The sequence below is a fragment of the Gambusia affinis genome, linkage group LG08, assembly GCF_019740435.1.
Source record: "Gambusia affinis linkage group LG08, SWU_Gaff_1.0, whole genome shotgun sequence".
NCBI classification, from domain to species: domain Eukaryota; kingdom Metazoa; phylum Chordata; class Actinopteri; order Cyprinodontiformes; family Poeciliidae; genus Gambusia; species Gambusia affinis.
The window spans coordinates 28372794-28510736 of record NC_057875.1 but is presented as its reverse complement, the minus strand read 5'-3'; the positions used below and the strand labels follow the sequence as shown (position 1 = coordinate 28510736).

The 137943-nt window shown below is 37.5% G+C and overlaps 3 protein-coding genes across 6 annotated transcripts; 2 read left to right on the top strand and 1 right to left on the bottom strand.

Moving 5' to 3' along the window:
• Positions 1–16608: 16608 nt before the first annotated feature.
• Positions 16609–62098, top strand: LOC122836021 (anoctamin-1-like). 3 transcript variants are annotated; one of them, XM_044125633.1, is made up of 25 exons: positions 16615–16983; positions 20893–21222; positions 22727–22825; positions 26353–26504; positions 27913–27967; positions 28342–28390; positions 28889–28944; positions 29345–29386; positions 31895–31959; positions 34148–34282; positions 48537–48697; positions 48805–48887; positions 49608–49619; positions 51356–51430; positions 51856–51924; positions 52032–52233; positions 52701–52812; positions 52912–52969; positions 53371–53471; positions 54392–54534; positions 55701–55853; positions 57194–57246; positions 59432–59616; positions 60485–60590; positions 61476–62098. In XM_044125633.1, exons 1-25 carry the CDS (start codon positions 16888–16890, stop codon positions 61716–61718), a joined length of 2835 nt encoding a protein of 944 aa, XP_043981568.1. In that variant the 5' UTR covers positions 16615–16887; the 3' UTR covers positions 61719–62098. The 3 variants fall into 3 exon arrangements, with proteins under 3 accessions (XP_043981571.1, XP_043981568.1, XP_043981570.1); XM_044125635.1 differs by lacking the exon at positions 49608–49619 and having other exon boundaries at positions 16616–16983; XM_044125636.1 differs by lacking the exons at positions 55701–55853; positions 57194–57246; positions 59432–59616; positions 60485–60590; positions 61476–62098 and adding an exon at positions 54975–55694 and having other exon boundaries at positions 16609–16983.
• Positions 62099–71570: 9472 nt separating this feature from the next.
• On the top strand, positions 71571–98926 carry LOC122836020 (paired box protein Pax-6-like). 2 transcript variants are annotated; one of them, XM_044125632.1, is made up of 11 exons: positions 71571–71634; positions 77862–77915; positions 84927–85057; positions 87036–87251; positions 88884–89046; positions 94028–94180; positions 94711–94793; positions 95949–96099; positions 97082–97188; positions 97606–97747; positions 98338–98926. In XM_044125632.1, the coding sequence occupies exons 1-11, from the start codon at positions 71622–71624 to the stop codon at positions 98421–98423; spliced, it is 1299 nt and encodes a 432-aa protein (XP_043981567.1). In that variant the 5' UTR covers positions 71571–71621; the 3' UTR covers positions 98424–98926. The 2 variants fall into 2 exon arrangements, with proteins under 2 accessions (XP_043981567.1, XP_043981566.1); XM_044125631.1 differs by lacking the exons at positions 71571–71634; positions 77862–77915; positions 84927–85057; positions 87036–87251; positions 88884–89046 and adding an exon at positions 93537–93693.
• Positions 98927–112604: 13678 nt separating this feature from the next.
• dnajc24 (DnaJ (Hsp40) homolog, subfamily C, member 24) lies at positions 112605–122425 on the bottom strand. Its single transcript, XM_044125630.1, has 5 exons — positions 122131–122425; positions 121845–122022; positions 116835–116964; positions 113991–114059; positions 112605–112835 (listed from the first exon to the last, which is right to left on the bottom strand). Exons 2-5 carry the CDS (start codon positions 121944–121946, stop codon positions 112621–112623), a joined length of 516 nt encoding a protein of 171 aa, XP_043981565.1. The 5' UTR covers positions 121947–122022; positions 122131–122425; the 3' UTR covers positions 112605–112620.
• Between the last annotated feature and the right edge of the window lie 15518 nt (positions 122426–137943).

The following is a 137943-nucleotide window of genomic DNA, read 5'->3' as shown; positions in this document are numbered from 1 at the left end:
AAAAATTTCAGACCTTGGCACACACTTTTTTATCTCATCGCTGTTAATACTGTGAGTGAGGTAGAGATATGAATGGCGGACTATGTGAGACGACAAATAGCCCTCTCATATGCTTCAAACGGTTTTCGAATATGTATTACGGTTCCCGAACGGAAACAGTTTTTTGCAATGCTTTTTTTAGTCAAACTGGCTGGCTCAAACAGAGAATTGTCTCCCCCTGGATGTCTCACTCACAGCTGGCAGAGAGGATTATTCACCATGGCAACGGAACCCAGAGCAGGGAGAGGTGCTGAGGACTACAAATACGCATCACTGTAGTTCGAACTACTAGTTCAGTTAAAACAGAGGAGGACTGAGCTGGCCTTTAGAAAAACTTGCTGCTATGGGCTGTATATAACTAATTTAACCCTGTCACTGTTACACATGGGATGAGTTTGGCCCTTTGAAATGAAGCTTACTGAAAATTTCAAAATAAAAGCCCTTGAAAATTTTTACATCAGGTCATTGCTTTTTTGAGCGTTATATGACTGATTTAATCCAATGACTGTTACACATGGGATGACTTTGACCCTTTCAAATGAAGCTTAACAAAAATTTCAAAATAAAAGCCTTGGGAATTTTTACATCATGTAATTGCTCTTTTTGGCTTTATGTGACTGGTTTATCCAAAGCACTCTTACACATTGGATTAGTGTGGGCATTTAATATGAAGCTTACTGCAAATTTCAAAATAAAAGCCTCAAAATGCCCCTCTGATAGTGCATGGAGGCGGTGCAGTGATATCATTCTGCATTGTCTGTTTATCCGAGGTTAGGGAACTGCCTTGCACAGCAAGGCAGTTGATTAGCATTAGCCTTTTAGCTTAAATAAGCTATTTTCTATTTTTCAGACTTATTAGCCATGTTTAGTATACTTAATGGAGTAAGTGAATGACAGTAAACATTCTAATGATACCCCACATGCTACTGAAAGTATTTATGCTTACATTAGCATATTTGCTCATTTTAGCTAATACACTTACTTTATCATACTGAATGTTGCATGTCCAGCTTACTTAACATTCTTGTGATTCACATGCTATTGATTACATTGCAGTTTTTAGCATTGATGCTAATTGTTAGCATCAGAACGCTGGGTCCAAACCGACGGGCACACTTTGGCAGGCCCCAGTTAAATTTCTTCAGGAATTTTCTAGTATAGTTATTTATTATTCTTCCGTTATCAAGAATGCGGCTCAGACTGGCCATGCAGCCCACCCACAAAAAGTGGTATCAAACGGCTCGAACCCGGCATTGGAGCTATTACTTGGTGGATTTGGAGTTACCATGGCGACGTAAAAGCAAAAACTAATTCCCCAAAATCACTAACGAGCTCACCAGGTGCAAGTCTCGGTCAAGGGGACGAGGCAACCAGTAAATCCTGAAAATACCCTATTTTTGAGGATTTTCTGTGTCATAACTTATGTAGAAACGCCATTCAAACTTCATTTTGTAGATACGTCCGTGATCTCTTTTAAAGTGAAGACAGCACGTCAATATGTATTATGGTTTGTCCACAACTTCTTTCTAAGTTTAATTCCAAAGTTTTTGATTTTGGAAAATCAGAGTGTGAAGGCTGCTCCTCTAGAGTGAGAGTCAGAGCGACATTTTGACCCCAAATCATTTTTTAACTCGCCCTCACGCCACAAATATTGCATGATTGGTATCAAACTTGGTCATGACATTGATACGTGCCTGCTCCGGTCAAATGTTTTCAAAAATTATCTAGCGCTTACAGTTTTCTCTCCAGGTGCTTCAGAGCAAAGTCATGCGCCAGGGTAGCAGACAGATCTCACTGATTCACTTCCATGTATTTCTGAAAAATTACAGACCTTGGCACACACTTTTTTTATCTCATCGCTGTTAATACTGTGAGTGAGGTAGAGATATGAATGGCGGACTATGTGAGACGACAATAGCCCTCTCATATGCTTCAAACGGTTTTCGAATATGTATTACGGTTCCCGAACGGGGAAACAGTTTTTGCAATGCTTTTTTAGTCAAACTGGCTGGCTCAAACAGAGAATTGTCTCCCCCTGGATGTCTCACTCACAGCTGGCAGAGAGGATTATTTACCATGGCAACGGAACCCAGAGCAGGGAGAGCTGCTGAAGACTACAAATACGCATCACTGTAGTTCGAACTACTAGTTCAGTTAAAACAGAGGAGGACTGAGCTGGCCTTTAGAAAAACTTGCTGCTATGGGCTGTATATAACTAATTTAACCCTGTCACTGTTACACATGGGATGAGTCTAGCCCTTTGAAATGAAGCTTACTGAAAATTTCAAAATAAAAGCCCTTGAAAATTTTTACATCAGGTCATTGCTTTTTTGAGCGTTATATGACTGATTTAATCCAATGACTGTTACACATGGGATGACTTTGACCCTTTCAAATGAAGCTTAACAAAAATTTCAAAATAAAAGCCTTGGGAATTTTTACATCATGTAATTGCTCTTTTTGGCTTTATGTGACTGATTTAATCCAATGACTGTTACACATGGGATGACTTTGACCCTTTCAAATGAAGCTTAACAAAAATTTCAAAATAAAAGCTTTGGCAATTTTTACATCATGTAATTGCTCTTTTTGGCTTTATGTGACTGGTTTATCCAAAGCACTCTTACACATTGGATTAGTGTGGGCATTTAATATGAAGCTTTCTGCAAATTTCAAAATAAAAGCCTTCATATTGCCCTCAGGTTAATGCATCACGTAAGGCGTATGCAATAATATTAGAATGCTTTATATTTTTCTCTCAGGTTAGGAACTGCCTTGTGCAGCAAAGCAGTTCATTAGCATTAGCCTTTACCTTAAATAAGCTATTACCTATTTTTCTATTACCTTGAATATTTTTGAATCAAGTAATTGCTTTCATGAGCATATTACTGATTTAATCCAATAACTCTTAAACATTGGATGAGTGTGGCCCTTTGATATGAAGATTAAAAAGAATTTCAAAATAAAAGCCTTGACAATTTTTACATTATGTAATTGCTCTTTTAGGCTTTATGTGACTGGTTTCTCCAAACCACTCTTACACATTGGATTAGTGTGGGCATTTATTATTAAGCTTACTGAAAATTTCAAAATAAAAGCCTCAATATGCCCTCAGAATAATGCACGCCAACAGGCGGTGCAATGATATCATTCTGCATTATCTTTTTCTCTCAGGTTAGGGAACTGCCTTGCGCAGCAAGGCAGTTCATTAGCATTAGCATTTTGTCTTAAATAAGCTATTAGCTATTTTTCTTACTTATTAGCCATGTTTAGTATACTGAATGGTGTAAGTCAGGTATAGAAAACATGCTAGCGATGCCCCACATGCTACTGACAGCATTCATGCTAACATTAGCATTTTGGCTAATTTTAGCTGATTCATTTAGTTTATCATGCTGAATGGTGCAAGTCCATGTTAGTCAATATTCTTGTGATTCTCCACATAGTTCTTTGGAATTTTTGAACTTAGCTTCGCATTGATGCAAATTCTTAGCATCAGAACGCTGGGTCCAAACCGACGGGCACACTTTGGCAGGCCCCAGTTAAATTTCTTCAGGAATTTTCTAGTTGGGGCCTGCCCATAGCAATGCATAAGGAGAGCAGTGACTGACTTGCGAAGCAAGTCAGTCACTGCCTCCATGCATTGCATGGCAGGCACCTATTGTTCTACACCCAATAGAATGTCTCTTTATTTATTTATTTTTCTTCCGTCAACCGGAATGCGGCTCGTACCGCTGCGAGCCCACCCACAAAAGTGGTATCAAAACGTGCGGCTCGAACCCGGCATTGGAGCTATTACTTTTGGTGGGATTTGGAGTTACCATGGCGACGTAAAAAGCAAAAAACGACCCCAAAATCACTAACGAGCTCACCAGGTGCAAGTCTCGTCGTCAAGGGGACGAGGCAACCAGTAAATCCTGAAAATACCCTATTTTTGAGGATTTTCTGTGTCGTCATAACTTTATGTAGAAACGCCATTCAAACTTCATTTTGTAGATACGTCCGTTATCTCTTTTAAAGTGAAGACAGCACGTCAATATGTATTATGGTTTGTCCACAACTTCTTTCTAAGCGACCCAAAGTTTTTGATTTTTGGAAAAATCAGAGTGTGAAGGCCGCTCCGCTAGAGTGAGAGTCAGAGCGACATTTTGACCCCAAATCATTTTTTAACTCGCCCTCACGCTCACAAATATTGCATGATTGGTATCAAACTTGGTCATGACATTGATACGCGTGCCTGCTCCGGTCAAATGTTTTCAAAAATTATCTAGCGCTTACAGTTTTCTCTCCAGGTGCTTCAGAGCAAAGTCATGCGCCAGGGTAGCAGACAGATCTCACTGATTCACTTCCATGTATTTCTGATAAATTTCAGACCTTGGCACACACTTTTTTTATCTCATCGCTGTTAATACTGTGAGTGAGGTAGAGATATGAATGGCGGGACTATGTGAGACGACAAATAGCCCTCTCATATGCTTCAAACGGTTTTCGAATATGTATTACGGTTCCCGAACAGGAAACAGTTGTTTGCAATGCTTTTTTAGTCAAACTGGCTGGCTCAAACAGAGAATTGTCTCCCTGGATGTCTCACTCACAGCTGGCAGAGAGGATTATTTACCATGGCAACGGAACCCAGAGCAGGGAGAGCTGCTGAGGACTACAAATACGCATCACTGTAGTTCGAACTACTAGTTCAGTTAAAACAGAGGAGGACTGAGCTGGCCTTTACAACTACTTGCTGCTATGGGCTGTATATAACTCATTTAACCCTGTCACTGTTACACATGGGATGAGTCTAGCCCTTTGAAATGAAGCTTACTGAAAATTTCAAAATAAAAGCCCTTGAAAATTTTTACATCAGGTCATTGCTTTTTTGAGCGTTATATGACTGATTTAATCCAATGACTGTTACACATGGGATGACTTTGACCCTTTCAAATGAAGCTTAACAAAAATTTCAAAATAAAAGCTTTGGCAATTTTTACATCATGTCATTGCTCTTTTGGCTTTATGTGACTGGTTTATCCAAAGCACTCTTACACATTGGATTAGTGTGGGCATTTAATATGAAGCTTACTGCAAATTTCAAAATAAAAGCCTCAATATGCCCCTCTGATAGTGCATCACCGAGGCGGTGCAATGATATCATTCTGCATTATCTGTTTATCCGAGGTTAGGGAACTGCCTTGCGCAGCAAGGCAGTTCATTAGCATTAGCCTTTTAGCTTAAACAAGCTATTTTCTATTTTTCAGACTTATTAGCCATGTTTAGTATACTTAATGGAGTAAGTAAATGACAGTAAACATTCTAATGATACCCCACATGCTACTGAAAGTATTTATGCTTACATTAGCATATTTGCTCATTTTAGCTAATACACTTGCTTTATCATACTGAATATTGCATGTCCAGCTTACTTAACATTCTTGTGATTCTCCACATGCTATTGATTACATTGCAGCTTTCTTTAGCATCGATGCTAATTCTTAGCATCACAACGCTGGGTCCAAACCGACGGGCACACTTTGGCAGGCCCCAGTTAAATTTCTTCAGGAATTTTCTAGTCTTTTCTCTAATGTGCTTCTATGGTATGCTTAAAAATTCATATGTTGATTTGTGTCCCTCTAGGAAATGAGTGTTTATTTTTTATTTCTATACAATATATCACAGAGTAGATGCTTATTTTGCACCATGATAGCTGGAGGGAACACAAACACTGAGGCACATTACTCTCGGCTGTTTAGAAACAATTGCTTCCAGGGGGTGGGCTGTGATGAAGGTTTAAATTTCAATCAATCACTATTGTTTGTCGTAGGTACTGCACCAATTTGACGCTATGAAGCCTCCTGGATATTGCCTGTACTGTGAACAACCATCTTCCACTGTGAAGAGAGAAGAGCTGAGCTAAACTACGCAGCTGTTAATGTGAATTAAGTATTTGGAAGAATGATCAACAAGTACTGAACGGCTTACTGCGCTTCCCTTGCTGCCATTGATAAAACTACAGGCAGATTGCAATTCTAAAACAGCACAGAAAATAAACGACAATGTTAACAACTTCTCCTTCTGTTTCCTGAGTAGCCAATTTAAAAAAAATATCTACCAGACAGAATTCAAGTGAATGGGAGAAAGCCCTGATTGTGCTAGAATCAAAATGTATTTTTTCTAGCGGAATTGCATAAAAAGGCAAGACAAGCCACTGAGTTTTTTTTTAAACAATTTGTTGTACTCAATTACAACACTATTTTAAAGCTTTTAGGTTCTTCTATACTTTCTAACTTTTTAACACATATTGGAAGCATAAATATTAAATTTGTAAAAAATCAAATAGCACACCTGTGACCAACAATCTATCCTCAATCTGACAAAGAATAAAAAAAGAAAAGAAGATATCTTTAGGCACTTGAGAAGTACATTTATCAATACCTTAGATCATGTGTGTCAAACTCATTTTCAGTTTGGGCCATAAATAAATAATATTGAATTTTACAGCATTTCCGCTTATGTCTAACTGTAATTTCTTGTTACTTGCTACATCAAACACAATCAGGCTGAAGTAGCAGTCGTAAACGTGAGAAATACTGCCACCTGCAGTTGTGAGTTAGCAGTCACTTAAATTCAATGTTTTTGAGAATTTTTTCGTAAAATTTGCAATAAACTCCAAGTTATGCATTAGCGCCAAACAATGCAGGAATCTGTTGATTTTGCATAAATTTTTGCACTCGTGGTATTGTAAAAAAAAAAATGGAAGTGGCCGATTTATGTAATTTGGAGTCTGGAGTCGAGAGGGCCACATAAAAAGTTACTGAGGGCCAGATTTGGCCTTGAGTTTGATACATGTGCCTAAAATTTATTTGGATTTGTAGTAATTGAGACAAATCTGATCATGTTACACAGGTGTTTTCCCTGAAGTGTAAATGTCCATTTGAGGATAATTGGAAGGTTTTGCTGACAAATTTAAGCAGAACACATCTACCTGACAGAGCCGCCCACCAGCAAAAATTGACCTCACTGCCTTCTGAAAGCTGCTTTATTCATGTTGAGCCTGCAGTCAGGAGAGGAGAGAGAAGAAAAGTCTTGAAGAAAGAGTCTGTAAAGCGCAACCCTGAGCTGTAACTTCGAGTTTCCTAGCAACATGTTCTGCAAAATAAACCTAACTCTCAACAATCGGTTTTTTTATTTGCTGTGGGTTTGTCTTTCCTTTCAGTCAGGCTCAATTCTCTGTTCTGTATTTCTAATTGAACAGGTTCCTGTTAGTGGGAATAATCCCCTAAAACTCACCAGCCAACAGACATCTTTCACTCCATCCATTTGAACAACAGGATCTGGTGAACCATTTGCATGTTGTTTTTTTTTCACTGTAATCTCTCTCTGCCTCAGACCTGTTGAATGTTAAAACTGTCACTCCTTAAAAAAAGCCAAAAGAAGACAAAAGCATGAATGCATAATTAATGTAGTGAAGCTGCATTTTTAATTGTTGCTGCTCTTCAAAGTTGCTCCGTGGCATTGTCTCTTGTTTCAGGCAAGCTGCTTCCGAAGGCAGAACTTCATTCGTGTCTTTTTTAGGACTGGAGCACTGCCGAAGCACCGTGAGACAACGCTCCAAGCTCGCCTTTTTTTTCTCAGGGTGTCTGCCTGTACAATGGACTTCCTTAGCCGCCACACAAAAGAGGCTGGTGAAGGAGAAAAGAAACACCCAAATTCAATGGCATTCCTCTCCACAATGCACTCTGAGAACATGTGCCTCTCCCTCTTTCACTCTCTCTCTATTTCCCTTTAGTAGTCTGTGATGTTTTGGGATGATGTTAGAGAATCAGGAAGTGGTATATTCTTGCATCAAAATAAAACAACCTTACGAATGTGAGTGAGTGTCCTTTAAGCCCCCTGTATAGCGTTCTTTGACTGCATAAATCTTAGTGTTGCAAAAACATGTTTAACTATAACTGAAAATAAAGTTTGCTTTAGAAAATATTCAAATAAGCACTATGTACGGAATACTATTGATTTAATAAAATAAAAATATTAGAAGTATTCCAAATAAAGTTACACTATTCTGTCATTTAAAGGGAGCATATTGTGCAATATCAAAATAATTTTTTGTGTATTTTGAGGAGCATGGAAAATTTTAATTTATTCTCTCCTGCTGATGTGTGGATATCTTTTTGAGGTATATTTTTCAGTCTGTTCATTATTCTCTATTCTCTATTGCATTTCTTTTGTCTATGATGTCACTGCTAAGCAAGATCATGTACTTCCAGTAAACCAATTTTGTGATCAGTGATCAGTGATCTCGTAGTTCAAGTTCAGTTCTGCCGAAGTTGCAGGTAGACATGACAAAATGTTTGGACACCATTTCTTACATCACCCACTGACATCAGGACTTCTTCGAAGTGTCTGATTAAATTTTATTTTTCCCAGAAGAACCCACATCAGTGGGGAAAAAGTGCTTCAACAACCTCCGTCAGTATCGAGTAATTTAATGAAAGACTTCATCTAAATGAGGGGTCAGTCCCTTCTCTGTAAAGAAGCAATGGACACAGCAAAGCTTTAAGCTAAAAATAACACTATTATGACAACAAAGCTTGTTTTAGACATATAGTTACACGGGCTAACTAGAAACCTTGGGTGACTGAGGATACAAGATTGAGGGAACAAAATGTAGTAGTGATGTGACAAAATCTGGTGATGCAACTGCACTTAGATCAGTGAGGACCAATCTAAACTGTGCCATTAGGTCAGCAAAACATGCCTATAGTCAAAAGATCCAAGGTTTCTCTCATGATCCCAGCAACACCAGACATCTGTGGCTGGGGCGTCCAGTCTGTCACTGATTATAAAACTACATCTTCACCCTGCCAAGATGACATTAGCTTCCTAAATGAGCTCAACAACTTCTATGAAAGGTTTGAAGCCCTGAATAAAGCTACCCCTCACCCTGATAAACAGGCCCTAAGGCTCAAAACATCTGCTCTGTGAAAATCCCTCAGAAAGGTTAACGCATGGAAAGCTACAATTCCTGACAAGACTACAGGAAGATTGATCAGAGAATGCAGACCAACCCACGTGCCCATGTACATCACTGTACCAGGCCATTGTCCCTCCATGGTTTAAGTCAGCTATGATAATTCCCGTGCCCAAGAAACCCATTATCACATGTTTTAATGAATATATATAGCATATAATAACATATATATAATGTTTGTTTTCAATGAATTATTGAAACCCATAGTTTCATACAAAAGATACGTCCTACTGAAATGGATTAAAAAGCAAATAGAACAACTTCAAAAACAGAATGCTTTTCAAAGTGATAGCAGTAGTTTAAAGTGTTCTAAATGTAGCCCAACCAGGATGTTGTTCAGTCTGATGGGCTAATACTGGCAGTAGTGAGTTGGGAGCAACAAGTTGAGAGGTTTTGTCCAACTATTGTTAGGTTGTACATTCAGCCTTACTTCATTCTGGCAAAAAGCTTACCATTCCAATGCTTTTGATTAGCACGAAGAGCCACAGCTAAGAAGCTACCAAGACCTTTTCTAAGAGCCACAGGCTAATCCTCCTGCCCCAAATATCTGAGCTGGTTTTACGAGAAAAGCAAGACCCCTTTTTTTCTTCAACAGTCCATCCTCCGTTGCTTCAAGCTCCACCTTCTTTTCTGTTGTTTATGTCCTCCAGAGAGAAAAAGGAAGGTTTTTTGTAGTGGGCGATAGTGTCACGCAGAAACAAGACCAGAGGCTACCAGTCGTCAAATGGAAGCTCTATTTAAGGCCTTTTACTGCACTCACTTTGCTCATGTCGACACAGGGAAAAGGGGGAAACTCTTATGTTTACACATAAAAAGCCTGTAGACAGCGGACATAAAAGCCAGCTCTTAACATCAGACACAATTGATTCTCAAAGCCAAAGTGGAAGTGGAAGGGATTTTTTTTTTTTTTTTGGCTTAGTGTTTTCAACTGAATCAGACCCTCAGGAAGTTTGAAACAAACTGTTTTTTCACAAGATGAGTTAGTCATTTTTATAGGTAACTGAAGTGAACATATGAATATTGTAAATTGTCAGACAATTAAGGATTTCCATGAGATTCATTTATTAAATAGATCAAAATATTCCTAAACATTTACTCAGCTAATTTCATGTGTTCTCTGGATCTAAAGGCTTTAAAAAGAGCTAATTTTATAACTTGTCAGAAAACCTAAGTAAACCATTTGTTTTTTGGAAAGTTTCCATTAAAATAAAAATGAAAACAAAACACTCAAGCCAAAAAGGGAAGTAACAAAAACACACGAATAGTCCTACAATGAATGGATATTGTTATTGGTGTTACTGCTCTTACTGGAGATTGATTCCAGCCAGACGAAGTGGAGCATAAGGAAAAGGAGACTAGTGTCATGGCCATGAATAAAAGACAAAAAACAACATCAGTTGAAGCAGTCATAATTTTGAAATAACATCTCTTCACATATTGCTCAATGTTTTTCCAGTCTTATGTCATCATAAAGAAAGATAAAACATTGGTGTGGGTATCTATGTAATTCCCAAATTCACCCCCCATAACCCCTGAACGTCAACCCTGCAACCTGGTACCCCAGAAGAATGAGATGGCAAGGAATCTTGGTAGGCAGTAATGTGAGAATGAATCAAAATGGAAAATCGGGGCACCCAGGAGCGTTCCTCTGGACCGTTGACCATCCATTTGGTGAGGTACTGCCATTCACAAATGATGGGAGTCTACAATTCATTTTATGTCGTAAACTGGGTGTCCCTCAATATCCCAGGTGGGTGGAGGTGTCTCACAATGTGCTGGTCTGAACAGGCTTGATCTGGGAAACAGACGTCAAGTGAGAAAATTGACTGTGATGTGGGACCAGGGTCATTTGGAAATGGGTAAGTGTTGAAGGAGTCCAGCTAGAGGTCTATGGGAGGTTTTGTTATGGGTGCAATTGGGATAGACGAGAACATACTCCTTAAAATTGTTGTGGAGAAAAGACAGTTTGTGATGGTGTGACTAATGCCAGGATGTGTGGAAAACTTGGCTCAGTGGATCCAATAGATGAAATGGCCTCTGACAGAGGTAGGGGATGTAAGTTCTGTACCGAATGTGCAACTAGGAAGTTTATGCAAATAGGAGTATATTCTTACTCCTATTTGGGGGAGAACTGTTGAGAATCTGACTTCTGGTTTGATATTCTTGGAACCTTGGCAATACGAAATGCAGAGATTAAAGAGAAAGAGAAACAAGGACTAGTGAGACTGACCAGTGTTAAGTCGTTTGGCTGATTTTTCATCAGAACCAAGATGGAATGTTCAGTACTTCTCCTCTATAGCAAGAGTTTCCCCCATATCGTCATTACATTCAGCAGGAGAAAGTCTGCAGGAAAAGAAAGCACAAGGACAAAGTTTTTCTTTAGAACCTGAATGTTGGGAGAGGACAGTGCCAACCCCCATTTCAGAACGTGATGAACTCTTTCTGGGGGTTGGGCTGTATGACAATGGGTGTTTGGGAGAAGCGGTTATTGAGTTCGAGGAAAGCTGCATTTTCTTTGGGTGAGCAGGAGAAAGAAATCTGGAAGTGAAGGCTTTTAATGGGGTTTGACTGTAGTTTCTGATGAAGCGATGATGGAAGTTGGCAAATCCTAGGAACATTTGTAGCTGTTTGCAAGTTTGTAGGGTAGGCCAGTCAAGGACTGCTTTGACCTTCTCTGGAACATGTTTGCCCTCAAAGATGTAGCCCAGGAATGGTACGGATGAATTTGTGGAACTCACAATTCTCTGCCTTTGAAAGACTAGACAGACATGTTTTTGGTGTTCAGCCAGAGATTTGGAGTAGATTAGGATATTGTTTAAATAAACAAATACAGGGATGTTCAGGAAGTCATAGAGGATATCATTGACTAGGGCTTTGAACAGGAGCACTACAGCTGAACTGCAGTTCCTTGGCTCCCTCTGGTGGGAAAACTGTGAGAAGTAGACAGACAAAACCCTGCATTGCAAAACACCACACAGAACCCCAAACCCTGGCTTCCTAACAACTTAAAACTTTTTACATTATAAACATATGATATAGCATATTACTTGCTCATCAAGGAGAGAATGCTGCAAGTCATTGACTCGATGGAATCTGTTGGGTTTCCTTAGAAAACTTTTGGACCCATTTCAATAAGAAATAGCATTTGCCTGCATTTTTCATCACTGGGTTTAAATCGGGGTCTATACATTTGAGTTGGATTTTGCCTTTATTGTTAGATTTAATGTACTTCTTTTTGTAAATAACATTTATATTGTATAATTTATACTATAAGACAATACAGTAATATTATAATACAGTAATGAAGTCTGGTGGAGACAAAACTGGCGAACAAGTTTTTCTGCTTTTGTGAAAGAAATTGCAGGCCGAAGTTTGCAATGTTTCTAACATGAATGACATTTTGAAATTATGCTTAATATAAATCAATCAAGTTTATCTGTATAGCACATTTCAGCAACAAGGCAACAAAAAAAAAAGAAATCTTTTTTACAGCAAAACCACTGTTGGTCGTGATGATGCAACACGGTCTTAAATAGTATCATGGAGACGCGCGGTTGTGATGATGTGCTGAAGGAGGAATGTCGGAAAGAGTCCTTAGAGAGACAGTGGCCAATTTCAAGGTGTCAGATACAGCTATGATGCCCAGTCAAATTTGTTATAAGTTATTAAGGTAACACAGTTACTTTATTCTATTCTAAAATGACTGCAATATACATGCCTTCTCCTTTAAGATATATATCTAAGTTGAAAGTCAAAAGTGATATGCAGCGACATTTAGGCATAGTACTCAGTCTGCCACCTTGTTGGAGGTAAGGAAGCACAAACACCAATCCACCAGCAACTCCACTCTCCTGCACACAACACAACAACCCTACAGTTGGTGCCTCTGAACTCCACCTGCAGGCAAGGTTGGAGAAGACACAACATGGACGGAGTGAGGTTTTAACTGCCAAGCATAGTGTCACAAATCAAACTTTATAATTTAACATGGCTGCAATTTGTTGATTTACTTTAGGCTTTTAGACACACAGAACCCACATTCTGTTGCTATTTTCATATAAACTTTTAACAGGAAACCTGCCTTCACCCCTGTAGCAATTAATACATGTGACTATACAAGAAAGTTTGCTCGTTCAGAAAATATAAATTGATTTGAAATTAAACTGCCTATCTCAGGTCAAAGTAGATTATCTATTTTCTTAAATCTTTACATGTAGATTCAAATGGTTTTTATTGTAAATCATTAAAAGGGTATACTTGGACAACTGTACATAAAGTGGTAAGTGTTGCTTTTAGAAAATTTGAGGAGCTGTATGTGAACACTAATACCACTTTGTTCTGTTTACTGTGAGAACTGACTTTTGAACCCTAAATGTTGTTCCTCGTCAGACATGTGTTATCCTTTGGGAGCCTGACAGCCTAGGCTCGGAGGTCTCCACTTCCTTCCTTTGCATGATTCTTAAAATGTCTAAAAATATGCTGACAAGCGGATGTTTCTGTTATGTTACATAAGCCTGGAGGATTAAATGTTACGAATGAGAGGTTCCACAGAAATTTTCTGGAAGATGTTTCTTTTAAAATAAACAGTCTTAGAAAATGGAAGTTTCCTGGAACTGCTTCACAAAGGGAGATTTATGCAGTTTAATATTTTGATCACTTTTTAATATACTTGAAAGAAATGTCATCAGTTTCTCAGGGATGTTCCTTCCTTCCAAAATCCAACACCAATAATAAAGAATTCACTCATTCAAACTGTCACACTGAGTAAAAGAGCAACACAGTTGAAAAGAAACTCTTCTCTCTTCACCATATCTTATTGCCACATTTCTTCCCAGAGCAGGATTTGTTTTGTAGTAGCGCTGTATGATAATATTGTCTATAAACAAACAATTGTGTTAGAATGAAGAAACTAGAAATGTTAAATTAGGAAAGTTTTGATATTTCTTACCCGAGAGATTAGGACGCCCTATGGCTAATATTTACTTTCATTTATCTCTTTAAGTGATCCAAGATTAGTTGAACATGTTGAATTAAATATGTTGTATTTTTTAATCACCTAAAAAATTGGTGTTTGTGATATGCCAAAATTCATTATTACTTTACAAATGTATATCTTTTGTTACATACTTTAACCCACGGAGGTCATCATTTTTCATAGATGGTTTGATGACGTCATTAGGTCTGTTCTGTATTGGGATCTACAGCGTAAACACAAGACAGCTAACTTTACCTGAGTTGTTGTTAATCATGTTGTGTTTAATTGGTGTAATTTTAGATAATGCTACACTGGTCACTTTTAGGTGTAATAAAAAAAAAAAAAGACAAAAACTGTGAGATGAATATGGATCGCTTCCCACATGAAAAAAAAAAAAAGAAGAAGAAGTGCATAGTGGGAGAGAGCCAGAGCTGAAAACAACTACTGAAGGACCTGCAATGATGACCTGAACATTTCTCACCAGAAGACTTTGAGTCAGCTAACAAACTAAAAACAAATGTCATGATGGCAGTAGTACACCCTACTGTCTTATTTCTAATTATCCTTCTTTGATTGAAATTGAATTATTTTTTTTTGTTTTGCTTAGTCACCTAACTCTGACATAGTCTATAGTAAAACAGAAGATCAAATCAAAGAAAAATGTTTGTTTCCTCTCAGGCTGGCGTAGGAGGATTTGTTGGAACTTTCTCCTGTTTTACAATTTCTAAGCCTGACTTCTACTTTCAGTCTCTCTCTCTGATATATTTGCTATTTGACAGGATAAGTTATTAGTGGGAGAAGGATTCCTATGTTGTTTATTTAAGTCTTTCTCAGCTGCGTTAAAATGTGTTTGATCCTATTTGTCCAAAACCATGTGCACCATTTCCCCTCACATGGAATTAAAGGACAGTAGCTGATTTCATAATAGATTCCAATACTCAGCCATGCAAATGTCCTACATTAATTAGTTAATGTAGGTTTTTTTGCACCTACATTAACTAATTATATGTTCCTCCATATTAGAAATATAGAGGAACATATTACTAATAATTTCAAAAATTATTGTAACTCAATTTATATTTGCTGGAACATTTGTGGGCAACAATAACTTCAAGGAATGTTTGTGACTTCAGGATGTATATGTTCCAGGCTTATGAACCTGCAATTGATTCCAGATTTTTTAAAAAATTCTTTATATAGCTACTGTCTATATGCACCTATGCCATTTTTTCAGCCAATTATGAAGAAATCTTTCGTATTAGTTCTTGGTACAATTTCTGCTACCAAATCTAACAACCCCTCATAAAATTTATTTCAAAATAATAAAAAAGAATAGCTACAATAAATACCAATAGCAGCCCTTTTCATAGAAAATGTTGGGTTATTCTTCTCTTACTCTATATAAGCCATGCTAATTAACCTTTATTAGTAATGTCATATAATCATGACAGTAAGAATTCACGATCTATTTCTGTGCTTTATTGTATATTACAAAAATTATTTGTAATTTCAGACATCAAGCTCTAGAAGGCAATATTTTTACTTTTGCAACATTTCTGCCCTCTTTTTGTAAATTCAACAGTGCAGTGCTATTCCCTCCTCAGATTGAACTACTGTCTGTATTTTCAAATTGGAGTTTGCCTTTTCTTAATTGGTAAGCAAATCCCCTTGTTTGGTGTTATAAAATTGAGATTAACATTGCAAAGTAGAAAAAAAATTACATTCAATAATGTAGACAACAATGAAACAAACAAAACACCAAAACAAAAATTAACACAAAGCAGCTCTTATCTTGATCCACAAGCTCAAACCCAAAGACCTAAAGAGCAAAACATGGAGAGTCATATATGAGATAAAATAAGATGAATAAAAATAGAAACATTAGCTTGAAATACAAATCAGCACAGTGACGCATTTGGTAGAGCTGTTGCCTTGTAGCAAGAAGGTCCTGGGTTCGATTCCAGGACCTTCCATACAAACTCCTGGGTTCTGCATGGAGTTTGTATGTTCTTCCTGTGCATGCGTGGGTTCTCTCCAGGTTCTCCGGTTTCCTCCCACAGTCCAAAAACATGGCTGTCAGGTTAATTGGTCTCTCTAAATTCTCCCTAGGTGTGAGTGTGAATGGTTGTATATCTTTGTGTTGCTCTGCGACAGACTGGTGACCTGTCCAAGGTGTACCCCGCCTCTCGCCCAGAACGTAGCTGGAGATAGGCACCAGCAACCCTCCCGACCCCATTAAGGGATAAGGGTGACCAGAAAATGGATGGATGGATGGATGGATGGATAGCTTGAAATACATTTTAGGGTAGTAGTTCATTGTTAAAATATAAATTTGCTCCTTTGGGTTTTTGGGGGCAAATATGGCTTTAGGATTATTGGAGTTTCTTTTGAAAGTATTTCACACTTCTCACATCCCATTTGATCTTGCCTGCCATTGGTAGACAGCCAGACAGTGAGAGAGGTGGGCTTTGTCTTGAGGTGCTCAATCCTTTAATTATTATAACTGAGGAAATGTAGAGAGAGTGAGGGAGGGAACTTTCTGTTCAGAGGTTTATCGTTGTCTAAGTTTAGATCTTGGCTCACAGACGGTGTCTCAAGTAACAAGACTAGAGACTCGCTACAGCGACTCCACATTCCAGATGGAAACACAGCCACACGGAGAGCTAAACGGAGACAAGCACGGAAAAATTGCGAGTCAGAAAAAGGGAGAGGCAGTATAAGGTTTATTCATGCCCTGTACTGTAACTGGATATTTTACACAGAAGACACACATTAACTCACCGAGCACAACATAGAATATTTGCTCTGAGACTTCTTCCTGGTGGGTTTATGTCTCTGTTCTGCCTAAACTATGGCAGAAGAAGCAATCTCAGAACCTCAGCAGTCATCAGCCTCTGGGTCCACTCAACATTTTCTACGAGATGTCATCTTTCACGGCAAGTTCAGGGTGAGTATCATCTTAAGTAGTAAGAACATGCAGAAGACAAAATAAATTGCTCTGAGAGTTCGTTAACAGGTTGATGCTTCTTTTTTGTTATTTTACTTTTGATTCAAAATGTCCTTGTCTTGCAAATATAAATCTAGCCAAAAAATATTAATGATGCAACTCTTTCAGGGGATAGGAATTACAATAAATTTCCAGATGCTCAGAGAGATTCTTCCTTTGAAGTATCTTGCCTTACTTTTTAATTTGGATTTATTTTTGATAGGTATTGATTCATAGACAGTGTTGGTTCTACTGAGAGCCATTGCTGCAACCTCAGAGATTTTGTTGTTCTGTTGACATTCGACCTAACATTTCAAATACCTGCATCCAACACACCATTCTTGACAGTACATACAAAACCCCAAAAAAACTGGATTACCGCTGCAGCTACAGTCAGAGATATCTGCTAATAGGAGGACATATGGTCCTGTTAGCATTTCAAAAAATTAAGCACAAAGCTCATGCTGTTTCTAAAATGGTTGTTTTGGACTAAATATAAAAATGTGACTATTTTTGGCCATCTGTGATACAGTCACCAAAGGAGTTCTGACAGACTACTGTATTTGACTGAGAGATGAAAAGAGTTTTGGTTTCCTTATCAAGTCCATAGAGTTTAAAAATGACCTTTTGGGCATCCCTTATATAGCGGGTCAAATAAACGGACTATTGAGAGTATCCACTAGATGACACTAAAGTCTGAATGATTGGATGAAGTTGTTTTAAAAGTTTCTGATGCTTGGGTTTCCTTTCTGTGCTCTGGTTTCCTCCCACTGTATGAAAACCTGTAAGGTGACAGCTTGCTTAGTTTAAACTGACTTTACGGGTGAGCGTAGGAATGCATGGTTATTTGTCTGTGTCCCATACAGTGTCTTGAAAATGTTTTCATACTTCTGGACCCTTTCTCCATTTTGTTGTGCAGAAAAATTCTGCATTGCTTTTAAATATTTTTACAGTTGCAACTTTGGAGGTACTGGATCCTGATTTTTTTTCCCCTCATGTTCCTTTGCAAAATATCACAGGTCTTATCAGAGTGTCTGTGAACAGTACAATTTGCCACATGTCCTCAATGTAAGGCTGGATTTTCACTGGACATTTCTAACCCGTGAATATGCTCTGATCCACACCATCTTTTGGCTGTTTATAGTTGTTGTTTTGATGGACAGTGAACCCCGGCCCCAGTTACATGTCTTTTCTAAAAAATACTTTAATGTTTGTGATTGGAAATGTGACAAGATGTAAAAAAATTCAATAGATGTGAAAACTTTGAAAACACACTATATATCTCTGTGATTTGGACTGACGCTCTCAGCTGGTTTCTCTCATTTATTGACTGCAATTCACTGCTGAGACAGGCTCCGGTTTCCCATCGTGACGCAGGGGCAACGTTGGGCCAAAAGCACAGTGTGAAATGTTCTCATCTATTACAACCAAATTTCAAAGCAAACCTCACTAGAGAGGTTTGCTCAACCTTTAGATAAACATGTTACATGTGTCTTAAAGGTGGTCTGCTTTATTCATTCCAATTTCTATTTGCCTATATGGTATGTGCTCTACTCTCTATTTTCAAAATTGTTTGGGAATTAAGATTATGTTTTGATTTTATGTGTGAGAATAAAATCATCACAAATCTTGATTTTTCATTGAGGAAGATGTGTGATGATTTTACTGTTATATCACTGACCACTTTCACAAAAACATCCGTCAAGAACCAATAACGACAAGTCGCCTCTGAGCTCCTTCTGGCCTTTAAAACTAACAAGTGGATACATTAAACAGAACAGCTTGTTAAATCATCACAGGCAACACAGAACAAACAACCGTGCACGCACACACACGCACACACACCGACCTCAGTGTATTTAGAGACCAGTTAACCTGATGGTCATGTTTCTGGGCTGTGGGAAGGAGCCGGAGCATTCAGAGAGAACCCAACCATGAACATTGAGAACATGCAAACTCCATGCAGATTTAACCCTGAGATCATCTTGCGGCGAGGCAACAGAGTTAACCAATGGGTGGGGTGGGAGGCTTCGTTCTAAAAAACACACACACACATGACAGCCACCTTAGCTGCTAAAACGGGCAAATAAGAACTTTAAATTGTTTTAAATTCTTGAAAACTTGCTCTACATTGCAAGGATAAAAGTAAATAATGACAAGAGAAAAAAAGGTTACACATCTGCCCAAGCGACACAGCTGAAGCACCTAATAGAGAAATTGTCAAACCCACTTGTCGATGTTGAGCTTATTACTGGATAAATTTGTGTACAATCACTTGAGCTTAACATCATAGTCAGTACTGTGCCTTCACAGTGCTGCACAATAACCCTTTTTACTTCCAGTCACCTACTAATCAGGGCTTCAGCTTTGAAACTAAAAAGGGCTCAAGAAGCTGTGAGCATTTCAGGTTGAAGAGATTTCTAAATGAAAATAAAATTGACAATTAACATCAAGGGTAAAAATTGTTGTAGATGTTAGATCTCAGAGTCTGAATCAATGTACCTGTCAGTTAAATGACTTTCGTTTGGTGACTGAGAAGCAGTCAAACTGTGAAAAAAATGCATAAAGAACATATGAGGATGTCTTGGTGCTCCTTGCACCAGGATGCTGGCAGCTGATACTGTTTTCCCCAGAGATAAGGATCTGGATGGACGCTATCAGATTGCTTTCTCACGGGTTTCACAGACTTGGTGAACACTTTAGACTTAGAGCTGTGCACCAAGCAGTCAGTGTTAACCAGCTGCTGTCATATGGGGGTGTGGCTGGTCTTCAGATGTAGATTTATATTTAGAAATCATAAAGTAATAGCCAGAGGTTATGACAGCTCATAATTCACCTACTATATATGTCCTAGAATTTCCAGGAAGGGCCATGCTAGACATGATGCATGGCTTCACTTATTTGGTACACAAATTATCTCCAACCTGTGGAAACCATCAATTTACATCTACTCTATCTTTAATCTAATCTGTCCGTAAGAAATGTCTCTTCATAACTTTGAAGATGCAAAAAGATATTTGGCCAGACAGACTCAAAGCAAAACATGAGTACTCCATTCAAATGTTGATGTTGTATCATTCACTTTTATGTTTTCGTAATTGTTCTAGCAAAATATCCTGAGAAAGGTAGAATGCCCAGGTGTCACTGACACACAAAGCAGCCCTAGCTCAGTAACTAAGACATGTGGCCGAGAAAACATATTAAACAGTCGTTTCATAAAAACGTGAATAGCCTTCTTTCACTGCAGGATTTTCTCTTGATAAGCTGCCTGTCTTTTGCAGGTAAAGTACTGACTTGTCAGAACTACTTCACCAAACTCCTTTTCAAATCTACTCAGGTCCGCTGTAGCAACATTTTCCTTTGACTCTGTCCTGTTTATTCCTGAAAGAATTTGACAATGCACAAAACTGAAAAATAAAACAATGTTGCTTTTTTAAAATATGTGTTTTGCCCAAAATCTCACCAAATATTTTTGTCCCGAACAAATAGTTTAGTATTCTTGAAAAAAGACTAAACTAACTTGGAAGTAACTTTTCACATGTGGGAGTTTGTCATAAGTAAATAATTCCTTAACACTGATGTAAAAATAAGAGTTCCACTCACAGACTATTTTAGTTATAACAAAGAAAATATGTCTTGTTATGAGTAAAATAGTCTGCAAATGCAACCAGCACTTTTTCAGCAAAGGTAAGGAATTATTTACTTAAAGGAAACTTCTAATATTTTTCTGAAACATTACTTGCAAGTTATTTTGTCTGTTTTAAAGTCTTCTTAAATATTTGCACAATAATCTAGACAAAGATCTGTTTTTGCAGTGTGGAATCTGGTTTCTCCATCTTCTCTATTGTGTTTTGTGTTTGCTGATTTCAGGCTCTCAGTCCAGAGGAAAGCACCAGTTGCTGTCATGGACTTTTCTTCCAGGATGGTCAGCGGCGTGTTGACTACATTCTCACTTACCCTGTGAGGAAGTCAGGTGGCGGGCGCTCCAGTCGACAGTCAGACCACAGTCTCACAGAGAACTTTGCTTCCCGCACTCTTGGACAAAGCAAGCAGGTTCAAGGTGCAACCACAGTGGCTGATGTGGAAATGGGATGTCTGGGAGAACCGCTTAACAGCCAAGAGGATCTCAAAACGTTCAGGAGAGAAGAGTTTGAGAAAAATCTGAAAGAAATGGGACTAGAGCTGGAAAAAGATGAGGAAGTGAGTTTACATTTTGACTTTTGACCCCTGCTTTTAAAAGTGTTTTGCTCTGATCTCTGTACATGCTTCATTTTACATTGGTAAAACAGTCAATACAGCTTATTAAAAAAAATGCAGAAAAATTCCCACTGCGCTATAAGCCTCATTTTAATGATGGAACTGCATCTAGACATTAGACCTGCACAACAACCAAATTTCTCCAAAAGAGGTCAAAGCTCAGATAAAATGAGAAAAACTCACAAGGGCAAACGTCAGTAGATCATGTAGAAATGCCAGAAAATGTAAACGTTTCACTATGAAACATCATTTCCACCAGAACCACAACAGTGCAACCGTGTCTCAAAGCTGAAGATTCTCTCCTGACCTGTCCTCTAATTAAATGTCAATTTGAAAAAATAAATTCATTTTTTCGGGGGAGGTTCCACTCATGTTTAATTGGTGTGCTCAAACACTTCAGAGAACCTGAGGGGAATTAACAACAATAGTTTAAAAGGGGCAATGATATTATTTTAAATCTATGCTATTACATGCCAACCAAAACACTGACCCTTTAAAAAGCAAGAATAAAAAAGTAATGAAAGGCTTAAATCAAAAATGGCATTATCTAATCATGAACTTCAAAAAAATTAAATATTACATGGCTGAAATCTTATATTGTTGTTTTATTTATCTACAGTATTTTTTAAATCCACAGGGGGTCTGTAAACATTAATCAGTGACATAAATATGATAAATATGATAAATATGAGCAGCTAAAGACCCCAGAGGTGTAGTGGTGCAGGAGTTTGATGTCCAGTGGTTAGTTGTGGAAGCTGTGCCAATGATCAGCATACTGACATTAACACCCAAGGCACCCTGTAGGCTCTTGGCAAATGCAAAGAAATCCAAGAAGCTGGCAAAGAAGAAACTCGAAGTCTGAATGGCAGCGGAGAAGCAGAACAACCTTGGAGACTGTAGGCCTAGAGGCACGGGGGTCATCATTGTAAGGCTGGAGCCTGATGACAATGACTGACGAACACAGGAAGCCAGTGGTGAAGGAGTCTCTGGAGTCTGGTGTGGGCAGCAGAGGGAAGCCGAAGACCAGACTAGAGGCTCAGGAGGCTGAGGCCCATGGTGGAGCTCAGAATCAGAGCTCCACCATGGGAGCTCTCCATCTTCTCTATCGTGTTTTGTGATAGATGCTGACTGTTCTCAAACCCCTCAAAGAATCCGAATCCATGAAATGATCAGAGTAGAAACAAATGAAATCCAAGGTGCAAAGAGATTTATGCAGTGATCTTCCTGTTATAGGGGAAAAAATTTCTGAGTATCATCTACATGATAACAACAAGTAATCTTATGCTTTCTGATCTGAGACAATTGGCAAGAGACAAGGAGAAGAAGATCATAGTTTCCAATCGAGAAAATCAAGACAAAGTCATTTTAAAATATGTTTTTTAATAATTCAACAATTTCTGCTGAGTATAGAATCTGAAATTCAAACAATTTTCTTTATTTGTGGCAGGCCATGATTCCTGGTTTGGGCTTTGTAAAGATTCATGCACCCTGGAACGTTCTCTGTCGAGAGGCTGAATTAATGAAGCTAAAGATGCCCACAAAGAAGGTAAGTTCAACTGATTCCTGCAGTGATCGATCTGCAGTGATTAATGGGGATGCTGTATGATGTTTCTATCGACAGTTTTGGTTGCCAAATCTGAGGTTTCCAACAATCATGCAACGTGTGTACTTACCTATGGTGTGAGCTGATGGGTGCAAAGCAAAACCCCTTATTATTTTTGTCATCAGTAGTGTTAAACTGGGACTGCATCTCAAGTATACAACTTTTTGTATTTATGAGAGCAGTGATTCCATATTTCTTGTCAGGTTATTTGAAAAAAAGTCTTTGTTTCATGTGCCTTGCGATGACATTTGCTGTGAATTGATGTTTTATATTAACAGAAGTGAATGGAATGAAGTTGAATTGAAGATGCCTTTTAGTGTGAATATGGTGCAGCTTAGAGAGGGGTTCAGTCCACACATATAAGCCCCGAGTAACATCCCAGGAGAAAACTAAGTTCAGGAACTGATGGGGTGTTGATAGTCAGTAACATCTCGTTCTGCCAAACTATCTTAAGCTGTACTGTGAACACCTAAGTGCCTCTTGTCCAACTTCATCCCCTTGTTGAAATGAGATGCTTTGATCAGCTGGCCAGTACCATCCTTGTGCAGCATTGGAAAAGTGCTTAGAGGGAAAAGTGGTCTGTGTTTGTCGGCATCATCTGTCATTCACTCCATTTGTGTCTATCTGCAGGGCAGCATATGGCTCTTTGACTTCTTGACAGCTGATGTTATTACATTACTCTCTCTCTATACATGTATATATCTTAGAGTTGAAAGAACGTTAACTTGCTCCTCTCACTGTGCCCACTAGAGCTGACAGAATAATGCTGCAACATGTTTTCACAAAATCCCTAAACAGCCATATTCATCTCCATTGAGGAGCAGAAACACAGCATCCAGCTTTATGTGATTCTTATTCCACCCAGCCAATAAACAGTGCCACCAAGCCTGTAACACACACAGGTTTCTTGAACATGCACATTTTTCTCATTGTTCCTTATTTTTGGAACAATGAGGCTCAGATTGCAGCTTTTTCCAAGAGAATGTGAAGTTCTTCAAGACACTGACTTTCTTTTTCACTTTTACTGATTTTCTAATTTGCTGACAGGTATAAAACGATGATCAACTTTTTGTCTGCTGAAAAACTGCAGAATAAACGTCACCCCCAAAATGACTCCAGTAATACTTTCACAGGGTAGAACTTGTGAAAGTATATCAGCAAGTTCTACCTCTAATCTGTACAACCAAAATCCATCTCAAGTTTCTCTGCCATTTATCCCAGTTTAGTCACCATGAAAAAAATGTCCAAATCATCAGTTTTCCCATTATATGCATTGTCAGCAAGGAACACCTGTGATTTCATAGGTGTGCCTTGTTGGCAATATGGCTGCATATTGGCACATGTTGACAATATGCATGTGATAATATGCTGCCATACTGTCACATGCCCAGTGGCAAGATTACTGAATGTCATCCTAAACTATGCTCAGAAATTCTGTCACCTTCAAATAGTGCTAAAGATAAGGGGCATTGTTTGGTAATACAGCATTGAACCATGGTAGTGAAAGATACCAACCACACTACCAGCTGAGTCCGTTATGAGACAAGCTAAAAGGGAAATCCAGTCATTAAAACATTATTTATGACCAGTTTGGACATTCACATATCTGCTTATTGGAGTGATGGTCACTAAACTACCAGATGCAGGAAGGATAATTCTACAATAAAACTGGAGTATATCACTTTTACAAAAATATGTTTTTAACATATTTGCTAAAACTTTCAGCATGTTGTAACAGCATAGTATGAGGCACATGATCTGAGGGAAGCAGATTTTTCCTCAGATTATCTGTCTTATAGCATAATGTTATATAATGCTAATTTTAACAAATATGTAAAAAAAAAATAAATAAATAAATAAATTTTCTGGTCACATGGTGCAGCTTTAAAGAACAGAAGTTCCTGAATGTTCCAAATGTTGTAAAGCTTTGTCTCAAGTAATCAGCGCTAGACCTTTTTTGTTTAGCATTTTGTTGAACTTGATCAATCAACCAATAAAGTTTATTTGTATAAAACGTTTCGGCAACAAGGCAGTTCAAAGTGCCTCACACAAAAAATGCAAAGTCATGAAAGAGGAACAGTCAACAACTGAGAAAACCAGTAATAAACATAATATTTTGATGTGTGCCATCATCACAAAAAGAAATATTTCATAATATGATGGTTCTAAAGCTCTAAACAGGGTTTTAGTCTTGTTTAAAAGGAATACAATGTTTCAGTCATTTTGCAGTTTTCTGGAAGTTTGTTCCAGATTTGTGATTTTCCATGTTTGTTTCTGGGGATGTAGAGCAGAACCAGAACCAGAAGATCAGAGAGGTCTGGAAGGTTGAGCAATAGCAGATCTTTAATGCATTGTGGTACTAAACTGTTCAGTGATTTATGAACTAACAACAGTAGTTTAAAGTCTATGCTGTCAGTGGAAGGACTTTAGAACTGGGTGATGTGCTTTGTCTTCCTGATTTTAGTCAGAACACTAGCAGCAGCATTCTGGATCAGCTCCAGGTGGAGGGTTAGGTTTTCTAGGCAGATCTGTAAGATACTGTAAAGCCACTTTGATGTCAACCCAACTAATGATAAACTCGTGGATGAGCTTAGATCTTGCTGAGACATTAGTCCTTTAATTCTGGAAATGTTCTTCAGGTGATAATTTGGAATTAAGTATTGCTACTATAGATTGTGATCTTACATAAACTCTAATATAGCACTTTTCTGCAGATGGATTTAGTTTTATCCCTTTTTAGAGGAAGTTGCCTTTCAAGGATGAGATGATGAGACCTTTTTTCAAAAACTCAAACAAATCTTGAACTATATGTTTATGCTGCAAACTACATTAATAAAATATTTACTGTGATGAAGTAGGACTTTGTGTTCATTCCATTAAATACTTTGTAGACTGTTTGAAAATGATTGATAAACCTGTAATCTAGGTTCTTTATAATCCCAAATTAACAAACTCTGAATATTCTGACAGTCCTGGTGTATGCTACTGATCTATTATGCCCCAGACAAGCTTTTTTCTCACCCAGGAATAATATCTGAGATTGCAGAAACAAACCTAAGAAACACACTGGATGTTTTTTATGTGCTAAATTGGGAATAGCCAAGTTTAGGACTAAGTTAGCAAGCATAATTCACCAGAACTTTCACCCTTTTTAAAATCAGAATCACAATTTTGTTATTGTCATTGTGCAACAAAACACGAGGAAATTCAAATTTAAAATGAGACTGAGCAAAATAATTCATGAGGTATCTTTAGCTGTTCAAGTTCATTTTGGCAGATATTTACTGACACAGATATTGGCAGATATTTTCTGTTGTGTAAAATAATGAATTGAGTAAGATCTTACATGATGACAAACAGGAACTATTTGTGCTTATTAGGTTGATATGGTAAGTATTTGTACTTGGGAAACAGTGTTTTGCACAGCAATGTAACACTGACTGAGGTGTGTGGTTTGTCTGGCTTTCTAGGTCTATGAGGTCAAACAATCAAGCAATGTCATGAAGAAAATCAGCTCTCTTGTCAATAAAGTGCTTGAACCATTGCACCCTAATGTTGAGGAACATCATTCCAAGAACATCAAGCACCTGTCACACTCGTTCTCCAGGGAAAAGCAACACCTGTAAGTCCACCTTGATATCTAGTTCTTTAAGAGAGGGTTATTCTTCAGTGAAGACTCAGTTATTGTCAGAGGGGAGTTGGAGAGTTGCAGCACTGACTGATTGGAAGAGCATGTGCATGTAGCACACGCTCCTCAGCAGAGTCTGGACTCAGTGACTTGTTACTCTTGACCAACTCAAAGCAGAAGTTCCTTTGTCACATGGATTTCTTCCACCATGGATTATGATTGATGGATTCATGCTGCTTTTTAAGATCTTATTAAGGAAGAATTGTGAAGATGTAGACAAGAGACTGAATTAGTTAATTTTTTAACTGAATGTTTAAATAGAAGTTGTTTTTTCAAGTGGATTAATCATAGTCTGTATTTTTGTTTACTTTGTACTTATAATTGTCCATATTGAAATGCGGACAAACTACATTTCTTTATGTGTTGTGCAGTAATGGTTATTGTAAAATTCTGGCAGCTACATCTGCAGGTAATTTACTGTAAAATTGATATTTGTAATAAAATATTTTAGTGTATCACACAATTCTGCCGTGTCTTTCACTTGGTAGACTAATTATGTTTATGGTATATATGTTCATTTTATTGTAAGTTGTCAGAAACACAGTTCTGAATTGTGATTTCTGAAATATGATTTTACCATATTTTGCTACCCACTCATTTTACCATATATGAGAAAATCCTGGCAAACACAGCTGCTGGTATATTACCATAGAGAGTTTTTTTTTTAATTACATTGTACTCTTCCTGCCAACTGAATGCAACTGGTGCAAACTAATGTGTCTTCATCTTAAAAGGGACAGAGAAAAGTGTTTGTAGTGAGCTTCTACAAGTTGTGCTTGTTTGGAAGGTTCACAGCTAGTCACACAGATCCAACATACAGGTTTGCATTTTAAAACAAATATAAGGATAAAAACATTGGTAACACTTTTTTATCAATGTGTGTATAGGTATGCAAAGCCACAATTGCAGAGGCGTCTTTATTCAATAAGGGTTATCTGTGATCTGAAGGATAAAATATTGTTAGCTAAAGACAAAAACAGAGAGTTATGTACTATGTACAGAGCAGAGTTGGTGTCATTATTATGTTGGTGTTATCTTTTTTTCAGATAAGTGTTGTCATTAAGAAATACTGCTTCTGTACATTAAATGAAAGATGAAAATAGTGCTAAATAAGTTAAACGTATTAAAATTTGACTTAAGCAGACGAGTTGTTGTCAGTATCAGTTGTGTAAAACAAGTTTGAACATTTTTACTGCAAACTCAGCTGTTTAATTACTTATATCACAGCCTGGTGGCTGTTATGCTATTTAAAAGATCAAAGTGGATATTTGTATTTGGAACTGTATTAATTATTTTGTGCCAAAAACAAAGTGATATTTTTTTCCTGTTTCTCTGTTAACAGGTTTGACCTCTCAGACAAAGAAAACTTCTTTGACAGCAAAACCAGGAGTTCCATAGTAAGTCCCCAGCAACAATTTTACTCTTGACTGTTCTTCAAGAAACCTGTTTGTTTTACATATAAACTGTACAATATGAAGCAGAAAGAGATGTTAGTAAAGGTGATAATTATGAATAATAATAAGTGATGAAGCTATCGGTCACATGGAGACCCAACTTAATCCTTTTAACCTAAAAGCTTAACCTTCTATCAGCCTACAGCATAAAATCATATTCCTAAATATGATAATACTTTCCTAAATTCTGACAAAGGTTCTGAATATAATAAGTCCTTTACTGTTTTACATTAAAGCCCTGACAGATTGGAATTGTGTTTAACTGTGTTACTGCTTTTAATGCTCTTCTTTTATAACTTTGTTTGACTCCATGTTAGGTATTTGAAATATTAAAAAGAACCAAATGCAAGACTAAATTCAGCATGGGTGAGTCCAAACCATTCTATTCTGCTTCAAAATACTATTTTATCATGACCAACATTTTTTTTATGTTTTCTTTCATGCAATGATTTAATATAAAGTGTTTGTAAACTGTAAACTGCCCATCATTATCATGCATCACCCGCAGCTGTCACATTATTTTATGCATGTTTTATCCCCACAGAACATTTTATTTTGCCTTTATGTTAACAGGCAAAAATATTTAAGAACCAGTTGTCTTTCATGAACTTGACCTAGCCAAGAGGCAACGCAACAGGCTTCACTTCCCATAGTTAAATTCAGAGTTGATGATTCAATAATAAGGAGACTAGGCAAAATGCCCTTCATGGCAACAGTCTAAGGCTAAATGATTGCTGTTGTAATTAAAAGAAATTCCTTTTTAGACAGAGATTAGGAAAAAAGGTAATAAACGTCTAGTTCTCCTGTCATGTGGTCTTGAGAATCTACCTTGAGATGGCTTTGCTCTTTGTTTTTGCCTGACAGGGATCACCAGTCTCCTTGGTAGTGGGGTTTATTCAGCAGCCTATCCTCTTCATGATGTAAGCAGTGCAAACATAGAAAAGCTTTTCATTTGGATTTCAAATCATAGGTTATACAGTTATGGAAATTAAGACAAGTCCTTCAGCATGGGTATATTCTTATAGAGGACAAAGCAGAAGCAAATATTTGTCTACTGTGATCCCGAATTACAATGAATAAACTTAAACTCTTTACTTTAGAAAGATTACCAGCTTGTTAGTAATGTGTATCCCAGTTATCATTTTCCTTGTGTTCTTTGAATTTGTTTTAAAAAGCTAAGCTTTTGTAATCAATAAAAGACATCAGCTGTAGCAGAGTGACTTTAGCAAATATTTTTTAATTCAAAACCTGACATCTGAGATGGTTAAGTCCTGCTTGGCTGCTTGAAGTCGGTGAAATAACTATGCCATATTTTCTTAGGGAGCCATTGAGGAGGAGAGTGCAGAACCCAATGACAGAAAGGTAAGAATGTTACAATATCTTAAACATCAGATTAGGTTTTCCAAAGGGTACCAAATATAGTGTGCTGCATAAAAATATATCAATCAACCACTTATCAATGATAACTGAACATCATTGCTGCACAGCACAATTGAGTTAGAGAAAGCAGAGGAGTAGCTAAGCCATCTGACACAGAGCAAGTGAGAGAGAGACTTAGGCAGAACTGTAGAAAGAGAAAGTGAGAGACAGAGATCACTGCTAATGCTCAGCCAGCTATTTTGTATTTTGTAAAATACTGCCCCCTTAGGCTTTTTGAGCTTTACATCATGTTATCATATTATTTCCTCATCAAAAACATACATGGAATGTTGCTTTGATTCTTTCATGCATATTTGAGAAATCATTTTATCTCCCTTGGCAACCATACAGCTGTGCAAAGCACCTGGGTGGCCCAAATGCCACTTCGAGAAGCAGCCCTTTCTGGAAGTTGCAGATTCCAAGCTCCAAGCTTCTGAGCTTTGGCCTCAAAGAGCAGCTCTCCTCTGGCACCCTCCCCCCAGCCCTTCAGCTCCTTCAGACTAGCCAGCAGCAAATAGCAAACACCTGGTGGAACTGCACATCTATTGAGATTATTCTAGGAGCTACTTCTCAGTGCATAACTAGTAAAAACATTAAGGGTTAATAGAGGAGTGATGTTGATGACATTCTGAAGGGCAAGTATCAGAAAGAGCAGGAGTTTATAAGACAGACAAAAGCCTAATTTCAAGGTGTTAAATTACAGTCAAAATTCTTTTAAGTCATATTTTTCAAGTATAGCATTTCTATAACAGCTGAAGCAAACAGTTACTTGGTTATGCTATGAAATGGCACTAATACCGCCCCCTTTAGACACACACACTGAGAAGATTCCTGTGGAATAAGGAAATGTTTCCAGATGTAAAGTGGTTTTTCAGGAGCGTTAGTGTTTGAGCAGCTGAGAGGTTTCACAATAAAGACAATTAGATTAGGTAGGTGGTCTCATGCAGTTGACTACGTCTGCCTTTCTTCTTTGTACTATTAAGTATTGAGCTAGATGATTGGACAATTCTAGAATCATATATCTTGGTGCAGTGTGAACAGGGTTGGTTGGTGTTTTTGCCACAATGTTTTATTGACTTGGTCCTCTGCTGTAGATCGCTGACTTTGTCTTTGTCAGAGCTTCATTGTCTAATATGGCACTTTGCTTCTTAAGAATTTTAAAAAATATAAATGATAATAACAAATTTTCTGGTTTGCTGTATTGGTTGGAGCATCTTTATGTTTCTGAATCTGGTATGGTTCAACAGGTTAGTCAACAGAAAACTGTTCCACTTTAGACACCAAGCCTCCAGGAAGGCTAAGTTACAGAATGCCACAGTCAGTGTCCTAAAAGATAATTAAAATGAAATTCAAGCTTTTATTAGCATTTTGTTATTGTATTACTATTTATGCAGAAAATGTAATTGTCTTACTCTGATTGTACTATTATGTCCCTTGCATTTTAATGCTATAAGTGTCAGTAATGAGGACAGCATAGGAAGTGAACAAAGTTCTAACATTGATTTTGTACTCATAGGAACCACAATTGAAAATGAAGCCATCCCAAATTACATGCTGTTGCTACATGCTCATCCAGGAGGCATGAATGCTGCAAGTCAATGACTCGATGCATCCTGCTGGGTTTTCTTAGATACAAATGTTTTAGACAACTTTGAAGAATGAATTGGTCTTAATGAACTGTTTGATAATTAGGATCAGTTGGAATGTATGTACGATTGAATTATTTATTTATTTTTTTCAAATTTTTCAAATGAACTCTCCACTTTCTAAACTGTTCACCAGACACACACTATTTGACCATTTAAAGTCACTCAAACAGCACTGAACAAATATTCTGGATGGTATTAAAAAAACATATGACATCAAGGCAAAAGTAACACACCCTACAACTTTGAATTCAATAGCATTTATTCCTCTGAATATGCATTAGAGAAATAGGAAAAATCACAACTAATATGCATAATTCAAAGACTTTGTTCAAAAATGTGCTTTATTTCCTCTTCCATCCATCCATCCATTTTCTGTACACCCTTCGTCCCTAATGTGGTTGGGAGGGTTGCTGGTGTCTATCTCCAGCTGCGTCCCGGGCGAGAGGCGGGGTACACCCTGGACAGGTCGCCAGTCTGTCGCAGTTATTTCCTCTTATTTAGTCTAATATGGCACAAAATTTAAGATTCACTAATGTACATAACAAGAAAGTATCTATCGGATGGAGCAAAATAAAAAATGTGTCAGAAACTTTAGTTTTTGTGAGCAAAGGTATTTGAGTCTCCCACTGAATAAATCAGACTTATTTGGACAGAAGTTTGGAGTGGTTATTTTTTCGCAGAGAATATAAAAACAATAAACCATTATGGAGAAGACAGTGATAAATTTGTGACAAAAAGAATGAGAAAAAAGCCTGACAAAGATGTTACAATAACACAGCTAATTATTGTAATATCTCAACAGCTTTTGTACGAGGAGTGGGCAAACTACAGTGTCTTTTATAAGTACCAGCCCATTGGACTTGTTCGGTAAGCAAACATTTTCTTTTTCAGGTTTTTAGCTTCTGCACTGGGATTTGACTGCATAAGGCAGATTATGTATTGTATACTAACAAAGTTGTTGGTCGTAGATATTTTATATTATAAGGGTAAAGGAAGCAACACTCAAGAAAGAGGAAAGAAGCATTTAAAATCAGTTGTCCACTATATCTTTATTGAACAATGTCTCTTCCATTTGGATCATCTGACAATGTATAGATCATAATTTTATCACAATGTTAGTCCTAGTTTATTCATTTTCAGTTTCAGTCAATGTTAGGTAAGTCAGCTTGAAACAATTCCTGGATTATTACTTTGCTTACTTCAAAAGGGTTAGGGTTGAGCTGTGCAAAACGGTTGGGCCAACCAACCAGCACCTTCAATAATGAAACTCCTCCCAGGAGCTGCAGTTTCAAAGCTTCCGAGTTTTCGTCTCACAGAACAGCCCTCTCTCTGACATTACCACAGATAGAGGTTCCCTAACGACCGTTTCACTTACAAAAAATATTTTTATCTTTGAGGAAAATTGAAAATAAAGTACAACTTATTGTTCGTGTCCAGTGGTCCCCCGAACCACTGGTGGTTTCTCAGGGTTCTACATGTAGACAAGGTACTGCATGCTGTGATGTGGGATCAAGGTGAGATGCATAAAGTTAGCTCACCAAAGATTTTTTTTTATATAATAATAGATAAATAGCTTACAATTGTGTCACTCAAAAGAAAATCTGAAGATATTGGTGGATAGATTCTCAGGATCAGTTGCAGAACTTTTACTTTTCAAAATTATTATAACACGTACCATGTGACCAACATGCAGATCTAGATGTGTGGCTGTGCTGAGTGCAATATGATGCTGACGAGGCGGCGAGCAGCGCTGTGCCCCATGATGACTAACTGCATCTTAATACCTAAATTAAAATTATTTATGTTGAACTACCTACTGGCTGAAAGAAAATGTTTGTCTTTGCCAAACAATGGTTCTTAATTAGTAGTAGACCTAAAATGTTATTAGTGCACAGAGCAGTTGTAAAAAAGAACTTTTTTGATTTCCATGTGTTTGATACCATTGTAAAGCTTAGAATCCACACTTTCAAAATCAGTAAATAACTCAAAACACCCAGAGTAGAGTTGGTGATGGTTTTAGTTGGAGTGGTTACATTTACTAAACAATGCTACCCTTTACTTTAGGATGAGGAAAAACAATAAGTTAAGAGACTAATGCTTTCAATTCAGGTTGTGTTCATTAACATGTCCATTGGTTGGCAATTTTAAAAAAATTAGTCCTTGAGGATTGTTTTAGTTCTTTATATTCCATCAGCATGTTGGAGAAAAGTTTGTCACTGTTGTTTTCTTTGACTTTTGAACATGCTACTTTTAAATTGCCTCTCTTTCGGAAACTCTGGAAACTTACTACAACTGATTTTAAACATTATCATTCTGGTTCATGCAACATAAGTACTTCACAGCTCCACTTTATAGATCCAACTACATTTTCTAAAACATATCACCAAATGCTATCATTGTGATTTTCTCTGATCCTTATTTGATGCCATAAATTCCCATATATTAAAAATAGACTCTAAAAGCAATTAGAGTTGCTTTTGAAACATCATAAATTAAACATTAGTCAACATTCTGATGTGTTGACTACGACTTTGAATTTTTGGGATTTTATGACATAAAGCACTTTGAACTGCCTCTCTGCTGAAATGTGCTGTACAAATAAACTTGACTTGACTATTATTATGTTGAGATTTTCCTTCAAGATAAGTTTTTCCTGTCACATCAGATGCAAAGCTGTACTTGGAGCATTTCACTGCAGTGAAAGAATATTCCATTCTATTCTTAAAAGCACATTTGTTACCACTGTGCTTTTTCATTTTCTTTTTTTTTTTTTTTTTTTTTTTGGGGGGGGGGGGGGAGAAAAAGGAGAAACTCTAATTCCATTTGATTGAGTGGCTTTCCAAGTAAGCAGGAAAATCTAATAATTCACACATATTGACTTTTTTGGTTGTTATTTTTATTATTGAAGTTTGAGGTCTATGGAAACAAAACATGGCCCTATAAGGGTTGTGTTCAACTGTTATAATGCAACCTCCACTTTTGTATTTTTAATGAGCAAATACAGAACTATGTGAAAAGTCACTAAATATAATTATTTCTACTTTCTGTCATGTAGGAAATATTTTGGTGAGAAGATTGGCCTTTACTTTGCCTGGTTGGGCCTTTATACCCAGATGCTTATTCCTGCATCCCTAGTGGGGGTCATTGTGTTTCTCTATGGATGTGCAACAGTTGATGACAATATACCAAGGTAAGCTCAAATGGACTCTAAATATGTTGATAAAGAATTACACAATGAAGGATACGTTAGAAGGTCACATATAGTACGGTATGGGAGATAGTTTGATCATGAATATAGTGGAAGGAAGTTGCTGCTGACATTTTGAAAAATAATCTTTGGAATGATGATTTGGCCGCCACCTGCCCTGCTGCTTTACCACCATCAAACTGGTTTTAGTGCCAAGTCAGTGCTAGTTGTTGGGAATCAATCTTTATAGCTTGTGTAATTACTAATAATTATAATTAATGATTATCTATTAATTAAATTATTAATAAAGTTAGAGTTTCTATAGTTGAATGGGATGATTGTCCAAACATGCCAGTCTCATGCCAGAATTAGTTCACCTCTGCCAGATGAGCACATACTCATCACACAGACATCAAAATGATCACACACACTTTATTAACAAAATAGCTCAACGATATAGTAAAAAGGTTCCATCAATACACTGTAAAACATTTGAGCTGCATTTAGTTGTATCTTCTATCTTCTACTCTTTAGACAAATAAATTTAGCAAGTTTTTGAAATGTGTGTATTTTGAAAAATAAACTTACAGTAAGTTGTGTTAACTTTTTTTAATTAATTCTGTCAAACCTCAAAGAGTTTATTGAACTAGGGTTTTTGGTTAGCAAAAGAAGAAAAAGACAGGAGTGGGAACTACTTCCCCAGAGTGTTTAGCGGCATAACTTTGTATCCTGTGTTGCACCGTGAGTGAGATGGAAGTGTATTACATTGATGTGACGCTTGTGCGACAGTTTGCAAACTTTGAGATTAATGTTCTGTACACACTAAATGTTTTTGAGAAAAATTATTGTGATGGTTTTTAATATTCAATGTCAGGTGAGAAATTTTGTTCATGCAATTTGAAACAAGAATTTAATTCATATTGTGAGAAAAATAATAGAGAAATGTGTGCTGTCTAAGTAGGTTAGGGCAGCTTTTTCTTGCACATTGTGAAATAATTATTTGTCAAGATTAATGAGCTTAAGAAACAATGTTCAGACAATTTTTCTCTTGTTGCTAATTCAACTTCAACTTTAATTTAAAAACCAATACAATCTTCTTATTGATTTAAGTTGCATTTTCAAGAGAGGAGGTGGACTTTCATTTCCAACGTAAACCACCTTCAAATATTTTACAGTGTACCTACTTTAATTTTCCATTTATGTGTAACTGCTAAGCAAAAGAAGAAAAAAAAACAACAATAAAATCAAATAGTTAGAAAATTATGATTAAATTAAATGGAATACTGAAAAATTGGCTAACGTATTAAGTCTTCAATTAATTCATAATTAACAATAGTAGAATATCTGAAAACAACAATGCAGAAAAGTACAATTCATCACAGACCAACATGACTCCATCAGAGAGAAAGTCAGGGTAGAGGAAACAGGGGAGGGGCGAGAGGGGCCGATGTCACATGGAGATGATGTCCAGACCCAGACAGAAACTGCTACTTTAGACAAAGAACCATAAAAAACCTGACCATGTGGCCAGGCCTAGCTTTAAAGCTAGACAAAGGAAAATGTGGCTTCTGGACTCTTTACTGTATGAGAACTGCATGACCATGTGAGAGGAAAAGAGAGGGTGAGAGAAGAGGAGGGAGAAGAAAAACCTGCTTCTGCTTGTTATTCAAAGCCTTTCTTAGATACCATCGTTCCAACACATGGCAACTTTCACAAGAGAAGATCGTCTGAATTGCACAGCATACAATCAACAACTAATAAGTGAAAAGCATTAAGCCAAAAATACAAAAAGACAGTTTGATTTTACTAAGTTATTATCACAGCCTCAACATTATAGTAAAAATGTGTCATCCATACACTGTAAAACAAAGCTTGAAGATAATGTCCTGTTCACACTGGATGTGTGAACAGGACATAAGGGATTTGAATGCAACTTTATTATGAACTGATTAGTCTCAAAGTACATTGAAGAGATGTCCAGGGACTGATCCAAAGGAAGAGTTCAGTTGCTGGATGGCTCTCTTGGGAGAACTGATGGTTCTCTTGCTGGGTTGGGGACCAAATGTGGAAACTGTGAGTCAGCCTACTGTCGAGGCGACTCCCAAAGGACTTCTGCAGTGCCAAGGTTTTCCCCCAGAAGACTAGCTTAGCCCAGTGGAAGGGGTGCTAGAGAAGGCCACCAGTCACCCCAGAGTGTTTTTGTGTTTGAAAAAGGTTAGAAATTGAGAAATTTGAGAACTAAAACATCAACAACAAAGATACAATATAGCAGTGCACTAAATAAATCTAGCCTTTCTGTACATCAAATATGATTATCCTTTTTTAAAATATATAGAATCAGGGCCGTGCAGAGACCTTTGGAGGGGCAGGGGCTCAAATTTAAAAAAGGGGCACATTGAACAAAAACACTGTACAACAACATACCAACAACCCATATTAATCAACAATCTAACTGGGTCCTACTACATCATTGCCATCACATAGGGAAATCCAAAGTAAATATAGTCTGAAAATTCCCCAACAGGTATAAAGTTTCTGTTTCTGCTGCTGACAGTCCTGGAGGGCTGAGTTGATCTGAGACAGTAGCTCCTCTGATCAGAGGAGAGAAAGTCTCTGGTTATGAAGTTATGAAATAAGCAAAATTGCTGCCATTTTACTAATTAAGCCCCAATGATATCTATTTAACTTGTAGAACAACCTGGATGCAGAGTGATTTATAGATCTAAAGAGCTCAAAGGGGTTAACTCTATATAATAGTTTGATGTTAGCACCTTTGAGACCTAGAATTATAAGACTGGAATATCAAGATAAAGAAAACTCAGTAGCTGCTGGTAGGGACCATTTAGGGGCCTCCAAACATTCAGGGGCCTCCAGACACTCAGGGGCCCCTAGAAATGGTTTAATTGCAACACAGACCATAGAACTAAACGTGTAGCATTATTTATAGAGAATGACAATGTTATTATATTTTATTCAATGCATTCAGCTGAGAAAAATAAATAATACATTTAGGATTTAATTAGGAAGTTTACTTTGTAAAAGTTTAAAGAATCATCTTGATAGTTTGATTGTTGTGTTACCATGGCTACAATATGGTGTAATCAATATGGTGTAATCCCCCCTCTTCCCCCACCCCCCTCTGCAGGTGCCTCACATATCTTACAATACTTAAGAATCGTCACTTTGGTGAATTTTACAGAAAAGTTAGTTTGTTTTATTTTAATAATTGATGGTAAAACAGAAATTGAACATAAAAGTAAAAATCTGATTTATGCTCTATGACAGTTTATTACCAGAAAAAGAAGAAAATGCTCATTTCTTAGCACCTGCTTATATCCTTAGAAAACAAATTTGGAGTTGGTAAACTTTGCAAAACTAACATATCTAATGTTTACATTGAGGCCTTGGTTACCAGAAACCGCTGTAATTTCTTAACAACAGCTTAACAACAAATATTGTTATTGTTTAAAAAACATAAGATTTCCTCTGCTCTTTTAAAATACTACTCATCTTATTCTACTTAAGAATTGTCAAGTTGGAGAATTTTGGAGAAAAGTGAAAATGTTTTATTTGCCATTAATGGGACACAGACTTTATAACAAAAGTAAAAATCTTATTTATACTTTATGGCAGTTTGTTACCAGAAAAAGAAAAAATGCTCATCTATTAGCACCAAATTAATAAGTAATATTATTGTTTATAAAATATAAGTTCTTTTTAAATACTGCTTATATGCTTAGACAACAAATTTAGAGTTGGTAAACTTTGATAAAATAATATAAGTAATGTTTACATTGTGGCCTTGGTTACCAGACAACGCTTTCATCTCTTAGCAACAGATTAGCAATAAATACTGTTATTGTTCAAAAAACATTATATTTTCTCTGCTCTTTTAAAATACTACTCATCTTATTCTACTTAAGAATTGTCACGTTGGTGAATTTTGGAGAAAAGTGAAAATGTTTTTTTTTGCCATTAATGGTACACAGACATTGAACACAAAAGTAAAATTCTTATTTATACTTCGTGGCAGTTTACCAGAAAAAGAAGAAACGATCATCTCTTAACACCAAATCAATAAGTAATAATAAAGTTTAGAAAATATAAGTTATTTTGAAACACTGCTTATATGCTTAGACAACACAATTAGTGTTGGGAAACTTTGCAAAACTAAAATATCTAATGTTTACATTGTGGCCCTTGGTTACCAGAAAACGCTGAAATCTCTTAGCAACAGCTTAACAACAAATATTGTTATTGTTCAAAAATCAGTAGAATTCCTCTGCTCTTTTGAAATACTATGTATCTTATAATACTTAAGATTCGTCACGTTGGTGAATTTTACAGAAATTTTAATTTTATTTAATTTTTTAATCATTGATGTTATACTATAAAACAGAAATTCAGCACAAAAGTAAAAATATGATTTATACTTCATGGCAGTTTGTTACCAGAAAAAGAAAAAAGGCTCATGTATTAGCACCAAATTAATAAGGAATATTATGGTTTATAAAATATAAGTTCTTTTGAAATACTGCTTATATGCTTAGACAACAAATTTAGAGTTGGTAAACTTTGAAAAACAAAAATATCTAATGTTTACATTGTGGCCTTGGTTACCAGACAACGCTGTCATCTCTTAGCAACAGCGTAGCAGCAAATATTATTATTCAAAAACATAAGATATTCTCTGCTCTTTTAAAATACTACTCAACTTATTCTACTTAAGAATTGTACAATTGGTGAATTTTGGAGAATTTGAAAATGTTTTTTTTCGCCATTAATTTTACACAGACATTGATCACAAAAGTAAAATTCTGATTTGTACTTTCTGGCCTTTTGTTACCAGAAAAAGAAAAAACACTCATCTCTTAACACAAAATTAATAAGTTATATTATTGTTTATAAAATATAAGTACTTTTTAAATACTGCTTATATGCGTAGACAACAAATTTAGAGTTTGTAAACTTTGCAAAACTAAAATATATAATGTTTACATTATGGCCCTTGGTTACCAGACAACGCTGTCATCTCTTAGCAACAGCTTAGCAACAAATATTGTTATTGTTCAAAAAACATAAAATTTCCTCTGCTCTTTTAAAATACTATTCAGCTTATTATACTTAAGAATTGTCAACTTGATGAAATTTGGAGAAAAATTTAAATGTTTTTTTATTTATTTTTTTACCATTAATGGTACACAGACATTGAACACAAAAGTAAAAATCTTATTTCAACTTCATGGCAGTTTGTTACCACAAAAAAACGCTCATCTCTTAGCACCAAATTAATAAGTAATATTATTGTTTATAAAATATAAGTTCTTCTTAAAAACTGCTTATATGCTTAGACAACAAATTTAGAGTTGGTAAACTTTGAAAAACTAAAATATGTAATGTTTACATTGTGGCCTTGGTTACCAGCATCTCTTAGGAACAGCTTATGTAGCGTAGTTGAATCTGCGTTGTGTCTTTTTGATAAATAATAGCCGGACAACAGCTGATCTGATGGTACTTTTAATGCTCCTGCATTCAAATAGAAAATAGTATTTCAGAACAGGCTTTATTGTCACAGTGCTCCACAGCGCCTTCTCCCACGGAATCCAAACAAAAAGAGCGACAGAGAGCGTCTGAAAACCCTTAACAAACTATAATGGTATCACCCGTTAACTTGTCTTTTAAAATGCTAAACTGACACTCAAAACAATAATCTATGAACTCAATATGTTCAACAGTAAAGACGATAATTTGCATTTTCATTCACAAAACATAAAATTTTAATAAAAATAATAATTCTGAAACAGGAAGTTACCCGCTGTTCCGCAATGGATTTGCCGACTTTTCAAAATAAAAACTGCAAGTGCTCATATAATTTCCTACCGGAATAGCTTCTCTTTTTACAATCTAGTGTAATAACATCACACTGCTACACTTAGCAACAAATATTGTTATTGTTCTACAAACATACGATTTCCTCTGCTCTTTTGAAATATTACTCACCTTATTCTACTTAAGAATTGTCAAATTGGTGAATTTTGGAGAATTTGAAATTGTTTTTTTTGTTGTTTTTTTTGCCATTAATGGTACACAGATATTGAACACAAAAGTAAAAATGTTATTTAAACTTCATGGCAGTTTGTTACCACAAAAAAACGCTCATCAATTAGCACCAAATTAATAAGTAATATTATGGTTAGTGTACTGCTGCAGGAACAGTGATGTCATGGGGACAAAGATCATGACATCACTCATGACATAGTGATGTCATAGACAATGACTTTGACATAGTCAGTGACCCTGTCTGTGTCAAAGTCATTGAGTTCCAAGAGTTCCAAGGTCGGATTGCTTTCTGTAATTATACGTTTGTAGAAGGATTGCTATCCAAAAACAAAACGAAAATGAGACGTTCAATACAAGAATGGCAGACCATGGAGGATGAATTAACTAACGATGATCCTCAATCCCAAAAGAACCTCATGAAAAATGAGGATGAAAGAGCCAGAGACACAACACGGCGATCCATAATGCCAGAGGACAACCAGACAGAAAACTCTCCGTCCAAAGAGAGAGTCCAACAAGCTGAAAAAGATTTACGGAAACAGCAACAGAACACATATCAGCTGAAGAAGGAAATTAAATTGCTGGAGGTTAAAAATTTTAAACTTTCCAACAACTTTAAAGGGATTTCCGCTAAATTTCTGGAAAGTGTAACTAGGATTGAGGAACTAGAAGGTCAGTTAAAAAACATGGAACAAGCTCTTGCAGAGAAGACATATTCTCTCATGGCTGAAACTGCACGGAGGCGCGACTTGTCTGAGAAAGTGGCAGGACTGAAAGTGTACAGAGATCGAGCCCTTGATGCAGAAAAACAGGTGAAAGAGCTTAAAGACGACAATCAAAGATTGAAAATACAGCTAGATGCGTCTCAGCTAAAAGCAATGACATCTAGAAATGAATCAGAGAGCCTGAAAGCTGAGCTTAAAATGCAGTCTGATATATTGAAAACTAAAGAGAACACAATTGACAATTTTAAGATTGTCTTGGATGCAAAGCAAAAGATAATTGATGCTCAGAAGGAGGAGATTAAGAAACAACGCAAAGTTGCACAAGAGACAGAAATGGAGGCAAAAAGAAATCGCCAGAATGAAGAAACTTCAATGAAGCGACTAAAACACAAAGATGACGAAAATCTGAGCCTACGAAAGGAAATCACGTCACTACACAAGTCTTTGCATGATTTTGACAGGAAGATGTCAAAACAAGAGTCGAAATACCAAGTCCTCCAGGAGAAATGTGAACGTGCTCAAACAGAAAAAGCAAACCTACAGAAAAAATATCAAAAACTAAAAACTTCTGCAGCAAATCTTGAGAAAGAGATTGTTGAAACCCAGACACTCCTGGAAAAGTCCAAGCAAGAGACTCAATTTTTTAAGCATCAGGTGGAGCAGGTCAAGATAAAGCTGGTTGACACGACAGACAACAGCAAGGAAAATAAAATCAAATTTGAAAAGGACCTCCTGCGTACACGGGAAGATTATATGAAACTGAAAACGCAGAGAGAAGACGCTCTGACAAAAAACAGAAGAGCTGCAGAAGTACTTCTCAGCAATAACAGAAAAATTGGAATACAGGTTGATATCATTCGTGAACAGGAATGCAAGATCGTAGAACTAACTAAGGAAGTTCTGCGACTCCATGCAAATGAGCAGAAATTCAAAATGGTTAAAGAAACGTATTCTAAGGTGCAAAGGCTGGGGTTAAAGGAGGAGAATGGAGATATTATACTTCTCCCAGACACGGACAAGAAAACGGATAAACTCACAATGCTTCGCAATGAGAACCGCAGATTGTCCACAAAACTGAAAGAGAAAGTGACAGAAATTGAAAATCTAAAGCTTGAGGAGGCGAATCTCCAGAATATGATGAAGTGTCTCAAGTCTAAGTTAGACCATGTGCCGGAAGATGTAATGCTTCAAGTTCAGGAGAGTCAGACCACCATCAAAGCTCTTAGAAGACAGAAAAAAGCACTAGAGGCAGAGGTAACTACATATCTCACAAAAATTAAAATGCAAGAAATCAACATCAGTGAGTTGAGAAATAAAATTGCAGAGATCTCATTTTCAAAGAAAGATAAATTTCCACCAATTCAGTCACAAAATATCAGACTGAAACCTGAGGACTCAGACACAAAGTCTACGACTAAACCCCGAAACACTGGTTTTTTGCCGCCTCTTCTAATCAATTCATTAGAAAATGCAAAGATGTAGGCAGGATCTCAGTGTTTGAGGGAGGGTCCTCCAGGACATGTGGGAAGATTTTTGACAGAGGGAGAATTTTATTGATTTTTTAGGAGGGGTGGTCGACCCTCATTATTTGGGGTGGGTCCTACAGGACATATCAGATTTTATGGGTAGATTTTGGTCAGGGGGACCATTGTATTGACTTTTCAAGAGTGTGGTCAATTCTTAGTGTTGGGGTGGGGGTCCTGCAGGATATGTTGGGGTAAAATTGGTCAATGTGGATAGATTTTTGACAAGGGGACCATTTTATTGACTTTTCAGGAGGGGTGGTCGACCCTCATTATTTGGGGTGGGTCCTGCAGGATATATCAGGTTTTATAGGTAGATTTTGGTCAGGGGGACCATCGTATTGACATTTCAAGAGTGTGGTCAATGCTTAGTGTTGGGGTGGGGGTCCTGCAGTATATGTTGGGGTAAAATTGCTTCTCACTGAATTCAATTGGAAAGTGTGTCCAAACTTTTGGTCTGTACTGTATATATAAGTCATATAAACATAGCTTATATATGCATAGCATTTATGAGCTATGCTTATATATATGCTACATATGATAGCATATATGTAGCATATATGTAGCATATATGGTACCATATATGCTATCATATATGCTACATATATGATAGCATATATGTAGCATATATGCTACATATATGCTATCATATGTAGCATATATGCTACATATATGATAGCATATATGCTACATATACCATATATGCTACCATATATGTAGCATATATGGTAGCATATATGTAGCATATGTAGCATATATGTAGCATATATGCTACATATATGCTATCATATGTAGCATATATGCTACATATATGATAGCATATATGCTACATATACCATATATGCTACCATATATGTAGCATATATGGTAGCATATATGTAGCATATGTAGCATATATGTAGCATATGCCCCATATATGCTAGCATATGCTACATATATGTAGCATATGTACATATATGTAGCTACATATAGCTACATATACATAGCATATATGTAGCTACATATATAAGCTACATATATATAAGCATAGGATATATAAGCATAGCATATATGAGCTATGCTTATATATGCTAGTGACTTCTACAGCACAGACACTCAAAAATGGCATATTATTTGCAGATAATTAATTCGTTTTCAAAATAGTTTTTTAGACCAATTAGGTGAAATTGGATAATTTCCACGGCACACCTGACGATCACTGCCGCGGCACAGTGGTTGAAAAACACTGGTTTATAAAATATAAGTTCTTTTTAAGAACTGCTTATATGCTTAGAAAACAAATTTAGAGTTGATAAAATTTGAAAAACTAAAATATGTAATACTTACATTGTGGCCCTTTGTTACCAGACAACGCTGTCATCTCTTAGCAACAGCTTAACAACAAATATTGTTATTTTTCAAAAAACATAAGATTTCCTCTGCTCTTTTAAAATACTATTCATCTTATTCTACTTAAGAATTGTCAAATTGGTGAATTTTGGAAAATAGTGAAAATGTTTTTTTACCATTAGTGGTACACAGACATTGAACACAAAAGTAAAATTCTGATTTATACTTTGTGGCAGTTTACCAGAAAAAGAAAAAATACTCATCTATTAGCACCAAATTAACAAGGAATAATATTGTTTATAAAGTATAAGTTCTTTTGAAATACTGCTTATATGCTTAGACACCACATTTAGAGTTGGGAAACTTTGCAAAACTAAAATATGTAATGTAATGTAATGTTTACATTGTGGCCCTTTGTTACCAGAAAAAACATAAGTTTTCCTCTGCTATTTTAAAATACTACTCATTTCATTCTACTTAAGAATTGTTAAGTTGGTGAATTTTGGAGAAAAGTGAAAATGTTTTTTTACCTTTAATGGTACACAGACAGTGAATACAAAAGTAAAAATCTTATTTAAACTTCATGGCAGTTTGTTTCCAGAAAAAAGCACTTATCTCTTAGCACCAAATTAGTAAGTAATATTATGGTTCATAAAATATAAGTTATTTTTAAATACTGCTTATATGCTTAGACAACAAATTTAGAGTTGGTAAACTTTGAAAAACTAAAATATGTAATGTTTACATTGTGGCCTTGGTTACCAGACAACCCTGTCATCTTTTAACAACAGCTTAGCAACAAATATTGTTATTGTTCAAAAAACATTATATTTTCTCTGCTCTTTTAAAATACTACTCATCTTATTCTACTTAAGAATTGTCAAATTGGTGAATTTTGGAGAATTTGAAAATGTTTTTTTACCATTAATGGTACACAGACATTGATCACAAAAGTAAAAATCTGATTTTAAATTCATGGCAGTTTGTTACCAGTAAAAGAAAAATGCTCATCTATTAGCACCAAATTAATAAGGAATATTATTGTTTATAAAACCTAAGTTGTTTTGAAATACTGCTTTTTGCTTAGACAACAACTTTAGAGTTGGTAAACTTTGAAAAACTAAAATATGTAATGTTTCCATTGTGGCCTTGGTTACCAGAACACGCTGTCATTTCTTAGCAACAGCTTAACAACAAATATTGTTATTGTTCTAAAAACATAAGATTTCCTCTGCACTTTTAAAATACTACTCATCTGATTCTCCTTAAGAATGGTCAAGTTGGTGAATTTTTTGCCATTAATGGTACACAGACATTGATCACAACAGTAAAATTCTGATTTATACTTCGTGGCAGTTTGTTACCAGAAAAAGAAAAAGCACTCATCTCTTAACAAATTAATAAGTTACATTATTGTTTATAAAATCTAAGTTCTTTTGAAATACTAAGCTTATATGCTTAGACAAAAAATTTAGAGTTTTTAAACTTTGAAAAACTTAAATATGTAATGTTTACATTGTGGCCCTTGGTTACCAGACAACGCTGTCTCTTAGCAACTGCTTAACAAAAATTGATATTGTTCAAAAAACATAAGATTTCCTCTGCTCTTTTGAAATACTATGTATAGAATGTTTTATTATATCTAAACCTAGCTTAACCCTTCTTTGCTGTCACTGTTATCCTGGTGGCTCAACAGGCTTATAATACACTGGGGGAACCCTGGCAGTGCATTGGACATGGTGGGGGGCTTCCTAGGCCTCAGCTTCAAGAATTTAGAAGCCTGAGTCATGTAAAGAGATTCTTAAAAGTTCGCCAAGTTGGAGAAGTCCTTTTTCCAATCAACAGAATAAGAAGGGACACTGTGTGAGTGTGTGTCTTTGTTGGAGGTTGACTCCAAAGACAACTCTTATTTCTCCAGCTCACTCTTCCTTGCTGGTTGGAAGAACAGCATATCCATTGGAGGCCATCAAAGATGGTTAATGGAAGATGCCATTTAGCCTGAGTAAAAAGCCCAACATAGAACTTGATTAAATCTTTTTTTTTTCATTTGAAAGCTGAAAACACTGATTGGACCCAAAATTTGCATCTCTGGAATTTTTTAAAATTTGCTGAACCAAAGCAGAACTTCTTTCATCCAGAGTTGTAGGAGGGCTTATCCAGACCTACAATTACAGATGCACCAATTTTTATGTTAATTAAGACTGAAATAATTTTTCAACTTTCCTGTAAGATTAAAAATGTTTGAAATGTAATAATTTCTAAAATACAGAAGAAATTAGAAAATTTGTCATGCTGTCATAAACTTCTACTTCCATAGCTATAACAGTAGCAGAGGCTTTGCAGCCTGGTAGAGCTTATTTGTGGCATCTTAATGAAATTATCCGATTTTAAGCTGTCAAACATCCAACTAGTAGTAAAGGACAAGGAAAAAACGTTTTTTGTTTTTTTTGTTTGTTTTTTTTCAAGAGCATAAAACAATTCATTTATGGTGAGCTGCCATTTGCTCAGTGTGTCTCTACTAACTACCAATAAAAACACCACATTTGAGTTAGCTGATCATCTCCCTATTTACAACAATCCAAAATCATAACATTCATCAGAGAGTTAGTGACCACCTCTGGTTTCAGATTTCCCCTAATCTCACCATTAGCCATAGCTCTTTATTTCATAATGAGTTGAGATGCACTGAGGAGCAGATGATTGGCTCTTTTTTTGTGTAAATTTAATGAAATAGAATTAACATCAGCAAAGTTATTTCTATAGTGACTGGACAGAGTTAGTGATGAGACAACACTCATCAATAGACAATAAAAAAGTGAAAAAGAGGAAATGAAAAATGTTTGACAACAAGGTTTGATAAATCTGTCCTCCTCCATACCTGCTCCTCATCGTCTACAGGATGTTATGACTTACTGCCAGGTCAGTTTAGCAAACTAAGACGTACATTACATGAACTTAGAGGAAGCTGAATGGTTAAAAAAAAAAACCTAATAGAAAACAGACCTTCCTTTCTCATCACACCTGTCACAGTAATGGGGCTTAGGACATTGCTGATCTTATGACTGTAGTTTAGAATGTTGTAAAAAGAAACTTGGAAACAAATAGTTTACACCAGATCACAGTTATGAGAAAAAGAAACTGTATCAGAACGGAACCAGGTTCAGGATATTTCCCAACTTTAAAGGGAAGGATTAATCTGTTCTCACTTCTTACATTTATTATAGTTTTCCAATAATCTGATTTGTTGTATATAGTGGATAATTAATATGAACATATTCATTCTGAGTCATATGAGCTCATATGACTCAGTATGTAGTATACAGTCACACATTACCAAGTTTTGTTTTCTCATCATAAAACGACAACATGAAGATCATGTTTCGTTTATAGCAACTTACATGATTTGTGGATAACAGATGTAATTTGCAGCCATAAGTCCCTCATCAGGCTGAACTCAGACCTTCCCTTTTCTTTGTGCTTGCAGTTCCTCCAGTCCTCTGGAGGTGGAAAATATTTCACTTTTATTCTGGTTGAAGAACGGTGCTGGTCTTTGAGAATCAGACTCTTTTTGCCAAAGTAATAATTTACATAGCTACTTACATGTGGATGGTATGTGTGCAATGTGTGCAAACTGTAATGACTATTTGGTCCTTTGGGCATTTTCCGAGATGAGACTTTTTGTCGTTATACCGTCTTCACATGCAGACACACAAGCCAGTAGGAAGCAAAATCAGAACCATCTGACTGCCAGACAACTACCCTTCCAGTTGCCATCAGTGCTGACGTTTTGAGAGAGCTTTGTGAGTTACATGAACAGTTGAAGGGTTTTGTAAGAACACAATCCTTTAGTGAATCTGGCCAGTGTACACCAGAACAACATTTCTTTTACAGTATACAGCAACCAGCTGTAGAGTTTTTCTTTTCTCCCAGAAGCAAAAGTGAAAAGGTTTTGTCGAGACATCTCATCGACTGAATTATCAATTCAGCTAAATGCATCACGTCAGCTTTTTGTTCTACTGTAAGGGATGTTGGAGTGACCAGGATGTGTCCTTTACTTTAACTATAAAATAACAACCAAAAAAAAGTGAAGCAGGCCTTTATAGTTTCAATTGACTTCTGGTCTGAAATGGACTATCTGTTGTTGGAGGAGGATGTGCTTGACTGGAACAGACGAATTTAAAACGTAATTTTATTAGACAAAATTTTATAGGACTCTGATGCCATCAGATGTGAAGTAGTGCTAAAAAAAAAACCAAAGTGCTAAATAACAGTACTGCCCTGCCACCCATCAACAATGATTACAGCAATAATATTGCTGTAAAAGTTTTCACTTTTTTTGTTCTAGAATACGTCTTAGGATGACATAATTTTTAATATACTGTTAAACTACAATGTTCCAAAGAGGCCTTTTCACTGGTTTGTAGTTTAAACAACAAAAAACATAATGTGATGTATTTCATGTCATGATTTTTATGTCTCATATGTGTGTCGTGTACAATTTTGGAGTTATTACATCCTTTAACATTAGAATAAAGTAGTTTGAAGATCTTGGAGCTTAATGAGGTTTAGAAATCGACCTCGGAAGTAAAAGAAATGTGTTTTTCTGTGTTTGAATTCCAGCATGGAGATCTGTGATCCAAAGAACAACATCACCATGTGTCCCCTGTGTGACAGAGTGTGTAGCTACTGGAAACTCAGTACAGCATGTGGAACTGCTCGTGCCAGTCACCTGTTTGATAACCCAGCCACGGTTTTCTTTTCCATATTCATGGCGCTGTGGGGTGAGAAAACGAGTCTGAGTACAAGGCATCAAAAAATACAAAAATGTTTTTAATACCCTATTATGTCTACTGAGGTCCAACTTATTGCATGTCTAATATTCTTATAGCTGCCATGTTTATGGAGCACTGGAAGAGGAGGCAGATGAGACTAAACCATGAGTGGGACCTCACTGGGTTTGAAGAAGAAGAGGTGAGTCCATCTGTCTGGCTTTGTCTGCTTTAAAAAGGCTTTAAGTTCCTTTTCAGCAAATTATTGTTTAACTTTCTTAGAAGTTTATTTAAATCTCTTATTTTTTTTATCTAACATAATTGCTTGTTCTGTTTTTAGCCCTTAGTAACCCCTTGAGATCTCGTGATAAAAAGGGCATTATAGATATAAAAAAGTATTTTAAAGTCCTCCATATTTTTTCTAACCTGTTGTCAGCTAATCTTTGATAAAACAATGTGTCATGTGATGCTAATACAAATATTCATAGAGTGGTCTTTGAATCATCACTTTGTTCATCATTGAATTCTTTAGGCTGTCAATAATTTTCAGTTATTGCAGTAAGCTGTGTCTTTTTGTATTAGTAAGTTTTTGCCAATTTTCTGCCGCCCCAGTACACACATATAGGTGTATCAATGTTCACACTGTCCGGTTGAGAAAACAGTAAAGCCTTAAAAAGCAATCATTATTGTAACAGTTATATCTGATAAGAAGTTCTATTATGATCTGGGATTAATAAAAGAGCTTTCTGCTGCAGGTAAGATACTGACTGCTTTTACCTTGTCTATAAATGCCTAAAACAAATGGGAAGAAATGATGGCATTAGTGTGAATGTGTACTAAGATTTTTCTTGTTATACTTGACTGACAATCCTTTTTACCCTGTTGTTTTTTTGTTCTGTTTTTATGTGTTTGTTTTTTATAGGAAGCATTGAAGGTTTGGAAAACTTTCTTTCTGGTTACTAATTTTCTCTCTAGGTCAAGGTCACTCTGTACTACACAGCCTTTCTGCTACCACTGCAAGGCATTTTTCTTTAAAATCACCTTCTTTTCCAATCCAACAGTTTTCACTTTTTACACTTTATACAATGTAGAGTATTACAGCAAAACATATACACAGTCATGGTAAGGAAAAAGTACACCCTTTCTCAATTCAATTCTCAACATTTTATATAATATTTGTTCAACTAATGCATTTTTTTTTTATTGATACCAGCTTGGAAAGGTATCAACAACTACATGAAGTTGTACAAAACTTAGAACATTATTACTTGTTAAGCAGAGATGAAGCCAAAATTGAGAAAAGTTGTGATAAAAATTGTATCAAGTAAAAAATGTTTGGGGGCACTTTCTGTTTAAAAAATGCAATTTGAACTGATAATGTAGCACATTTATTATTACAATGACTGAGGACTGTGCCAGAATCAGAGGTAGGATGCTAGTCTACAGGGGAAGAGACAAACATTCTCTTACAATTAACAAAAAAAGGTCACAAAGTCATTTATAAACTAAAAATCAAAGATCACATGATCCAGTGTGTGCTCCTCATTTTGAGGAGGCCCTGTGTCAGTCCTACTGAAGTTAAATGACGCAATTAAGATGTAGATGTTTGTGAGAAAAATATGGACATCAAACTCATCTACAATTCATTTGTAGTTTGATGTTGTGAACAACAGGAGCTCACAGAACTATGTAAGAGAACCAGATACAGATTTAGCTGTACACTAAGATTTTAGGTTCCCCCTAAAATAAAAGTTTGACAGCTAAAAACACAAATCAGATTTGTAAGCAGTTAAACGTATTTGTATAACTAGCATACACTATTGCCAAGGTAAGTTAAAAGGGAAAAGAAAAGTTCAAAGGTGAGACACCGTTGCTGACACGAATAAAATGCCTAAATTCGACTACATAGTAAATTAGAAACTGCTTTGTGATCTGGAGTAAAAGGTCTTGGGGTTGGGATCATAAGACCCATAAAACTATACATTACTGACTCCCCAAAGAGGCAGAATGTTCTGGAGCAGATCGGGTCCTGCAATTAAGAGGGTCTACTTTGTTTGTACAATGACTGTGGCTACTCTATATTTCATATTTGTTCTAATTTTCTATATGGATTTGCAGCTTTTAACTTCTGAACTGTTTCTGTTAGTTCTTGTTCACATTCTCTTACCCTTCACACTGGTCGCAATTTGAGCATGGTTACATATGCTTCACAAACTGTTCTGGTCATCATTTACCCAAACAGGATTCAAGTTCTAGAGTTAAGATTTACCGCAATGCAACAGTTTTGAGAAAGTTCAGATTGCATCTCAAGAGTTCCAGGTGGCGCCGCAGCTGGTCTGTTGAACAATAATGAAAGTACTAAAAGAGTCTGTGGGTTTAGCTGCCAACTCTACAACAGTACAAAGCTCTAAAGTGACTTAAACAAACATGTTATTTTGAACAGCTCTTATCTGCCATGCTTTACATACCTACATGTCTATTACACTAACAGGAACTCTGATATGGCCTTCTGACATTTTGGTTTCTGATTAAGCTGTTAATCTGTAGGTTCTCTTAAAGAATCTTATTTCCTATCTTAAGATAAATATTATACTCAGTGATTACTCGAGCAAATAAACCTAACAAAATTAAATTTATTTCCATCATTTTTCATTTTGATCACCATCACAGGATCATCCCAGGGCTGAATATGAATTCAGAGTGATGCAGAAGTCCCTGAAGAAAGAAATAAAATCCCCACAGAAGGTAAAATAACAAGTTAAGAGTGTCAGTAAAGGATATCTGTCTTTCTGTGTGTTTGTGCGTGTTTATGTTCTGTTGCTGAATTGTTTGTAAAAGCCTCCGATTAAATCATATATTAAAATAAATAGCTGTATTAGTACCCTGTACTAATAGAAACATGGAGTAAAAATCCTTGTACTTTGATCATTGTGGCCTGTTGGAGGTAAACCTCTGCTGATCATCTCACTTCCAAAACTATCTGGGCCTCAAAACCCTCTGCAAACCTTCTTTCCATCATTTTCAAGTCACAGTATCTGCTGCCATCTACTGGTGTCACAACACATTCTGCAAAAAATGTTACTGACACAAAATTGGGCTTATTTGGGATGAGTGGGACCAATGATCCTTATAACAGCTGGGATTGTAAAGCATTTATTTTTTTATTTTAGATGGAAAAGCTCACATGTAGAGACCGCTTTCCTGCATACATGACTAATATTGTCATGATGCTGCTCATGGTAAGTCATAAGTAACTGTCATTATGATGTGATCCAACAATGTCGCCTACAAATGTTGTGAAATGTAATAAGACATCTTAATGTCTTCATTATGTTTTCCTGAACAGATCGGAGTTACGTTTGCCATTGTGTTTGGTGTGATCCTTTACCGGATTTCCACCAAAGCTGCTCTATATATGAGCTCCAGTCCAACCACAAGAAGCCACATACAACTGACAGTAAAAACCACTGCAGCCATCATTAACCTGGTTGTGATTCTGATCCTGGATGAAGTGTATGGAGCTGTGGCTCGCTGGCTTACTGTCCTAGGTAAGGCAAAGACCTAAATAGTAGGTTAGAGCTTTGCCAACTTTAGAGTCTAATGTTTCCAACTCCTCTTCTTGGTCTGCCTGGTGGACAGATTATATATACATATATATACATATATAGCTGGGATATACGATACAGCTGGGATTGTAGAGCATTTTTTTAATTATTATTTTAGATGGTAACGCTCACATGTAGAGACAGCCTTCCTGCATACATGACTAATATTGTATGCAGTATTAGTATTAATAATGCATAGTATTGTATAGTATGTATATACTTTATGTCTATAAAGTCTGTAAATAAATTGTATATGTATAGATCAGGAAAGGTGTCAAAAATTATGGCAATGAGAATAAAGATTATTTTTGGCATACACCACATTAATGCTTCATGTATACATACCTTTTTATTTTCTTTTATCTTTCTCAACAATTGTTTTTCTGTTTTCTGTCCCTGTTTTGTGGCAGAGGCCCCTAAAACAGAGAAGAATTTCGAGGAACGGCTGATTTTTAAGACTTTCATTCTCAAGTTTGTCAACGCTTTTACCCCAATCATCTACATCGCTTTCTTCAGGGGAAGGTTGCTACTCTAATTTTGTATGCTCTTTATTGTTGTTTCAGCATATCATATTTATGTCATCAGCTGAATATTTTTTTCTTCATTTCACTTTCCTTGTAGACTTGTGGGCAGACCAGGCAGATATTTATATGTGTTTGAGTCTTACAGAATGGAGGAGGTAAACTTTCTATTTTTATTACATCTGCAAACAAAATCTATGAATTAATATTATTGTTTTTTTAAAAAACAAATTACAAAAAGAAGAACCCAATTTGAGGAATTCTAACTATTAGGGCCTGATGTTATGAAGCACTATTTGCGAGGAATTCCAACATTGTGAGAATTTGAAATGGAAACGCAGGCTCCATAGTTTCCCAGTGCAAGGTGGGCTTGCAGGAGGGCAGTTCTCCACTTCTGTGCAGAGCTCCATGGTCTGTGGGAAATCTGAAGCAGCTGATAAGCTGCTCATCATCATGTTCCTGCGGGGACCTGATGATGGCTTCTGGTCTGTAAGAACATTGGCGCAATAATTTTGTTCAGGTTTAACTTTTTTTTTTTTGCTGTGTTCCTGATTTCCAGTGTTCTGATGGAAGCTGTCTGATGGAGTTATGTATCCAGCTGAGTATTACCATGTTGGGAAAGCAGCTCATTCAAAATAACCTTTTTGAGATTGGAGTACCGTGAGTACAGTTCCGTTTCTGCATTTATTTTCTTAAACCTGATGAACAAGGATTTGGCACTAGGCTGCCATTATGTTCCTGTGCAGATACGTTCAAAAAATACCTCACTAACAGCACAGTCTGGGCTTTCTCCCTTTCGCTCGAATTCTCTCTTGTCAATCTTTGACCTGGTCAATCAGCGAACAGAAGGACAAGTTCTGAACATTGTTGTTGATTTTCTGCACTGTTTTAGAATTGTAGTCGCCTATAGGCCTCAATGGCAGTGGAGGAAGTGAACAAAGTCATTCAGTTTGTGTTGGTCATGCTTCAAAATACTGAGTTAACATCAACAGTCACCTTGTTGGGCTCGGTGCTTCTCCCTTTGCAGTGGAGGACGATTTTTTACAGTGGAGACAGTCTCCTGTTAGATTTATAGTGTTGAACTGGTGCATAATGTACATCATGGGCAAAAGTTAATGACTGGGTAAAATGTAAAACTTCAGCAGAGTCCACGCCACCAGGAATCAATCGTTTCTCAATAGCTGAGAGCAAATAGCATAGGACAAGAGACTGGGTTTTACCAGGATAATTTGGCACAAAATAATGTCTATTTTAGACATCATAAAATTCCCTTTTAACAGAATTTTATGATTCTGTTAACAGAATTTTATGATTCTGTTAACAGAATTTTATGATTCTGTTAACAGAATTTTATGATTCTGTTAACAGAATTTTATGATTCTGTTAACAGAATTTTATGATTCTGTTAAAAGGGGTGGTGACTGGCAAAAGACAATTTTAAACAAGGACGTGTTAATTAACTGATAAACCTTGTTAGTTCATCCAAGTCAAGTTAGTTTAGAGCTAAACTCTTTAGAGCTAAGCTTAACTTGTGTGTTTTTTTGTTGTTGTTGTTTTTTTGTTTTTTTTACATTCCTCAGCAAATTGAAGAAGCTAATTCGATACATTCGGTCGGAACAAGGAGCATTTCAAGAAGAAGAGAGACAAAAGAAACTGCGGAGATATGAGACAGACCACTTCCTGGAACCGTTTGGTGGACTGACACCTGAATATATGGAAATGAGTCAGTAGCAAACAAAATCCTTGCATGCAATCATTTTCTGTAAGTGACTGACAGAGAGATATGGTGTGGAAAAGGCGATATGTGGCTCAATCAGAAGATTTATTGTCTGGTAAATGTATGAATGTTTCTGGTTTGTAAGTGAGACAGGGTGAATGTAGCACTGGTGTAAAAGTGCTTTGATTGGTCAGTATGACCAATCCATTTACTCCGTCCATTTTCCTTCATATTTCAGTACATGATGTAGATCTAAATGAAGTCAGCATCCACTCAAGCACAGAACTGAGTGTTTCCCACCACATACACAAAGAATGATGAACTTTAACCATAATGAAGAGAACTTGATTCCAATTTGAGATTGAAAAAGATGTAATTTCAGATTTCTTGATAATTTTATTTAATATGTGATGTTTTTTAACTACATAAAAACTTATTTTTTGCAGCTGCCTTTCTTGCTTCCTTCCAGAGAGTATCTGGTGGTAGTGAGATGTTCTGCTTCTTTATACTGAGCGAAGAGGTCATTGAGAGATGTGTGTTTGTCCTCATCTTAACATCTTAAATTAACTGAGAAACAATTACTGCATTAGAGACATTTGTTGTCTAATTTATGCAGTATTATTTGAAAGCAACCAAGTATCACATGCAAAGTTTCCCCCAGTGTATTATAAACCTGGCAGACCACCAGGCTTTATTTGACCCCTACCAGGCTAAATGTTGTAATTATAAAACTTCAGCTAGTTTTATAATTAGGGCATTAGCACCAATTGCATCGTCCATGTGTCTGTCCATTGGCCTCACATGTTATTGTTTCCAAATGTAATGCCTGCTCATGCACCTCCAATTTATTTATTTATTTTTTTCCGACACAAAAGCTAGTGATGGACTGCCTGAATGCTCCTACCACCGGGCTTGGCATGTTTTCTGGGGGAAACTCTAACATATAAATATTAAGGCCTTTTTAGGATTTAGCATTGTTCCTACTCTCGTACAAAAAAGGTAATAAAGATGAATAACCTTTAAACTGGACTACATAAAACAGGATTAAACCTAAATCCTACTATTGGACTTATTCCGATACTTTTGAGTTCCATTCTGTTTTGCATAAGAGGACTTATTTTGGATGAGCACTACATAAAAAAATACAATTATTCTTTGTTTTTCTTTTCCAGTTATCCAGTTTGGTTTTGTCACATTGTTTGTAGCATCCTTCCCTCTTGCTCCTCTATTTGCTCTGCTCAACAATATTATCGAAATACGGCTTGATGCTAAGAAATTTGTGGCTGAGTTGCGAAGACCAGTGGCAGCAAGAGCCAAAGATATTGGTGCGTTTCTCTGTGATATGATTAAGTTCCAACACAATCAATGCAGTGAGGTTAATTATACGGAAGCATATTGCTGTCACAAAGGAAAATACGTTTTTGAGCACTATCACTATATAATGTGTTAATTACATTGTTCAAACTAACCCTAACATAATATATTGTATAAACATGGTAATTATATTGAATACATGTCAGAATTATATTGTCTAAACATGATACTTATATTGTGCAAACATGATAATTAGATTGTACAAATGTTTTAATTTCATCCATCCAGATGGTGGTGGTAGTATGTTATTAAAGTGACTAACAGGAGTTGGTCACGTTTTCCTGACGAGATACTGATGCTACTTTGCATTGTGGTTAAAAACATGCACTCTGAGCAGGATCCTAAACAGAATGGGACTGCAGAGGAGGAGTCGTCAGCCCGATCCTGTAGATGTGGCGCCATTCCTAACTGACAGTGGATTGTAATACCTTGATCCCTGATACCACTGATGCTTTGGGGGTTTCTTCACAGCTCATAATATTTCTGTCACCATCTACTGTTGTTTCCCTTGGCCAGCCTGTTCACCTTCTGTTGCTCTGTACACCAGTAATTTCTTTCTTATTCATAACCAGTCAGTTGTTGTGCTTGCTATGCTCAATGTTTGTCCAATGGTTCTCAGTAATTTTTCTTCTTTTCTCAGCTTCAAAGTGGCTTGCCTTTCTCCCATAGACAACTCTCTGGTCTGTCAATGATGAGCTTGTGTGCTTCCTCTTGTTAAAGAGGATAAACCAACATAGGCCAGTAGGCCAATAGACTATGTTTAGGTTAAACATAGCCAGTAGCCATAGCCAGTAGGTTATGCTTACGCCTACCCAATAGTTTTAAGCATAGGCCAAAAAGTAGACTGGTCAAGCAGAGATATTTAAAGTTTGAACAATCAACAATAAGGCAACCCCTAGTCAACAAGAAACACCTGTCCGTCACATGTTCCAATAGTTTTGCTCGCTTGAAAATGCGTGGATTCAAACAAAGGGTTGTATGTCCTGAGTTGTTTATAACACACCTACATGTAAATGCCAGAAAATAAAAGCCGACATTCTTAACCCTTGTCTCATGCTAATCTATTGTTGTCAAACCCAAACATCATCACTGTACAAAAAAATCAAAGAAATTTGCCTTGCTGTTCCAATACGTTTGGAGGTTATTGTACCTCCAAGTATCCAGCTTGTACAATATAATTATCACATTATAACGTGATAGTGCTTGAAACTTTCTTTCCCTCCGTGACAGCAATATGCTTCCATATAATGATGTGTCCAGTGACTGATAATTCTTATTTTTATTCTTGCAGGTATATGGTATGATATTCTGAGAGGAGTTGCAAAAGTTGCTGTCATCATTAACGTAAGTAAACACACCTATCTGTAAGTATAAATGGTTTGGTTCAAACTATGATCAAATGAAATGTGTTTCTATAAGTGACAACTTTCATTAGAGGAAAGAGACTATAAAACTAGGGAAGGAGGAGGAAGACGATGGATGCAGAATTAGGCAAAAGTGAAGCCAAAGTTAATTTGAGAGAACTGAGAGCTGAAAATCTTTATTATAGATTACTGCTACAAGATCAGAAATCTCTTTTTAAAGAGACTAGATTCTTGAAGCCTTTGGCTTCCTGAAAAGCCACTAGAGCTGTGGACCGTCATGGCACATGAGACAGAGGGTTTGCTCTCACCAGTATCTTCGACAGACATCTCAGTGACTGGGAATGTGCTGAAGCCACTGTCCCAGTTTGGGTGTCACAGTGCTCCAATGATCACTGACAACACTGACATCAAAACTTCTCCCTTTGCTGTCGGAGTCTCTAGTATTTTTTGAATTTCTCATGTTTGCCTTTTAATGTTGTGTTCATGTTTAATTACTATGTCACTTACTACTTCCCCCTTGTCTACTTTGTCCACCTTTTACTTTACTTCAACAATGACATTTGTCAATCTTAGTCAAGTGATTCTCAACCAGCTGGCATTTAGACCATTTTAATTGTGAAATTTCTAGTGTATATATGATACAGATGTTGTAGTATGCTATCCCATTGCATAGTTATGACATTAAGGTTAAGCATTTTACACCAGCTGTTATGGAATGGACTGTTCCATCAACTGGCAAGCAGAATGCAAAACATTCAGCTTGGTTTGTGTTTATTTGTGGTACATGGTGACCATGCTGCCAAGATTAGCATCTCTGTACTGTTTATTACTCTAGACTTCTCAAATCACTGGTTTTTATGCAGCCATTAAAAAATTAGGAAAGTTAAATGTTCAGTTCTTTATTACAGTTTTTCTCAGTCGCTTTGGTGCATTTTTCAGAACACAACTGAAATTCTCAAAACTACTTATTCAATCTTCAAGTCAAATTGTCACTTGTGCACATCAAAAAGCAGTTTCCTGCTCCTTTCAACAACTTGCAAAAAAGTTTGTACATCATCTAAGTTACTATGTACCATTCTCTGCCTTTTCCTACACGGTCAGTTTCTTTGGTCATGTTGATCAAGATGTATCATATGGGTCTCTGTTGAATAGTCTTGACCTTAACAACAAGTTGTCATAATATGTTAATCATATATCTAGATACTTCTTTTAGAGTTTTTTTCTAAATCTGTCCTGATTTAGAACTGGTAAATTGCTCCCAGGTGAATTCTAGGAGCTTGTGTGGTTACCGGAGCTTACCTTCACAATAGGTGAAGGAAAATGTATGAAGCATTAGATCAACCAAGATCATCCAGTTTTCTGAAACAGATAGAAGATGCATCTCATAAGCCATCGACTGGCAACCATATAGTACATGAAGATGAAGAACAACTAATGTTACATTTCTGGCAATGGAAGGAGAAGGATTTGGACCTGGTCAACAGCCAGAAAAAAGAAGAGGAAGAGGCTGTGGTGGTACATTTAGAAGGCAAAACAGAAAGAATCAGAAGAGGCTGAGGCCAGTTTCTGTCACTCCATCAGAATCCTGTTGTGTGTCACAAGCTATAGTCTGAAGATGCTGGTGTGACTCAGGGTCACTGTATGATTTGCAGAATGAAATACATCCTACTGGGTAACTTCAAGTCTAGTTTCCGGTGTATTTATACGGCTTTCAAGTAACATTTGTAAATTACTCTCAGTTGGTGATGGCCGATTGAGGTTTTCTTCTTTACTGTTGCTACATGCATGGGGAATTGCTCTAAAGTCAACAACACAAACCAAGTAATTGCTGTCACTACAGCCTTGTGCAGGAGGAGTGAATGCTGCAAGTCAATGACTCGATGCTCTGCTGGGTTTTGTTTGAAGTGTTTTCAATTACTTTTTGATGAATTTAGCATATTGTACTGTTTGATAACTGGATTCAATTGGAATCTATGTATGATGAATAGAATTTTTCTGTAAAATGTCTCAAGCCATTTGCTGTGAATTAGCATGATATAAATAAAACTGGATTGAATTGAATGGAAGTTTATTTGATAGCCCATCGGTAACTGAAGTAGCATAGGCCACTGTTACATTAAATTCCCCTGGTCTGACTAAATTTTGATCTTCCATCCCTCTACTAGGCATTTGTCATCTCCTTCACGTCAGACTTCATCCCTCGGATGGTCTACCAGTATATGTACAGCCCTGATGGCTCCTTGCATGGATTTGTCAACCATACGCTGTCCTACTTTAATGTCAGTCACTTTGAGCATGGCAAAGAAACTATGGATCCAATGCCTTATGGCTATCCCATTGAAGTTTGCAGGTGAGCATCAGTCTTGTTTTGTATCTTTACTGTTTACATCCACCAATTCCCTTCACTAGTTTTTTCTTCTGAAATTGAGTAACTATTTCTCAGGATGTCTACTGGTTAGTTCGGGAATAACTAACCAGTCATGTGATGTCACACTTTTGTGAACTTTGTAGCTGACAGTCAGCTTGGCAGGCAGTTGCTATGACAACAATAAGAAAGCCTTAAGTTATTTTAAACAGACAGTGTGCATTACTATTCTCCTTTAGTGCAGTGGGGTAAAAGGCCATGAACTTGGTATGGATGCTGCTGCACAGAAAGTTCATCAACAGATCAAGGAATTAACAACTTCCATTATTGGGAGGCAGATCACTGTTATCAGAAAAAATTGGAGGTTATTTTAGTTAGTCAGTGTTCTTTTTTCACATCAGAAATGTTCATTGGTAAATTTTGAATTCTTATTTAAACAGATGAAACTAAAAATGTGAGATGGGAAAATGTGTGTGTCATTTAGTTGCATAATCATTCTGCACAATATTATTTTCCCAATAATTTTGCACATAAAGATATTTTCACAGAGACCGAAAACCTCACTTTTAGTTTCTTAAAGGTTCATATATGGGGTTCACTGACATTTTGGATTAAACAACCGCACTGTAGTTGGTGATTAATAAAAATAATAATTGTGTGAAGACCTGACTCCACCAATCAGATCAAGGCAGAATCCAGTCCAGCCTTGATCTGAGTTTTTCCACCAGTGGCTTTTTCATCACTGCTCTTCCATAAAGCTTTGACAGGTGAATGAATTGGGGAACAGTTGCTGTCTTTTTTAAACAGTAGGTTGCACTGATTATATCATATTGTTACTATTTGTGTCTCTCAGATATAAGGATTACAGAGAGCCTCCCTGGTCTTTAACACCATATGAGATCTCTAAAGAATTCTGGGCGGTGCTGGCTGTACGACTTGCCTTTGTCATTGTTTTTCAGGTAACAAGAGAAAGCAGGATTTTTTTCTTTTCTATAAATATTTTTCAGAACAATGCTCATCTCATAAATTTTTAACATTTATTTGCAAACACCTAAGAAGGGTCATAACATATAAAATCTAAAAGAAAATAATGTCAGCAGTAGAAATATTGGATGGATATAAAATGTGCACATAAACTGTTATTGTTTATGTTCTGACATCCAAAGCCTCCTACTGAAAGGGAAACTTTCTTTTGTCTGTGACTTTACAGCGCTGTGAAAAATGTACACATTTCTTCTTATTTTTTTTTTTTTTTTTTTTTTTTTTTTTTTTTTTTTTGTCACATTAAATGTTTCAGATCATAAATTCTAACATCTGAACATGATTTTTTTTAAAAGCTGTTGTTAGGTCATGTTTTTATCTACGTCACCCAGCTCATTGCTTCTATAGGACCTGGAGCACTTAATGAATTCTACTCTACACTTCTACTTTTGTTTAGATGATTAGTTAAACATGATGGCCTAAATATGTTGTAATTCTTCTACTAACTAAAATAATATATGTCTTAGCTGTAGTGCTTGATTTAGTACTGCTCACTTAAAATAAATGAAGTTTTCTTATTCACTAATCTTAAGCTTACTTTGCTTATTTAGTTATTTTTATTTTTTGAGGCAATTAGGCTGTATAATTTTTCAAAGTAAGGTGAACTAATTAGATTTTACAGTATAGTTTAGTTTAGGTTTAGTGGAAAGTTACTTTTTATGATTATGGCCAGGTTGATTTGACTGACTATTTTACACAGAATGTAAACAAAAGAAACAATTTTCTATTTACACAGGTTATCTTTGTCTGTTCTTATACTTTGCTTGATGATTTAATTAATTACTTTCATTATTTTTTGCCAGAATGTTGTGATGCTGATGAATGACATTGTTGACTGGCTAATCCCAGACATCCCCAAAGATATCAGCCAACAAATCCACAAGGAGAAAATTCTGCTGGTTGAACTCTTCATGAGACAAGAACAAGGAATGATCAATATACTTGAGAGAGGAGGGTCATCAAGCATCAAGGAAACCTACAGAAGAAGCAACAACAACAACAACAGCACAACGAAAGAGCAACTTAATGGCACCAAACAATTCTGAGCATAGCAAGGATGTCTTCATTAATCAGTCTTAGCAAGTCAAAGCTTGCACATAGTATATTTTTTCACTATTCACTCAGGTCATCCTGAAGTCACTGTTTCTGTTGACGTCTAAAACATTCCAACATCTTAAAGAGCAGCTGGTCTATCAGGTGTGAGAAAAGCAAGCTGTTCTCTATGTGCTGCATTTAAGAAAGTTTTATGATAGAAAATGTCAGTTCTTAACTGTTTACTCAGCTTTTCTTAGCTCATGATATTTGTATTCAACTGTGCATGCGTAATAACATAAGAACATTTGCATATAAATCTATTGATGCTCATGAAGATATCACAATTTGTATAAAATTTACAAATATAATAATAAAATAAGAACATGTTTAATCTTGTGTGTGTTGAAAAGGATTTGCCTTTTGATAGTGAAATTGTTTTCATTTTATAGATCTATTAGCCACTTTAATACTTCAAATACTTTCAAATAGCAGTGACTCAAATGGCAGGAACTGAATGCATTTACTAATCTAGACAGGTGAAGATGATATGATGAGCTCAGCGCAGCACAAAAGTAAATAAACAGTGGCTGACTGTTGCATGGCTGATGCCAGACATTCTGGTCTGAGTTTTCAGAAACTCTACAGATTTATTGAGATTTTCACTCAACCATATCTCACTCAATTTATTGTTAAGATGAAGCATTAATTTATTCTGCCTTGTTCATCTTACTGAAATTCATGTCTTCTGCCAGGATTCAAAGGTCAAAACTTTAATTCATTCATACTTTTTTTTTTTTTTTGTTTAACTCTCTCGAGTTTGAATTTGCAAATGACCGTACCAGAAAATGCACCAAATTTGAAATGCACCATGATCTAAAGTTTTGCTTGTTTTTTTAAAATAAACCAATTACCCATGTTGCTTATTAATTAATTTGATAAAAAATATTTAGTTTTGAGGGAGTGCTCAAAACTGAGTATTATTTATTGTGTTTTGTAGTCAGGATTCATCTAAAAAGTGTGCAAAATTTTAAGCTGTTTGGTCAAACAGAGGTGCAATCCCAACTGGTAATCTTAGTAAAAAACTTTGTAAAGTGTGCCAATGTCAGATCAGGATGACAAACAGATGACTAAACAGAATATAGTAATATCGGAACTGAAGTAAAAACACAGCAGATCATAATATGAAAAAAATCCAAAGGAAATTAATATTCAGCAAGGGGACCACAACAATTGACTTTAAAATGGAAGTCAAGGAAACAGCTAATATAGCAGAAGCTATAAAGCAAGAATTACCCACAGAGAATCCAAAAATTTAAATCAAGTAAAAATAGCACTTAAAAAGTATCCATCCAAGAAACTACTCAAGTAAGAATAAAAAAGTATTTTACCAAATAGTGGCCATTTGGTAAAATGTCCATGTTAATGGTACAGGATGTTAAGAAAAGTGGCTCCAGGACACTTTGAATTTGACTCATGTGAGTTTGATTTAGAACTGACTTTGTTCTTAATCATTTCTGCAGAGCAAAACTACTAAGTCGTAGGTTGATAGATCAATGTAAAAATATCATGTTTTTGTCCCATATTTGTATGACATTAAGTAGAATCCAGCCCTCTTTTGACTTCTAGCAGTGGTCATCATTCCTAGTTTAGATATCTACTTGTAGAGAAATTCATGTTATATTCAGAAGTGAAGATGGTATGTTGATAAATACATTTTTTCCACAATCTGACTTTAAGTGCCACAAACTTTGCGAGTGGAGACAGTAGTAGTTGTAGCATGGTGTCATGTTTTCAGAGAAGCTTTTATATGCTTGCTACTTCATAAGTTTCTCTCTCCTGTCAGAATTTTCAATTATTTTGGAGCCACCAGGATCTACATTCACACAGTCGTCTCGGTTTCACTTCTGTCACACAGAAGTAGAAAGAAAATCAGTTCTACAATGTATTTTGATTGATTAGATTGAGATTTCTACCAGCAGAGCAGACAGCTCTCTTTCGGTGAGTGAGGTACCGTTGTGAATCTAGCCATGACCTCACCCACCATTCAGAAAAATGTTCCCATACAACATATTGATTTACCTACAGTGATCAGCAGTTTGGAGCCAATTTCTGACTCTCACATTTGCTGATTCATTGCCTGCATCGGCTGCTGCTCACACACAGACACACAGATGGGGAGAGGAGCTCAAGCATCTGTTGGTAATTTTGGTGAGCGCATATGATATACTTGTGTTCACTCAAACAGTACATTGTACCATAAATACCTTCATTTTCTGGGTGTAGTTGATGTAAGCTATAGAATAGTCAGTGGTTACTCAGGTTTGTGAAGACAACTCATTTAATGTAACCTGTCAGAGTGGCCTTCTTTGTTACAACATAATGTAGCATATTTGCAAAGATAATGTACTTCAATGTAAATGGTTGATGAATAAAAAGATGAAATGGGCTAATTTCTCAGACGATAAGATGCGACTCATGAAGGAGCAGACGGAGACTGGATGTTTGCAGTTGTGACTGCCTTGAATTTATAGTCAGGAAAATTATATACATATTTACAACATTAGTGAAAACATCCAAACGGCCATATAAAATGTGCAAAAGAGAAAAACAAAAAAAACAACAAAATTAATCAATCCCACAGTTCCATAATTAATGGACCCACACCCTTCAGTTCATCCACCCCACGCAGGGGTTGGTTAGAGGTCCCAAGCAAGTTAATTATAAAGTGCTTGGTGCAGGTCATGGGCTGACAAAAGTCAGGTCAGAGTGGGAACAAATTATATTAGAACTATTGCGAGATTTGATGGAGCTAGAGGAGTTAGAGTGGAAGAACCGGAGAAACTTGGGGGATGGAAACTAGAATTTACAGCCGGGTCACAATAAGGAAATATAGTGCAGACGATATTTTGTGTGCGACAGACTGGCGACCCGTCCAGGGTGAACCCCGCCTCTCGCCCGGAACACAGCTGGGGATAGGCACCTGCAACCCTCCCGACCCCATTAGGGACAAAGGTGTTTAGACAATGGATGGATGGATGGATGGATATTTTGTGATGAAATTACAGAATGATGTACTCAAGAAAAATACATGAAGCTTATAACATAAAAAGAGCAAAAAAGGGGCAAAGTAAAATTCAAATTCGACTCAAAGTTCAGCTTAAATGCTGATTGTGAGTCATATTTTATCTTTTAATCAATCTATAATAATTTAGCAGTTTTATTAGTCATAAAAATTTGGAAAATGCACTTAAAATTCATTTTTGTTTTGAGTTGATTTTTTTTTTAATTGTTAAAAATCGACATTAGACACCTATGCCTATTGATTTGCTCGAGGTAAAAATACATAATGTACAATCTGTGTCTGTAATAAATCTCACACTACTCTTGAGCTCCTAACGTCTGTGCACACCACTACGTCTGATGTTATATTAGTATCGCTGGTGGACAGTTACATCTCTTCTTTGTGTGATGGTGTTTTAGTAGGTGAAGCTATTTGATAGAAACTCAAGCTTAACACTCCAAACTTGTGCTTCTGTTAACATAAATAAATTGTTCAAGAAAGAATTTAAGGTTGAAAGCTGGTCACTGTGTGCATGACAGAGAGTGAGAGTGAGCACAGCTATTAAGTACAGTGTTACTAAATTAAGGACTGTCCAAAGCAAGTCAAATTCAAAGCATCAATTGAAAATATAGCAAAGATAAATCGAAGGCAAATGCACTCCCCCTCCCTAAGTAATTACTGTCCGTTTAGATGATTACCTATAATTACCTGCAAACTGCCAGCGTCAAATATGTGGTTGTGAGACCTAAAGAGGAGATGCGTAAGAAATAAAGGAAGAAATAGAGGAAGTTAGAACTGAAGAAATAGTTGGAAGGGGAAAGGTGCAGTAGAGGCGACAGAAAAACAAGAGGTTAAAGAGGGGAAGATATGGAGGAGGAGTAAAGATCTATAATGAGTTAGAGAAGGGGGGCTCTAGTGTAGTATTGACAAGTGTTTTTGTCAGCCGGGGTCAAGTGGTTGCTGTCTTTGCTTTCAGCAACTATAAATGAGTGAAAAGCACAGCATTAATCCCCCGTCATTTACAGAAATGCAGCAGACCTCTGACAGCAACGGCAATTGCAGGGCCAATGATCTGCTGTCCATGACAGTGATGATTCTTTTTCTACAAGTCATGTGACAGTCAGGTGGTCCTGTTTAGAAATGCTGTAAAATCCTTTTGCAGCTGCTCCGGTTATAGTAACCACTCTGATGTCAATGACGCCTGCAGGGTGTTTAAATCGCTACTTGTATTTCCACATGGGGTCCAGTGGTCTAAAGGAGGTTTAATCCTGTTACACCACTACAGATCCCACCAACTTTTACAACAACTCAGAAGAATATTGTCTATTATAAATTACCACAACATTTATTTTTGGAATTAATAAAGTCTGTTTGAAGTCAAATTAATTGTTAAAATCCAGATTATTGCCATCATTTTCATCCCAAAGTTTTACAACATATTTAGACCTACAGATATTTAACATCAATTTTAACAACACAAGTTTTCCAAAGTCCAAAATTGTTAGTCTAAGAGGAGAGACGGAAGCTCAATCATTTAAGAATAAAATCTGCTTCCATGGTAGCAGCTTCCCTCAACAGGTATTTCTGCTGCATAATTTCATGTCGGTGCCCTTTGCGCCACATACAAGCTCAGAAAATTATGGCGCAGAGGTGGGAGTGAAGCAGAGCAAACTGCTGCTGCTGCTGCTTAAATAAGATCGAAGCAAGTCAGAGTTCGCACCGCCGGTTCTGATGCCACTGAGGGAAAAAACAAACCGGTTCTCACATGAACACGATCAATGTTGTGCACATCGCGGTGACGCTCAGAGTGGCAGGTTTATGGTTTATTTCAGATATGGAGCGAATTTTTAACAAAAAATAAAAATAAACAGAACGAAAGTCAGAACATTTTTAAAAAATAGAGACTCATCTGTTAAATAATATTTCAGTGAGGTTTAATTCGTATTAATGCTTCAATATTATTGTATATGTTTATTAAATTCACCCCTGCTCCTGTTGAACAGGGGGTGAATCCAGGGAGTTTTTAAAGAGAGCTAAAAGTGGGCCAGTAATAATCCTGGGGATACTGAATAATGTTTAAACTACAGTGTAAAATATGCAAACGGTATAGGTCACCACAATGACAAAAATGTCCTGCATGAGACACCATAGCCACAAGGTTTGGCAGACAGAGCTCAAACGTTTTATGTTAGTCTGTGAATGACTTTTCATTGACACACATGTGAAGGAGTTGCTTTTAGTATCTCTAACTTAGTACAAATCAAGTCTAATGACACTTGTAAAAAAAAAAAAATAAAAAACACTCTCAGGTGCCTCACTAAAACCATAGGGACAAAGACAAAGAAGAAAACTATGTCAGCAGGTAATGTGGTATGAAGCTAATCTTGAAATTGTGTGGCTCTTTATGGTGATGATGAGTTTTGTATGGACTTTAATGCTGAACTAGTTCGCCATCCTTGCTTTAGAGGGTAGGTATTATACTCTGCTGAGTTCATCATACCAACTACTTGTCAGTCCAGCGCTCCTAAGAACAGTTGTAAATGACATCAGGGAAAGATATTGTGATGATGAGCTGAAGGTGGCATGTGTGAACGGACACAAGCTTCAAGAGACGAGGTACAATTTCAAGATGTTAAATTGCAATGTCAAATTTCTTTTCAGTCATTTGTGATACGTTCAGAATTTTTTTTAACAACTGAATTGAACATAGTGACATGATATAAAATGACACTATGTACCTGGAAAAGACACAATATTGTCCCTTTAAATCAAGGCTAAAACTTTGAATTGCATTTAACTAAAAATATTCTGCCCCATCTACTTAAAAAAGGCAATTGTTTGCATATTTTATTTATGTTTATCAAGCAAGTCTTAAAGTACCTACTTATTTTGTTACATGAATAACAAAATCCAAGTAAAGTGAACTTAAATTTGTCAAGTAGATTAAGCAAAACTGAACTTTGTATAAATTATTCAACTTTTTTGATTCCCCCTCCACCAAACTTTACACTTGGCACAACGCAGTCAGAAAAGTGCTGTTCTCGTGGCAACAGCCAAACCCAAAGTTGTCCATTGATTGCCAGATGGAAAAGTGTGATTAGTCACTCCAGAGAAAACGCCTCCACTGCTCTAGAGTCCAGTGGCGGCGTGCTTTACACCACTGCATCCAGTGCTTTGCAATGCTTTTATGGCTTGGACGCAGCTGCTCCACCATGGAAACCCATTCTAACCCAATCTTTAAACTAGAGTAACATTGTGATGTAGGGTAAATATGTGTTACCACAAAATAGGAGGTCAAAAAAAAGAGGGCCAGAAGAAGAAAGAAACAGCTCCTCTTAAAGACACAGCACAATTGCTTAGCTATACATCAACTTTAAGAAATAATTGTCCTTGTATGTTACCACATTAAGTGAAATGTAAAAATAAATCATCTTACAGTGTCATCAAGTGAAGGAAGAGCTCATGGCCGACTTACCCCCATAGATCATATGTGTTTCTCCTCCCTTCACGTGTGTCGGGGTGGAAGTCTTTGAGTCCTGGTCAGTTGTTTCCAGACACACAAGAAGAGGTCAAGCTGAAAGCAAATACTGGACAATGCTACTCTGCTGCATGAGTTCACTGACGTCATGGCATCATTGAATATCGCCAGCTGCATCAATACACTTAGGCAGTTCTTTGGGATACCTGGACTGGCAAAGCAGATAAGATTGGACAAATTTTGTGGCAGTTGCTAAGGAGTTGGGGTGAGCCACAAAGATCCAATTGTCACAGTTCAAATGTTCTTGAGTGAACAGAACTGCTTGTGAGTATTCAACTTCCCTCATGCATCCCATATGGGAGGATTTTGGGAGAGGCTTAGGGGTCTGTCAAGGTGGATCGTGGGCGATGTCAAAGACAACAGCTCACCCATGATGTCCTTTGTACCTTGATGATGGAAGTAGATTGCAGATTAGATTAGATTAGATTAGATTAGATTAGATTAGATTAGATTAGATTCTATTAGATTGTAGATTACTTTCTGGGTGACAGCCCAACTTTGAGGTGTCTGTGATTCTCCACCCCAAGGAGAATCATAGACAAGGATTTCTATAGTAAACAGTGGACACAAGTATAGGCCTTCGGCAACAAGTTTCAGTGCTGCTGGCGCCTGGAATGTCTTCCCACTTTACAAACTCCAAAGAAGTGGGACAAAACAAGGAGGACGATATCATGCTCCTCAAGGACTTTCATGTTTCACAAAACAAATGACCTATGGATTATCGTTGTTGTTACAATTACAGAAGCTGTTTTTGCCAGCAAACTGAGTGTAGAGGTTAGTTAGAATAAGGTGAGGTGAGTGTTCTGCCTCTTGTTTTATTTAATTTATTTAAGAAGTTTTTTGGGGGGGTTTTTTAGACATTTTCTATATCACAAAAACTCCAATAGAACAAAAAGTGCTGAGCATGGAACTCACAGGCCACAAAGAGAGAAGAAGTACATTCTGATGTGTAAAGAAATAATGAAACTTTATGCAACTTCTGCAGAATCACCACATGTATATAACTTTATTTATTTATTTTTTAATGATTTTACTATGTGCTAAAAGTAAGCTATTGAGCTAGTAATGTTAGGTGAAAAATATGTTGTGCAACCTAATCATTTCTACCAGCAGATGATGCTGTTTCACTCATTTTTTTCGGACTCAGTTGTGACTCAGATTTACTGTTTACTTGTTGCAGTATGATTTCTTTGTAGACAATTAGTTATTGTTTACATGATGTGAGTTATACTTAACAGCCATTACTATTCAGTTAAGTTACCATTAGCATTTACTCAGAGGTTACATAATAATATTCAGAGATAATTGACAAAATTACAATTAGGATTCATTGAGCCAGAGTTTGGCTTGCTGTCTTGTTGAAACTCATAAATATCAGCGAGGACAGGAAAGTACCTCTGATCAGACAGAGGTTCTGGTGACCTACCCGGTAGAAAGACATAAAAGAATATCTTATTCTATGTTCTACGTGTGGCAGAAACAATGTTCACCATCAGCCACCCAGTGGTTTTCTTCAACCTCTTGCTATTCCTGGCAAGAGGATACTTGAAATGCCATTACTACTATGCCCACAACCAAGGGTTAACCTTTATCCTTACCATTGTAGTTTCTTTCAGGTGTTTCACCTCGTTCTTCTCGGAAAACTCACTTCATCTCTTGAAACAGCACAACAACTATGAAGCGTGTTTTCTGGTTGCATTGCATTCCCCTTGATATCCTCTCAGACAGTGGTCCCCAATTCACTCCAGAGTCTAAGTGTTCAGAAATGGTCTTGGGGCAAATCTTGCCCTCAGCTCAAAGTTACATCCTCAAACCAGTGATAATGCATAAAGGATTAATAAGGAGCTTGAATAAACCTTACATTGCCTCTGACCCAAAACCAGCAACTTTCTTATGGTGCCCAGACTTTGGTCCCCACAAGGAGCAATGGATCTCCACAATGTCACAATGTGTCCAGAAAATGGTCCCCACAAGGTATTATAAAGAAATTGTACACACACATATATACACCTTCACACACGTTTGTATTTCTACTCATAGTAGGACTTTGCATTGACATCCATTCGTTTTAATAACACTATTTATGTCTAACCCAGACATTGTCCCTTAACCTAACCATAACTGCTCTATTTGTAACCCAACTTAATTCATAGCTCATCTTCAAACCTAACCCCTGATTCTAAACAAGGGGACCCACCACATTAGGACCAGACTTTGGTCCCCATAAGGCCCATCAGTCTTCAGTAGATTAGTCAATATGCCAGAAATGTTCCTAAGAAGAATAATGTGAACACTTTAAAAGATTTGAAGGTGTTTGACTTGAAGATGAAAGTCCACCTGCTGCCTCAAAAATGCAATTTAAGTCAACAAGAATATTGCTTTGGTTTAACTCAGAAATTAAAGTTCATGAATTTGATTTAATAACAAAAGACAAGTTGTCTAAACATTTTCATCAATTTTGATTTGTGAATTTTAACCTAATGCTGCCATTTTAACCAAATGATTATTTCACTACGCAAGAAAAACCGCCCTCTCCTAAAGAGCACAAATTTCTCTGTTTATTTTACTCAAAATATCAAGTTAGAATAATTATCTTACATTAGAATAACTTTTTTTTTTCAAATCACATGAACAAAATTTCTGATCTGACAATGGATTTCATTTAACATCACAAAGAATTTTACTCCTAAACATTTAGTGTGAACAGGACATTATTCTCAAACACTGCAAACTGTCAGATGCATTAAAAATATTCATTTGTCTCATTAACACACACCAGTCAGATCAATGTAACACACTTCCATCTCACTCACAGTGTAACACAGGATACAGAATCATACCACATAGCACACTGGGAACTCCTGTCTTTTTCTTTCAATTTTTTAAGTTCTAACCTATAAACGCTAATTTATTCAACTCTTGGAGGTTTGACAAAATTAACAAAACGTTACCCCTGAAAGTTTATTTTTCACAAACTTACATATTAAAGTTCAGAATCTAAAACTCGTTAAATTTATTTGACTTAAAGGGTAGAAGATAATAGACACAACTAATGTTTTGCAGTGCTCACAGACACAGCCCTCGGTTCTGTGCGCCTCCACCCTCCACCCCCACCCTGCTCCTCTGTGCAGCCCCCTCAGCCCGCCCACTTGCTCTCCGTCCTTCACTCCCTTTTCTTGTCCCTCCTCCTCAGAGGACCGACTCTGTCTCTTTCTGCACTTGTCTCTCCAGTCAAGGAGAAACTAATTGGAGGAAAGAATAAACGAAAGGAACTTTTGAAATACTGAGCGCAGCAAAAGTTTACTTCTCTGCAGCATGCCTCAGAAAGGTAAGCTTCGCGTCTGTTCTTAGTCTGTGTCTATGTGGAGTCCCTCCATCACTTCTACAGTCAGCATGGAGTTGAACAGTTAAATTTCACAGGAGAGTAGAACAACTTGGTCGACTTTAGAAACGTGACATAAAGCCAAAAATGCTTATTTGTTCATCTTAATTGTTCATACCAAAAATAAATAAATAAAAAAGAAAAGAAGGAAGATACATAGATAGAAGGAAGGAAAGTAAAGGAAAGAAATAATGAGTCAATGAAGAAAAAAAAGAGAAAGAAAAGAAAGGAAGAAAACTCGACGCTGATGAAGACTGATGAATATTTTCAGGAGAATCACATTTGTCATCAACCATCCCGGGTGTCCAGAGTTGCATCCAGACCCGGACTGACGGGCCGAGTTTCACCGGCCATGAAATCTGTTACCGAAACGGGCCTTAGATCCGTCAGTAAACTTACCGCCGTTAGTTTGCAGGACCGAACCGAGTCGGCTGCTGCGCTCGGAGTTATCAGCAGTACGGGACAAGCCGCGCATGAAAAACTCACCTAACAAATATTACCAAATAAATTAAGAAATCCTCAAGAAAAGAGGCACCTTTTTGAAAACACCTTTTATTATTAATGTAATTTAAAGCACCGTGAACCCGATTGCGTTAAACGCATCAGACATTATCCACTATTACTAATATTCCATGTGTTTTTGTTTTTTAATAGAAAAATTACTGGATTTTTTTTTTTTTTTTTTTTTGTAACGTACTAAAAATAGTAAGAAAATGTATATTTTTCAGTCTTACATGAACATTTAGCTGTAATTGTACTTGTAAAATTTACTTTTGTTTTCCTAGCGACTAAGTCAATCTCAGTTTAGAAATGAGACGTTTAAATTTCCGACAAATTCTTGCAACTTTGGGGCGTTTCTTTATTTGTGGAAATAAAAACGCGCAAAGCCTCCCTACAGGTTCTAATTGAATACTTTAACTACAAGTTGATCATCTTGTTCAAGTTTGTCCCCTTCACTTTATGCACATCTGGAGTCAGCCGATTTTAGGAGATCAGTGTAGACTCTGTACACACGCACAAGCCTGTTTTTGAGGAACCGGCTGCTCACTCTAGAGATCCTCTAGAATACAATCCATCAAATTATTCACTTAAGACCGACTTAATTTGGACTCCAGGAAGTTAAACGCTTTCAGGTAGAGAAGCAGTCTGCTCCGAGACAACTCTTTATTGACATATGATCGAGACATAAATATGAATCTAAAGTCGGTGGAACAGTTTATGAAGTCTGTTTGGCTAATGAAGAAACAGCAGCTTCCAACTTCTGGCATCTCAGCCGCCGGGCTGTAATAACAGGTTCTCAGTTCTGTCGGTTTAAACCTCCGTTATCTGTTCTTCATCAGTTTGATTAAATTACTTGATTAAATGAACATCAAAGTAGATTTTTTTTAAAGACATAAGGGGTCATTAAAGTTAGTGACTTGAAAAGAGGCCCTTCAGAAAGTAATAATTAGTTATTGCAATTATGCAAAATTGGGAGTCATTTTTTTATTTGTTCGTTTTTTTAAATCTTATTTACTAACATTTATTTCGTTTTCAGAGTTGTCATTAAAACATCAGCCAGTTTTATTTTTAGCTTACTGCTTGATTTCCAAACAAATACACTTTCTATGCAAAGCGCGAAAGGATAAAATCGGCTGTTTACTTTGGTGAATTAAAAAACGTTCACAGCCATTTGTAGCTAAAAAACTACAAATTGCCCCATTACAATATTTGCTGGATAACGTTTATTCTAATTTGATGTAACAGAAAGTCTGACTATCTAAAACTTAGAGCTACCTTGGATTTATCCCACATTCTTCTCATTCCTGAGACTGAATGAATCCACCCATCAACCTGATGTCCATTTTGATTTTCACTATGAGCACAGAAAAATGAATTTAATACAAAAACAAAACAAAAATAGCAAACAAATACAGAATATTACTTTGATGAATCAGTTGTAGCAAGTCTGACTGCTATGGGCCAATAAAAGGCTTTTAAAATTTAAAATAAGTTATTATTATTATTATTATTATTATTATTATTATTATTATTATTATTATTATTATTATTATTATTATTATTCAGCAATGTTGTCTTTTTTTCTCTCGTCCTTTCAGTGCACTGATCGCGGCTCAGAAACTTTGAGATTATTATCGGTGTGCTCCATGACCTCCTTTACGTTAGTTGAACTGCAGAAATTAGGCTCCCCGCTGCGGCTTTGTGCCGCTTTCTCTCTTTAAACGAGCCGCAGCTCCTAACGAGGCACAAAGGCCGGCCGGCCGTAGGCTATTTACCGAGGCGAGCAGAGCCGAGCCGCGGGTCCGCTCCTGCGCCTCTTTGTCCCCCTTTCACAGGGAGAAAAGCGCCGTGTTCCAGCGGGAACAAGGTCCCCGCAGCCGGCCTGCTCCTCTGTGGAGTTCCGTCGCCTTCATTATGTTGTTAATGACTGAAGCCTCGGATAAAGAGACGCTTTGAGGCTTTTCTTCGTAAACTTTTTTCTCCCTAAATCAGAAAAGGCTCTGGTTCTAGGCAGCAGAATGAAAAAGTGCCATGTGCTCCCATCATCTCTGCTGAAGCATGCCTCCAAACAACAACCTGTTTTTTCTGACGACGAATGGAAAACGGAAAGAAGAAGCGAAAACTATCACATTTTAAAGTCTTCTGATGTCACTTTAGGTGATGTGGCAAAACAGTATAAAAACTGTCAATGAAAGTTATTATGAGTCTGTAAAAGTCACATTTGATAAAATTTTTATGACCGTCCCTTTTTTAACACGATTTTTTTGGACACATTTTTAAATACGTATCTTTATCTTTATAAAAAAAAAAACCTAAAGTGCGCATTAATCAACTCGAGTTCTCCAGTCCATCATGCAAATGTGAAAGATTTAGATTCATTTTCATCTTTTTCCCGGCCAGGTATTATTTTTGAAATAAAATAAATTGGAATCATACTGTAAAAATACATTTTATAGGGAATCAAAATCTTTACTTGAATTTAATTGTGAAGTATTAGTTTTGAAATGGAATAATCTGAAACTTTATTGGTGAAGCTCAATACAATTCTGGTAAAGTAAATTATTTGCGCGCCTATGCGTGCGTGTGCGTGCGTGTGTGGGTGTGGGTGGGAGATAGTAAGGATGGGGGGGGGTTGCATTCGTATTTAACCAAAGATCTTGGTTCAGACCAGTGATATTCAATATTCTCACTAGTTTTTTAGTAGTTGCAGCAGAGAAACATGAGGCTCATCTGTTCATGTCAGTTATGAATGAAATGATCGACATAGTAAAAACGAAGAACTTGAAGTTGAGTAATTTTTGGTGTTGCTGAAGTGGTGATGGTTAGTCCATTAGTCACAGTAGAGTCAGGAGGTTGTGGGTCTGGTTCCAGCTTTTTCTCTGCCACTTGATGATGTGCCTCTGCACACTTAATCCCAATCTGTATGTAAATGCGTGCATGATTGAATGTGGCACCAGAGCTTTGAGTGCTTGGTGTGAATAGCACTACACTACAAATGAGTTTTGCCCATTTACAGTCTCAAGTCAAACCTGTTATCCAGTCCAGATTCTTCAGCCCGAGTTGCCAGTGAATATCATACATCTTAGCTGCATTTGCTGGGATATCATGTAGGCTACATATTATATTGATAAAATGCACTTGGTAAAACACAAACTCATTTTGTTCTTTTAAACAAACTAGACATAGTTTTGATGATTTGCATTCTTTAAATACAATTCAAAAATAGATTGGAATTGAACTTGTTGTTTAAGCTGCTGTTAGCTGTGAAACTTGCATTAATTCTGTTTGGTAGCATTAATTGAAATCCACCCAGATTAAATCTATAGAAAATGGCTACATCACCTTATCGATCCAATTCTAACAATTTATTTTGATCATATGCATTTAAAGGACTGTAAAGAAAAACTAAAATTGTTCAATTGATATCAGTCACTCATCTAAGTTTTAAATAAAGCTGCAACAATCCAGTGTTTAATCAATTTGGGGAACAGTTTCTTAGACATAATGTGTTTTTGTACAGATGGAGCTCAGAATGAGCTGCCCTGATTACAATCACAGTTATAATATTGTTATTTTTATATATCATTTATTTAATATTTTGATTTACACAGACTAAAGTATTATCATTTGATAAATTACCTATTGGTCTTCAGGTGGTCACAATAAAGAGTATGATACCTTGTTATCACTCTGCCCTGCACAGAGTCCTGGGAAACTAACATGATCATAATAGCCAATTAATTAGTGAGGCTGTCTGCTCAGGTCATAAAGCTGCAGTCAGCTGCTTAACAGATATGCTGCTCACAACTGCAATCTGTAGTTTTAAAGTAGCATTATAATAATAATGGTTCTGTTTAGGCTTCCACATCCTGTGTTGTAATCCAACCAAACAGTAGATGTAGTTTTTCTGATAAAAACTGTGAAGGTATGGGAGTGTTTCTTTCATCCAGCTGACTGACAGTCCTCAGCGGTACTTCAGAAAAAACTCCAGCCATGACAGCATCTCAAAAAATTTTATGGTGGCAGATTTGAAACAATACATTTTTAAAACATCCGCATGACTAGAAAACCAGACATTTGATTTGTTTCCCTTTATTTTAGTAGATATTGTTCTATCAAGACATTTTTCATCATTTCTTATTTTTTCTTACTTTCTTGATCTTTTCCTTTGGTGTTGTTGCCTAACAGAAAAATAAAGATTGGAAAATAAAATCTTCTATAATACAGCATTGAAAGGCGGTGGATAAAAGAATATGTTTTAGATGTATTATTGTACAGTACTCATCTGCAGTTAAACACAGTTGAACGTTTGAGTGATATCTACGGTTTTAAATATGAGGCTGTCCCCCTTTGCATCTATGACAGTTTCAACTCTTATAGAGGCTTTCCAGAAGAATTGAGTGTGTTTCCAGAAGTGCATTTGTAAAGTCAGACATTAATGTTGGATGGGAAGGTCTGGCTCATAGTTAGTACTCCAACTTTTCCCTAAGATTTTCTGTTGGGTTGAGGTTAGGACTCTGAGAAAGTCAGACAAGTTCTCCCATACCTATATCACGTATCCATTTTTCTGGTTGGTGGAACATAAAGGGATAATTGCCAAACTGTTCCCATAAAGTTGTGATAATGAAATTGTCTGAAATGTAATGGTTTCAGACGCATTTGAGAATATCAAAGCCATTTAGAGATTCTTCACTGGTTTGGTACAGTTTAACGTAATTCATTTTATTTATATTGTGGCAATAAATGTCTTGAGGCAGATTAAAACAAAGAAAAGCAATAAATAAATAAGGCTACACAGTGGTGCAGTTGATAGCACTGTTGCCTTGCAGCAAGAGGGTCCTGGGTTAGATTCCCGGCCCGGGGTCTTTCTGCATGGAGTTTGCATGTTCATGGTGGGTTCTCTGGGCACTCTGGCTTCCTCCCACAGTCCAAAAACATGACTGTCAGGCTAATTGGTCTTTCTAAATTCTCTCTAAGTGTGAGTGTGTGTGTGGCGGTGTGCATCTGGGTTGCCCTGCGACAGACTGGCGACCTGTCCAGGGTGATTCCGCCTCTCACCCAGAAAGTTAGCTGGAGATAGGCATCAGCATCTCTCCCGACCCCATTAGGGACAAAGGTGTTAGAAAATGGATGGATGGATAAATAAATACATTCAAACCCATGATACAAACAGATTCCAAGTCAGTTACATATATCCCAACCAGTTCTATGTTTAAAAAAATGCAGTTATATTTAGCTTCTTATTCAAATTGTTTTCTATCTAAGGAAAACCAGCAGATTAGATCAAGACACTGACTTGCATCATTCACCCCGTCTGCATGAAAAATCCCTCATCCTGAGCATGTATGTTCAACACCCCATAATTGGACAAGCTGCTCATCTGATAGTCTTAATAGACTCATACTCTATAAACTGTGAATAAACTGACACTGCATGAGGATTTATTTATGATATAGTACATTTTTCACAGAAGTCCAGTGCATTCTTGACTTCTGTCCTGCAGTAAACCGTCCTTTCTAAAAATCAAATGAAAAGCTACAATTGGTAATCTATAAACCTTTGTTTCTTTCTTGTTGCTTTGCTTTTCTAAATAATTAAGGTGTTTTAAATGAGGACTTGATTATACACAAATGTGTTTAACCAAGTAAAATATGATTTCTCTGTTTGTACAGATTACAGAAGTCAACCCAGCTGGGAGACTGGTGTTGCCTCCATGATGCAAAACAGTGAGTGCATTCTTGAATTTAGTTTTCTATATGGATGTTATCAATGCCCAGTTTTAGCCCAGGGAGTCTTATTCTTCAAGGAGGACATGGCGCCCTGGGCTAGAGCCAGAAGGTTACCCAACTTGCATAAGTTTCTTTAATTTGTTCAGATTACAGGTATGTTTCAACCTAAACTACATCCAGTAAGTAGGAAAATGTATCTATTATTATTATCTTTGTGGTTGTTCTTGATAGGCCCTGAGTTCTGGGTCTTCTATACTTGCTTTAAGCAGTACTCCATGAATTGCCATTGCCATTATGTACTTCTGTTGCCTTTGTGTTGCAGCTTTCTGTTGAATGTCAGACTGATTATTTCTAATTTAAGCAGGTCCATCTCAGCACAGGGGAATCAGAACAGCTAGATGCTGCTATGGAATATCTGAAGCTCAATTCCCCAGCCCATCAATTTACTTGCTAATATCATAAGTGGATGAAATATGGTTTACTTTAGCACAGCAGGAGGGTGTTGGCAGATTGGACTGCTGTTCATAAGCTGTTTATTATCTCAAATAGTATTGAAGAGAGAAATAAAGTTAATAAAAAACAATCAAAGTAACTAAATAATGGGAGTCTGTCTCAACAGATGAATCAAGAGTGATGAGGGAGGAAAAGTGTACAAATGTAATGAAATGGCCTAATCTAATCAAAACCCAGATTTCAATCCAATGGAGAATCTGTGGTCAGATGTGAAGATTACTGTTGAACAACAGAAACAATCTAACTTGAAGGAAGTGGAATTTGCTGCAGAATGGATTTGAATCAGGTGTGCAGTGAAACACACCTGATTCAAGGTCTGGTAATTTGCATACTAAAGGGAGATGCTAGCTGCCCCTCCCAATTTGAAAAAGAGAAGTTAGGATGAAAGAGAAGAAAAACTGCCAAAAACTAAAAGAGAAAGATGGTTGGGCTAAAATACTGAGGGAGAAAAAATGAGAGTAGGACACAACCAAGTGAACAGATATTGTTCGTAGGGAGGTAAGGGACCAAGCAGCAGGACAACAGCAGGTTAACAACTTGGCTCCATCGTCTCATCCCAGGTTTGGCACATGTTTGCGTTTATGAACGTGTCCAGATCACAAAGAACATTAAAGGCAGCCAGTCATCATGTTACACCATACAGTTAAACTCTGCACCACATCTGCCTTAGTGACATTCTACAAGTTCTGCATCCTCTCCATGTGAGGTTCTTTGTAGCCGATCTGATGGGAACTCACATTTTTCTTATGGACCAATCTGAACATCTGCTCTGATGATAATCGAGAAAAAATGTTGGTGACAGCTCACATCTTGAATAATTTTATTGATTAACAACAGATTAGATTAAAATGTGAGTTTCAGTCTGTCAGTACCAAACAGATATGTAAATATCTCATTCTATTTACCACTTTTCTCTTAATTTGTGCACATTATTACAGAAAAATATCATTACAGAAAAAAGGCTGAAATTAGTTTAGAATAGTACATCAAATTCAGTTGTCTGGGCATTGGTATTTGCTTTCTGGATTTGTTTGCTGTTTACAGTTTTTTTAGTGGATTTTATGACTGCTTAATTTTAAGTCTAAGTTACAATCACTTATAGAATCGGGACATTTGCTTGTTCTAAAGTTTAACAAAATAAATAGGTTGAAACACAGCTATAACTAGCTTTAATAATGAAATAAGCTGATCACCAGATGGGAGTCTTTCTATCAGTTGCCATGCTAGCAAAATTACTCTGAGGGTTAGACAGAACTCCTGAGTATTGGTTTTCTTCTCTAATACAAACAAATAACTATCACAATCTGGATACATAAGAAATCAATATTTAAAATGGTGGAAGATACAGCTAAAATGATGCTTTCCTGACGTCAATGAAACAGTCACCTGTCTGCGTTGCTATGAAGGACCTGGACCGTTGCTTCAGTCGGCTCTGTTGACAACAACAGAATCCTGTTACAGTGGGAGTTAATTGAAGTCAGGTGCAGTGTGAATGAGTTGATTTGAAGGGAAAGCCTGAGCTTTTCCCAGGGGCCCGCCTGCTTTGTGTGTCTGAGTGTTTGTGTATCGCAGAGGATTTGGGGCCAAATTGACTCCATATGTCTTTCTATTAATTTAGTGTCAATAGAGGAGAACCCCAGTGTGTTTCTCAGAAATGACACCATGATTATCATTTCTACAGTTGAACTCCTGGCCTTTCAACACACAAGAGATATAAAACAGTTTGACAGGGAGTTAGAAAATATTCACAGTCACAGCAGCTACCACAAGAGGGATCACTGTTCCTATAATTGAATTGTGGAAGACATAATAGGTACAATGCTAAAGTTTGCAAGATTATAAACCTTACTTTTTAGCAGCATTTAAAAGGAGCTAAGGGTGGTTTTTGTCTGTTATCGATCATTTTCTGTTTTAATTTTAGTCAGACTGGATTAAGAGAATCTGTAACCATCAAACATAATGTCACTGTCACATCGACTGGGCTTTTTTAATACCTGACATGCTCTGTCACTCTGGTCTTATGTTCATGGATGGTTTCCTGCTGAAATGTAAACCTTTACCCAGTTAAATCTCTGGCAATCCAAACGATACCCTGTATTTACCTAACTCCATCCATCTAACCAGCTTCCCTATGCCTCCTGAAGAAATCATCCTCACCGTAGAGCAAACCACTGACAAACAAACAGTATCATAATGGCAGAGGTAATGGAAGTCAAAGTAATACCCAATACATTTTTGAGTAATTTTTACCTCCTCACCCAATTACATTTTTACCTTATCAGTCTTTGCCTCACCCAAATGAGGCAAAGACAACAGGCAGAAAAAATCTTCAACAAGTCCTACATCAGACCTGTAATTTTATTTGTGAGAATCAAAGTTATCAAGGTTAAAGCCCAAGTCTTGTGCAGCCAGAAGAATGATTGGCACAAAGTCTTATTGGATGTGAGTGTGAAAGTTGTGTCAGATGCATTTTGTATGTGCAAAAGTGGATTTAAATAATAAAAGCTTTTGAATATCTGCCTACAGGAAAATGTTTCAAAATAAACATTAGCATAAAAAGATGATTAAATGTAAATACTGCAGTTACAGCAACACATTTTCATGCTGCCATTGAGCTACCATTGGAATTTACACACATAAAATCAAGCATAACTACCTTCACTTATTGATCTTTAATTTGACGAAGAATAAGTGTCATAGAGACAAAAAAAAATGGGACACTTATTTTTTTTGTCATACAGACAAAAAAAAGTGGGATACAATTGCAGGCATGTTCGCCTGCAACTGTCTTTATGCAGGAGAACATGTATTAGTTGCTGTTGATCCAACTGGATGTGAGTTGATTCATTTCTTGCATTATTCCAGACAACATTTGGGTTTTGGAAATGTAATAAATTGTATTCCACCCTCTAAATGCTCTGGGTAATGTTTGTTGAGATTGAATGTTCCCCAATGACGTCTGACCATGACTAGCTGTGATTTTCTTCAAAAGATGTATGAACGCAACACATTCTCAGTGATGAACCCTGGCAATGTTGACAGAGGTTTAGTTCTTCCAGGGTGTGTACTTTGGGACAAATTGCGATCGCTGGTTGGTCAGGTCCTGACAAATCCCCTATAACAATTGACAGGTGGCGTCATGTTAATTGGAATGGTGCACTCAAGTTAATATGATGTACGTCTTCCCACATGAGATTACCCTGAAAAATCATGGCTGTGTAAACAATCATTCCTTACTGTTTAACTATTTATCCCATTCAGTCATCCAAGTTTAATTTCCACAACAGATCATAGTTTTTGTAGTCTTTAACTTGTGCCACAATAATGATTGGTTTTGTGTGTGAACCCAACTTCTCATGCACAGTCTGTCTTACTGTGGTTACATTTTAATACATAGATGGAAAGGTGATGTTATAACAAGCTTTAAATTAAGTATATACATCTTCTTTCAGCTGTATGTTGTATAAGCTGGTATATGTGTCTTATTCTCACATGTACCTGGTTTTATGCTTGTGTGAGATGAATGTGTTTCTTTGTTTACTGAAATTTGGTCAGTTTTGCATAGTAACTGCATAGTTCCTTGCAGTTAGTTTAAATTAGTTTGTGTTATAGCTTGTTACTTCTGTAGGTGAATCACAACGTAATGTTGGTGTGTAATGGTTGCAAAATACTTAATTCAATTGGTCTGAATTCTGTCTTAGAAATGACTCGACAAAAAGTCTTTATTGGAAAAGATAATTTCAAATCCATTACACTTTCATATTTCTGAAAGTGTAATGGGGTTTTCTTGTCTTTAAAGTGCACTGTCAACATGTCTTCAGCCGGTATTGAGCACCATTGATCAAAAATACTCAAGTTCATAATTTCTGGGGTGGCAGTATTTCTTACTTCTTCTACATGGCTGCTTAACTATATGTCAAGTTTTAGTAGAGATATTTAAGCTTTTTAAAAATCTTTTTTCTTATATATGTAGATTTTGGAAGGGATTGAATGGGGAAAAATATTGCGAATTTCTTTTCAAATATTTCTAAAGTAGTACCACAACCTCGAGAATTTTGATGGTAAAAAATAATAATAACAAAAAACAATCAAAGAACTGTTTAACTTACAAAACACAACTCACTCACTCCTTCACTCACTCAAAGCTTCTTCACAAACTCCAAACCAAACTGAGGAGATAGGGCCTTCTGTCGCTCCACATCTATGGGATGCCCTCCCTGACACGCTGAGGGAACCACAATCCACTTAATGTTTTAAAAAAGGCCTTATGACATTTCTCTTTAGCAACATTTTGGGTTCATTTCCTGGGCATTGGTTTTAATCTCTTTATTTATTCATTTATTTAATATTTAATTATTTTTATCCATTTCACTTGCTTGCTTTGTTTTTGGTTTTGCTCTTTAATATCCAAAGCTATAAAATCTATTATTATTATTATTATTATTATTATTATTATTATTATTATTATTATTATTATTATTATTATTATTATTATTATTATTGTTGTTGTTGTTGTTGTTGTTGTTGTTATTATTAGTAATACTATTAGTGTGATAACTTGGTCTTATGGTGACTCAAATAAAACGTTGCATTACTATGTAATGTGTCTATGAAGTATACTCAGTGTCGGCCGAGCTCATTAACTGTAGTGTTCCTGCTCTCTGGAGCCAGCATCTTACCTGCTGAACCATTTCCGCTCCTTTTTGGTTTGCATGTGTACTGGACTGCATCCAAATCAGACTGTCCTATCTGGCTGTGTGTGTGTGTGTGTGTGTGTGTGTGTGTGTGTGTGCGTGTGTGTGTGTGTGTGCTGGTGGGTGTATGTGTATGTGTACTTTGACTGTATGATTTAGTAATTCACTGCTGAGAGGTTTATCAATCTGCAATATGTTTCATTCCACTGAGCTCATAAAAGCAACAGACAATGGATTCAGTGAAAATCTGCTTAACTTAACAGTGTCACAGCACTATGTGCCCCTGCTGAGACATAGCACTTCTACGCTTTATCAACACAATGTTCAAAGGCTTTTTTCTAGCTTTTTTGAGCAAACACAAGTGAACAGGAACAAATCAAATGATCACATAAAAGATTTTGCTGAGTTTAGTCACAGATAAGACTAAACGACATAGCTGCTCTGCACCACTCAGTGGTTGATTGTCTGTCATAATCCTTTTCACAGCTTTAGAGCATTCCATTTTCTTGAATGCGATCATCACCTCTCCCTGCTCTCTGCCTCTACTGTCAGTTTCTGTGATTTTGGCTCTGATCCGCACATCATATATCTGGATCCTGACTACTGGTCCTCATAGATTGTGGACCGGTTCTGTCCATCTGTTGCTGGCCTGGGCTGTTTCTATTGAGTACCATTCAGTGTTGGATTGTGGACCCCTGCCATTTCCATGGTGTAGTATCTGTGTGTGATACTACAAGAAGATCAGTGTGTGTGCTTTTACTTACCCCACTACTATAGTTTTCTCACTCCTTGATATCATTATTCTTTAGTTATTCCCTCTATGTGTAGGTGTCAAAATTCTCATGAGATGGAAAACTTTTTATCTCAAGCACTAAGTGAGATATGTGAGATATGCAAGATAAGCGCTAGTTCAAAGTTGTATTCCCATGAATACATGTTTGCTGTGGTCTTTCAGGCTCAGTTTCTTTTCCTTGCCTCTCACTTTGCCTGTCACCTTCCTATTTGCTCTGCAAAGCCAGAACAGCAAGTCGGGGAGAAGCTGTCAATCACCGCACAGCAGAGTTCAGACAAAAACCCAAGATCCATGTAGGAACCCTTTGGCTGGTGGGTTCTTACATGGTGGTAAATTAACTAGTGCTGTGCTAGTTAGACTCCTGATATAATTTATACATGTATGGTTTTTTGTGTGTGTGTGTGTGTTTGCTGTTGTGTGCATATTTTATAGATTATAGACTCAGAAATAGCACCTTAATGTTTTTTAAATCAATACAATCTGCACAGTTAAAGATGCACCAGATTTTGTTGTCATTTATATGTCAATTTCTGGCTTTTGGTTTATCTCGTGTCTTCCAACATAGGAGACTGGAAACTTGCTAATGTCAACTCAAGCTAAAATTTAGAGGGTATGAATTCCTCCAAGCAATAATTTGAAGGTATTTTATTTTGGAAAGACAGTTAAACAGGATTAGGGAATGAAGAACACATCTTCCTAAAAACAAACAAACAAAAATGTGCCACTGATCATGTTGTATGTCTCCCAAGCACATACAAAAAGAAGTGTCTGTATCATATTTCAATAACTGAATAATAGATTTAGATTCTAATAATTGACATGAGGTAGGCATAATGCATTTAGCTTCTTAACATACTGGAGGCCTAGATTTTAAAATGTAAAACCTAAACACCCAGGCTATTTTCTCTATATTCGCCTTTATATTTTTCTCGTTAATAAAATGGCCTGTTTCCCTTCTTCCTTTATTTCTTTCCCTTTCATTTTATTTCTGTGTATTTGTGTGTGAAGGTCACAGTGGAGTAAACCAGCTTGGAGGTGTGTTTGTAAATGGAAGGCCTTTACCTGACTCTACAAGGCAGAAGATAGTGGAGCTTGCTCATAGTGGGGCTCGGCCATGTGACATATCCAGAATACTACAGGTATGCAGAACTGCTGAGAGGATAACATAACTTGTGAACAAAGTTAAGTGCCATCTTTTGTTTTCAGGTCTGGGGTTCAGAATATTATTGGCACTTCAGATGCAATTTTTCATGTTACTGTTAAAGTAGATCCCTACACCTGCACTGTATTATTGGATTTACAATAATGCTCAAAGTATATACCTGTGACTGCAGATGAAAACATTAATTTCCAGTGTTTGCCTCTATTGGCTATATGACAACAACCAATTGTTGGCTGTTGTCATGGTTTTTTGTAGAATCAGGATCTGTATTCACATACGCATCAGATGATCAGAGTGTTATTAATACTGTTATTAATACTCTGATTATTGCATATCTGCCTTAAGTTTCAGTCGCATAGATGGATATGCTCCCCTAGGTAAACGCTGCTAAAGGATAAGATCTGATCACTATCTGAATATTTAGAGTGGCTGCAGCTGATAGCAGCTTGAACTCCATTCTAAATAACGCAGTTAATACATTTGTGATTACTCAAAGACCATTGAACTTCTACCTGATGATAACGGGATAGATGATAAATGTGGAAAAAAATGTTGTCAGAATGAACAATCCAAAATACAGTCTTTTTCAATACATTAGAATATTTGTTCAGATGAGGCATGTTTACAAGACAGAAAAAGTACCTTTTAAATATAATAACCTTTAAGCAGGTATTACATATGTTTAATAAAGAAAGTCCACATTTCTGTTTTAAAAATGTGTTTTACTGGTTTGTTGTAATATTCTACTTTTAAATTTCACACATTCACCCAATATTCCAATAAATACGCACATAGACTGAACAGGACTTAATGTTTCAACAAGACGCTCTTCATTTTTACACTGTAGACAAACATTAAACTCTCTTCATGATCATACATGATCATTCATCATCATACCTGATGAGATAGCAAGCAGACACAGAAACTTTCAGGCATGCTCAGTTGGGCTGAAAATGTGATGTCAGAAGACTGTTGGTCACTGATTGGCTAAGGGGGTGAAGTCCTTGGTTTTGTCACAATAGTGACTCTCACACTCTTCTGCCTGGCTGGCTTCCTTTCAGGTTTTCAGATTTTTTTGAGTTAAATTAAAAAAAAAGTTCCAGACTCAGCAGACTGTACAGATCATGTTATGCTGCTCTTCAGAATGTGGGGCTGCTCACTATATGACAACATCACCCACAAGAACTGTAAAAGGACAACATAGTTTTCTCATTAATCTATAAAACCTTTACACAAATAACATTACCCTGGTGAATCAAAATGTTTTTTTATACAAACACATTTTGCTGTGAATACAACTGTAATTCAATTTGGGTTCAGGGTACCTCCTGGCCAGTCCAGGGGTACACTCATCGCAGGGCAACTCAGAGAAACACAGGAGAAACAACACTCTCACACCTAATGTTTAAAGAGACCAAGTAATCTAACAAGTAGGCTTTTTTTGGACAGTGCAAAGAAGATGGAGTAACTGGAGAGAACCCACACATTTAAGGGGAGAACATGCAACTTAATGCAGAAAGATCCCAGAAATCCACAGCAAGAAGATCTTTCTTGCTACCAGCCAACCGTTCAGCCAGTTGTTTCATCTTGGAGATGTTTTTTCACATATCAACCACTTGAGCTTGAAAGTAAATTTTGTAGAACTCCAAAATCTAGGATAAACCTGGAGTTAGAACTGACTCCCAGAACAGAACAATCACAAAGGAACAACAAAGACATGAATTCATGGTCTTATCCTGAATAGTCACTTTATCTCAATTGCCTGTGAGACAAGCTCATGGATTCCTTTAGCAGCTTCATGGAAATCTAAAGTGGGATTCTCTGTTCTACATAAAGGAGCTGCCTAAAAGTTATTCCATGTTGTAGAAAGAGAACATATCCCACTAGGGGAACATTCTTTATCCAATACAAAGAGCAATTGTTTGATCAAAGATGTTTGCTGTCTGTTTGTCCAGGTGTCTAATGGCTGTGTGAGTAAGATCCTGGGTCGGTATTACGAGACAGGCTCAATCCGTCCTCGGGCCATAGGAGGGAGTAAACCCAGGGTGGCAACTCCAGAGGTGGTGGGAAAGATCGCTCAGTACAAAAGAGAGTGTCCATCCATCTTTGCCTGGGAGATTAGAGACCGACTACTGGCAGAGGGAGTCTGCACCAATGACAATATACCCAGTGTAAGATCACTTATGTCAATGAGAGCTTAGTCTGTCAAAAAACCTTAGAACACTAGTATAGTTCAACATGTTATTTCAAGGCACTTTACAAAAGAAATCACACATACATTTCAGTTGATCCTCATTATTCTAAAACAGTGCATCAAGTTCAGTTTATTAGTCATACAGGTTAAAAAGTTGACATTGTTTCTCAACTCTGGTCCTCGGGGTCTGCTGCCCTGCTTGTGTTAGATGTCTCTGTTTCAGTGCTGCTGTTTCAACTGATTGCATAGCATCTTCTGCAGCCAGGAAGTGCTGCAGAAGTATGTTAATCATCCGCATATAGAAGTCAAGTGTGTGGCAGAAGGGAAACACCTAAAACATGCCGAGCAGTGGTCCCGGAGGAAGAGATCTGAGAAACGCTGGTCTAAAGAAACCCAGCAGTTTGGACTGAGTCACTGACGTGCAGCATTCACTCCTCATGGACTGAATGCTGCAATCTTCCCTTCCTGCTGTCCACATGGCAATGGAAGACAGTGTCATCTTAGTATTAATTCATTAGCAAGTCAGATCCAACAAACAAGAAGTCATCAGTTTAACTTAACCATCACTGCAGGAATGTCTGAAAGAGGAAACAGCTTCTGCTGTCATGCTGCAGGGAGAAACAGACAAGTCAGTGCATGTTTTTCTTCTTGGCCTTCAGCAACAATCACAATACATTTACTGTGATTTCTTTTCATTTAGTGTCTAATCACATACCTGATCAACAAGGCCATCGCTTGACACCCTTGTCCTTTTATATATTTGTCCCATCCAGAGTTCGCGCTAGACTTTTTTGTTCTCTGTCAGTTTGACCCAGACAGCATTAAAAACACTGGTCATGTTCTATTTTTTATTTTTACCCGTCAAATTATAATCATATTAACATAGGCTATTCAGCTGCATTTTATGCGGTTCAGTTAGTCCTCCTGTTATGTTTGTTTCTAGGGTACAGCAAAGACCTGGGGAGTGTTTAATCATGCAATACTGTCAGAAACCAAAATATTCCTCCAAAAGTTTTTTGTATCTGATTATTAACTCCAATACTAACCATTTCAATCAATATTTGTGCAATGATGCTTTATTATTTCTCAGAAATTAAGGATTAATGACGACAACTTACTCATTTACTCATTTAGACATAAAAATTTACATTTTTAATGTCCACTGAAAAAAAACCCAAAAAATCTATAATTTCCTTGCAATGAATCTTGGTTTTCATGAATTAAATATGATAGACCAACACTATACAATTAATATTTTTGAAGTGGATAGAAAATAACTCATTCCATCCTGTTGATGGGGAAAACCTGCAGTAAGAGAGCAAAAGGAGAGGGAAAGCAGGATGAGCAGCTCCACGCAAGATTATGATTGGCAAGTGCTAAGACACGACTCCTGATTCTGATTGGTTGTTTTCAGTTGGCAGTGGGAGGAGGCAAAGGAGTTTGACTTTTCACAGATTACACTACACTGTCACGACAGTGAATTTTGACAACATGCAAAATAATTTTTTTATAAAAGTTTACATACTGCAGTTTTACCACCAACCTGTCATTTTTTCAAGAAAAAAACACTGCAGTATATTTTTTCATGTGACTTTGTGTTTATTCCCAGGTTTCATCAATAAATCGAGTGCTCAGGAACTTGGCCACTGACAAGCATCCAATGGGGACAGGGGCCACTGAAGGAATGTTTGACAAACTGAAGATACTTAATGCACAGGGCTCCTGGGGAGGACGCTCAGGGTGGTACACTGGGACCACAATCCTGAACACAGGTAAGACATCTGTGTTTACTAAGTGTTTAGCTGTGAATGTCTGTAAATTAGGTGACACGTTGTGTATCACCTCCAAGTTTGTTAAAGCTACTCATGCCAGTCATGATTGCCCTGCTTATTATGCTAATGGCAGAGAAACAACTTACCGTTCCAGGAAAACTGTTTACCTGCTGTCAACGCCCTTACAAAAAAATCCCATGAAAATCACATGTGACTTTCACATGTGATCACATGTGGTTCACACAAATTTTTACATGTGAATGATGTGAATCAAATGTGAAAGCACATGAATACGTGTGATTTTGGAACGTTTTGTGGTAAAATCACATGTGGTTCACATGTGAATCACACATTTCCACATGTGATCACATGTTATTTTCATGGGATTTTTTTTGTAAGGGCAGTGGCTATGCTAACTAACCTGAGCTTTCATGACAGGCTAGTTGTCAGGAAGGAGCAATAGCACAGCTGAGAGCAAGGGGCCTGGAGCGAGCGACTCCTATATAAGAATAATTGACAGCACTAAGCCCCTCCTCCTGGCTCTAAATGGTTTATTTGTTCAGATGACAGCAGGTCCTTAGAACCTCATAAACACAATACGTTCATTTACAACTCAATTTCTACTGAGAGCAGAGGAGCAAATGGTGTTGATCTTTAATTTGCAACGACAGATATTCAGTCTAGTTATGCATGAGTTAAAATAAGTTCGGTATACATTTCTGTCAGATCATGTGGCTGATGACTCCATTTGCTATGTGAGGTAGGCTCATATGCTTCTGTTCCTCCTCCATCACCCAGGGATTTAAAGAGTGAAACAAAGCTACGCTACCTCCCCACCAGCCAACAACATGTTTGTGCACGCGTTTGTGTGTGTGTTTGGGTCTGGGTGTGTGTTTCCAGGAGGGAGAGGGGCATCTGCTCTCATTATCATCTCCTTCTGCATCACTGACTATGACACTTAGCAATAGCTTTATTCTGTTTTGCAGCTCCTGTCTGTTGGGATAATGAATAATTAGGCTAGCAATACAAAAAAACATAAGTCCTGGAGGGAGCCGCAGTCAAGCTTGTCTGCTCACAGAGTCCATGTTGGGGACCTCTGCTCTGGTGTGGATTTTAGCTGAAGCTAATCTATATTTCTGGGTTTGAGTAATAAATGTTATAGTGTTTTCTTACGAAATCACCAGCCTGTAGCTTAGTAATTTGAGCCATAGATTGAACAAGATGTTGGAAACAGTCCTTTTCCTTTCATTTTCTGCTATATCTTCATAACAACATAATGATCCATAGATTTCTTGATCGACTACAAGCTCTCTGTTGGACTAAGCCCTAACTGAAGTATGTTGCCAGTCTGTGTAATACAACTGTTTAACACAGCGTGATAAAACAAGTTATGCTACCAAATTGACATTAGTGACTCATTAATGACCCATATGCCTTACATATAGGTGAGTGGATAAATGACGAGAGAAAATGACCCAAAGATCATTGGCTGTCAATGACATATGAGTCCCTCTAAACAAGGCAAATATATACATAGTGAGCAATGTCAACAGAATAGGGTTTTCCTAAAATGTAAGTTTGTTCTTTAAAAAATAATTAAAATTTTTGTTTCAAATTGCATGAATAGAATTTCTGATCTGATAATGAATTTTACCAAACATCACAATGATTCTTGCTCTAAAACCTTTAGTGTGAACAGGACATTCTCTTCAAACATTGCCAACTGTCAGATGCATTAAAATGATGCACAAGAATCAGAAACATGGTGTACCATATAAATAAACCTGAATTGACTTACAGTACAATAAATGTGTTGTATATGTGCTGTTCATCTAAATACATGGTATGTGTGATAAAAAATATGTATTTGATGTGAGATTGATTAAATGTTCAAGCTAATTCATTTACATTTTAGTTCATCTTTGTAACATATCAGCTCTTATTAAACATCATTGTTTCTAAAAAGTAAAGCAGGGTGCACTTATTTTTTTGGCAAAACTGTGAACATGAAGGGTTTTTTTAATCATTTTATAAAAAAGCAGGTTTTTTAAAATATACATTTTAGTGTTGTGTTCTGTGTTTTTCTGTGTATTTATTTCTAGTTTTCTTGTGTGTCTGAGTCTCTGTGTTGTCCTGTCTCCCCGTGATTAGTTCCCAGGTGTGTCTCGTTCCCTGATTACCTCTTGTGTATTTAGTGTCACCTGTGTGTGTCTGTCTTCGTCGGGTCCTACGTCAGTGTCAGTCAGTGTACGTCTTGCTTCGTCCGTTTATGTCTAGGTACGTCTAGTCCTCGTAAAACCTGTTTATTTATATTTTCTGTTTATTTATATCATTCATTAAAACTCCTCTCACCTCATCTGGGTCTACTGCGTTTGCCTCACCGCCACCAACACACCGCTTCATGACAGAAGGACCCGACCAAGCTGAACGGTGAGGCACGCAATTACCATCATGGACCCAGAGGAAATAAAAGAATTAACGGAGACCATACGCGAGTATGAGGCTGCCATGTCCAAGCCGTACGCTGCTACAAGACGGCTTGGATTCGCCATCCGTTTGGGTCTGCTGCTGGACTTCTGGGTTCCACGTTTTCCGCTTCCTGAGCTGGTGGCATTGCAGAGGGAGGCAGAGTGGGAGCGTGAGGCAGCGTATGCTGTCATGGCTGGAGAACCGCTGCCTCCCAGACCCAAGACTCTGTCCTCCCGATCCACCACCCCCGTTCCGTCGCCTGAAGAGCCAGCAGCAGACCCTCCGCAGCCGGAGCCGCCAGCAGCGCTTCCGCGGCCGGAGCCGCCAGCAGCGCTTCCGCGGCCGGAGCCGCCAGCAGCGCTTCCGCGGCCGGAGCCGCCAGCAGCGCTTCAGCGGCGGAGCCGCCAGCAGCGCTTCCGCGGGCGGAGCCGCCAGCAGCGCTTCCGCGGCCGGAGCCGCCAGCAGCGCTTCCGCGGCCGGAGCCGCCAGCAGCGCTTCCGCGGCCGGAGCCGCCAGCAGCGCTTCCGCGGCCGGAGCCGCCAGCAGACCCTCCGCAGCCGGAGCCGCAAGCAACACTTCCGCCACCCGAGCCCGTTCCTGCCGCCGCTCCAGCCGGCAGCGCACCCAGCTCCCTGTTCCTGCCGCCGCTCCCAGCGCGCAGCTCCCGTTCCTGCCGCCGCTCCAGCCAGCGCACCCCGTTCCTGCCGCCCCGCTCCAGCGGCGCACCCGAGCTCCCGTTCCTGCCGCCCGCTCCAGCCGGGTTCCTGCCGCTTTCCCGAGACTCCTAGTGCTTCCCGAGACTCCTAGTGCTTCCCGAGTCTCCTAGTGCTTCCCCCGAGACTCCTAGTGCTTCCCCCGAGACTCCTAGTGCTTCCCCCGAGACTCCTAGTGCTTCCCCCGAGACTCCTAGTGCTTCCCCCGAGACTCCTAGTGCTTCCCCCGAGACTCCTAGTGCTTCCCGAGACTCCTAGTGCTTCCCCGAGACTCCTAGTGCTTCCCGAGACTCCTAGTGCTTCCCGAGACTCCTAGTGCTTCCCGAGACTCCTAGTGCTTCCCGAGACTCCTAGTGCTTCCCGAGACTCCTAGTGCTTCCCGAGACTCCTAGTGCTTCCCCGAGACTCCTAGTGCTTCCCGAGACTCCTAGTGCTTCCCGAGACTCCTAGTGCTTCCCCCGAGACTCCTAGTGCTTCCCCCGAGACTCCTAGTGCTTCCCCCGAGACTCCTAGTGCTTCCCCCGAGACTCCTAGTGCTCCTCGTCGCCGCCCCCGTGAGGCCCCAGAGACTCCTAGTGCTCCCTGCCGCCTGCAGTGGCCCCAGAGACTCCTTGTGCTCCTCTCACGCCTGTGGCCCCAGAGACTCCTTGTGCTCCTCGTCGCCGCCCCCGTGTGGCCCCAGAGACTCCTTGTGCTCCTCGTCGCCGCCCCCGTGTGGCCCCAGAGACTCCTTGTGCTCCTCGTCGCCGCCCCCGTGCGGCTCTAGAGACTCCTCGGCGCCGCGGACGGCCGCCGGACAGCCTCCGTGGTTCCCGCCTCCTGCGCCGCGGACGGCCGCCGGACAGCCTCCGTGGTTCCCGCCTCCTGCGCCGCGGACGGCCGCCGGACAGCCTCCGTGGTTCCCGCCTCCTGCGCCGCGGACGGCCGCCGGACAGCCTCCGTGGTTCCCGCCTCCGTGGTTCCCGCCTCCTGCGCCGCGGACGGCCGCCGGACAGCCTCCGTGGCTCCCGCTTCCTGCGCCGAGGTCGGCCCCCTGACCTCCTCCGTGGTTCCCGCCTTCCCGTGTTTCCGCCCACCCAGTTGGGTTTGGTTGGTTTTGTTTTTGGACTCTAGACCCTCGTGTCTCCGCCTATTTACTAGGTTGTTTTTTGTTGATTATGGACTTTGGACCCCCCATCCAGCTCCCCTCCGCCCACCCTCGTTGGGTTTCCCGTTTTTGGGCGTCTGGGAGCCGCCCGTTAAGGGGGGGGTACTGTTGTGTTCTGTGTTTTTCTGTGTATTTATTTCTAGTTTTCTTGTGTGTCTGAGTCTCTGTGTTGTCCTGTCTCCCCGTGATTAGTTCCCAGGTGTGTCTCGTTCCCTGATTACCTCTTGTGTATTTAGTGTCACCTGTGTGTGTCTGTCTTCGTCGGGTCCTACGTCAGTGTCAGTCAGTGTACGTCTTGCTTCGTCCGTTTATGTCTAGGTACGTCTAGTCCTCGTAAAACCTGTTGCTACCTGTAGTGAGCTTCAGCCTTCCGCTCAGCAGTGCTGCCAGGTCTGTGGACTGTGTTTTCTGTTTATTTATATCATTCATTAAAACTCCTCTCACCTCATCTGGGTCTACTGCGTTTGCCTCACCGCCACCAACACACCGCTTCATGACATTTAGTTTAAAATGTAGTATCCTGTATCTTACCAGATCTGACTAGAGTACAGCCTATCTCACAATTTTTCCGTTTTACTCATTGATTACCCAACAATAAGCCCAATTTTTATCTGTCTTCTTCCATTCTTTCCTCCCTGCTTTTTTGGTGTAGACTGCCCTCAGACAGACGGAGCGGAAAACAACATTTCAATCTGTTCCAACGGTGAAGACTCAGATGAGACTCAGATGAGGCTTCAGTTGAAAAGAAAACTGCAGAGAAACAGGACATCCTTTACACAGGACCAGATAGAAGCACTAGAGAAAGGTACTAGGGGGGTGTTAACCAAAAGCTAAACTTCTTTAACACATCCTGCAGAAATGACCTCAAGGCTCAGATATCAACTGGGTCTCTCTGCTTATTTGTTCATGTAAACAAAGGTGAAAAAATTGTGTTTACTCCAATACCATATTGGTATAGTGGTATTTCTCTTCCAATATGCTGCCATGCCGATGATGGGAAACAGATAATTTGAAACCTCACCTAAATCAGCTTTCTTCAACTGTGTATTTAGCCACAGCTTAAAGGCTTACCACACATTTTTGGGTTGTTTGAAAAAACAAAATTAATCTATTGTTTGAAAGTCTTTCAAAAAAATTAATGTAAATTGTCAATTTACGTTTCATAATCATAAAGCCCACATAGAGAAGCTTTTAAATTTCATGTCAGACTGTTAGTTGTGCAGCAGCATGAAAGCCAACTAAGCCAAGCATAGTTTGAGATTTAAAACTAATTTACATAGTTTCTCTTGAAATGTGTTCTTTTTTTAAATATATAATTTTATTTTTTGGTTGTAGAATTTGAAAGGACTCACTATCCAGATGTTTTTGCACGTGAACGACTTGCCAATAAAATCGATCTTCCTGAGGCCAGAATTCAGGTAAGCTGCAGAAGTTGGACCTTCATTTAATCTTCACTCCACACTTAGCCAACAAGCATGTTCACACAGACATGTAGAGGAGTCATCTACGAAACAGTTTGGCTGTATACAAATGAATAATTAGATTCACATGTGTGGACCTTGAAGTATTTGTCAAATCTTTATTGAATTTTGAGGTAGACTACATTCTCATTGCTCTGATTTCAGATGTAAAACCTGAGGTTCTCTGACACAAGATGGATGGCTGAAACAGCTTTTACCACAAACTGCAACAAAACAAAGCATAGTTAGACTGTTCTTTTCTCTCAAAGAAGGTACAGTGAAAAAGGAGTTGCCAACCTATCTTACGTGATGCCTAATGTATATGCAGTTTTCATCATGGAAGGGAATCTTACACCCTGCTCTATGTTGCCCTGCAGTGGACAGACATCACAGGGATCACAGGGACACTAACAACCCTGCAACAGGGAAAGCAAGAAGTCCCATGACTTCCAGGAATCTAATTTCAAAGGATTTTTGGCAACTTTCTCAAAGAAAACAACTTGGTCGTTTTGCTCTCCCAAAATAATCTGAAGATTTTTTTTCCTGGTGCTTTTCTGTCTGGAAATAAAATGCATTACTTTGTGTTGTGAGTAAACCTTTGGCAGAAATGCATTTCCTAAAAGTAGAAACTTTTGAAGATACTTGTTAAAAATGGGCAAACAAGCAAACATAGATAATAACAACAACCTGTTAAATATATTTTAATCAGTTCATTTAGTCAATTTTAATACAGAAAAAAGACTTTATATTTTTCTTCTTAGTGGCAACAAAATTTGCACCACAGAAATTTTAGAACAATTTGGATTTTCTTTCTGTCTTTAAGCACAGTTCACTTTCATTCTGAATAATTTTCTTCAGACACTGTAAAGTGAACTACTGTTCCTTTGGCACTGGTTTACTGACTACTCCCCTTACAGACTCCTAGACATAACAGAATAGGATCAACTCTAGGTCCTTATTCCAGGTTTTTTAATTTCACAGCACTCAGATACAAGCAGAGGGTTTCTCCTGGCTTCAGAGTTTTGAATAAATGGGGTTGGATGTTAATCATAATGAACTAGTCCTTCCACCTTGTCTAATCCTTATTCAATTCCTGTTTTTTGTGCTGTGTAGGTTTGGTTTTCAAACAGACGTGCGAAGTGGAGAAGAGAGGAGAAGTTAAGAAATCAACGTCGGCAGGTGTTGAACTCCTCCAGCCATATTCCCATCAACAGCAGTTTTAGCAGCAGTGCTTACTCATCTCCAGTTCAGCCTTCAGCACCAGGTACCAAAAGAGACAAACAGTGTGTCACAGCAAATGCTCTACTGTTATTGACACCAACCACAACAAGAGCAAAGTGATTCGTTTCTGGTTTATTCAACAGAATTTAGTTACTCAGTTCTTGTCTAAAGAACAACTGATCTGCCAGTGAAGGAAGTATTGCTATTAATAAAAACTATTAGTTAAAACTATTCAGTAGCAACAATTACTAAAAACATTGTCTGCTTTGTGCTGTTTTGTTTTAATAAATTCCAGGAAATTAACTCAATTTAAAGGTGAAATTTATTATTTTATTTTGATTGAGTCAAGGGTATGAGAAGAGATCTACTTTAGAAAACTCTAGCAATTTCATCTCTGATAAAGAGGAAGGCAGTCTAGTAAGCGGGCTGCAAACAGATCACTAAATGCTCTCCACTCAAATTCTGGAGGATAGAGTTCAGTCCATGAGTGTGGATCTATTGGATTTCCACTGGTTGTAGGTGTAGGTTATCTTGAAGGTTGAAGGTGTCTTTCTGCATTGAGGATGCCTCTATTGATGAGAAGAGTGGAAGATGCTACCAACTCATTTTTCCTTCCAGATACAGTCACCTAGCATTCTCTACATCTTTTTCAAAAGCTGGCTTGTAGAATCTAAATCCAGTTTACAGAATATTGCTTCCAGCAGACAAGGCAAATACATTTATTGCTACTTCTTAAATTGCTTGGCTGCCATATTGAATGTTTACGTTGGGTTAAGTGAGGAAGTAAAGATTTACTGTGACTTCAATCCATCTGAAGTGTGTTAGAAAAAGAATGGTGGGCTTTTCAGAAGTATGACACAAAAAGTGATTTTTAAATAGATAATTTATTTCTTTTTTATTATTGTTATTGCAAAGTTAGTCTTTATTAATTTTATGCTGATGCTAATTTTAGAGCTAGATTATTTTTGCTTGTCTTCTTATCCAGACTTATCACTCAATCCCTTTGTTTGTTTCTTTCTGTCTAGTGTCCTTTTCTTCAGGATCCTTAATAGGAAGATCGGATCCGGTTCTGTCCAATACCTACGGCCTAACAATGCCAAGCTTCAGCATGGCCGCCAGCCTGCCCATGCAAGTAAGATAACTTTTCTTAGGGTCATTGCTGGTTTTTTGTGTGTGTGTGTGTGTTTTGTCAGATATCAGATATTAAAGTAGATAAAAGTAGTGGATGAATGGATAATAATAACATTTCATTTTTAAGGATTTACTAGCAAACTGATATAAATTGTACCTGAAATGCTGGACCTCCACTTTTAAATCTCTTTTTAGTGTTCTGAGACAATCACAGTGCTCACTGGAGAAAAACATGCAAACCGATCTGCACAAGAAGGTTTTGAATGGCAACTCTAATCGAAGAGTATAGGCTTGTGTGCCAAATCTCAGATTTTATGTAAAAAGAAAAAAAAACAGTAATAGAGTATTAAGTATTTGTCTAAGCACATCATGTTGACATTCAGTTCCCCAGCTTTAATGCAGAATGTTCTGTTTCCAGGCTTCAAACCAGACCTCATATTCCTGTATGCTGCCCAACAGTCCCTCTGTAAACGGCCGCAGTTATCAGACGTATACTCCTCCACATATGCAGCCACACATCAGCAGCCAGTCAGTGACGTCCTCCACAACATCTTCAACAGGTAGGAACCATAGCTGCAAGGAAACATATGGAATTGGACATTTTTTAAATCTTTTTTTGGACTTTAACTTGACTGCTGTGTCAAATTGACCCAACAGTATCTATGTAAAAAGTAGACCCAGGTGGTGGTCCAAATGTGTAAAATGGATAAATTTTCAATTTATTTGTAGAGTGCACCTATTAAGACAAATAGAAAAAGTTTCATGCAAAAAAAATATATATATATATATACTTCCAACTATTTTTAAAACATTTTTAAGCTTTAAAACGGGTCAATTAATATTAGAAATATAGTAGTAAAAAGAGCTATTCTCAAACTCAGAACATCTAGAATGGCAACTCTGGGTCTGGGTACAATGTCATAAATATTCATGAACACTTACTCATGTTCATGACAGTCATGTCAGTCTTAGTCACACGCCGTCAAATAAATGTTGCCAAATATCCTACATGATACCAAGTTGTGAAAAAGAAAAGCATTATATTTAGGAGCCTATTAAGAATGTTTCTATAAGATTATTTTGAAAGTTGCATTAGATCACAATCCACCATTTACCAGTTTTTCTATAATAATATTTATTCTCTTTTTAGGTCTGATTTCTCCTGGCATCTCAGTTCCAGTCCAAGTTCCTGGAAGTGAAGCAGAAATGTCTCAGTACTGGCCACGCCTGCAGTGACGTCATGCCCGCCTGTGGTGGTTCAGGAAAAGGACTTTGGAATCGTCAGTCGCAGAGAGGTCCATCACTGTCAGACTGACTATCAGAGCCAAGCTGCTGCCGCTGAGTGCTAGCTGAAGCTCGGCAAAGGCAAAAAGACAAACTCTTCTTTGGCTGCTTTCCAGGAAATCCTCTGACTCTGAATGTTCTTAAAAACGGACAGAATTTGGATCCTGTTATACAACAGAAAATGTGTTATATCTGGTGGATCAGGAAGGTGGATGGCCTATTGGTAACAACAAGCTTTGAGAAGAAATAAAAAGCTTTCAATGTACATGGACATTCCACTGGGAAATATTTTACCTCTAACGCCATTTGATAATCTTTACATGCTACTGAATTTGTGGCAAGTGTCTCTGCCTGGATAAAAAGACCTTAATGAAACTGAAAGTGTACTGTCTGCTGTATTTTTTTAAAGGTTTTATTGGCTCTAGTGGCCTTTATTTGATAGTTAATTGACAGGAAAGTGGGTAATGAGAGAAGGGGGAAGACAAGGTCACCAGGCTGGGATTCGAACCTGTGACAGCTTGAACCTGTGCATCAAGGACTAAGGCCTCCTTATGTGGGTTGTGCTTAACCCCTGCGCCACCACAGCACATCCTGTCTGCTGTGTTTTGTTTTTTTCTTCAACAGACTCCAAAAAGCCTTGACCTCAGACATGTACAGGATTTTAAAAGAAGCATTCTTGTGATACATGTTTGGTATTGTAAACCATGACATATTTGTGAACAAGCATGACTCAGATTTGAAAGCATTGGTGTCCAAAAGATGTAAATTAGTTCCTAATTTCAAGTGTTTGTCTTAAGTGTTCTGACAGGGTTTCCACAATAAAGCTGTAACAACTGCATTGCTCTGTATAGGTTTATATATGATGGGAAAATCCACCATGGCTAAGTGTGTGCAAATTAGAGTTCAGCATCTTTTTAGGTTTGAAGACACAAAGACACATTTCCTTTTAAATGAGAGCCAAGCAGGATAGCATCACATTCTCCAGGACTGAAGCTGTTTGTCCCGTAGATTAAAAAAAACAAAACAAAAAAAACAAAAGGCTTCTGCTGAAGGTTTGTGTTAAATGTACCGGTAATTAAAAAGTATGGGGAACTGAGCTGCTGCCATGGTGCTTTTTACAAAAAAATTAAATAGAAAATGGCCAGGAAGGTTGCACAAGCCACAAGATGGTATTCATACGCCTTTCTACTGAGCTGACCTAATATTTGTGCAAATTATTTCCTCAATCAAATAAATTGTCCCAAATATGTTGAAAGTAATATTGTTACTATTTTTAAGTTTAAAATTAAACTTTATGATTGGAGTGTGTTCTAACAGATAGCGTCTACCTTGCAAATGTTAACAAGGAGAAGTGAAATGAACTCTGTGCAGAAGATCTGTCTTCAAGGGGAATTCCCTGCTCTGTTCAGCTGCTGTTCAGGTTGTCAGAGTGGGGAGAACTCATATTCTCACATGTACGGTGGGTTTAAATGGGTAAAGCTAAAACAAGGGGATGTAAATATGATCCATGATTAACAGATGGCTCTTTTCACCCTGACAATGCATCATAAAGTACCGTATATATTTATATACGCTTAATTTTTTGATGGGATGTCTCACTCCTCGCCCTTTTTGCAATCTGCAGCATTGCCTCAAAACATCTAATCATTTACCAATTTCAAAACCTCACTTCGAAATTTGTGACAGAAGACAGAAGGACTGAAAGCGGATGCTGAATGTGCCAAATTCTCTCATTGTCATGGTCATTGTTCCTACTATTATCAGCATCATTCTCTGTCTCATCTCCTGCATCAGTTCCTTCCTTTTTAACATTATCATCCTCTCCTGCAGCATCATACTCACCATTCTCCTTTACATGTCGTCCAGCCTGAGTATGCCTGGAGCCTGGGCCATGACGTCCTGTTCCCAGGTTCTCTGACAGACCAGGGATCAGGAAGTGTCCACCCCTACCCCACACAGCTGTTCCTGTGCTCTTCAAAGGTTTCTCAACAGCAATTCCTCAACAACTCATCCAGGAGGTTACAGAGGAACCCAAAATAAGATGCAAAACAACAGCTTACCATACCTAGGCTTGTCATCCAGTTCCATTCAGAGAACAGCTCCTCCACTGGAACTTACACTTCTCAGACTAAGCTAACCCGGGTTGCTCAACCAATCAAAAGCAGACTACTTGGCAATCTGGTAGTTGCTGCATATTGTTCAGCCAATTACCTGGTTAGTCAAAGTTCTTTTTATTACAGATAATTTCACAAGCACTTTAGTGAGTTGTAAGCTGGTTCAGTTTAAAAATAGCAACAAAAACATAGGAGTACCTATAGAAACATAGGTCCTCTGTGTTGTTCAGTACATACTCAGATCTTACTTTATCTCAGCTGAGTTTCCCTCTTAGATGAAACCCCTAAAGGTGCTACAGCTGCCATCAATGCTTCACTTTTTTTCTTTTCAATAGAAAGTACTCCTAGAGTTGTGTTCTTGAGATTTTTTTTGTATGCAGATAGCGCCTCACACTTAGCTATATTTAGCTGAAGCTTCCTTCTTAGTAAAAGCGAGTTGTTCCTTTCACTACACACATGCTCAACATAAGAGAGTTTCTGTAAAATCAGTGAAGTGATGCAACTGAGTGCATTCATTGCAATAAAACATTAGCAGTTCAGCAATGTAACTAGAACAGAAATGTCCTACTTTCACCAGGAACTAGGCAAGTGTTCAGAACCAAGCAGCTGGTGCTCCGTGTCTGAACATCTTGTCATACTTTAAATGTTGCACATAGATTTAATGTAATGCAAATTCATTTGGAGGTATTTTCAATGTTAAAAAAATATCTTTGTCTCAATGAATCCTTCAGCTTGTCATTTTTTTTCGCCCAGCGGGCAGCGGGTGGCGATGAAATGAGAGTGGGGTCAATCTCTCCTCATTTCCCTAACAAAAGCCTGAAAAAAGAAGAGAAAAAGAGGAGCTGATGGCTGACACAGACAGAAAAGGGAGGGCTTCCGAGACGGATAACCTGATGCTTCACTTTGAGAAGTTTCATTTTATTACATCTGACACAGTCCACGTCTTGTCAGCACCTATCAATTACTGTCTGCAACACACGGCATCACAGGAACTCTAAACACCAAAGAGCATTAGGAGCATGATTAGTGATGGCCTATGGTCTGAACAAGATGGCTGACAATTGATGTTCTGTCAGTTGTACTGATCCAAAAATTACAACACAATAATTTTGTCTATGTTGTGTACAGAGCCTTCACATGATGTACCATTCATGCATTTCAGCTTTTGGCAGTAAGATCAATGATGAATTGATCTTACTGCTTTGGTATTTTTAAACAACTTTGGATGAGAAGTTCTGACCTCAACTTTCTCAACTGAGACTAAAATACAATTTCATTATTTTCCTGTCAGCAGCTTTTTCTAGCCTCTGATCATATGGATTAAACACATCACTGCTATCAGACACATGATACACACATGGACAAAATTGTTGGTGCCCTTCGGTTAATGAAAGAAAAACCCACAATGGTCACAGACATAATTTGACATGACAAAGGTAATAATGAATTAAAATTCCATGAAAATGAACAAATGAAAGTCAGACCTTGATTTAAAATGTTCCTTTGGTCACATTATTTTCAGGGATACCACCATTTCTTGTCCAGGCCTGTTTCATGAGTTTATTTTTTTTTATAATTCTGTAGAAGCATGTTTGGTTTTCATTTGTTCATTTCCATAGAATTTTTCATTCTTATTTTTGTTGGATTCTAATCATTTCTGTGACCATTGTGAGTTTTTCTTTTATTAACTAAGGGGTATGATCGATTTTGTCCACATGTGCACTTGATTTGCTAGTAAAGCAGCTCACTGGAGAGTAAAATCTTCAGAAATCCACTGCTGACAGTGGATTTCTGTGGATAATAGACTGGCAGTGTTGTAGTCAAGACCACCAAGACCAAAACCAGAGTGTATCGAGACTGAGACAAGATCAAGACAAGCACTGACACATGACACAATAAAATGTGAAATATGATCAAAATTGCTAATCAAATTGATCTGAAAGATTCACATTCCCATAAAAACACCTAGATATTGTTGAGAAAATAGAGATATATTTGCTACCTGCAAATATATTGCACCTTTCTCGTCTCCCCAGGTCTGTTAATGTCGTGTGTAAAAGTGAAACCGCAAAGACAACAGTCACTGTTCAACTTCACAATCATCCAGAATTTTATTCAAACAACCAAACGCATAAAATCACATCAGCAGATCATCGTAATCATCATAAACCACAGGGGGGAGTTATTGGGGGGAGAAACAAAAACACGTAATTGGTAAGTCACGTTATTGCTAGGATTTTAATCGGTGCATTTTGCATCCAGAGAAAACAAATATGTTAACAAATAAACTGGACAGTATGCTGTAAGTTTAGTGATATTTTCACAGTTATCGTCTTGACTGGTCTTGAAATAAAATCCTGAGTCCTCAGCGCCTGAGTCCGAGACGAGACCGAGACCATCAAAAAATAGTCTCGAGACCAAGACCAGTCTCGAAAACTACAACACTGTAGACTGGCACTGTTCATCCACATATCAGTTGTGAAGCTTAACACAGAAATGTCCTGTAATAATAGTTCCTACAAGAACTATTCCTCTCTTTTTTTTTCTTTGGATGGTGGGAAAATAACTTGCCGCCCAGCCAGGAGGAAAATGAGGGACACAAATGGAATTAGTTTGAAGTATTGAGTTGCTTTTACAAGAATGAGTATGAATACTGTACTTGTTATTGGTATCGGGCCCAACAATGATAGCAATATGTTTTTGTTTTTTTTAAGTTCGACTAAAATAATTTGTGTTCTTGCACTTGAGAATCTGGAATTGTGTAACTATTGTTTTGCATCCGTTAAAGACTGAAATAAGATCTACAATCATAAAACCCTTACAGGATTTGTCTCTGTGATTAGATAGTTAGACACAAATACTTCTACACATTAATATACTTCCATCCACATCAGCCAGAGACTTCTTTAGTACTGCTGTAATACTGACTGCTACAGAAGATCTTTCCTGTAGCAGTCAGGAAAGATCTGACTGCTACAGATCTTTTGTATATGAGTTACATCTATAAAACTTTTATGAGTTTTATAGATGTAACTTGTATAAAAGAGTTACATCTACAAAAGAGGTGTAACTGATGAGTTACATCAACGTTTAATTTCCCTTCAGGTGATAAAAGTATTTTTCAACTGAAATGATTTCAGGGAATCATTCCTGACAGCTCAAAGATAATATGTCACATTTATCGTGACTGTTGAATAATTAAAACTGAACATTAACCAGACTGTTGCCTTTTCTATTAGAGGTTTTCTATTGGAACAAAAAGAGGCTTGGCTTTTCTGGACATCAAATGCAGAGGTCAAACTGATCCACGTATCAAATAGAAAGGCTGATCTGGGCCACACACTGAACACATTTAATCCCAGACCTGTTCTCCTATTGGGGCAGAGAGCTCAGACAGAGAACACACAGCCAAACAGAATTACATCACCTCTGACAGTTCGAGTGCTCCATCTCTTCATAGCCTTTCTCCTCTTCTTACCCTCCACTGTGGACAATCTCCTTACAGCACAATAGCACGGAGGATCCCTTCAGACCACAATGCTGTGCAGCAGCAGCATGGACAATCTGGTCTTGCTACAAAGCATGACATTCTTTGGTGCTCAGCTTCAATTAGCTGTGCTCTAATACATCTCAATACAGCTTCAATACGGCTTCAGTACAATCTAAATATGGCTCAAAACATCTCAATTCAACCTCAGTGATTCTCAATACAGCTTCAGCGCTCGATCACTAGACCTTAATACGGCTCAGTTCATCTGAATGCAGCAGCAGCAGCAGATCTAAATATACCCTCAGAGCAGATCTATGAGAGCCTTCACCAGCTGAGATTGTCTACCTGAAGCCCACTGTGCTTTGGGGCCAGTTTGCTGATGGTCTGGATGACTGAATGACGGATGTGCATCTGAAAGAATTCCAGATGGGATTCTCGGTTAAGAGTTCAGGTTGACTTATAACGATGGGAGTTTAACGCTGACTTAGCAAACAAAATGGATGTCACAAATGCCCATTTTGACTGACTCTGGACATCTTGTGACTGTTTGACAAATGCGTGAAGATTTACCTCAAATAAAGTGTGCCTCTGTTTACTTCCATCAAGCAAGCACTTGGACTAAGCTTGGAAAACAAGACAGAATTCATTTAAGACAAAGTTGCCTGTTTAACTTTTTGTTGTCCATATTATTCCTATAATCTTTAATGCTTCCCCTCAAATCGGGTGTGACTTCCAGTCCTTGGACCAAAACAAAATTCTTACATTCTGCTGAGATCATTGCAAATGACCTCTGCAATGATCGCTACTGTTTCTTCAATTTTAATGCTTTTCGGAGGGAAGTTCTTAAAGTCTTAACTGCAAGCAAAAACTTACAATCGTGCATAAATATAAACACACACTCACACAATCACTAATACAGATCAAAAGCCACCATAATAAGACTTAAGCCTTCATTATTATGATGGAACCTTCATTAACAAAATGGAGGGATATTTATCCAGCAGAAGAGGATGTGCAAAAAAGATTATAAACCACCAAATCATTTATTTTGGAACTTTGGTGACTATATGTGATTCATACAGGATGAGGGAAAAATGCAGGAGGTGAAAGCTTAACAAAATTCCTAATGATGAGCTTATTCTCTGCAGGGATGAATTGAAAAGTGGGCTGAGGTCAGTCAGTGCATCAGTCATCAATGTGCAGAATTTATACTGACCTGTACAGCATAAGTACTGTGTGTCTGGTCCTCACTGATCAGCTTAATATGTATTATCATATGTCTCACTGACCCTGTTCCCCAGAGATGGTCCCGGCCTGTTTGGCGCCCTGGGCGAACCACCCAGCCAGCGCCCCGCCCCACTCTAGGGTCCTGGTTAGCGATTGATGGACTGGAGATCAATTGGAGGAGCGGGTTGAGGTACGTCCTCCATAAAATGCCCCTATGGGCGGTTGCCCATGTGACCAATATCAGAAACTACCATTGCTACTCCCTCTATAATAAACTAATTTTATGTTTTTTATTTACTCAAAAATCTCATTGGGATTTACATCTCTATTTCCAGAGAGATATGGCCAATCAGAGCAAGTCATTTTAAGAGAAAATCATGTTCAAAAATTCTGATTAAACAGCAACTTTAGCTTCTTTCGAAATATGCAACCAATATGTACCATCCAATACTCATCAACATGCACACAGAAACAGACTGAGTTGAAGCCATTAACATACCATATCTCTGTGTGTTTATTTTGCTCTTTTTTCTATAAAAGGTCATTTATCAGCTCAAATAATCTAAAAAGAAGACATATATCACAAAGCATTAAAAAACTGGAACAACACAAATTCATCTATTTTAACATGATGGAGAACACTGAAAACTAAAATATTCAAAGCCTTGGAAAAGCATTCATACTTCTGAAATTTTGTGGTAGTTCATCAAATTTTAAGGAATTTTACATACATGTGAAGAGGGGAATTGATACATAGTAGCCACAAAATGATGACTAATTTGTATAAATTTTTCCTGACACTGGTTCTGTGATGCTTGAGCCCAGTCATAGTCGTGGTCTCCAGAAACCAAATGCAGACCAGATTTAGTTTCTCCTTAACGTTAAGACAGTCCAGCGTACTCAATGCACCAATGCAGCCACTGAAGCACATTTGTAGCTGCTTGCTGATGAATTGCCACAGACAGATTCTCCTTAATCTTTCAGAGCAATAATTATCAGAAATGCAGCTGTAGTTTTGAAATTGTTTCTCACCGGTTTGATTTTTTTTAAATTTGTTTCACCTTGTTTCTGTGTTATGTTCTGATCTTTAGCATACCAAGTTTCAGGTTTTGCTGGATGCAAAGCTTCCCCCACAGTATCAAGTGGGTTCAGGCTGATGTGCATTTTTTTACTTTTTACCTTTTTGCATTTTAGCCAAAAGATTCTATTTCGGTCTCGTATGAACAGAGCACATTTTCCACATGTTTTAGATTTCATTATTAACCAAAATAAAATTTTGTATCATCTTCCCTTCACTGCACAATTATGGACTAATTTATGTTGGTGCATATATTAAAAGCCCTGTGAAAAAAAAAATAGATCAATTTGCCAAGGTAATGTGACAAAGTGAGAAAAAGCCAAGGGGTATATATACTTTTGAAAGATGCTGCACCTGAAAAAGGTCATTTCAAAAGTAAAAACAGCTTTATTGTCCTGCAAATGGAAAATTCAGGACATTATGGCAACATGGTCTTTGTACTTCGAGTCTTGTTGCTGTAGAAGACAGGAAGTGTTCTTTCCAAACTTAAGTACCAATTGCGTGATAAATTGGGAAACTCAAGCTGAAGAGCTCTGTTGAGTGGCTATATGAATGGTCAGACTTCAGGTGCCTGACAGGCTTATTTGGCATCATAAGAGGCTCTGGAGGTTTGCTAGCTCTATGGACACCAAACAATAAGCAATTGTAGAGCATGTAGAAGACCAATGCAACTGTTGTGACTGTGATTAACCCTAACTGAGGGAGGGAGGTCCAGTAAGAGGCTTTTACTGCAGACCTTATGACACTACACAGAAAGGTGATGAAGACATCCAGCCCACCCTGGATACTTAAAAGACTGACCTCTAACAAAGGGTTGTGGCAGGGCTTCTGATGAGTAGGCGTCTCAATAAAGCCCTGCACACTATAGCACAGTCACCTACAGACCTTTTGTCATCACTGATCATTTCAGAAAGCTTCTCTACTTTGGAATACTCAGCTCATTCATTTAATCATTTATAGAACATTGTTTGAAAAACTCAGTTGAATCATAGGGATGTAGGGATGTATGGAGGGATTATCAGTCGACGTCACATTCCATCAGCAGCCACTCTACTGCACATGTTACCTTCAGAACACAGGCAGGAATGCATTATTCTGACTATTTAAGCTATTTACAATTAGGATACTAAAATAATGAACAACTTGCAGCCAGCGCAGATCACTTCTCTTTGCTTTGCGGTGTCTGCAGGAGTCAGAGGTTTTATTTTTAGCACATCAATTCTGTAACTCGCATCACGTTCAATCCACTGCATTTAGAAACAAACAATCCCTTTATAGGCAAAAAACATGGTCAAGAGATAAATACATCTACCACAGTAGAATCCCAGAAAATGTTATCTTACAAACAAAAGCTTTAAATTAGGTTGGCCTTTAGCAGTTGAATTGTGTTTATGTCCTAAACACACACACAGACAAGTAAGCTTCCATTCATTTTTCATTCATTCCTAAAATACCCAACAATTTAACACCTTAGTCCTAAACCTAACACCTAACCCAAAAACACCACCTCTTTTTATGGGGCCCGGTCTTTGGGCCCCATAAGGAGAAGTTGGTCCACACAATGTAGTGTTTGTTGGAAAAATGATCCTATCAGTATATCAAATACAAGACCACACACACACACACACACACACACGCACACGCACGCACGTGCGCACACACACACACACACACACATCCTTCCAGACAGTGCTTTGTCATCATTTAACTGGTGAGTACAGTTGTTGTTCCTCTGGGCTCTTGGGAACCAAACTGACACAAAAAACCCCAAGAGGTTCTGCCATGTTTCAGCCTGCCAAACACCCCCCACCCTCGCATACACACATCTGAAAATGTGTGTTTCTTCAAAGAAAATACATACATTTAAGGCAGTTGCACCCAGTCTGAGTTTTCTATAGCAACTGACATGTCAAAATAATTTACCATGTGCATGTGCGAACACATACACACTTTCACACACAACACCATTATTTGGTCACAGCTTGACACGCTTTATTGATTAGGGAAAAAATTATGACATCTTAAACATCCATCCATCCATCCATCCATCCATCAGGTCTTGTGAAATAGTGCTTTGAAACAAAACAAATTCTAGTCAATAAAACACATAATCACAGACAATTGCTCAAACTGATAATAAAAAGGTAAATTACAGCATCACAAACTTGAACAAAGAGATTCAGAAAGTTCTACCTTCATTTCAATATGGAGATTCCATTTATTTAAACTGGGTTTTAGTAGTAATTTACAAGTCACTTTTTCTGACTTTGAATACTCATCAGAAAAGCTCCAAGGCCAATTAAAACTGTAAAGTAAAATGTAAAACAAGTTCAAATTCTATGTAGTGTAATACTTTTTTGCCTCTTGGATAACCTGATGAGCCTAGTTAGAGATTTCTTAATAACCTGTAAAACTCTGGTTGCTTTGTGCAATAAATCCATCAAGACAAAAGTTACGATGCAGATCTAAGTGTGAATATGTGTTTAAAAGCTCAGAACTTAAATTTAAAACCTTTTACAGACTTGCTTTGTGTAATATTGGATTTATACTATAAAGAATAGCCTATTATTTAAGAGGCTTTGGATAAAAGCTTCAAAAAAATCAATTAAATTTAATACAAAGTGCACACCCACATGCACGTGGAATCTATGAGGCAAACAACATGCCCCGCAAATGACTTCCAGACCTGCAAGTCATTAGATATTCATTACACACAGAGTAAAATATTTCAAGTGTATATTCTGAGATTTTATGTGTGGACTACTTTAGTTTTGAAGTTTGGTAAATGAATACAGAATACTTTAATTTTGCAAACATTCGTTACTGGTGGGTAAGACATGAAGTGAATTATGTGAAAACATTTCTAAAAAAAAATCAACAAGTGGTCATTATTAGTAATAAAATGAAACCAGTGTTCTTGGGGTACAATGTTAAATAAATAGAACCCAAAGCACTAAATCTAGCCTTAGATACTGAAAGCACTACACTTATAATCTGTATTCCTCTTATGAAAATTCCCCAGGCTTTTGAATGGATATGCTTTCACAATGTTCTCATGCCTGTTGATTATCCAAAATTTTCTACAGCAGTTTTTTTCTGTCTTAAATTTTCCATCAACGTATTTGAACACAGTATTCTATGGACAGGCGTTTTCTGTAGGTTTTTCTGAGTGTTAGTTGTTTTCTCAATCGTTGCTCTTTGACCTGAGATTTTGGTTTAATTCACTATAATCCACAATCATCAAAGCTGACAAGAACAAAACTCATGAAATATATCAACAACTGGGTAAGGCTTCTGACTGGGTTTGACACATTAATGAATTTGAGTTAAATTGAGTTACTCAAATTAATTAACTTTTCATTGATATCGTAATCTTTTGAAAACTGTGTTCTGTCTGATGGAGCAGGTGATAAACAGAAAGTTGGAAGTGCTTCACAAAGAAGAGGTGTGGTCGGACTCTGCAGAGATGGCTCTGAACACGTTCAGGTGTTAGATAATGACGTCACATGCAGCTGAGGGCTTTGTGTAAATGGCTGCTTTTGTGTCGTTACTTGGTGGAAAGTGATCTAAAGCGCCCTAATTGTAGGTCGTGTGTTGGTGAAAGTGATTTTGTGCCCAGCATGTGTCTGTGTCTGTCACGTCAATATTCTTTCAACCCTTTAATTAAACATCAGCTGTCAGCCACCATCCCCCACCCCAATACACACACACCCGCACGCACGCACACGCACACACACACACCTCCCTGACCCATCCCCTCTTTTTATGACAGTAGATAATCGTCTATGAATCAGTGCCTATTGGTGATAACATTCTAGGGAACCATAATTAGTGAACAACACCACACCTTAGTGCTCTCTTTCTATTAAATGACAATTTTCTCTGCCCTCTTCCTTACTTTTCAAGTAGAGTGTGACGAATGGGTGGATGGATGGATAAGAGGTGATCTTCACACAGAGCTCCTGTCAGCTGTAACCTTTGCAGGTTGTGATCAGGGAGAGCAAAGTCATTATCAGTCTTTATCCTTTGTGTGTCAGGAGCCCTGCTGAGAGGAGAATAGCTCTGCCATTTAGGTCATCGGTTCTGAACTTCTGGGTTATGACTGCTTAGCATTGACAGCTTCATTTTGTGGGCGCAAAACAACATGCTATCATCTTAGATTTCAGTTTGTAGTATGACAACAACAACAGCAATAGATATTTAATATATTTTGGTACTAACCTGCACTGTGATGAGAGAAAGCTGGTTAGTATACTAAAAGGTGTGAATTCCCTATTAAAGCATGCATGATTAAGCCCATAGCACCCACATCCAAATACCTGAGGGGAAACTTAGCAAGTCTTCTGCATCTCCACCTGACATATGAACCAGACAACCAAACTACAAGCACCTTCTCAGGTGTGAGGATAATGATCTACAGCCATCAGGGCTCACAGACTGCACTCAAAGTCCAGACTGAGGCAGAATGTTTTGTGTAGTTTACACCAGTAGTACTCAACAGCTGAGTGAGTGAAAATATGTTGGGGGGTTTTTTGCATCAAAAATATAGAATTAGAATTTTCAACTGACTTCAAAGATCTAAAAACAACCAAATATAATCAAGTATTTTATTCAAACTATAAATCAAGACGAAGAGGGCAATGCATTTTGATTGATAAAATCAAAATGCAAATAATACATTATTTGCATTTTAATACATTATTTGCATTTTGATATGCAAATAATGTATTATTTAACAATACATTATATAAATGTATTATTTACAATATACAAATAATACATCGTAAAACTACTCTGGATCCTGAATGTCAGTTTATAATAATTAATATTTCTGTGTACAGGGACACTAACAATAGCCAATGTTTATGGTTCAAATAAACATTGGCTAATTATCATTATAATGATCATTTCTCATTTCTCATTTCTTAGAATATCTTCAAAGTAAATATGACCCGGAAGAACTCATTATAGGGCCTACTGCACAAATTACTGGACTATTTAAAATTGCATCTAGAAAGAAAATTCAGCTGATATACAGAATGTAATATCCATATCCATATCTACTTCAAGATGACAATTAGATTTGAATATAAACCCAGATTATGACTTCTGAATTAAAATTTGCAATAATATCTCACATATGACAAAAAAATTCTAATCTTCAGCTCATTCAATATAAAATCCTTCACAACCCAAGCAGGTTTCATCCCATTATAACCATATCTTCATTAGGAGACACCACCAACATTATTCATGTTACAAATGCTAAACAACTACTTACCATCAGTCTGACACACTGGAAAAATGTATTCAAAAGAACACATTTCAATAGAATATAGCATTGTGTTATAGATTTTATATGATCCTCTCTTATATTGTAAATAACATAATTTATGTATTGTAAATAACCCCAGGTTAAGGCTGTTCATTTGTGGGTCTGCCTCATGTATCCTTCTTGTTTTTGCTCTGCCATTCTCTTCTTTTTCCTTTTGCCTCCATGAATCTTCCACTCTCATCCCATGTAGTTCCTGTATTCAATGTAACAAACTCCACCTAGAAATAATTTAACTATTAATTGATCAATCGTATGTTTATTGCCTCTCATAATTTATTGATTTATGAATATTCTCATTACTTGTTTAATTGCTCCACGATAGTCATTCATATCACCATTATTGCTCATACACACACACACACACAGTAATATTCATTCATTAAAACACAATATTTCCAGTTTTTTTCTTTGTTTTGTGTTCTTTTTTTATTCATGTAATGTACTGCAACACATATTTTTTACTTTAATGTAAAATAAAATAAATGAATAAAAAGTGATAATATCTTAAATGTGAAGGCAGACACAAGCTTATTTACAAACCTCTGTCAGTCTTTGGTTTATTTTGTGCGTCTGTCTGCTGAGTGTTAGGTTTTACTAAGTAGCATCATGGATGCTAACGGCAAGTCTGTACATGTAGCACGCGCCTCGGAGGGAGCAGCAGGTAGACTCCTATGGGGTTCCTAACTGCTGCTGAATGTCTGACTGCTCCTGATAACATAACTAAAACCCCTGGTAGAAGTTAACTACAACTGAAACCCTGACAGCAGTTGAAGATATTTCACCTTTGTGTTGACAGGTAGGAAAGGTGTATCCTCACACCAACAGAGTGCAAGTCGTACTAATAGACTCAGGAACAAAGTAACCATTTAATTAGGACTCATACTCTGCATTTAAAAAAATAACCTTTATTTTGACATATGCATCTTTTTATTTAGCGACCAAGTGACATAAATAGTGAGTGAGCAGGTATCACAGCAGACGAGCACGCCGCTCTGCGCTCCTCGGTGCATTTCCTGCTCATTAAGCTCCTGAAGCCTCCTCTGTGTCTCCTCCTCCACCTCCTCCTTTGAGACGCTGAATGTTCCTCCACAGCGGCAGCTGTAGCTGCATTCACACCCGTCTAAAACAACAACGTAAAAGATCAGTGATGACAACTGCTAACAACGGATTCACAAATGAAATTTAGCTGATTATAGATTAGAAAAACTGGACCAGGATATCAGAGGTCCTGAACAATTTATACAGTTCAGAACTGAACTGAAAATTAAGCAGTTACTACACATATAGTATTACATGATTTCGTGTAGTGCACCAATGGAACTTTGCACACAAATACACACAAACACCCACAACACTCTGCAAAATGCTAACTTTGAAATACTCAACTCATTAAATCACCCAAACCTGATAATTTGTCATGTTATCAAAATTAATCAACCGACCACTGTGTGCAGAACCTGAGCTCATACCTCAATGCTGTGTGATGCCTAATTTAAGAAGTGGATGTGAATCTTAGTAAGGTGGTGTGTTTCTCCACCCATCAGGTGAGACACTGGGGTTCATGGCAGAACCTCACAGTCTGCTCAGTCCTCTCTGATCCCCTCATTAACGAGGCCTAATGCTGCACTGGATCTCTGTAAACCTCAGATATGGTTGTGTGTAAGAATCATAGCAGATCAGCAGACTGCAACTATACCCCATCCAAAGCCCTTAAGTCTGCCTTCATCCCCATTCTGATCATCGCTTTGAACTTCAGAAAGTCAGATTTTCCTTTCTAGATCCCTAAATGATGAATGGTGTTGCTGCACTGTGATTGGATGATTCACTATTTGTGCTATTAAGCGATCAAACAGGTGTATCCAATAAAGTGGCTGATGAGTGTATTTCGCCATACCAGTACAAATAGAAGCAGTCGGCACATGCACAACCCAAAGCTTTCTTAAACCAAGGATCAGAAAAAAAATGATGATCTTTAAAAACATAGAAACAATCTCAGGGAAACAGAAAGTCAATTTAGCATATATCAGAAGGTTTTAGAATTTTTACACTTTTAAATGACAGAACTTTATGTTTCAATCATCATTTTTGGATGTAAAATTTTACACTTTTCTTAAATTATTTTTTTAAGAAAGTCTTTCCTGAACAGAGTTTATTTCACATTTACATGTGAATCAGCTCATAAAACTGTCTGGGAGAAATTCCACTGTTCAAGCAGAAACAGATGAAAAAACACGTCCGACCTGCTAGGGAAGGTTTCAACGTAACATGTCATTACCTGTCTCCCATGTCATGTCCTCCAGGTCAACGGTAGAATCTACTGTCCAGTTCTGTTTCAGTTCCTGTGCTGCAGAAAGATCACAGCATGACTTTAGTACTGAAACAGTAGTAGAGCTAACAGATACACACACATCATCACGCACACACACCAGGCATCAGCAGTTAGAAGAGACCAAACCATTTCATTGTTCTGTCTTCTCTCAGACAGAAAAATGAAAATGGCCAGTGTCAGTGGATGGGTGTTCCAACATCAAAGTGGTCCATACTGTATTACCAAGGCAACAAGCTAGAGGCTAAAGAAGCAGAAGGAAGGTTCAACAGAGGACGTGAGGTTAACATCTTTCCTGCAGCAGCAGTACTGGTAGAAATCCACATCACTTAGTCCTAGAGGCTAAAGGTCACATCTGGGCCAGGGTGACCAGGACCTAAGCAGACTTGACACAAATTGATTCTGAAAAGTAGCCGTGATTTATGCCAGTGGTACTTAATGAGCTCAATCTGAACCTCATCCCTTTTAAATTTGGTGTTTATTTACATGGAAGCCGGTGATTAACAGGTAGAACGGGTTTGGTCGTAGCAACAGTCTGACAAAGAAAAATGGGTTTCAGAAGGTGCCTTAGAAACCTTTTAAATGACTTTGAGTTGGAGAGCTTAATGCAGCGGTTTCTCCCCAGCATCACCTGCTGCTGCCAGCCAGCTGGGCTTTTCTACAGATCTCCTAAAGCTCAGTCAGGCTGGATGGGCTGTGACATGTTTAGTTTAGATGTTCAGCTGGATTTAAGTCTGACCAGTTTTGACTAGGCCACATTTAGACAACCTTTTTGTCATCTTAGCTGAGTGCTTCAGATCAATCATTATATAAGTGTGAGGTTCACTCTCAAGCTGCTTTCTTCTTACCCTCTATTCAGTCTCCCAGTTCCTGCAACAGAAAACCACTCCCTGAGCGGGTTTTTTGAAGCCTAGTGTGGTGCTGCCACACGAGGCTTCAGAGTGGCAGCACCATGCTACATGCTGCAGTTATGTAGTCCAGGTGATTTTTGTTCAGGTTTGAAGCTTGAAGTTCAGGTCAAATCGAAGGCTTTAGTTTTTCTAGTCTGTTTTTGCAAAATATAAGTCAATAAATAAACATTTCATGTCATGTAATCAACTCGGTTTACAACAAGTGAACTCAAATTAGGTTGGAGTAGCATCTGAAGGACGGTCAGTGTTCTACTCCCAAAGGGCAAGGAACATTTATGAATGTGACTTCTTTATTTTGTGAGAAATGTGTTAAAACTTGAAAAACTGTTTCACTTGATCATTGTGAAGTTTTGTGAGAAGAATATTCAGGGGAAAAAAAAATCTGTCATCAGTTTTAGAAAAAAGCTCTACCATAAATTGGTTAAATTTTAAATTCTCGATGCACTGCATTTGTATAACCAGAGAGGTGGCCAACATTAAAAGAGGGCTGTGATGTGGACAGACTGAAAATAAAAATGGACAGGTGAAGAGACAGGTGTTCACACATTTTTACAACAATTCACTGTTGAGAACAGAGTGATTATCAAGCTGAACCGTTAGATGGTGATAAATACTTTGAAGCACTAATAATTAATGCTAAATTTGGTGTAGGTCTTAATTAGTGTTGCACGAAGTAAAAAAAATGGCTGCTAATCTAGTGATAATTTGCACTAGAACCAATGATGAGGGGCAGCAGTAGGGAGATTATTAGCACTGTTGAGTCTCACCAGGAAAGTCCCTGGTTTGGGGGGCGGCAGAGTGGAGGGGGTTGGGAAGACTCTGGGGGTATTTTTTTACTGTTAAATATTAAGACTCAATTTTTTCAAACCCCTTAAATAAAAATATATGACCTATCATCCCAACAATAAAAATCTCGTAGGATTTTTGAACCAATGGTTAGCATTTTATTACATGAAATGAGTATTTGATCATCTACTAAAGGATTTTATATCTAAAAGGTCATAAAATAAAAGGTCAACCTGCATCAGTTTGAACTCGTTGAAAGAAAGAAGGAAAGGAAAATAGTTTGGTCACTGAGTGGATTGCAGTTGGAATGATCTCTTTTTAATCTGCAGGAAAGCATAGATTAAATTAAAACAGTAAAACAAGAGGACTAGAGAAGTGGACCAATAAAACCTGAGGTTGGAATTGTAGACCAGAGGAATATCAATAAGAACCTCAGTTTACGCCTTATTCTAGCAAATCTGGGGAAGGTCTGCTAGCTGAGATCAAACATCTGATCAAGACCTCAAGAAGACAGTTGAGAGCAGGAAGCACCATTCACTCATCTGATCAACAACATGCTGGAGGAATGCCCAAAGTCAGCTTTACCTAATAATAAATCACAAGTTTAACACTTCTTAATCACTGAATAAGACACATCCACATTTATTTCCTCAGTGTCTGCAGTTACAGTGGCTACAGGAAGCACTCAGACCCCTTTAAATGTTTCGCTCTTTGTTCATTGCAGCCATTTGCTAAAATCAAAAACGTTCTAATTATTTCACATGAATGTACCATGAGAAAATAAAAAGATCTCTTCTCTATATTATATTGGCTGATTTTGTAACCTTGCAATATTATTATTTTTTTTTATTTTCCAGCAACATGCCAACAAGCATAGAAAAAGACGACTGAGCTAAATATGAACCCACTGATCTGAAAAGACACCCACAATAGGAGCTGAAGCAGAGCAACGGTACAATATGGCAACACAGCCGAATATGAAAATATTAAATATTCAAAAGCAGCTGGCTATCTCTAATCAGAATGAGATGTGGCTGATGTGTCTCTAGAAAAAAGCTGAAGTAACAACTATATGAAATGAAATGGTCACCCTCACCTCGCCTCTGCAGGTCATATTCTCTTCTTGTGGTTTGGTCACCAAGAATCTTCCAGGCTGCATCAACTTCAAGAAATGTTCTCACACTAGGCTCTGCAGAGTTTTCACCTCCAAGACGGTCTGGATGGTACTACACACATGCACGCACACGCACACACACATTAGTATTTAAACCCTCAAAGATGCCACAGATTTCAGTAACTTTGGTGAGGGAATAAGAAAGAGTAGGTGGGATATGAACTCAGATAACATGTCAACAAAATATCAGAATTAGCAGAATCGCAGTTTTCTGGCTGATCGCTGATCACCAATCTTTAAAAGGTCTGACTGGCCAATTCCAATTTTGCCCAATACAATTTTTTTTGTTTGAAATGTTGCTAATAATAGCAAGGAAATTGCTGCGTTGGTAACAGTGGGGTAACTAATGTCAACTACAAATATCTCTCACAGCAGTGGTTCATTTTTAGACCTTTGCTGAGGCAAATAAGAGTGGTGGAAAAGATCGGCTTCACATGCAAGTATCAGCCAATCACCGATCTCCCAAAATTAAATAAATCGGCACCAATAAATTGGCTGGCCAATATATCAGTGCACCCCTAATCAAGATATGTCAAAATATCAACAAAAAGCTGGGAAGGAATAACAGATTCTGTTTGGTCTTGGTGTCACAACAACACCAGAGAAAACATGGAAAAACAAGTTCTGTGTGTTAGGTTGTCCTGAGTCAATAATAATAATAATAATAATAATAATAATAATAATAATAATAATAATAATAATAATAATAATAATAAGAAGATAATGACAGAGAATGATGGACTGATGCTAAAGAAATAGAACCAGATTCAAGGAGGAGTCCAATCAATCAAAGCTGGATCAACATTAATATTTAGAATCTTCCAGCAGACTTCCTTCGGTTTTGCCTGTAAAACAAAGGACCTTGTTGGAGCCAGCTTCTCCAACAAAGTCACAATTTGAATTTGAACCCAGAGAGACAAACCACTGAGACATCAGGGCCACAGAAACAGTGGTGGCTCAGCCACAGAGTGACCTGATCAGACAAAAGCCAAAGGTCAACAACTGTCAACAGGCAAAACAGCAACAGGGGCTAAAACCCGAGTTGGTTCTGAGTAACATACCAGACCCATCTGTAAATACTGGAGTCCTGTTCTAACTGAGGTATTTCTCCTGACACAATGACCTGCTGTACCACTTCCTGCGGTGAATCCTACCAAATGTTCCTTTTAGATTTTGGTCACGTACTTTAATATTACAAATTAATTTGAGAAAGTTTCGAGTTTAACTTTTGGGGTGAGACACAATAACAGCCATCTTGAAAAGCTTCATCTTTACTCAGAAAGTCCAAACATTCAGTCTGGATTTCCCTCAGCATTCCCTTTAAAACAGTTACATTTCATGTTTGATTGTGGCTTACTTCATTATTAAAATGTCAATGCAAAAACTAAAAAAGAAATTACAGGTGTTTAGTGGCAAGATTCAAAATAATGCTGGTCAAATTAATTTTTATACTGTGGATCTGAACATAAGTGTATTTTTTCAATATTTTCACCTCATTCCTATGAATGAAGTGTACAGATTAGACTCCCTGACAAATAAAAACTACCTCTAGATAATAATTTGGTAGGTTTTACAGATAAAAAAAAATAACATTTATTCGATAGCAATGATGTGATTAAATCATATAATATATATAATTAAGGAGACTTATGATTTGATGCAGTTAATGAGCCAGCATTTATGAGAAATTATTCATTATATCTAGAAGATGATTTTGTTTTGTTCTGTAAAGAATTGATACAGCTAGCTAGAAACCAGCAGGGAATGCTGGGTAAAGGAAGCACTCATTAGCCCCTCATTTCCAACAATGCAGTTAATTTTCTTGTCAGGATTCAAGACATGTGACAAAATACTGGCAGAACATTATTAGCTCACCTCTTCTTGAAGAAAGGGAAAAGATATTATTTCTGACAAAAATTTACCATTAATAGTAGAAAGTAGAAAGTAAGAACAAAAAATGGCTTCCGACTTTGACACTACAGAAATGAGTAGAAGGCATTAATGTAAAGTAGGAAGTCTGATGCAACTGCAATCACCATCAGAGGCAGCACCAGAAGTTTATCAGAAAACAGTGAATTAACAGCACCATAAATGAGGGAACACTGGACTATATTTTAACATACATGTCAAACATCATCTGTTCAATCCAGCATGTGAACACAGAGAAGATGGACCACCGGCTGACCAACCAACACACGGTAAGTCTGCAGGTGCTGATAGAGCCTCTGCTCTGGGTCAGTGTGCAGCCATAAATCAACCTCATTTCCTTCATTTTGGGAGAAAGGCTGAACTTACACATGAAACCGATCTGATCAACTGATCTCTACTTCTGCAAAACCCCCAAAAAAGGCCACTATTCTTTCATTCTGCTGTGAGAGAGGATGGCAGACCCTTCACATCTGCCCCTGCATGGTTAACAACAGTCATCACATTGTTGCCAACTTATTTTGTAGCTGTAATTAGTCACTTTATAGACAAAAAAAAGCAACCAAAATTGGAATCAACAAGTCATGATTTCTAAGAATCTGTGGTGGATGATTTGGCTAGAAAGTCTCTGCATCCTGCCCTGTAGCACAACCATCAGCTGACACAATGACCTGCTGTACCACTTCAGGTCACTGTGACCGGAAAACATCCTATGCAATGTTTTCTAAATGAAAACATTGCATAGGATCTATACTAAAAGTGCACTTTGGTTCAAAAGCCACAAATGACTTTCACTGAAAGCAATCAGATTTATAATCCACATGAAGTAGACCAAAAAGCCATTTTCCCTTTTTTTAAAACACATTGTAAGCATAAAAATAAAATAAAATAAAAAAATACAAATGTTCATTGCACAGGCCCAGAATATATAAAATATGATGGGGAAGGATGATAAAAGGAGAAAAAAATAAAATAAAAGTCTGGCCACACAAATATCACAAGAAGGACAAAAAAAAATCTCATCTTTATATTTATTTAAATAATTTTTAATTCTTTCTATATTTTGTCTGAGAGAAATTCTGCCCTTTATATATATATATTTATAATAAAAGAAAAATTCATTGAGGAAGTAATCGTCTCCATTTCAAACACGTATTTTCCCCTTTATAAATCACAGCTAGCCTTTATGGAGGATGACAAAATGAGGCATTGTGGAAAAAAAAGTTGGAGAAAGTCTCCTCTGCAGTTTGTCACAAACCAAGTAGCAACACCAACATGAGAAAAAATGTGCTTTGGTCAGTAGAAACTACAGGTGAACTTTCTGACTGACGTGCAAAACGCTTTATGTATGAGAAAACTAACAGTGTCCTGAACACACAATCACCATGGTGGTGGAAGCATCATGCTGTGGGAATGAGCAAGAATGCTGATCAGAATTGATAGGAATATAGATTAATGAAGCGAAAATTAAGACAATGCAGGAAGGGGCTGCAGAATGTTTGAGACTGGGGTGGAGGTTGTCCTCCACCCTGAGCATACAGCCAGAGATGCAGTGGAATGATTTAGAGCAGTGGTCCCCAAAGTGGGTCCTGGAGGGCCGGCATCCTGCATGTTTTAGTTCTCTCTCTGGTTTAACGCACCTGGATCAAATGATGGCTCATTAGAAGACCTAAGTAGAACATCAATATGCTGAAAAGGTTGTTTGTACTACCAGAGAGAGAACTAAAACGTGCAGGATGCCGACCCTCGAGGACCGACTTTGGGGACCCCTGATTTAGATCAAAGGATGGTTGTGTGTTAGAATGGCCCATTCAAAGTCCAGATCTTAATCCGGCTGAAAATCTATGGGAGGAAAATTGGTACTAACAAAAGATCTCCATGCAATCTGACCAAGCTTGAGCCATTTTCCAAACAACAACCAGCAGCTCTCTCTGCATAGACAGCTGGTCTTAAAAAGTACTGATCCACGATGGGCTGAAACATAGATGCCACACTTTTCAGATTTTTATCTATGAAAAATAAAAGTCTTTTAATCTTTAAGCATCTAACAATGGCAAATATCCAACAGCATTTGCATTTTGAAGGTCGTTAGGGCTGCAGGATACCAAGAAAAAAAAACTGTGAATTGCTAAAAGTTGCAATGATCATAAGAACTATGATTAAGCTAGATTTTCCAGATCCTTTTCTTTTCTTTTCTTACCATCAACCACCAATTATCCCAGCTACTATGTTAGCCACTAAAGATATGCAGCCAAGTATTCACAACTGCTGAGGGTGAATATTTGATATTTGATTTGAGTCATTTATTTATTTATTTATTTATTTTTGAGGGAGGGATCAGGAGGGTGTTCAGCAAGAAAACTGATTAAACTAACTGAAACCACATTTACCAAATGGTAAAAATTAAGTTGATTGATTAATCAGTTGATGTGCTGTGTCCTACTAAATATTGTAGCTAAGCAGTACTTTGTGACTGTGATATTACAGACACTAATATTGTTATGACTATGATTCGTCAAATTTGTGCACAACCAACCAAAGCAAAATATTTTTCTAAGTTGGCAAGTCTGAATCGGAGGAGTGTCTGTTTTGATTTCAGTCACAAGAGTTGGTTTTCATCTTCAATCATGATAAAGATCCGCTGAACATAATAGTTCGATGAAATCAATAATACTGGCTACTTTTGTGTCATTTCGTTATTCTAGAGAAAATCGTTGACAGGTTAGATAGGAGTTGTACTTTGTTTGGATGTTGAATGTTTGATTTTGTGGCTCAAACTCAGATTTGTAGTTAAGGGCTGATATAACTGCTGGACACAAAATAAAAACCGGGAAACCTGATTGACAAAACTTCAGCTTACTGCAGTGTGTGTCTGTAAGTCTGCTTTCAACTAGTAGACAAAATGTGCTCCCCAACGTTCATTATCTAAAGTGTCTTTTCTTCATCTTGTGCAAAAACATGGCTGGGAGAGAACCGTTAGTGAAGGATGTAAATCTGTTTCCTAACCTTCAGAGCCAGCTGCTGGTATCTGTGTCTGAGCTGTTGAAGGGAGTCCGACGGGCTGCCGCCCAGCACAGCATACAGGTCCTTCTGCTCCGGATCACACATGTCTCTGCAGACGCGCAAAACAACGCCTGAAGAGGGATTCACCCACTGAAAACCTCAGGTCATCTCCACCTTCCACCTGGATGAGACAACAGCAGAACCCGAGCACAGCCGCACGAAGCGGAGCAGCTCAGTAAAATGTCCCTATAACACCTCCGCCAGACTTTAAGTAACTAGATGGACTTACTGGGTGGAGGAGTCTGGATAGAGCAATGTTATCAACCCAGAACAGAAAATATACACTGTTGTTATAAAACAAGTTTTCAAGTATTAAACAGAGAAAGAACGGGCATATTGTCCGTCGATGTTTAAATCTCGTGAAAACGACGTCAAGCCTTATAGTTCCGCAATAAGGATTGGTATGGTAAAATGAATAGTTCCGGTCGAATTATGGCAAGCCTTTTTAACATAAATTCGGTTTTGTCTGACTATCCGTAATTACATTCCAGATGTCTAAATTTGCATTTTGACAAGACAAAACTACATTTTGACTATCCGGAATGGCAATTTAACATATCTGTACTTACATTCTGACTAGTAGGTCTAGTCGGAATGTATTATGCGTGTCGGCAGAAAGTAAATCAGAAATTATTTGCAAATTTCTTAAGGATCCTTCAATTATGCGATTATCGCGCTCTCCGCATATCCCATACTGAAAGCTCTTTCTATTGTGGCATTTTCTTACAATTTTGTCCAAAACTGCCAGCCCAATTGTTTGGACAGCTCAGTACAGCCAAAGAGGGGCTTACACGCAGTCTTTTTATTAAGATATCTAAAATTGTAATTCTGACTAGTCATAATGTAATTGAAGATATCTTGAATTATTATTCTTCCTAGTGAGAATGTAAATACAGATATCTTAAATTACCATTCCGGATAGTCAAAATGTAGTTTTGTATAGTCAAAATGCAATTTTAGATATCTAGAACGTAATTACGGATAGTCAAACGAAACCGAATTTATGTTAAATCGGCTTGCCATATTTTAAGCAATCAGTAATGTCATTCTGACTAATCAGAATGTCAATTTAAGATATCTTTAATGGAAAAGCCGAATAATTCAAGATACCTCTAATTCATTTACAGACATCTTAAAGGAATTTTGACTAGTCAAAATTACAATTCAAGATATCTTTAATTTGGTTTTCTCTAGTCATTATTTGCTTTTAAGATATCTATAACTTAGTTTTCACTAGTCAAAACTACATTTCTCCTATCCAAAAATACATTTAAGATATCTTGAATTATGGTGTAATTTGAGATATCTTTAATTAGAATTATGACTAGTCAAAACTAAAATCGAGATATCTTGAATTTACTTTATGACTAGTCGTAATTTGATTGTAGATATCTGAAATGTGTATTTCAGATAGTCAGTAATTCATTGTAGATATTGAATTGAAGTCTCCATACAGTCAATGGTAAATCTGACGTCATTTTGACTAGTCAGAATGTAATTAGAGATATCTCAAATAAGTATTTTGACTTGTCAAAATATAAGTAGAGATATCTTAAATCCCTAAAACATCTAGTCAAAACAATTTGAGATATCTGGAACTTAAGGGCGACACAACCGAATTTATGTTAAAACGGCTTGCCATACAGGCCTAATTTTGTTCTCATCAAGGACATGGGGGCGGGATCTTGCACGCTTGACGTCACAAAGCAAACGCAATTTTAGAAGCTGGGTGGATATGACGACAGTTACCAAGATAGTTCCATATCTTGATATGGAACTAACATTGGATTTTATTTTATTTTATTTTCAGCATTGCATATGCTGAAAATATGCAATGCTGAATATTTTCAGCATATGCAAAATATGCTTAATCTCTAGTTAAGAGTTTGAGTAAGGAGTCAATACTCACATAACGTTGAGTTATGGTGGAATAGATCCAAAATCAAATAAAAAGAATTACCTCCCTTATTTTGCTTGTTTTTTTTTCCACAGCATTTTGTTAAATCAAAAGACATAATAAAAATGCAACATTGACATAGAACTTGCAACATTAAATACAAACACATCAACAACTATTTACATTATGAGTTTGAATACATAGAATGATTATGTGAAACGTTCAACATTTAAACAGGAACAAACACAACAAGAAGCTATTTATATTACATTAAAGTTTGAATACATAGAATGATTATTTAAAACGTTCAACATTTAAACAGGAACAAACACAACAAGAAGATATTTATATTACATTAAAATTTGAATACATAAAATGATTATTTAAAACGTTCAACATTTAAACAGGAACAAACACAACAAGAAGCTATTTATATTGCATTAAAGTTTGAATACATAGAATGGTAATTTAAAACGTTCAACATTTAAAACAAGAACAAACACAACAAGAAGATATTTATATTACATTAAAATTTGAATACATAAAATGATTATTTAAAACGTTCAACATTTAAAACAGGAACAAACACAACAAAAAGATATTTATATTGCATTAAAGTTTGAATACATAAAATGATTATTTAAAACGTTCAACATTTAAAACAAGAACAAACACAAGGAGCTGAAACAGAAACACATTTATCTTTACATGAATTAAAGTACCGGTACCAATAATCTAACAACAACAAGGAGCTATTCACATCATTTTAAAAAGGTTGTACTTTGATGAGCTGGTGTTTCTTTTTCAAATATTTGTTCTTCTGGGTTCTATAAGTTGCTTCCTTTTCCAAAGCCTCTACAATTTCTATAGTCTCCATCTCATAGTCCTCAGCCTTGATTCTAAGGGATTTTTCTTTTTCCAGCATGAGGGTGAGTTCCTTGATGTCTTTCAGCAGAAATCTCTGTTTCTTGTCCTCTGCCTGAAGATTCTTGGTAAGGAGTTCAGTGTCAGTCGAGAGCGTCGCCGTCATCTTATAGGCTTTCTCTAAATCCTGGTAAAGTTTCTCACTTACCTTTTCAAACTCCAACTTACCTCTCTCTGCCTCTTCTCTCAGAGCCCTTTCTTTGTGCAGTTGTTTGTTTGTTTCCTGCCGAAGAAACTCTAAATCCTGGTAAAGTTTCTCACTTACCTTTTTAAACTCCAACTTACCTCTCTCTGCCTCTTCTCTCAGAGCCCTTTCTTTGTGCAGTTGTTTGTTTGTTTTCTGCCGAAGAAACTCTAGAGTTTTCAAGAGAGAAGCATTTTCAGTTTCTCCTTGGACCCTTAGTCTTTTCTCCTCTTGGAGCATATTTTCCAGCTGTTGGACTTCCAGTTTAAATTTGTCCAGATCATTCATAATGATCTTAGATGGATTCTTCTCGGATGTTTTCTGCATGTCCTCAAGCTTTTTAAGTAGTTGTTCTGCGATCTCCACAGCTTCCTCTTTGTCTGCCTCAATTTGGGCTCTAAGTTCTTCTTCTGTTTTTCGTTCTTGCTCCAATATTTCTAATAAATTCTCTGCCTGGACCCTTAGAGCTTTTTCGTTTTGGATGGTTTTCTCCATCTCTTGGAGTTCCAGTTGAATCTTGTCCTTATCAACAGAAGTGTTCTCAGTGGGACCCGCTTTGGACATCTTCTCCATGTCCTCAAGATTTTTAATCAGTTGCTCTGCGATTTCCACAGCTTCTTGTTTGTCCGCCTCAATTTCGGCTCTGCGTTCCCGTTCGGTTTTCAGCTCCTGCTCCATCATTTCGAAGAATGCCTCAGCACATTTAAATTGATCGAGATTTTCATTTTCAGCCTGAATCCTCAGGTTTCTCTCTCTCCGGAGCATTTCTTGAAGCTGGCAGACATCAAGATAAGGAATGTCCTCATCTGGAACTTTGATTTCTGTTGACTGTTCAGTGGAGACTCTCTTCAATCCTTCACCGAGGCTTGAGAATTGTGAGGGAATCTTGATGGCTGCACTTTTTGCTGAATCCCTTTTTGCACCAAGATGTTTTTCAGTCTTCAGCTTTTCCTGGAGCTTCTTCACCTCTTTCTGAGCCACAGCAACATCAATTTCATACTCAATTGTGAGCATCTCAATTTCCTGTCGGTGTTTCTTTTTCATGTCCTTTATTTCTTCTTGGAGCTCCTGTATTGTGGGGCAGCACGTTGTCTCATCTCTGCCCACCAGGCCTTGATTCATGGATTCATCTTTTTCTAGTTTCTCCTTAAGCTCTTGAATTTCCAGAAGCAAGTCCTGCTTCTCCTTCCTCTCTTCTGTGACAAGATCTTCATAGTAGCGTTCATTGTTGAATTTCTCCATCGTAATGGCTGCTACTTCTTGGTGCAGCTCCTTGATCTCCTGCTGTAAGATGTCAAAGAGCTCGTTGTTAAGATGATATACCATTGGTTTCGGCATTCTGGTGTATTCAAACAGGTTTTACTCAAAACAATGTTTTCCGCACAATCTGCTCAATCCGCACAGTGAAAAGTGGGTAAATTTCTATGGAGCTGTGTGTCTTTATAAGACACAATTCTTGTGTATGATGCATGAAAAGGCCTGTGATGTCATCATTGATATTACTATGGCGATAGTTCTTTTGTGGAGTTCTAAGCTTTCTTACCATCTTTTTGGCTGAATTTATTACAATACAAATATATGCTTTATTAATCGTAAAGGAAATTTGTACATACATATATATATACGTGAAGTTCTAAATTTGAACGAAGTAATAAAAATATTCTTCTGAACATATAAAAATAATCTCTCTTAATATTTATGACATTTACCATACCATACCATACCATACCATACCAGCTTTATTTATAAAGCACTTTAAAACAACCACAGTTGATACAAAGTGCTGTACAATCAAAAAACACAACAAAATAAAAATAATTTTAATTAAAAGTAGTTTAAAAACAAAGACATACACTTTAAACTGAATCTCACTTTAAACTAGATCTCACTGGTGTTGAAAGCCAAGTAAAATAGATGAGTTTTAAGACGAGCTTTAAAAGTGGACAGAGAAGGGGCCTCTCTGACCTGCAAAGGTAAGTCATTCCATAATTTGGGGCCCATAACAGAGAAAGCCCTGTCCCCTCTGAGCTTCCTTTTTGTTCTCGGTACCTCCAAGAGCAGCTGATTTGCTGACCTGAGAGACTGATGGGGTATGTGGGGATGAAGAAGCTCAGTGAGGTAAGCCGGGGCAAGATTATGCAATGATTTAAAAACAAACATAAGAATTTTAAAATGAATCCTAAAATATACAGGCAGCCAGTGAAGTGAGGCCAGGACAGGGGTCACATGGTCCCTTTTTCGAGTACCTGTCAACAAACGTGCAGCAGCATTTTGTACTAGCTGCAGACGTGAGAGCAGCGCCTGACTGACTCCCAGATAAAGTGCGTTACAGTAGTCCAATCGAGTTGAAATAAAAGCATGGATCATTTAGCAGATATTAATTATATAAATTTGGTTATTCTAAATTAACTTAAGAGGAAATGTTTTCCTTGGCCTAATGTTTAAAAAAATGACAATATAAATGTCATGTCTTCTTGTGTGGTGTATGTAAAATAATTCCTTTCAATGGAGTCTTCCACCAAATCACAAATCAAACTGGAAAGATTAGGTTCTGGCCTTCTTGAAGTACAGATGAAACCTCTCGTTTGTTCAGAAACCTCAAGCAGGTGTAGATTTGGTTGTCACCCTACTGCAGTGTGGTCACTTCTTCTTGGATGGCAGCAGCGCCACTTCCAACATCACTCTATATTTATTTTTGCAGCACCTTCGCACCTCCTCTGACAGGTGAGAAACAGCTGAGGATAGGTGTCAGTGTCTGGGGTTGCTAAATCTCAGTCAAACATGCATCAGTTTGTTTCTTGAGGCGGCTGCTGATTTGATGTAGTGCTCAGGAAGACAGAAACATCACACCAGGACGGTCCTCTCTCCACTCCTGTCCACTCTCAACATGTCAGAGTTTTTCACAACAGCTCTGAGTTCATCCACCTGCAGAGGGTCTCTGCTGTGCTGGGGTGCATCTGAGGTGGGCAGGAGTTGGAGTATAAGTAAAACTTTCTGGAAGAAACATCCTACTATGTCACTTAGACTAAGACTTTCCACATGAGGTAGCTTTCTCTCTAGAAGCACCAGCATTATACATGACAATATAGGTAGAAGTCGATGAGCACAAGAGCTCAGACTTTCACATAAAGATCAGACTGCAGTACACTGCTAACCTCCCCAAGTCTTATTATGATTATGGTTAAAAATCAAAAGTTTGGGCACATTTCTCATTGAATTCATTGAGAAAGTGTGTCCAAACTATTGGTCTGTACTGTAGTTTCTAACACTGCTATTCCTCCATGACTCTTTTCGCAGACAACACTCTTTTCCATACAATAAACCTGAAATTAATTCAAAACCAGTAAAGATGTTCATTAATAGAAGTATAGAAGTATTTAGAGTAACATTAAATAGGAAACAAGGGTAATATTCAAAGATTATCAAAACCCAAGCTGATACTGCAACTGTTCAGTGGGGATAAGATCAGGACTGCAGGATACTCCATCCTTTCCATTTCCAAAGTGTAGTGGTAGTCGACGAGTGTATGGGTTTGGCACTGGTTGCAGAATGTCATTTTGATTCTTCTGTGTTTTGAGATTGGCCCCAGCAGTGCAAAACCTTATTTTTCCAAAGAGGAAGATGCCATCAGTGTGGGTATAACTCACATACTCTGCTCTGCTTACTTATCAGAGTATTCAGAAAGGTCACAAATTTGCATTTACATCAAAGTGATCAAAAGGCCTTAGCTGGATAAAAAAAATATATTTTTAAGTATATTCCATGAGACAAAACACTCGAAGCGAAGAAAATATTTTGAAGGATTGACTTTTGCAATTTGACCAGTTTATCTCTCATTTAGTCCTACATTAGTCTTCAGCTCCTGGTCACAGCAAAAACAAAAGCCACAGAGAAACAACTTACATAGGCGTCCTTGTAGGTACCTTCTGTTCTACATGCATGTTTGAAAGATCCAAATTGTCCTTAGGCACAGCATGTTTTAGTACCGCTCAAAATTTCCTTAGAAATGATTTTGTCAATATTTTACTGCAATCTGAAACATCACAGTGTGCATTATCTGAGAAGGGGTCCAAACATTAGTTTTAAAAGGATTAACTTATAAGATGGCAAGCAGGTAGCGATCACAAGAAGACATTTTGCAGATATACAGATATATATGAGGCAAATCAGTTTTGGACACTGAAATAACCAAATATTTGGTTATTTCAGTCATTCAGCTGAAATAACCAAATAAAAGAATATGAAGATATAGTTTTCATACCATTTTACATTACAGTAACATAAAACATATATAACTGTGGCTGAATAATTGCACAGATGCTAAACACAGTAATATAAGAAAAATCTATAACCCCTCGATAATCACTATTTAGTGTGCACCGATTGCTGCTTCAAGGACATAATTGAAATGTTATTTCACTGTTTTTTGTTTTTTTCTTTTTGTCTTTTACAAAATATGCTCTTTTGTTCCTTTTGACAGGAGACAATGGATTCACTGTAGCTTTTTATGCATGTAGAAATTTTGACATTCTGTAATAAAAACCATCTTCATGGTGTTGATTTCTATTGGCAAACCTTTGAAACAACTGCCAGGAAAGAGCAGCACATGACCACCTGCAGGGACGTCTATGCTGAAAGTACAGATCACAAATGATCTGTTAATTGAAATGGGATCAGAGGAGATGAGGTGACATAATGACACATACGATCTGACTTCCTGTCTGTCACTTCATCACGGTTCTTAACAAGACCCCAGTGATAATGGGAGGGGGTTTGGGGCGTGCAGTGATGGACGTTGTGCTGTTAATTATTTCTTCATTTTGGGTGAATTAAGGCCAATTAGACAAGTGAACACTGTTCACTGTCAAAGAGACGGGCAATGTTCTTTTCATCCTACTGCAAGGTCTCATGCATTTCTGAGATGGATTTTGTCTTTGTGAAGATCCGTAAGACATTAGCTCAGAGCTGCTCAATAAAATAATATTTTACACTTACATATTTGAAGCGCATGAAACTTTGACAGAAGGACATTATACATATGTTTCCTTTACAAGGAATAAGATCTGTTAATGGCCAGGTTTCACTTTAAACTATAACCTTATTGATTTTATTTAATTAATTATTTCAGTTGGCGTGAACTGTGTTCATTAATGGACATTTCCAAAATGGTTTTTTAAACCATGTTCTTTAACTCTGAAGAAATTACCATCCTTAACCCACACTTAGACATCATCCTGGACATATTTTACACTCTACATCAGCATCCAAACAGCAAAGGTGTTTGAATGTAAATACGTTTGAGATAAACGAACTACAAAATCAAACCAAGTGAGACACATTAACAACCATAAGACTCTCGTTGCTCCATTCAGTCTTATTTGACTGCACCAGCTTCATAACAGACAGTTTTAGTAGCCTGGGAATCAACCTTACCATCTTTTTGTTTAGAAGTGGCGGAATAAGGTGTATATAAAAAAAAAAAAGAAAATCAAAATCCATCAGTTTGTGCTACCATCACTGCTTTGAGTTCAACTTGGGAATGTTTAATCTTGTCTGTGCTTTTTTTTTTTTTTTTTTTTTTTTTGCACCTTATAGCACAGAATTAAACTATAGCAAAGCATAGAACTAAGGAAGAAGAAGCAATAATTCTGGGAGAACAGGAGATATCAACAGTTATCAAGCATGACCTGGTAATCTTTACTCTTTGAATTTGTGTTTTCTGTTAAACCTCCAAAGCCACCCTTGTGTCCAGAGCTGCTGGTGACTCTTAGGCCTTCAAAGTACTTCTTGATAACTTTGGCTAAAAATGATAAAGTATCAACTATTATTTTTAAATCTAGATATCTGCCATTTACTCTTGACTTATGAATTAATGGAATGATAAATAAAGTATTATCTTATCTTATCTTGAGAGTTGAGTCCTCTTACTAGGCAATAAGTCATTGTTATAAGTATGACAGTGCAGTTGGTGTAATGATAGTAGGAATAAGAGACATATTACTGCTTTTAGCAGCTGCCTCACTGCTGCATTCTGTATAAATGGAAAGACTTTCACTGAACCTTTAGGAGACCCAGCTTCATTTGCATTGCAATAGCAAAGTCTACATGTTACAAATAAATACACCAGTTAAGATGCACCTCATTTTGGTGCTGTTCTGACTAATAAAAAAAGGCACTTTCAGACATATGTTTAATGTGTTTGTCAAATGAAAGGTTTGGTTTAAAATAACTGCAAGGTTCATGACTGTGGAGCTGTCAGGAATTAAAATCTGTACACAGATATGATTCAAACCATTAATTAAGCCCATTAATTATGAAGACAAGTATTATTAGATGGTTGGAGAAGGAAGAGCAAATGGGAAAACACCTAAAACTTCACCACCTCAAAACACTGGTTGCTCCTACAAGGAGTCCAATGACGTGTTATCTGACTTTTTTATTTTTTCCACAGTATGCTCTTGTGTGTTTTATGAACAGAAACAATGTAATTACTTTTGGAATAGCTTTTTGAGTTGAGGTTTTGGGTTTGAATGACATTATGGACTTTACTACTCATCCTCCTCTCCAAAATCATGGTGTTATATGACAATTAGTGCGAGTGGGAGGAGTGAATTTATTTAAGCTATATAATTGTCTTGTCTCAACAAGGTTCCTGAGAGAAAGAGAAGATGAGTACCGAGGTCTGCTACATTAATATGCATGATTAAAGATTTCTAGGACAGACATGTTATCTTCAGAAGGCTACATCTAATTTTAGAGGATGTGGCAGTGAAGGAGTTCTGGAGGCTGCAGGGCCACAGAGCCTTCCCTGGAGGAAGAGCAGGAGACCAAAAGAACCCTCAGATAGCCGTGTCTGAAGACTGGATGGGAGCGTTGTAAAGAGGTTGACACCCACAAAGGAACTCCAGAGATTGGTGAAGGAGTGGAGGTCTGGTGATGGCATTTGTCTGGCCCGTCATAAGCTGAATCCAAGGTAGTAGAGTTTTGTTGGTACTGGAAAATACTAATGATTCTTATTGCTGAAAGCAACACAGAATAAGTTGCAAGAATAAGGATGTGGGATTCGTTGCTGTCGGTGCTGCACTAACAATGGGGAGCATGGATGTGTATTGGGGAAGCCGATGCTGAAGCTGGAGATGCTGTTGGTGAAAACACAGCAGGTGACACTGGAATGTAAGGAGCTAAAAGAGTCACAAAATTCACAAATGCACGGATCAAGATTTACAAAATCACAGCACCAGATTCACAAATGTACAGGACGAGATACACACTTATTGCGCTACATTTGTGTGTGAATTTTGAGACTCCTCTAATGTCTCAATCCACAAATGGTTTTTGCTTTAGTGTTTTTTTTTAACAGGATTCAACAGAAACCAATCAGATAGCTTCCTTGTTTCAGCCAATCACCTCCATCTTGGGGTAGCCATGTCAAAGAACAGTTTAGACATCAGCCTGGCTTCTGTCAGCAACAGAGGAGCAGGAAGTGAAATATATTTCTTAACATTAGCTGCTTATCTCCAAAAGTCACACTTTTCATAAACAAAAAGTTATTTTTTTACTACAAGGCTAGAATAGAAGTGGAGGAGTAGGATGCAGCATGGATGGGGTGAAATCACGGGAAGCTTTGACGTTGCTTCTAATAAAGTCATTCTTCAAGACTTCATTGGAGAGTATCTCATTAAAAACTCATCAATTCTGAAATGATTCTAATGCTTGGGGTTACTATAAAACTTTTATTGTTGATTTAAATTCAATATTTGAATGGATTTTGATGCAGGAGGAACAATTAATGAAAGAATTAATAGCAAAGAGAGCCAACAATCTGTCCTTGACAGGATCTTCATGTCCAAATTTTATGCACAAACATTCATTTAGAAATACTCAAGAGAAGAATAATTAATCAGATTTTGGTTAGTATAAGATGTAACTACATGTACGGATAGTGTGTGTCGCCGTGTACATGTGTGTGTGTGTGTAGGCGTGTGCGGGGGTGTGTGTGTGTACTGTTTCACACTCATATGTAGAGCAGCTGGTCATTAGAAATGTGTGAACTGAAGAAACAACACAGATGATAATAACGGCACAAGCTGGCTCATTAAAGATCGAAAAGAACAACAGGCACAGACAATACACATATTGTTTCATCTACCTGTTTGTGATCATAAAGCTGGTGTTAAATTATAAAAGACAATTAAACGTGATAAACAAGCTGAATGATGTAAGCACCTACAAAATCTCTGTCAAAATCAGTGACCCTCACATCACATTCTTTTTCTGCAGATGATCGGACAGCACAGATAGACTGAAGGATACATGTAGCAAGTGGTGAACAGATGTTCATTAGAAAGGTGTTATCAAAAATAATAGTAATCAACTTCTTTGAACAATTACCACATTAAGAGCTTTTTAATTAACTGAATTAATTGTTACAGTTGACGGATTTTAAAACAAAAACAGGCTTTATTTTATCTATGAACATGGTGAACATAAAGGTGCATCTTTATGTTCACAGAAAAAGGGTCAAACCGCCAAGTAAAGAAAAGTAACTGACCAATAACATTAGGACTGACATGTGCCCACCTCTGCATGTCAGGATAAAATATGACCACAAACGCAGCAACATTCAGTCATAGAAGGATTAGTGTAAGGAAATTGGTGAGTCAGTCTTTATTTTTCTGTGTTATCTGAATATCATTCTCCTGTTGGTGTTTTACAAAACAATCATTAAAGTTATTCTGTCGCTCTGCCTTTCAGATCTTCTGCAGTCCTTGTCTCATTTTTCACAAGCCTAAAATATTGTAAAAATTAAAATAAAATCTACATTCCTACGGCACTAATTAACATGCTATTATTATATATTTCGATGAATGGTTTGGTCCTTTTCGGAATAAACACACACACCTACAAAAATTAATCCTATCCTTCAGATAAGAGGAGAGGTTTAACAGAACGACCCAAACAGCCTGGCTATCACTGAGATGAGATGTCCCTTCCTCAACTCCAGCACCAAGGAAGAAACTACAAACCCCATACAAATTCCCTCTAACTGCCATTCCACTAAAAAGAGGTTTGCTGAATTTCAACAAGAATGATGAGGGAAACCTCCCTTCACTGAGGAGAGGCAAGATCAAATCAATTACCTCCTAAAGTGACACAGAACACTAAAATCATGGCAAAAGTTCTTGTTGTCAGTGATGGGGCAGTAAATGGAATCAGAAATTTCTGCAACACTAAGAGGTCGAAGGTAATTTGTTTTCGCCATGACATGGTGACTGATTTCACAGTCTCCATAGTTACTGATCTTCTGAAGGCTGGAAGTCTAATAATTTAGCTAGGGGGGGCACAGTGCCATTGCAGGGGGAGAAAGATGGTTTGTAGTGTGTTTTGTTGAAACCTGAAGAGTGAAATAAACTTCGGTGGACTTTGAAAACAAAATATGTGTGTAGGTTTATGTCTGGTTGAACGATGCTTGTGCCCAGTTGATTTTTTTTTATTATTATTATTATTCATTTTTGGTGAGGATTTTATTGTAATCCATAGGAGGGCCCAGAAAATCTTTAGGAGTCACTGTAATAATTCATGTTGGAGCTCATAATATTATCAAACAAACCTGCTGGACACAATCAGAAATCTCAAAATAAAGGTGTTTTCAGAGTGCCACTACTGATAGTTGGACGTGGATAGTAGAAATAGAGCAGGCCACAGGTTTAATAAAAAGTAGACCCAACATCGTCTCCTTAGGCACAGAAAAATACGGCAGTCATGTTGGAGTGGTTGTCTGTCCTATTTGGCTAATCCAAAACAGCGGAAGTTTCCTCGGCACTGCCGGACATTTTTGTTCAAATAGATGGACAATAACTTCCCACAAATCACCTACATTCAATATGAATGTATTGTTCATATTTCGTGAATAGAATATTGTAATATTAGCTATAGTGCTTGGCCTAATATCAGGGTTCAGTCCCTGCTGTGAAGGCTAACCAAGATTCTGTAAATATTAAAAAGTTTTAATTATTCCCTAACAATAGTTTTCATTATCTGACACAAGAAGGCCACCTTAGAAATAAAACATTATAGTGTTATAAGTATATTGTTACAATACTATAATAGTATTATAGCAGCGTTTATACAGATGGCAAAGCTTAAACACAGAATATACTCAGTATGGCCCAGTAGATAGCAGCTTTAACATAGCTAGTCCAATAAGCAGCAGCTTTATTCTGTCAAATTCAAGATATTCTATGTCCATGGTAGTTGCTATACAGTCTTAAGTGTTCTACCAAAAATTATAACTATCTTTATCGTCTCTCTAAAAATAGATTTGACAACATCTGATTGGTGTGTGCCTGTCATGCTGTCCAAGACAATCTTTGGCAAGAGTAGGGGCTCAGAGTACCTTTAGGAGTTCACACTCAAGCGCTGGAGAACCGGCCGCCTGCTCCTCTGATGGTGACGATGATGATGCCGATTGCGTACAGGTGCGCGGGAACCACCCTCCAACAGATCCCAACTTAATGGCTCCTCCTGGTGGAAAAAACAGCTCCCCATAAGACCAGACTCCAGCACCCAACAAGACAGTCTTTTAATTATAAAGTTTTATGTATTTCTTATTTTTACAATGTGGTGTTTTCACATTGTGCTTTCGGCTTTGTTAAATTGTTTCCTTTATTAATTGTCCTTTGGGATTCTAAAAGTATTTTTGAATGTATTTCCCAAAGTTGACAACAATTGTACATGATGACAGTTGAACTTCAATGAATATGAAGAAATAGCACCACAGCAGTGACCCATCAGGGACTATTAGCAGTGTGTCTAAACTGTTCCACGTTAGCTCTCAAACATTGATGAGAATATGCTCTATTTAGAGGAAAATAATTAATAGGCAAATTTTTAAGCAGATATTTTTACAGTTTCTTTCTGCTTTATGGAATTACAATATCTATACCCAATTGTGTACCTGCTTTGCCGTATTCAGAGAGATCACTCTGCAAATGGAGCAGAAATCTTCCCGGGACTTTCTACTTTTCTCTCCAACTGGACCCTTCATCCCAACAGTATGTGCTAAATATAAAACTTGTGTCCTGAATTCAGTTGTTTTTCTCTTTAAAAAAAAAAAAGAAAAGCAAGATTTTTGATTTAACAAACAGTAACAGAAACAAACTAAATTGCATTTTTAGGTTAATTTCAGCTAAAGACATTCACATCTGAGCAATGCAGTATCTGAATTGGCAGCAATGAAGGATGTTTTGTATGATCTTACATCTACAATCTCTAGTATGACTTTAAATCTAACTGGATGAGTAGAACAATGATTAAAGGAGAGTTTCAGCCTTTCACTAAAACCACAGGATGACCTGTCACTGCCTCTGTTACTATTTCTCCACAAACACAGCCTTGACATATTTCCAGTAATGTCACACTATATTTCTGAGTTGACACTGTACACCAGTGAGCATACAAGTCCAGCTTGATTATGTGTGCTGTCATGAAAGTGTTAGCAGTGGACTGGGTGTCATGGATGTGTCAATGCGTGTGCTGAAGCAGAAATGTGTGCCGTGTGTATGTATTCATGCATGCAATGAATTAATTTCCAAGTGTGTGTGTATTCAAGCATATACTGTGTTAACTTAAGTGTGTGTGAAGTCAAGTGTAGATGAAGTTCATACAAACTTAGTTGAAAAAGGACAACTTAAGGTCCTCACATCATCAGCAGCAAGAAAACTTAATATTAGATGTGCACATTAAAAAATATGTTGACTAACCGTTGAAATGACTGTATAAAGTCTATACTTGAAATATGTGTCAAAGTATTAGTACAATAGAATGCATGTTCTCAAACTTTTTTGTATTATTTCACGATGGCTACAAGCTCCAGTGGATTTTGTTGGGATTTAATGTCAGAGATAGACAGTGGAATTAATGTATGCACAATCTAATATTCAGGTGAGTGTTAGACTCCGTCAAGGTTGGGCTTTGCCATCGATTCTGTTCGTTACCTTTACAGGTAGAATCTCTAAGTGCAGCCAAGGAGTTGAGGGGATCTATTTTGGTGGCCTTACGATCACGTCTCTGCTTTTTGCAGATGCTGTGGTCCTACTGGCTTCATGTAATGAAATTATCTTTACATCACAGTGGTCAAAGCTCTCCATATCATACAAAAAGTGTTTCAGATAATGCTCAGTGATTAAAAATTTTATAAAATACATGCCTTGTGTCCAGTGACCTGACTGCTTTGGAAACAAAGCAGCAATGAGAAATGGATGAATGGTATACTAATTGCTTATTGATTTCATTATATCAAGATTGTATCTGTCATCAAACTAAGCAGGTTGCATTGATAGATTATTAATTATGTCTCCCACTTCATCCCCAGTACAAGTCAGTTCCACGACCAGGTGGCCAGGCACCCACCCCCAGAACTGCCCAGCTCAAAGGATGAGGAGCCCCCCCAAAATAGACCCCTAATTAATTATGGATCCTAATTTAAATTTGTAGACATTTAAATTAGCCAGTGGTTCGGGCTGCTTCTCTGTTGTTATCAAAAATATCTGAGCACAAAATGACAGGTATTTTCTCAAACTACATAAAAAGAATCAGAGACAATGTTCACTATATTTCAATCAGGCTTTCATGAAAGAAGAATTCACAGCTGAGAGCTCCTGCGAGCCATTCACTGCAGGTTCTGATAACTTCCAGTTCGAGCTTGCCTTTTATTTTCACAGAAGGGAGAGATAAGTAAGTTCTGTCTCTGCACACAGGTCATCTAGTCTTTTCTCATGAGAGCAATTTCTCACAGGAACATTGTGTTGTTAGAGATAGTCATGCTACAGAGACATTCTGTAAATGTGGGTCAAAAGCTTACACAGTAAAACTAAAACCTGTAAATGAAAAGCAAGCTACTAATATAAGAGTGATAAATGTAAAACTATTAATGTAAGAGTGATAGCAACACATAATAATTCTAACACAAAAGTGCTCTGTTGCCTTCTGACACTGTATTTCTCCCTGCCATATTGTCTTGACCTTGGTAGGTCCTT

What these genes read in the sequence shown, in the direction of transcription:
- dnajc24 (XM_044125630.1), bottom strand. Translation starts at nt 121,946, where the DNA reads ATGTGTGATCCGGAGCAGAAGGACCTGTATGCTGTGCTGGGCGGCAGC. An exon ending in ACCAGCAGCTGGCTCTGAAG is followed by an intron (nt 116,965 to 121,844) that starts GTTAGGAAACAG and finishes GCATGTGTGTAG; the next exon opens with TACCATCCAGACCGTCTTGG. An exon ending in ATATGACCTGCAGAGGCGAG is followed by an intron (nt 114,060 to 116,834) that starts GTGAGGGTGACC and finishes ATCTTTCTGCAG; the next exon opens with CACAGGAACTGAAACAGAAC.
- LOC122836020 (XM_044125632.1), top strand. An exon ending in TGCCTCCATGATGCAAAACA is followed by an intron (nt 77,916 to 84,926) that starts GTGAGTGCATTC and finishes TTGTGTGTGAAG; the next exon opens with GTCACAGTGGAGTAAACCAG. An exon ending in TTCCTGAGGCCAGAATTCAG is followed by an intron (nt 94,794 to 95,948) that starts GTAAGCTGCAGA and finishes TGTGCTGTGTAG; the next exon opens with GTTTGGTTTTCAAACAGACG.
- LOC122836021 (XM_044125633.1), top strand. Translation starts at nt 16,888, where the DNA reads ATGGCAGAAGAAGCAATCTCAGAACCTCAGCAGTCATCAGCCTCTGGG. An exon ending in CAGCCCATTGGACTTGTTCG is followed by an intron (nt 31,960 to 34,147) that starts GTAAGCAAACAT and finishes TCTGTCATGTAG; the next exon opens with GAAATATTTTGGTGAGAAGA. An exon ending in GTTGATGACAATATACCAAG is followed by an intron (nt 34,283 to 48,536) that starts GTAAGCTCAAAT and finishes TTTGAATTCCAG; the next exon opens with CATGGAGATCTGTGATCCAA.